The 136,546-nt window shown below is 41.0% G+C and overlaps 3 protein-coding genes across 8 annotated transcripts; 2 read left to right on the top strand and 1 right to left on the bottom strand.

Annotated features, from left to right (window-relative positions):
* The first annotated feature begins 22,611 nt into the window (after positions 1-22,611).
* Positions 22,612-64,798, top strand: rbpjb (recombination signal binding protein for immunoglobulin kappa J region b). Its single transcript, XM_026353033.1, has 11 exons — positions 22,612-22,818; positions 48,208-48,246; positions 54,518-54,613; positions 57,454-57,619; positions 58,141-58,315; positions 58,802-58,939; positions 59,248-59,360; positions 59,650-59,790; positions 60,244-60,399; positions 60,623-60,726; positions 60,906-64,798. Exons 1-11 carry the CDS (start codon positions 22,799-22,801, stop codon positions 61,228-61,230), a joined length of 1,473 nt encoding a protein of 490 aa, XP_026208818.1. The 5' UTR covers positions 22,612-22,798; the 3' UTR covers positions 61,231-64,798.
* Positions 64,799-66,748: 1,950 nt separating this feature from the next.
* cckar (cholecystokinin A receptor) lies at positions 66,749-72,571 on the bottom strand. The gene is made up of 5 exons (XM_026353148.1): positions 72,406-72,571; positions 71,529-71,780; positions 68,798-69,059; positions 68,367-68,494; positions 66,749-68,006 (listed from the first exon to the last, which is right to left on the bottom strand). The coding sequence occupies exons 1-5, from the start codon at positions 72,530-72,532 to the stop codon at positions 67,417-67,419; spliced, it is 1,359 nt and encodes a 452-aa protein (XP_026208933.1). The 5' UTR covers positions 72,533-72,571; the 3' UTR covers positions 66,749-67,416.
* A 1,234-nt stretch (positions 72,572-73,805) lies between these two features.
* tbc1d19 (TBC1 domain family, member 19) lies at positions 73,806-125,137 on the top strand. Of its 6 annotated transcripts, none has more exons than XM_026352920.1 (33): positions 73,806-73,992; positions 74,162-74,234; positions 74,379-74,424; positions 74,603-74,704; positions 75,745-75,820; positions 75,974-76,048; positions 76,715-76,778; positions 77,733-77,779; positions 77,879-77,989; positions 78,117-78,189; positions 78,706-78,744; positions 80,481-80,593; positions 81,947-82,021; positions 82,235-82,297; positions 84,068-84,152; positions 84,272-84,316; positions 84,479-84,511; positions 84,608-84,717; positions 84,816-84,907; positions 86,336-86,451; positions 86,619-86,689; positions 91,938-92,082; positions 107,914-108,044; positions 117,033-117,144; positions 118,292-118,403; positions 119,632-119,747; positions 119,892-120,069; positions 120,170-120,347; positions 120,650-120,811; positions 121,060-121,160; positions 121,761-121,999; positions 122,079-122,322; positions 122,879-125,137. In XM_026352920.1, the coding sequence occupies exons 1-33, from the start codon at positions 73,897-73,899 to the stop codon at positions 123,507-123,509; spliced, it is 3,954 nt and encodes a 1,317-aa protein (XP_026208705.1). In that variant the 5' UTR covers positions 73,806-73,896; the 3' UTR covers positions 123,510-125,137. The 6 variants fall into 6 exon arrangements, with proteins under 6 accessions (XP_026208705.1, XP_026208706.1, XP_026208707.1 ...); XM_026352921.1 differs by having other exon boundaries at positions 122,079-122,268; positions 122,879-123,509; XM_026352922.1 differs by lacking the exon at positions 74,603-74,704.
* Positions 125,138-136,546: the final 11,409 nt, after the last annotated feature.

Below are 136,546 nucleotides of genomic sequence, written 5' to 3'. Positions count from 1 at the left end.
CGTGCATACAGAGCCCATGGTAAGGGGCAGATGATGCAATCGTGATTTGTGTGTTCTCTCCTTCCTGGTGGCTCGTGTAATTTGGATTTTTACAGGAAGTTTTGGTTATAAACATAGAGCATAGCCGCTTAGGCCACCCAGCGATTCACGTGTGAAAACATCTTAAGTAGGTTTTCTGTCTTAAAGTCTGTGTTTTTAGCTGAACTCATAATAAACATTCATCTAGTAATTAGGAGCGAACATTCATAGCATACTTATTTTCACAGTAGTTAGAATAGTAATTAGAACAATTGTTTTGTATTTAAATGACACGTTACTGTCAGGTCTAACTTAGCATGGTGATAAAACAGCAGCAAGTATGGCTCTAAGTACGGCATGGTCATACTGTCTCAACAACTGTTCAGAGTAACTTCACAATCTCTCAACTTTGCATCTAGCGCCATCATTAGGTCAAAATTGCAGTGCAATATTATTATTATTGTTAATGTGGTTGGTTTTGATCATCTCTAAAAGTATTTTTGTTCCATGTATAGAAGATGTGATAAAGCAAAGAATAAACTATTACACAAATTATTACACACAAGGCCCATAGATGAATGTTGAAGGGGGCACTAAGCGTCCCCTCTGTGTTTGTGGTGAAACCCAGTGAGGCTCTCCTTGTTCATGTGTTTGTAACACCTCTGAGTGAGGTGCGTAGAAAATTCTCAAATGTGGCTTGAAACGTGCTAAAAGCCTGTTGCTTGGCTCGTGGCCACATATGGATGGATCTGTGGAGGAAATGTTTAAGCAATTAGTTGGAGTTTAAGCTTGGAAAAAAGTTATTAATTCCTCCGTCTTCTTTTTCAAAGGAGGGGAAAATCTTTGTTATGGACAGACCTCATCAGCAGACCACCTTTTCCTCTTTTAACGTGCTTCCCCATGTTCCACTGATTCTGTGGAACCAAAATGTTGAAAACCACAATTACATTTAACTCAGGGTTTTTTTTTTTTGATTAACAGACAACCACACACACACACACACACACACACACACACACACACACACACACACACACTGATTGAAAAATGATTGTCACCCATCCTAAACACACACCATTACAGCACTGCTGTCTGAGCCTTGCCCGTCAATCACGTTATATAGCAGGTTTCCGTTTTAAAGTCCCATTATAATCTTAAAAATGTCTTATGCTCTAAAACAGCAGGGCAACTGTTGATTTAGGCAAAGTTACTGACGATGAGGTCCAGCGCTGTAAGCAATTATGTTGCTCTTCCAAACCTCTCCGAAAGACTAAGAAAGGAGTGGAGAAGAAAGTGATTTATAATACACCTTAATACTTGACATATTCATTCGTGAAAATAAGTCTGTAGCCTATCAAAGGCCTTGCTTACATAAAAAAAAAACATGGAAAGCTTTTTTTAAAACACTTTTTATACTCAGCGGGCCAGTTTTAATCCATATTTCCTGGCATGCCGCGTTACTCCCCATCAGTCTGAGGGACTATATCAAAATAAACAGTCTGACCCCGAGACAGCATTTAAAGATTATACTGTAATGAACAACACATAAGGTATGCAATGCCACAAGGCTGTTTAATGACATGTAATGCAATAAAGACTGATTTTAAAAAAAGTGTGATTATGATCTAGCGTGACATGCAGAGTCTTGTTTTACTTGGACTCCATGTAAAGTGGACTGACTGATTCGTAGTGCGGCCTAAACGCCGCATGATGAACTGTATCCTGTTATTAGTGGTTTCACACAGAGCAAATTAATTCAATAAGTCAAACCTATATCCTATTGCATACCAGCCGCTGCATAATGGAATTGTTTTAATGGATATTTAGCTTCCACAGTGGACCGTGATGAGTCATATTCAATGTGCATTTTCATTTGAGTGTAAATGGCGTGTGGGTGCGCAGACACGATCTGCCTCTGTGCTCCTCATGGGTTTTCATTAGGGCCTTGTGGATGACAACAGAATATATGACTTGGCTCGGGGCGGGAATTCTGGGAAAGTCATGGAATTTTGGACGCCTTGACGGAACACAGGCTGTCCGCTTTTGGCCCGTTCTCCAACGACGAGGAGGAGGAGGAGGAGGAGGAGAGTGCTGCAGTGTGTGTTTGTGTGTGTGTGGCGTGGCGGGCCTTGAGGACATCCTCAGGGAGCTGACCCAGAACAATGACAGGTTTACAGCACTGCACCAGGCAGGCTGGCTCACATGTGGCTAATATCAAACAGAGGCCAGAATCTCTCTGAGTGCTAGAGCAGACTTGACACAACCCAATCACCCTGATGATTAGTAAGTAGCTAGTAGTATTAGAAGGCTGGTAATCCGTATTCTGGTCTCGGCAGGGAATCCACTGAATCTGTTCATTGCATTTAGTTTCCTCACGTAGTCAAAAAATCTTTAAGGCTCTTATGAAGTAAATCCGTAAGGAAACACTTAGTGTCTTGCTTTTTGGAATAGCTGCCTTTTTAGATTTTTTGCAGATGAGCAACATACAAAGTTAAATCAGTAACTCCTTAAAAATATATCTTGACAAAAACTTATTGATACCATATGTGTCACATTATTACTGGATGTCACAAAAATGAATACCTATGTTGGATTTGGCTCCTTGACTCTGTAAAGACTCAGGTGTGACTTGACAATGAAAATACTTGATTCTCAGGTTATTACAGTTTTCTTAAACGACTCGTTATATGGTTTGTCCTTAACACTTGACTGTGGACTTAATTCAAGATTTGACTAAGGCCTGTCTGTAACACTTCATTTGAGGCCATCAGTGACCTGAAACTCATTATGGACATGGACACAAAACTTGTGACTTGAGGTTCATTATTACAAGATTTAAGACCTGACTCGGTGTTGTCTCAAGATTTAAGACTTGGAGTGAACTTGAAGGTTCAGGCTTGAGACTCACTTTCACAAAAATTCAAGACATCACTTAACTTGAGACTTGATTTGAACCTCTCTTCTTAAGTCCTTGGTATTTGACTTGCTACTTCCTATCATAAGACTTTTGACTTTACTTTGATCTATGCATGCGATCTGAAGTCGTGACAGAAGATTTGCGTTAACAAGACCTGTTCTTAGGACTTGAGTTGAACTTGCCCATGACAGAAAAGCTCTTATTGCTTGTCAGCAGTCTAAGCTGCTGAGGACAGAGTTATAAATTTCAAGTTAAGATTGTGGAAATGGTATTATTTTATCCTTTTCAATAGCTTTAGAACCTTGGAAAGGATTTTCTTTCCACAACTGCTCAAGAACTTCATTATTTCCTACATTTGTTCGCCTCAGCTGTACGTGCAGTGGAGGGTCAAAAATAAACCTCGGTCATGTCATGTGCATAACCCTAAACCTAACCACAAGATTAAATAGCACCCATATGCAGTGATGTCAGGAAATTTGCAGAAACGATTGAATTGCATTTGTAAACCTCATCCTCATATTCTGTCCAAAGGGTATACTTCTGCTATTTAATGCCATCCACAGAAGAAAGCCACCCCGAGATGAAAGCAGAATCATATCCCACCTGAGCTGCAAATGATCTCTTCCTTTGGGCTATGAGCTTACTTTGTGGTCTCCCTTTTCCCTGCACCCTGCTCCCCTCATCCATCCTTCCCTCCGTTCATGCTCCATTCAGAGAGAGAGAACAAACCACATGTTTCAGGGAGGAATCCTGAATGGGCAGCATCCCAGACCAAAGTACCTCCAGCTCTCCTGCCCACTGGCATCACTTAGCTCTACCCTGTCATTAAGGACAGGGCAGGATGATTTGTGTTGGAACTCAGCCCTTTGTTAGAGTAGGATGGGCGCAGCGAGGGAGAGACAGGGAGTGAGGAGGGGGGTGTGCAAATGATGTCATCTCAGGTTGGCGCTGGAAGTAGGCCAGGACCTGTGGTTGCAGGAACGGTGTTGCCTTTGGGCCTCAGGGCAGGAAAAGACAGATGGAGACAGAATGACGTTTAATATGGGGAACAAAACTGTGTGTAATTTGGTATGTGTGCATTTGCTGCGTATCTGGATGAGTAACTAAAATATGTGTCTTTTTTATTTCATACTGTGGGTGTGCGGAAGGGTGCACCGATTTTCAATCTGAATGTATGTGGTTGGAAAAGTATAGGCTGTTTTATGTTGTATTCACTCTTTGTTTCAGTGTTTCTTTAATGGGTGGATGGTTATATGAATCATTTGGACAGAGGCTGAGGTATCAGAAAGAGTGGTTTGGCTTAGAGATGATGGGTTGAGACAAGAAAGACGGAAAACCATCTTGTACTTGTGGCTTCTGGATAATGCACAACACTGCACAGTGATGTCTGACTCCCTCCTGCTACCTACAGTATGTAGTGAGGAACATAACAGACACACCACAGACAGCAAGCGCTGAAACTAATTGTCCAAAACATTTCTGCGCAAGTGCAGAACATTTAACTTAAAGGATAATTCCAGTTGGTCGTGACGCCTTATGTTTTTTTCCAGTTCCTCTTGGTGAGGTTAACTTTGTCCACAAATTAATGTACGAAATATGGAAACAGCAAAAAAATGAACCTGTGCCAAGAATGCGCCACAACACAATTCATTTGCAGGTCTTCGTGAGCTTGGTGACATGGTGTTTACTCACAGTGAACTACTGCAGCTGTCAAACTAACTAACATGCTAACCAGCTGGGCTATCTCTTGTCATTTCCTCTCTGCTGGCGTATGGTCCTCGGGAGTGTTTAATTAACTAATTAATTGATTATTTAAACATGTTTTTTTTTTTACTTCACAGTTTATTCAAGACAGTTATAGAACTACTGTGTACGATAAGTCAATGTAATGTAAGTAAAATTATAGAGTCCTTCATTTGCTAAAATATGTTGGTTTATTGCACATTGTGTTTTTTCAGTTTTTACATTTGTCTACAATGTTCCTGCTAGTTCTTGTTGCGTTTGCATTGACAAACCATGTGCCTGCTGCATAAATATGACTCATCTTTTGACTCTCAGCCATCGTTTAGATCAAGCAATCAGATTAACCATAAATGGACCACAGGCAATTTAACATGATGGCCAAGCTGATGGATCTTTAACAACTTTGAGACGAAACACATCTGCATTTCTCAAAGCTTTTATTGGCCATGTAAAGTATTTTTCAAAGTCGGTCACATCAAACTATGACTACACTAGAATGTTACTTTTATTTTTTCATTTGTTGAGCAATCCCAGTGATCCAGTGGTTACATATACACGCTTCACATATTAACACATTCATTTCAAATGTAAACTGCTGAGGAAGTGGGCTTGCTGTGCACTCTCAGTGTTATTTCACATATGTATTGCAACTTTTTATTATATCTGCCTCCAATAATATTTAGATGGAAGGGGACTGATAGGAGCAGAGTTCCAATAACAGAGATTAAGTTCTCTGGGGGTGATTGTGCAGCATTTTGAGGAGAGAGGCGTCTGCCTAAGTAAACTCGACCCAGCACTGAGGAATTGCGCTCTGGAGCGTGGTGGTGTAACCGGAGTGCGGGTTTGGGAATAGCCCAAGGGAACTAGGCTCAGTTTTCCAAAAGCCTCTATCTCCAGTGATATGTAGTGTGATTTGAGGAGAGTCAAAGATTGTGTGTGTGTGTGTGTGTGTGTGTGTGTGTGTGTGTGTATGTGTGTGTGTGTGTCTGTAGCAGGGGAAGTGGATGGAGGGCTTACAGAACAGCTAAGTCAGGAAAACAAGTCTCAGGAAACCCTATACCTCACTCTGGCACCAACACAGACACTCTTTCTTTCTCTACTGTCTCACTCTTCTTGTTCTGTCTCTCTCTGTACATGCCTGTCTTGCTGTATCCTCATCCTTCTCAGCCTGCCTGTACTCGTGAAAAAACAACAGCAGTCAGAACAACAACCTTGACACTGTGTGCTGTTAGAGCAACAGCAATGACCTTGTTGAGGGTTCAATCTTCCTCATGCCTAGCATCTCTCTAGATTATTTTTTTTACCATTTTTGTTTATTTGCATGGCTTTATTTTGTGCTTTTTTTGTGAAGCAAGTTAGTAAGTTAGTAAAAAGTGTAATCAAAACATCATCAAGTTACCCATGTGACATTAGAAAGAGATATTCAGTACATACAGCATAGCCATAGAGAATGGTTTCTGTTTTCCATAGACCTCTCATTAATGTTAATAGGATGTTCAAATCACTACAGTCCCTAATATTCAGTCTAGTATGACTCCTCAACCCACTGTAACCTCAAATATAAACGTATAGTGAATGATCACCTTTCCGACAGCTTCAACAAAAACAGAGAAACTATAAGCTTCAGGTACCTCATAAAGTGGTCAGTGAATGTATGTCTGCATGTTAATTTATACCCTAATGATGTCAGATGGGTTAAGCTAATAAATCTGACTTATGTGCTTGTCACAGTTGCTTTAACTTTGGAGTGCCTCAAGGATCTGTTCTTGGACATAACTTATTTTCTAACCATAATTTATTTTTGTGTTTTTATTTATTTCTTTGGTTTGTCTGACCACTTAATGCAGATGACAACTAGCTCTATCCTCAGCTGCACATTACGAGCTCAGTAATCTTAAATAAGAACTTGAAAATGTCTATTTTGGATGTCTCAAGTTTGTAAAACTGAATTTTTAGAAACTGCAAAAAATGAATCACACAGTATGTGTGATTAGTTAGTTCCCTTCCCGAGCCCTGTACAGAACTGCTTTTTGCAGTCAAATCACTATGATCAGACATATTCATATCTTTTCAATGTGCTCATAGTCAATTCATGCCTTAGCTAAACTCTAGTTCATCTGCACGTGTCAGAATGCTGCGGCCTGGCTTCTTGATAAGTGACAAAAGGAAGAGAGCACGCAACTGCAGTGTTGGCCTTAGCTGCTGGTAGAACTGAAAATCAAACCTAAAATCTTAGCCTGTCAGCCTCTACATGGTGAAACCCTGAATGGATCTGTGAATTGCTCTCACTGTTAAACCATCCAAATATGATCTTTAAAAGGCTTTTTTTTAATGTAATATATACTTATACTTAATATACTTTTTGTTTTTGTATGTAGATGGTGAGGATGGGATTAAAGATGTTATATCATGTCTGTGGGATGCTGTGTAGTATTTGAAGGATATTGTTTGTGAAACATCTCTTCTGAAAGATTCAATCTATTCTTAACTCACTTACTCTCAGATACCACCCATTTCACACTAATATGAGGACATTTCCTTTCCTATTAATTTTGACACTATACTAGTTAAATTCAAACGCAGTATGACCCATTCATAAGATGAAAAGTGTAAGTCGAGGTCACGATGCCTTGTGCAACGGTGTGCAGTACATTACTTGACTCAACTACTCCTTTCTAACTAAATGTTTAATTAAGACACATCTCCTTGCATCATATTTCTGCTCTTCTGATATTTTTCCACTGTGTCAAGCTCCTCTTACTCTATTTTGTTTTCTTTCTCCTTGTCTCTCTCTATCTCTTTCATAAAACTGCTTTTGTCTCTTCATCAGTTTAATTAAAGGGTGCTTTGCATGTCCTCTAACCACTAATGTAAATCTCTCTTTGCCTCTCACAAGCACTTCTCCTGCTTGCATTCCTTTATCTTATCCTTTTTCCACTATCCCAAAAGCCGCTGTCTGTCTCTGTCACCCCACTTTCCTTTCCCAAAAACATTTTCCACTGCTTTTCCACTCCTTCCCCCCACCTTTCCACATTTCTGGACCCCTCACTGCACCTCCCACAACAAACACACCTACTTATAACCCATCCCAATCATGCGTTTCCCATCTATCCATTTGTTTTAGCCATCTTTTTCTCCTTTACCAATTGTTCTTTCTCTCCTGACACCTCATTCTCCCTGTCTTTTTCTTTCTGTTTTCCTCCATCTATCATTATCAGCCCCTGTTTCCGTGTCTCTCTTAGTCTCCACCTTATCAGCTTGTCCTCTCTGTCAGGCCTGCCTGCAGGCATCAACAGCACAAGGCCACTGCCTCGGGCTGTGTGTGTGTGTGTGTGTGTGTGTGTGTGTGTGTGTGTGTGTGTGTGTGTGTGTGTGTGTGTGTGTGTGTGTGTGTTACTGTGTCCGTGCTAGGCTGATTGGCACTGTGCCCAGACCTACCTCCTGTGGTGAAACTCACTCCTTTTCTTCTTAGCAGTCTGGACGGCTGCCCAGACTGACCCTCACAAGTACACGCACAGTCACAGGCATGCAAACACATTCACAGATAGCCTGGCTGGCACACAGCTGTGAGGATTAATACACACCGTAATGTACACACAGAGATAAGTTTATTGAAAAGTCAGAAAGCAGAAAATCACCTGCCCTGGTTCTCTTTTTCTGTCTATTGGCCCTTTATCCTACATGCATTGGGACATGTTTGTTTGGCTGTAGATTTGAATTGTGCCCTCAGTGTGTACAGTGTTTCCTTAGCAGCCAGTGTTTGTATGCACATCACAAACAATGGGCCTGACTGCCACTAACACCCATTCTGGAAATTGATGTGCATATCATTCAGTTAAGGATGTTTGCATTAGATTAAATTGTACAAACAAAAATGGTTCTCCTTTACTACAATGGAATATTCCACTTTCAATTGAATAACACTAATATAGCTGTGGTATATATACATGTATAATTAATTTCTATCTATTATTGTTTGATACAGAAATATTAAATGCCATAACAATGCAGAAGTTTGAGGCTTTATCTGAGATTTAATTATATTTTCTTCTCTCTTTTGTGAGAAGACACAAAACTCAAACAACCAGTAGGTAATAGGGCCAGTATGTCTATTTTGATAAAGAGAATATACATGGATAATTGTAATATTCAGTCACTTTCCCCACCCTTAAAAATGTCATACAGTCCCTTAGTATTTAAATGTTACAGTGGATTTTTATTTCATTTTCCAAATGAAAAAACAACAGGAACCTGAATTATAGGAGGAGCGGTTGGCCTATTATCAGTCCTCTGGCACATCTTGCACAGCCGTGTCACTCTTTCCATGTCACGGTCAGCTAGCGTGTGGCTGCTGGCCTCCACGCCTCCATATCTGCTTCTTGAAGCCTATGAGTCCAATTCTAAAATGTGAAAAGCCTTGTTTTTTATTCTTGCGGTCTTGGTGTCACTTCTTTTTCCTTGTGTCTCATCTTTTAATGACTCTTTTCTTGATTAATGCCTCCCTACTCATTTATAACTCTTTTACATTTAAAATGGCAATAGACAGATTGAGTTCTACCACAACTTGTCCCAGATCCTTTCCCCAGATGTAATGCAAATGAAGGCCAGCGCCAGGCCACTAGCAAACCCGGCTGCTTGTTCCCTGACACTTGGATGCCAACTCCTTTGTGGTTTCAGCCAATGAGCTCACTCCTCTTGAAAATAACAGCAGTGACATCACTGTTTTGGCCCATCGATGCTCCCACCCAGTCAGAAGTCAGAGGTAACCCACAGCAAGGGAGGAAGCGGCTAAAAATGAATGGAAAGAAAAAGAGAAAGGGGAAAAGATGGTTTATATTTAAATAGGGTTAGTTAATAGACAGAAGCAGGGGAAGAGGAGGGTGAGGCTGGTTTAAGTACAGACAACTGTGACACATGTAAATAAATACACATTTTTGGACTCAAAACATGTTTTGGCTCACGCCTTGTCTACGACTTAATGTTCAGTGGAGTGGTTTGTGTCTAAAAGTGTGAGGTTTTGTCTTGCCTGTGCTTCCCCCTTTTTTTTTCTTGAGGTCATCAGCTGACAAACCAGCTGCTGTTTCTGACATTGCCCCACAATGATCTTTTGACCTCTGACCTCTGACCTCTGCAGAAACACCAGCGCTCTCTCCACACACACACTTTCAATGTAGTAGCTCATTCAGGTCAAGTGGTGCACATTTGTAAGACACACGAATGGTGGCATACAAGAAAAGGTGTCTAACAAGCTTGCAGGTCACTAACACTGGCTTCTGAATCATGTTCAGTGAAACATTTATTTGTTCAAGTTCCTTTTGAATGGACCTTGCAAAACTGCAAATAAAATGAAAGGACATACAGCAGCAAGAAAAAATATGTGAACCTTTTGGAATTTCATTGTTTTCTGCAATGACATTTCATTAATTTGTCATTACATGTGATCTGATCTTCGTCCAAGTAAAGAGTTTTAACAAATACAATGTACCTATAGTAAATACACAAAAAACTCTGATCTTTCATGTCCTTATTGAGAACATCCATGAAAACTTGCAGTTTACAGTTACAGTGTGAGTGAAAATATGTGTAAATATGAGAGTAAAATATGTTAACCCTATGAATAATTACCAAGAAAAAGGTAATTGTAGTCAGGTGTTAGAATAACAAGAAAATGAGTTTGGAGGTGTGGTTTAGAGCTACTTCGAGTGATAAAAACCGGCTCTGCACAACAAGAATACACGTACATGAATCATGCCTCACCAGACGATCTACAATCAAGTGGTGATTTACATTAAGCTGGAAAGGGTTACAAAGTGACGTTAAAGACTTCAGAAATTCACCAGTCTACAGTTGGACAAACAATTTACAAATAGAGACACTTTGGGACTGTGGCTACTCTACTGAGAAGTAGTGGGCCAGTCAAAGTGACTCCAAGAGCACAACAAACGAAACAATCCCGTGAGACAACAAACACTCATTAATGAGGTAAAGACACAACCCAAGATTTGAAGGCATCATTAGAACTGGCTAACATCTGTGTTCATGAGTCTACAGTAAATAAAACATTAAACAAGCAGGGTGTCTATAGCAGGACACTATGAAGGAAGCTGCTGCTTACTAAAAAGAACATTGCTGACCTGAAGTTTGCCAAAGACCACATTGACACTACACAGCAGTATTGATAAAATGTTTTTGTGGACTGAGATTGAAAAGAATACAGCACTACATCTTGCATAAAAAGGTCCCTGGATCTCATCATGAAAACAACATCCCAACTGTAACGTATGGTTGAGGAAACATCATGATTTGAAGATGTTTAAATACATGTATTACAGAACAATGTGGGAAAAGGATCTGCCTTTTGTACAAGTCACCCAAAATGAGTCTATTGACCATTGTAATTCTGAATCTGGTTAGTCTATAGTGGCGATGTGCAAATGGAGGAGGAGGAGGTGGATGTGTAGGTTAAAAAGACTTCCTGGCATGACTACACTCCTGTTTGTTACTGTAGTCATGGCATTGAAGTAACTGTAACATTAAAAAAAGTAGTGAGCATGGTGTTCCCCTAACTCATAATAAAACAGATCTATCTTTCAGCTTTGATTCGTGGCAGCTTTAGCCTGACAAGCAAAGATTTTCCTGCTGATAATAGGCATCGTCAAACTCTATGTTCTGCGCTTTATTTGGAGAACTTGTGGCTTTGTAGGAGGGTGTGGTTGCATTTAATAACAGATTTAGATGTCGATATAAAACTTGAAAATTAGCTTTAGATTAAAGCAGAACAGGAACCTTTTAGCTAACGATTCAGAAATCAGGCAGCAACAAGTGATTAAGATCTGTCAAAAAGGTCATTTCCAAACCAAAAACCACAGAGTCAAGACGAAATGAGCCAAGAAGGGCATGAGTATAATCGATTATATTAGGCATTTAAAACTCACATGGTGTTGTTTTTGACTAAGAGCAGAGATTATATAGCACATCATGTGTTAATCACAGCAAGAATCATACGAAATCATTCGATTTGTAGGTAAAAGTATTTGACTTTGATGTTGCAGGCTTGACAAAAAAAAAGAAAAGGACCTTTTTTCAGTCTTAATAAAGCTTGTGAGGATTTTTCTCAGACATCCACTGTCATTGATTTGAATTGCCAGCCCTGCGGTCACAACCTCACTTCATTAACCTTGAGAGGGTTAAAGTCACCCTCTCCTCCCAGTGATGTCAGGATCAGTGAAGGGGCTTGGGTGGGGGGGTTCAGGTGGGATCTGTATGTGTGTGTGTGTGTGTGTGTGGAGCTGGTGGTAGAAAGAAGGAGGAGGATGAGGGGGATCCTATTTGTTTGTTTTGCCCTCCAGACGTGTCCGAGAGCAGATTAAGGGATTTAGCTTTTTTTTTGGGGGGGGGGGTACAGGAGGGACTTAAACTCCTCACCCATCTACATGCCAAGTTGACGAACGCACACAAAACCACAGAGGAGGTCACAGAAATCACAAAGATTTCTCCTGTTTAAGATAAAAGCAAAGGCAACAAGGGGCGGATGGATGGATGAGTTTGACGAAAGCGTGAGGGGATGGTGTGTAAGTGAAAAGGAGACAGGAAATCATGTGTTCGCCTCTTCCAGCCGTCTGATCTTCTCTTGTTTAAGTGCTAATCTCGACCTTAAGCATCAACAGAATTAGGGACTCCAAATCTTGTAGACTTGCCAGCTCTTGCACGCAATGAATTCTTTGAAGCGCAGGAGCTTCAGTGAAGTTGAAGCTCCTGAAGCATTTTTCGGGTCAACCCACTGCCATTAATTCAACTATTTATTGTATAAACTATGGCATTATTTTCAATTGTTTTGTTTTTTTTTTAAACGCAAATACATTTTCTCTCTTTCTTTTGAACCAACAAAACTATTACTACGTTTAAATAGAAATTCCATTTTGGTGATGTTAATTTGACTTAAGAGGGAGTTTTACCTCTATTATTTTTTGGGCTTCTTTTCAAAATGAATACAAAACACACCTCCACCCAACACCACCCTGCCACACGCTCATGTGTGTCTGTCATTTTTGGTGTGGTGGGGGAAAGGGGAAAGAGGTCTGGGCTGGGGTTTGGGGGGTGGTGGTGGGGGGCAAACAAACAAATGAACGCCAAGCTCAAATTCAATCGCAGGTCATCGAGGCTGCGCCAGGGCCCACTGTGGTGTGGTTCTTTTGTAATGTATATCAAGTTCACCAAGGGCCTTTTCATCTGACAGGCCATTGTTAAGAAGGGTAGCCGCCGTTCCACTCCTCTCTTAACCCCACCCACCCGACACGGGAGCAGGTTGGCTTGGCAATTGTTTTATGGAAATGCACGCGGGCCTGGCCGGGTGTCTGCCAGGCGAGGACAGGGAGGAGGAGGAGGGGATTTCGTGTGTGTGCATATGGGTGTGTGTGTGTGGGGTGTGTGTGTGTGTGTGTGTGTGTGTGTGTGTGTGTGTGTGTGTGTGTGTGTGTATGAGTACGGGGGGGGGGGGGGGTTGGATGTGACGCCGACCCCAGCGAATGCCCCTGACCCTGAGCAGATGGTGAGGCAGGGTCTCTCCGCTGAGCCAGAATTAATAGCGTGTGCCATGTCACATTGTCTGAGACGGGCCTGCCTAAAACTCCCCCTACCTCACCCCCTCACTCCCCACTTCTGTCCTGATTTTTGCACCCCACCTCCTTCGCCCGTCTCTCTCTCCACCTTCCTTGTAATGCTTCTTCCAAATCTCTTTCTCCTTCTCCTCCTTTCTTCTTGCCTCCTCTTTTCCTGTTATTCTGGGCTTTTTTTTTACCTCACATACATCACATCACTCTTCCTACCACCACCACCCCCCTCCACCCCCCACTAAACCCACAATCTCCTCCAGCTTCCCCACAGAGTGCTTACTCTTCCAGGCACTCATTTGCTCATTCATTCACTCGTTCATTTATTCACGTGCACCTCATTCATCCCTCTTTTTAACAGACACTCATTCACAGGTTTGCCCACTTGCCGAGGCTTTATTGGAGGACAATTAAGGCACCTGCATTTCTAAAGCTCCCCCGCTGAATGCCTGCCACCCCATTTCCTCACCCGTCTGTTCACACTACTACTAGTGTTCACTCACTCACTTGTTCTTGCATCCGGTCTCACTCACTCACGCATATACAGAGATGCTGGCTCAGTCCAATCACCACAACGACTCAGCCACAGATAAATCTGAGATCTCCTTTTTTTCCCCCTGAGTTTTGTTCTTCCATTTATATTAAGCAGGCACTTTAAACCACTGGAAATTGAGCTCTTCCAAAAATGCTGCACAAAGCTCATAACTGTGAAATGGGGAGTATTTCTAAATTCATGATTGTCATGTGACGTGCGTTTTTGAGAATCTTGTCTTTCTGCAGCACCTGCTTGCAAAGCATTTTCTCAAAATGGATGAAAAGTCACTTGGCAGAAATGGTGTAGAAGTGCAGGTGCAGGCTCAAGAGACCTGCATGTGGCCAAAAATGGGATTTGCGATTTCGATGTGGACTGCAAACACTGATACAATTGAGCCCAAGTCATTACTTTTGATATTTAGCATTTCGAATAAACAGGTGTACTAACTTTTTTTTTGCACTTTTGGAATCATGACCAATCACTAGCTCATATCCTATCCACATGTTCTCAATGTGATTTTATTGTGACATATTACAAATAGTAAACTATTTGTTAAATGCATAGGTCTTACAATAACAATCTATTTCCAAGCTCTAGAAGGATTTAAGGATTGCCAGACTACATTCAAAAAGAAGATATGTTTAATTTTAAGAGGAGAGAGAAAGAAAAGAAATGGTTCATCATTGAGTGTCAGGAAAACTCGTCAAATCTATTAAAAAGACAAATAACCAATAACTTCTGACATCACTATCTTGCTGTTTTTCGTTATGCTAATATGCTAATTTAGTGGATGTCATATTGAAAATGTTTGTAATCTTAGTAAAGTATGCTAACATTTGCCTCATAACATAGCAATAAACACAGACACCGATGGGAATGTCAGAAAGCAAAATTTATTTTAGGAGTATATGGACTGCATAGTGTATTTGCGGTCCTCTGCCCAGGGCCGACCCACATACAACATGATTGTCTGATGCTACTTGCACATCTGGGCCGACTCTGGCACCAGCACAGAAAACCTTACTGGCTGTCGGCCAACACTGGAGGATAGCACTAGGAAAAGAAAGAAATGTTTAGGCAAACTGAAAAAGTTATTGCACCAAAGTTAATACAGTTCATCCCGAGGGGAACATGAAAGAATGTCCCATGTTTAATGGCAATCAAGTGAAATGTCTGAGGAGTTCATAGCCGAGGCACTGATTGCTCGATCAGCCATGTTGCTGCTGGCGTCACTGAAAAGAGATCCCCACTCCTGTATGTGAGTGTGGATGTCCACTATCAAGTGTGTGGGTGTGTATCCATCGCAAATATTTGCAAGGCCTCCCTCTCTCCCTCAGTATCTCCTCGAGCAGCGGGGAGGATGCCAGGAATGGGACAGAGGGTCAGGGGTATGTTCACCCCCCAATCCTAATCACCAGTCCTCTTCCTGCCCCTCTACGTCCCTCGCTGACCCCTACCTCCTTTGCCTCTATCGGCCCCCAGACAGACAGCCTGGGAGGTGGAGGAGGAAGGAGAGAAGGAGGGCACAGGGGGTCACAATGTTGGCGGTACAGTCATTTGGCCAGAGAGTGTATGTGTGTGTGTGTGTGTGTGTGTGTGTGTGTGTGTGTGTGTGTGTGTGTGTGTGTGTGTGTGTGTGTGTGTGTGTGCGTGTGTGTGTGTGTGTTTGTGTGTTTGTTTGCATGCTCCATGTGTGGGCGTGTGTGTATGTATCATCTCATCCCCTTTGTGTGTGTCGGACAGACTTTTCTTATTTCTGCGGACTAGAAGATTTCATGGTGCGTGTGGAGACCGAGAGAGACAGCGAGAGCGCGTGGGCGTTAAAGAGGCAGAGGTCAAGGTTTAGAGAGGTTCACTTGGCTGAGGCTCGTTCCCCCAACACCACCCCCTCGCCCTCCACCACCACCACCACCACCACCAGCCAAATATGCTGCAGTTAACACAGTGAAGCTGTCTATCCAAACACCATTTCCTAAACAATCGCAATAGCAGCCCAGAAATTTTATTAAAAAAGTCATATAAATACACAATATATCATGTTGTACGAGTTCAAGAGAGCATAAACTGGAAGACAATATTAGTTTAACAATCACAGGAGCAATTTCTATTTTTCATTTTACTGTACATTTTACAATATTTCACAGGGGATGTCCTCAAGAAAAAAAAAAAGGATTTATGTTGAGCTCACTAAAGCACTGTGTGCACTTTATTGACTGTCCATCAGTCTTTTAGCCATGATATAATACAGTCTGTCACTCTTGTTAAAAATACATTAACATTCTGTACTGTAACTTTATCAGGCTGCTTCTGCCATGAGCCTTCACCAAGCTTTGACTGAAGTCTTAACTGACAAGGGCGGTAGGCCAAGCTAAACGAGTTATGCTCTTAGTTTACTGGATGTGAATATCCCAGCAGGGTTTTCACAAAGTAGAGAGTTTTACTTTTGTTGGAAGGTTTCACTGTTATGACATTTTTGACCCTGTTCCTGATTAGTCTCTTAGGGGTTTGAATACTGGAGGAGTTTTTGCTCTTTTTTTCTGATACAAAACCTCTCTCAAAACACTGGCTCCCGGCCTAGATGACCGCGATACCAAATCTTTAGGCTCAGAAGATGATGTTTCAGCCATATCCTGACAACAAACAAAATAACTTGTATTGAGGTTAGAGGATTCTTGCAGTCCACACGCCTCATACCTTCCATAAATCATGCTTTGGATTGATGCACATGCAAAAATGGGTTGCGAAGGTACTTTGTTTTGGGGCTGCATGCATCGTGTCATACTTTCCGAGGTGGAACGTAGATGTCACTCACAGTAACAAAGTGCGTCCAATGAAGCGCTCCACAAGTGAAAGTGGACTGGATGCATCACAGCTGAGTCACAAAACAAACCTCTGACAGAGAGACGAATACAAAAAAACAAATCAACTGAGATTTCTCTTATGATTAACTTGACTTTTTTGTATCACTCTCACTTATCTCATCTTATTAAACTTTGCAAGATGTTAATATAAAATACTGAATTTTAATTACTTGAGCTTTCGGGCTATTCGCTGAATGGTGATTGCTGACTCACTGGGAGAGGGTTAAATGAGTGTATATGTATTGCAACACTTCAGTTGTTGAGTTCCTGTGTCTGTCTTCTCTTTACTTACTTGGGGAATGGATTCATGTTCAACACAGTGCTTATGGGAGTCTCAGTGGTAGTTTTGGAGGGATTGGAGAGCATTTGCTTTCCTCACTTATGTATTCCCATCTGGTCGGAGAATTGGAACCAGCAAATGCCGATTTGGCTGTTCTTGTAGGCTCCTAATGCTCCTGTCAGACTTAACATTGCTTCAGGAGACCATCAGAAGGAACAGCATTTTTGTTTGCTTTCTTTAAATTATAAAAAGAAATCATTATCAGTCTCAGGCTGGGTGATCTCTACAGAGCTGAAGCCGGGACACGGTTAGCCTAGCTTAGCATAAAGACTGGAAGCAGGGGGAAACAGCTGGTCTAGATTTAAGGGGATTCATAACCACAAAAACATCATTTTGTGAACTAATACGCTGTAGTTTTGTTGTTTGACCTGCAGATAAGCTGTGGTGTGGTGTTAGAGGGGCATCATTGGCAGACAGCAGCTATTATAGTCATGTAAGTCAGCAGAGGTTTCAGGATGGGACCATGTATGGTTATGACCTCACAAGAAGCTCCACACTGTTGTTATTAGCCTAGAACTAGTTAATACCACGGTACACCCAGTAAGACCACTAATTGTTGTTTTTACATTTCTTTGTGTGTGTAGATTCACTAATGAGATCACGTGGAAATTAATACCACTTAGATGTGAACGTTGGAGAAAACACAAAGAATACAGATCATAGCCGCTTGTTTTGTTTTCACTGATTACTGAGAATTTTTTATTAAGTATATATTAATCAGTGATCTTAGAGGTGATGTTGAGCTGGTAACATTGAGCGGAAGCAGGTTGGAGGTTCACTTTTCCAGCATCTGTGCTACGCTAACCCCCTCCCCCCCCTTATAGAGTAACTTCAATTTGCTTTCTGTTGCTCTAGTTTGGGGGGTTTACATATGCTTTCCACAGTGAAGTTCAATATAATACTCCCACCCTAGAAGAGTAGGAGGCAAGTTGAAAATCTGCATAGTCACTCATGGTATGAATGTGGTAGGGCAGTCATCTTTGAACCTGAGGGTTGATGGTTTGATTCCTGGTCACATGTTGAAATGTCCTTAGGCAAAGCACTGAACCCTGAACCCTTGGCATCTTAAAGGCAGCTGCCTGTCCACAAGAATTTCCTCAAAGGGATATTCAATATCATTATCATTAATTATCTGTGCTAGTGGTCCCAAAGTACATACAATATGTCCAAGGAATACCTCATGATACCACGAGGGTTGCTTGATATGCAGAAGTACTGCTGCACTACAAGTATGTAAAATAAAAGGGAACTTCTATTTTCACACATACAACTACACCATGACTCTACACCACAATGACAGTGTGGTGACTTAATGAATACATGAGCAAATTTATTTTCATATAGCAGTGTCTTTACTTATTAAGTATGATGTCATGACATGAAATTATTGAATGCAAGTCCAAACTAAAGGGATGCTGATTAGGAGACAACTATAATATAGAGAATGAAACATGAATGAAGCTGAGAATTTTGTTTTCCAGTTAAATTTTATTATACATGTGTTTCACATCCAGAAAGTCACAATACCGTGTATGGTTGGATGCCCACAAATGTGGGATTTCACTACATTTAAGCTGACTGACAGATTTCGGTTCCAAAAATTCCCATGTCACATATCTTTCTGGGGACAGTTTTCAAGCATAAATAAAGGAATTAGGCTGCTGTTATACTTTTCATAATATAATGCATTTGACATATTTTCAGAACTCATGATCAACTCTGCTTTTTTAATCAAGATGCAATACCCCAAGGCAAACGCTGATTGAAAAAGATGGTGACAAGAAACTGAGCCAAATCCGCCCAGACCAGCACTCTGGTCTATAACTTTTTATGAAAAGGCTTCCCTCTAGTGAAGAGGAGATTGAAATCGTTTGTGTGCAATCCTCAGATGGACAATTTGAAACGTGCTATCATTAGAGACCTGACATCTCTCCTTGGGTAACAGTGGAAACACTTTTTTGGGGGCAGGGGGGGATACATCTGTGCTGCTTATTTCTGTTTGTAACATCACAGTAATGGATTTATAAGTCCTTGTGCTTGTGTCATGCTTGTGAAAGCCCATAATTTAGCTCTATTACAACACTATGAAAGGCTGTAAAACATACATTCTGTACCCAGGGGTGTTATCAGCTATCAGGCAAACTGAGTAGATAATTCTTTCATTGAAGCAAAGCGATAAACGTGTGAATTCTGTTTGTAAAGATAGATGCTAAGAAGCCACTGTGATATAAGTCTGTCCTATCATCATGCTTATTTTCCACTGTCATATACAGGCTTCCAAATAGCGTGCCTGCACAGTTCAACCCCATAAGTGCTTGACGGGTTGAACTCAGTGTGAACTGCACAGGTCCAGAAAAGGGGAAACGTTTTCCTCACGCATCTGATTTGCCTCTGTTTCAAAAGCCTCTGCTTGCAAAATAGACGCTTTAGTTCCCTTGACAGTCTGCAAACTTATCACCCTGCCATTTTTTCCTCATTAAAGTCAGGCTCTGCAGTGTCTCTGGGACCTAATTGTAATGTCAGTCATGTGATAAAAGTGGGAAGCTTTAAACAGAGGTGGAGAGAGGGGCAAAGGCATGGCCCTCCTGGACTCACCGCCCTTTCTATTTGTCAGGCTGCTTGTCCCCGTACTCCCTTGGGTTTTCCCATGCTGCTGGACAGCAAGAAAAATGGACATAGCGGCTGGATGGACAGGGACGCCCTTCCCTTGGCTGTGAACTCAGACACTCATGGGCCAGCGCTGATTAATTTGTGACTTTTAGTCTAGGGATCTTCACTGGGGAAATATGATAATATCAAGTGACTCTAATTGCTGCTTGGCTTGAAAAGATCCGTTTTGAGTATGGTAAATTTGTAAGGTGCCAAAATTAGACTTTCTGGCTAGCACCCAGCTGATTGTTGTCTACACTTATCAGCCTGTCTGACTGCTCACCAGTCTAACATTTGACCCAGTGTCTCTCGACCCACCTTTCTCTGTCTGTCACAGCTTCTCACTCTGACTGTGCTTCAGTGCTCATTTCAGGAAGTTTCACCACCCTCTGGTTGTTTCAAATGACTTCGAGTCAAAGAGCTGTTAATCAGGGAACTCAAACTGAACTTCCTTAATTGGCTCGCTTTCTCCCTTGTTCTGTTTTCACTCCTCAAATCTGCAGATAAAAATAATCCCCCCTCCTCCTTTATTTTCATAATAAGTACTGGTAGTGTTTCATCTTAGCGGGATGAGATGAATGTGAAAATTGCCTGGACCACAGAGCAAAGCCTGTTAATTTCTCATTTTCAGCTTAGTGTTCAAAGGAAAGTAATTATGAGACTTTACTGTCACTAGTCACATACAGTAGGTGTTAAATTCAGAAAGCCTGTTATGTCTTTTTACAAGCACATACAGGTGCCAGGCAACACATTCAACCAGTGAACACACATTTATTTAGCAGCTTGTACAGAGGCCAAATCTATACAGAGATAAAACAGAAAGGATGAGTTATTCCCAAGTGGTGTTTCCACATGAGGACAAGGATCTTTCTTTCTGTCTCAATCTTTCTTTGCTTCTGAGCCATGTGCTTTGGCAGTCAAGTGAGTGGATTTATAGACCTGAGGCTTATGGCTTCGTCTCGATGGCTTGAATTTGCCCTCTCTCTATCAAGATAAATTGTTTTTACTGCTAATGGGAGAAGGGGACATATGGAAAGAGTGTGAAGTTTTAAAAAAATGAAGAAAATTCAGAAGCAATGAGCAGAATAAAGAAGATAAAAACCAAAAAGCTACGACAGCTAACAACAAAGGAAAGTCAAAGTAAATTATTTTGTTCCTAATTGCTAATAAAATGTAACATTAACATATCTGCATGATATATTAGGAATAGAAGAATATGGTAAGAGATTTCACTTCTGTTTTCTCTGAAAAGTACTTGCACTTGTGTAGTCTCTCTCTCTCTCTCTCTCTCTCTCTCTCTCTCTCTCTCTCTCTCTTTAACTGTGTTCAGCTGTAAAACATTTGAGGAAACTTTATGCTTCCCCATTCAGCTCTGAGTGTAACTGGAGGTTCTTCGCCGACTATGAAAAAGAGAGGGAAAGGAAATATGGTTGAGGGCAGGATGAGGTCCTCGTCTCTGTGTCTTCATAGTGCGGGCCAGGGGCCAGGCACACTCTCATGCAAAACCTCATCCCTGCAACTCTTTTCTCCCCCCTCCCCCCGTTTTTTTCCTCTGTCTCTCTTTCTGGCAGAACAGTGAAGCTCCATAAAAATGAATTATGCATCTAAAAAGTATGAAATGTGTAGATTTCAACAGGGTACACTGGAGGAGATTTCATCTGCTACTTCATACAGAAAGAGCTGTTTGGTGTAGCTCTGCACAGACACTGATAGGTTATCTTTTTATTATTATTATTATTATTATTACATGTGTGTTTCCCAAAATGTCAAACTATTTGTTTAGTCAGTCAGGTTTACATATCTAAACAAAAATTCAATGAATTAAACATGGTGGCACTCTGCTAACTATTTCTGTTGTATTTTTCTGTTTTTGGTATTTTTCATTCAGCCAACAGACATTTTATTTTTCAAGCAAAACAGCCACAGGCAGATCACACACAACAAACAATCAAGAGCATTGACTTCCCATCAGTGTGGTCTCGGAAGCCTTTGCGTTTTCTTTGAAGTCAGAAAAACTCCCACCAGAAGTCACTTGTAAGGTGAACAAAGATGCCAAACAGATTTAAATGAAGGCTGTGTAAGACAACAACACACATGAAGGTTTACGACTTTCTGACCCCTCCCAGATAAACAAGGATGACCCGACACATTTGTAGTGGAGATGATACAACACACACAAGTTTTGGAAATGCGCTGTGGCTAAGGGAGGAAAACTGACGAAGACAAAAACAGAAAAGGCAATAAAGCCTATGCCACATTTCCAAGCATGATTATTCTAAATAATAGCCTCCCTTGTACTTTTGCTGAGGTTTGGGCTGTGAGGAGGGTGGTCATGGGACTCCCCAATGTGATGGCAATGCACTAATCTGCCTTGTATGGCCCTTTCACATGTGTTCACACCATTGTTTCCACATTCTAAACAGGAACTGCAATGTTACCCAAGGGAATTATAAATTTGGTGTACAGAAACCCTCCATTAATTCCTCCTGTAATTTAAAGTCAGCATCCTTGCAGTCTTATTATCGCTCATGCTTGTTGCCTAAATACTAATAGAAAGTAGGCAGTTGTTGGAAATAAAAAAAAAGCTGCCAAATAGTGCAGACACGCCATAAGAAGACAGGATGCACACATTCAAATATGTGTGAGCCTGGGACAAAAAAAACAAAACAAAAAAAAAAACAAGAGTGTGCTCGCTTGCTCTAACGTTTTTCACCACAAACCGATCGGTGCTGTAGTTTATTACCCGGTAAACACGTGGGAATACTATAACAGCGCCACAAGATAAACAACCACTCCGCTTCACGCACATCTCGCGAGAGAGGACGCTCCCTCTGTGCTCGCCTATTGTGAGAGTTTTCCAACTCTCGCGCGATCGCCGAAGTTTCCCACGCCTGTTGTTGTGGCGTCTGCCCTTTTCGCTCTCCCTCTCCCTCCCTCTCTCCCTCTCTCTCTGTTGATGCTACCCGCCGCCTCCCCTTTTTTCTCGGTCTTCCTCACCCACCCCCTTTCTCTCCGTCTCCCTCGTCCCTACACCTCCAGTCTGCTTCTGTTGTCTCGGCGGATTGTTGGGCTGTGGGAGAGAAAGGATATCGCGAGTATTGGAGTTTTGGTGAGAGTTTGTGGAAGATGGCGCCTGTTGTGACAGGGTGAGTCTGAGATTCGGGGGCTGGCGGTGAGGAGCGGAGTTGAACAGAAAACAAGTTATAGCCACGAAATGCCTTCATTTTAGTCCGTGTGCTGTAGCCGGGGCACACCGTGGTGTTTTCACCACCAGCCTGCTCTCAAGAAGTCCTTTCTTTGTCTCCGTGTGCTTTTCTTTGACCAGTTAACGTTACTTGCCTGAGCTGACTGTTGCTGCAGTGTTTGGTGAGCTAGCACCAGCTAAGCGATACTTCATCCTCGGTGGTCTTTTCCCAGACAACGGCGACCTCATAGCTAGCAGGCTAGCCAGCGAGCTAAACACAACCACTGAAGCATGTTTCCGAAAACAATTTTTAATGTTCGCCTGTCGTTTTTGTTACCCACCGTGGTGGTGGTGGTGGTTCACACTCGGAGCACTCGTATTGTTTCTCCACCGTACATTTGTTATTTGAAACGTGCTCACTAGTTTAGCCGGGCTGCACGTTTACGGATTGGACTCACGACTTAGCTGTCCGATAATGGACGCCAGCTAGCGATATGTGACTGAAACACGTTGCTGCTTTGTGAGCAATACAGTGTTTTTAAAATGTGGACTGCATTTGTTGACGCCGTGAGATAGTTTTCGCTTTACACGGCGTGTGTGCTGTAAATATTTAAGCGTAGCGCTACCACACAGAGAGGATAGCGTGTAGTTTACAGTCCCTTAAGTAAGGCTGGAGAGCCGGGTTAGAAAATACTGTTTACTAGCGATCTGTCGCTAAACTCTGTAAACAGACCGCTAATGAAAGTCCCATCCTAACATTGACTATACTCAGATGTGGAGTGCATCTAAGGACAAAATCCATAATAAACGTCAATGTGTGCTTAACCCTATCACCACTAGAAGATCGTGCACATAGTCTGAACCGCTGATTTTACATTTTCTGTGTCCACGTAATGACTTTGACTTTTGTTAGTCTGAAGAATTTAAAACCATCTTCCCCGATGAGTGCTAAAATCAGATAACTGGCTGCTGAAAATATTGTTTTATCTGTATCATCGTTAAATTTCTAAATTTTAAAAGAGTTAATTATCTTTAGTGCACTTTCTGTAATTGCCACTAGATAATACAGCTGAAATAAGGGTGTCAACCAAGGCTTTTAATGGGAAAATGGTCTTGTTAACATTTTCAAACGCCCCAGTTGAATTGATGGAGAATGTCAGTGATATATTTTCTTTTAAAACAGAAATGTGCTGCTTCGTAGGATCAGTGATATGACCGTGTTATTAATCTTAACACCAAGAGCTGTGGTAAAGTGAGTTAAATGACTTTTCTGCTTTGGCCAGTGATTAGAATAAAGCCTGATTAAAATTATTTGCCTTCACATTAGTCAAACACAAACAGTTTTTTTTTTTTTTTTTGCATGGTTAAGGCAGTAATCCCCACAGACAGCCCAGTGGGTGACAGACATTTGTTGGGCTTGTTGGAGGTGTGTGTGTGTGGTGCCAGGAGAAGGGGAGGTGGACTGGGGGTTGTTTGCTGTGCATGTTCATTTGGGGCTTTCCAGCAGACCTGAACTGATTTCAGTTGAGGGGGGATGGAGGGGAGGAGGCGGAGGGAGGGAGCAAGCAAGAGGGCAGGCAGGTCAGGTCTGGGTGGCTGGCCACCTGTCCAGATGATATCTCCAGATTCATGTGTGTTTGTCTGTGTGTTTTTCTGTGAGTGGGGGGTCAGTGTGCGTGAGGAAGATGGGCTGGGTGTGTGTGCTTGGGTGACAGAGGTTTAACAGAAAAAGGAGGAGGCCATAAGGGGAGTTTTTTTAGCTGGTGGCAGACCATGTTCACAGTAACGGTTGGAAGCATCAGAGAGGCTGACCACAGCCCCATGTGCCCATGTACTGTTTAAATGGTTCTGGCTATACACAGGGAGGGGCTCCATAACCACAGGCTTGTTAATGGTATTATGACTCTCTTATAATAGTATTACTGAAAAGCTGTACTTCAGTGTTCTGTCTGTGTTTTAAAAGTCGTAGCTGATACTGACTTCACCGCAACAGTCTCTAAAGTTGTAAGGTTCTGACTGTTTAGGGTTTTCTCACTGGCCATATTTTTAGTTTGTTGTTGTGTTGTTCATTTGAATAATTTATTTTGTGTGAACATTATCCTCACTGTAGTGTTTGATACTGAAAGTGCAGGATTGCAGGTGGCAGTTACTAATTAATCTGACCTTTCATAATAAACCTTTGCTTTGTCAAACCCCTGTATTTTAATGCAGAGATTGGTCCATTCAAAGTACAACTCCTGTAATTGGCAAAGACAAATATAATAAACAATTCAAAATGCAGATTAGTATCATAGTTGACCTCATGCTTCGATAGACACTAAGTACAGTTTGATAGCTACAGTTATCTTGAATTCCCATCAGTTAGTTGATTTTCATAGCTGGTTTCTTCAAACATACACTACAGCATTATACAAAGTTCATATATTGATTTCATAATGTATGTTTTTGATTCATACATCGACCGAGCATTCAGTATAAATATTCAGAACTGATAACTTGGGCTGAAACCTAGTTATTTCCTGATTTGTTGATTTCTCAATTTGTTGATGAATCATTCTGACTGTGAAATGTCAGAATACTACGACTTTTTTAAAGCTCCAGCATTTACCTACTTTTGTCACCCCAATCAACAGTCCAGAGTGAGGGATGTGCAATCTAACGATTTATTAATCTGTCCACAGTCTGTAAATTCAGTTGGATTGAGATATTGTGTCATATTATGCTGCCCTGCTCCTGTTTTCAAATTTCACAGTAACTTCAAATAGCCTTAATAACATGGATCCATGCTAAATGAAGAAATGTTCAGTAATGTTCTTAGTATTTCTTATCTGGCTGTAATCTACAGTACATTTAAGAGTTGTGAAGAAAGATCGCAGTTCTGATTATAGATCAAGATTGTAAAATGATTATTTATTTATATCCCCACGCCTATCCAACCCCTTTAGACTCATTTTACAGTTAGTGTACATGATTAAATTTGTTGATGCGTGGGGCATAGCTGGAGTCTAAATAAGCCCCGGAACATGTTTGCTGTTAATGTTAAATACTGTTTTTTTATAGCTGTAACTAGCTGTAGGTTTGCAGACTACTCCTTGGTACATATAGGCTAATACACTTAGGTGATTTCTATCATAACTTTCTATCTATATACTTTTCTGACTGACATAGCAGCTGGTATGAGATAAAACTTGAAGTTAAAGCCATTACTTTTTCGATTCTGGCTCCCAGCAAAACAATAATTTCAGTTCTTGAAATGTAGGCTGAAGTGAATGTGTGTTGCCTTCAGTTTTACTTTGTTTTGCCTGCAGCTAACAATGTGACGTGATCTCAATGTTGGCAGAAAAGTGTCAGTGCATATTCAGTTTACAGTGAAATGAGAATACAGCAGAAAATATTACAAATTTAAGGAGTTGGGATCATCAAAAATATTTTTTATTTTGCTTGAAAGGTATCTCAAAATACTACACAATTTATCAGAATAGAGGCTGATTAATTATCTGCTGATTGTATAATTAATTTCAGCTCTAGATGACACCATTTAGTTGCTGTACTTGTGTGGTTTTGGATGCCATCTCAACATGTGCAGGTGAAACCCCCTATCATTTGTCACAGTACATTAATCTCCCTCCTCCAGTATAGCATGATTTTACTCAGTACATTATAGAATTGTTGATACAAAAACACACATGGGCAAAAACATGCAGATCACCGTCCCTCAAGTAGATGAAGGGGGTAAAACTGTGTTGTTTTTATTATTTTCCCTCCCCTCTGCCACAGAAACTGTGATAGCTGAAAGAGAAGCACTGTTCACCTGGGATGATAAAAGCATGAATCACTTATTTCAACACTACTCTGCCTTTGCAGTGCCCCTGGGGTATGAGCTTCCATTTAGCTCACCCCCCTCGCCAAAAACAGGCGGGGGAACGATGGAGTCTTTCAGGCCAGAAGCCAAGCTTCTCTGTGCTGGTGTAATGATACTACTGAGCCTCTCTTTGAGACACAAACCTTGTGTTCTTCTGTTTGTTAGCATGTGCGTGTGGTTTGAGCTCTGCGGCTGTATTGATGCTGATCGAGTGAGTGTATATAGAAGGGAGACAGAGTGTACCTCGACATAAAAGTTTATCTGTGTGTGTGTGCGCGTGTGCATGTGCACGTACATCCATTCCCCAGGGTCCTCTCCTCTTCCCTGCTTCCCTTTATGAAAGGAGAGGTTCAGAGAGAGCAGCAGATGTCGAAGCACTGACCTTTATGGTGGCAAAGGCTCAGGCTAGAGTTAAAAGAAATGCCGAGCTGCCGCTCTCCCCCGCCCCTCAAAGCAGCAAACCCATGTCCTCCCACATGCACACACACGCATACACTTTTCTACCTCAGTTGCAGCACTGAGCGATAGCTTAACTATGGCGATGATACAAGTTACCTGATCAGTGTGTCACCTCAGGATCCTGCGATCTCTAAAGCTCCCTGCATCCTGGTGCTCAAAGCTGTGAAAATATTCAAAGTGTGTGGTGTGTAGCGGTTACAAGCCAGGGGGGGACTGTACAGAAGTCGCAGGCAAAGCACCAAAGCAAATGTCCCACTGCCAGACATCTTTAGGGGGATTTACTCTCATGTGTACAGTAGCCTATTGTTTTGGAAGTTCATGCATATCCATTACTTCACATGATTGAAATATCCCCTGAAGCCTGTAGTTTCACTCAGGGTTCAGAGTCAACTTGTTTGGTCGAGTGATGATGGGCCTTTAAAGCACCACACGCCCTAGTTGACTCAGTGTCTTCATGCTCCTGTTTCTCTATGGAGCCTGCTTGTATTTGTCCGTCTCAACAACCATAGGAGACACCCAAGAGGATAGAAATGCACATTTTTGCATAATTTGCCTTGGATCACTGCCAGCTTGGCACTCCTTATTCAGCCACGTGCTCAAGTGTGCATAAACCAGATATACCAATATGGTACTTTGACTTCACTCGTACATGATTCATTCGAAGTGGTTTTCTTTATGAATAATGAATTTGAGTGTGCTTTACATATAGGTGTGATATTTGTAAAGAAGGTGGCATTATCTAATTGTACAACCCTGGGGCCTAATAAGGGTTTAGAGTTGTCATACAAAAGCCACAACTGGGGAGCATTTATTTACTTGGAGTCTTGGAATACATCAGTATGAGCTCATATTTTTAAAATCCCTGGCTCTTCCAGAAATGTTGATGCTGTTTGCCTCAGAGAGGATGGGACAGAACATTCTGATGTAAATCTAAAGCCAATGTGGTTTTCAAAACAGCCCTGGCGTTATGTTTGATAAAGACCCAAGTCCTCTTGGTGTTGTTGTTGGCGTCGGCTTCGCTGCTTAGCTAAGACAGGCGAGCAGACAGGGGAAGACAGAAAGCTAATACAAGGCAAATGGGACAAGCGTACCTCTCCGCTGACTCTTGTTTTGGAGCGTCTCGCTGTCTTTCTTGCCTTCGCTCTCCCCTTCCAAGAGTATTTCCTCAGCCCCAGCATTCGCCTTTCCCTGCCCTTGTTCCTTTACTGTTTGTAGTGATTGCAGCTTTGCCAAGGGAATGGTGGTTTCTACTGTGTCAGCAGTTTTTGCTCCTGCTGTCCCTCCACATTCAGGATGTTTCATTCAGAAAACATGAACTGACTCCCCCTATCTGACTTCTGTTTGCTTCATTCAGCTTCAGTGAGCTGACTCTTACCTACTTCCTATTATGGAGCAGCTGAATTTGCGAACAAAAAAACATTAGACTGAGCACTGTTGACACCAATGTGTGTTGTTCCACTCTCCATTTTGTTCTCCTTTATGTGTAAAAACGATAGTTCCTATTTTTCTCCTCTGGGATGATAGAGGGGGGTCTGAGTTTTGAAGTTGTCTTTTAACGGGAGGCTCATGCCAGGCCTGTGATTAACTGCATAAATTTTGAATATGCTGCTCTAAGCTTTCAAGAGAATTCACCAGAGCCAGGACTGAAGAGAGAAAAGCCTTATTTGCTTATTCTATTAGCCCACATAATTGCCTTGTTATTCTCAGTCATGGTAGTGAGGGCTCTGAACCATTGTTCAAAGTGTCACGTTCTGTCTGTTCTCTGATGGCTGCTCGGCCGGTTCATCTATGCAGAGGAAGGTTACAAATGTACACAGGATCTCCAATGTTGGGAAAGCCCCTACCAATGCCACCACCCACAGCTGTAGGCAGCTGCCGCTATTACTGCATTAGATAAGAAAGCAGTGGCAAGCAATAAGCCTGCCTGTAGTAAACCTTCCTGAAAGATATGTTTTTTTTATTTGATAGTTAGTAAGGAGGGAGACAGGAATCATGGGAGAATAGAGGTGGGTATGATGTGCAGCAAAGGTCCCTAGCCTGACCAGGCACTGCAGTTACGTGGTATGTCCTGTAACCATTGGGCTACCAAGGCGGTTTGCTGAAAAGCAGTTTAAGCCTTTCTTGCAGCACCATCCTATATACTTTTATTCTTTTTTATTTCAGTGCAGGTCCAAAAGTCTTTATAAATGGTGATTTTATTTGAATTAATTGTCAATTAGCTTTGTGTAATATTATAATTATATATTTGGCTTATTTTCTACACTGCAACACCTCATCATTTCAGCTTTAGATGCGACCTTGCAGTCCGTGACACTGAGCACGTATCTCTTATGTTTGAAAACCCTGAATGCAGTATATCAGCTCATGATTCCTGCAAGCCAGCGTGCAGGGACACCACTGCTGGCATAGGCCCAGACAAGTGATGGCAGCCTTCATCCCCCTCTGAGAGAGAGCAAGATGGGAACAAGGAGTTATCAAGTGTCAGGAAAATATTCAAGGAAAATAACATAGGGAGAGACATGCTGGGATTCCAGGAAAGGCAAACTGTTATCTCCAAATGTTTCCTTGCATCGTCGGGTTGTTTAACTAAAGCAGCCGGAGAGTTTTACTGAAGAATCCGCCTGGTGGCATTCCTGTGGCTGTTGATGTCAGGAGGTTTTGGCCTTTGCTTAGAATCACAATGAAGTAAGAGACATGTGTCGTTTTGTGGAGCAGGCTATTGATTGTGGTTAAGCAAACAATGCTTTTTTTTCTTCTTGAACAGAGGGTTGTTCATGTTGTGGTCGATCACTTTGCACTTGTGGCTACAGTGTGATGTTCTCCACCGTTGCCATCATTTTGGAAGTACTGCTGAGGAATGTACGTGAGGTTTCCCATGAGCTCATGGAAGGAAACTAACTTGTTTTTTTTAATATCCTAAGAAGTCACCAGTGAGATTTCTCTATTTATCACCTTACTGGATATATTAGAATCTAACCTCAAATATTCTAACCTCAACCCCAACTCGCCTAAGTGTCTAGTAGACAAATTAACCAAGCTTTGCTGTATTATATTTTAAAACATTTAGGTTTGAATTATTTTTTTCTCTTCCTTTCAAGACAGATCAGTGTGTATGTGGTTAGGATTAAACCATGTCTTGTCATACATCTTGGCAGGGACATAGTGAACTATTTTGGAAGGATGGCATGCTCTGAAAAGGAACAACTATCAGGAACTACAACCTGATTCTCTATCACGACAACAACATTGAAACCAGACAGCAGTCTTGAGCTGACAAAGTCATCTCTGAACTGCACAAGCACACACAAGCGTGCCATGGTCTCTACATTTGGTTTGGTTTGCTGTGAAATCAAGTCACAGCATGTGGGCTAAAGGTCATCTCTCTCTCTGAGTGCTAGTACAGTATATTTTCAGCCCTTTGGGTGGTTTTGAGGCAAAGGTAGGGGAAGACAGTGGTTAGCTGATAGATATTCAAACTGCCTTTTATGTGTAACAGTTAATCAGTGCAGCTCTAGAGGAAAGTGATTAGCTAATTTAATCAGAACTGATTGTTTTTATTTTGTTATTTCTAAAGCACAAATGATAAAGATTTGATATGGTTCAGAGTTCAAGAAGTAAGAATTTACTCCTTCTGTTATGTTATTGTGATTTGAAAATGTTGGCAATGTGATGACCAATATCTGTGGATCTCATTCATAGACTGGCATTGTTTGACATGATTCTTTTGTTGATAGTTAAAGAGGTTAGTTTTGTTTGAGTCTGTTAGGATGAGAGGATCAGTCTGCTACATAATTTGGTGTGGTTTTTCTGTCTGACTTCTCATACCCAAACTGCACTTATTCGACAGATGTAGCCCCTCTTTTATATACAAGTTTCTGCTCCATCTCTTGTACGTTCCGTGTCACGTTCAGTCTCCTTCACATTTGTTTGTGTTTCTGTCATGCAAATGTTCAGCATCTGTGTTGTGTGGAAGAGCACAAAGCATGGTCCACATGATAAAAAATACTGCTATAAACAGTTTGATTTGCAACAATGAAATAAACAAGCATAATATAGTGATAGACCTGTTTAATGTCACAAAATATATTGTGTGAGCTATCTCAGCCCTATTTTATTGTTTCTGAATTTGTACACAATTATACAGTTAATTAAAATAATGGTTAGTTACAGCTGTAATGACAACTAAGGTCTTTTTTTTTTTACCTTTTTCAGTTTTAAATAATTATGAAAATTTGTTATGCTTATGTTGCTGTGTTATTTTACATTTGATAGAAGTAATAAATTATTTAGGTAAAAATAGCAGATGAATTTAAAGTGACAATGGTGGTAGTTTCATACATGGGCCGATAAAAATTCCTTGGCTACAATTTTTTATTTTTTGGTTAAATATCCTAGTGCAAAAAAATTAAAATGCTATAAATGACCTTGGTAGTGAATTCAGAGAGAAATGCTGGCACAGGTTGTTTTAGTTTTGTTTAGTCAAGGTAATTGTTCAGGAGGAATTTTAGCCTATTCTTCTTGCAGAACTGCTTTAGCTCTGTCATATTCTTTGGATGTCTCGTGTGTGCCTCTCTTAAAGTTGTCTCATAGCAGCTCTATTAGTTTGAGGTCTGGTCTCTGACATGGCCACTCCAAAATGAATTTTGTTTTTTGAAGCCATTCTGTTGTGGACTTGCTGACATGTTTTGGGTCATTGTCCTGTAGCATCACCCAACTAATACAGAGGTATAGCTGATGTAAAGCCATTTTGACATTATGCTGAAGATTTACTTTGATACACTTGGGAATTACTCTTCCCCTCAATCACTGCAAGCTGGCCAGGCCCTGATGCAGCTAAGCACACCCAAATCATGATGTTTCCTCCACTATACTTTACAATGATGACATGCAGTGATGTTTTTTACCCCAGATGTAGTGCTGTGTGTTCTTTCCACATAGGTCAATCTTAGTTCTATCTGTACACAAAACATTTTGTCAATAATTTTGTAGAGTGTCAGTGTGCTTATTGCTAAACTTCAGGCATTTTCAGCAACATCCTTATTAGTAAGCAGCTTACTTCGTGGTGTCCTGCCAGCTTTATGTAAGTCATCAATTCTTGGATCACAGATCCTCTGAAACCTCCTGTTGTCAATGTCGACATGGCTCACATAAGCACATTTTTCTTTTGGGGAGCTAACTCAAAAAGTTTGAGTGTTTTTTTTGTCAGTCGAAGTGGCTGACCACACCCGCAAAATAATTTTATTTTAGGTATGCTAATGCCTAATTATCTTTTTAGCTAATTGGAGTTAGCTCATTATTTACATACCTTTTGCACTTGCACTTATGGTTCTCAATAAAGACGTAAGATCAGAATTTTCTTTGTGTTATTATTTTGGGCACATTATAATTTGTTAATACTCTTGACTTCAGAAGATCAGGCCACATTTTATGACAAATTATTGCTAAAAACACAAAATTTCCTATACTTTTTCTTGTCACTATAAATGAGAATGAAACTTACAAAGGAGGCAACAGGGTTAACAGAGTTAGTAAGAGGGTTTTTCCCAGTTTTTTGGGCTGGTCTACTTTCACTGTGCCATGTCATGCTCGTGCTGGTCTCCTCCTCTGTTGTTAGTGGCTAAACTGTACTTGAGACAAGAGACGTCTCTTCAGCTTCTACCTGAATATGTGGGTTGGAAGTTAGTTTCGTATGTGTGTTTCTGTTTGTACTTTTAGATACAGTACAAACCTCAGCGTTAAAGGCACAGATGTGTTAAGTTACTGCTATTACAAATTGACCCTTTTCTGCTGTGGCTGCTTCACACTAAGGGCTTTCCACTCACAACTTATAGATTTAAAGACTTATTTCTGTATGTTTTGACATTTTTGCAATATTGAAACATACAACATGTGCCAGATATTCATTAAAATGTCCCAACAATGGCTAATCTGGTTCAAATTCAGCTTTTTCCAACATTTGTCAACTGCTGTAGGGCTGTACAGAGGCTTAAACGGGTTGGAGATTTGTTACATAGTGATTGACATCTTGGCATCTGAACTTAACTTTACCATTACACTATGAACTTCAAACTTGAAACATAGATGGTTGACACTGTGGTCAATGCTGTGTTTTTGTTGCACTATCTGCACATATGTTGAAAAGGTTGAGTTTGGTTGTCACAGCAACCAGTGTGGTTATCATCTCCTTTACCAGAACCACTACCTGCTCCCCCATTACAGGCTGTTCTGCAGAGAAGTGTTGCTGCAGTCAGTCTCGATTCCTCACAATCCTTCCCCCTGGCTTCCCTCTCATTCTAGCAGTGAGTCATCAGCTCAGCAGAGAGTGAGAAGGGGGAGCGGGAAAGGGTAGTTCACTCAGGGTTCAAGGCTCCCTCGCCTTGTCCCCCCAATCTTCTCTTTCTTGACAGTTTCCCCCGAGCACATGACCTGTCTCAACCCCAAACCCCTGCCATTCTATGTGGGTCTTTGGCTGCAGTCACACTTGTCACTTCACTGCAGCTTTTTAATCATGAATGTCTAATTTTGTGAAGTGACATAGCTCTGTGTCTTTGCACTTGCCCTGAATTTTTGTCCTGTGTCTCTTGTGGCTGTATTTACTAGAAGCGGCTCACATAACTTTACCTTGTTATTTCATATTTTGACATTAACATTAGTGAACAGAACTATTTTGTTTTTAGTTAGTTGACTTATTAAAATAAATGATATGGATAATATCAGGATTGTAGTTGGGATGGATGTGTCCTCTCATCTTGTTGTAAGTGGACCTATTGTTAGTCTGGTCCTTTGTTTAGTGTTACATTCAGGAGCAGTATACAGTGTAGGTCACCCTTGTTTCAAAAATGCCAACATCATCTTGTCTGAGATGCATTCAGGGACTGTACAGGGTGTGGATCATCCGTATCAGCAGTTTGTAATCCAAAGATCTGTCCAGGACTTTTATTTGCAAACAGCATTCATCTTTTTATTAAGTACTGCATTGGACTGCAAACCTTAAAGATGATGCTGCAGTTGTAGGAGAATAAAGATAAAGTTAAACTTTCACACACGCAAACCAGACTGTTGAGCTTTTTTGTCTATTTATTACTTTTTGCAAAGAGGATACGTCACTGTGTTTCTAACCTGCCTGAGGTGAGACAGTTCAGTGCTGCTCAGCTTTTAACTGTTTCCTCTATCATCTATCTGCTTGAACAAAGCACAACAAGCCCACTCATGAATTTTAGCCTGATAATGCTCCTCTACCTTTTTATCTTTATGAGTTTTATTTTTTCCATTCAGGACTCAGAGCTTGAGCTCTATCAGGGGTGGGTGAAGTAATTTAACCCTGTGTTCAGCAATACTTTGTTCTCCATTGAATTGTGAAATTGAAGCCAATCAGTTTAGGGATGTCGTCTTTGTAGATTCACCACAACTGGACACAAGTGTCTCATGAGGGGACATCTGAGGTCTCAATGAGGCCAGGTGGTAGGCAGCATAGAGAAAACAGAGTCAGACCTGTGGGATTCACTTCATTAAAGATAGAACAAGGATCAGAGCAGTGTGTGTTTGTGTGCATGTGAGTCCATTTAGGCTACACAGCACAAACTGGAAATTTCATTACTTTGTGTGCAGGACATATTATATGTGCAGAAGTAATGGTGTATGTACTTGCTCAGTGCGTTCCAGACTGCGAGCCAGATTACACTTGTTAATGTGTACAGTTGGTGTGCAAGCGAGTGTACGTCTAGATGTCTTATTGATTTTATGCCAGGCAGAGACAAGTTTTAAAAAGTCTGTCCAGAAAGCTCCATATGGAGCATTGATGTTGGAGAGTGCGGTCGAGAGAGGGAGAGATGGAGGGAAGGAAAATGAAGGGAAGGAGGGATGGAGAGAGAGACAGAGCGAGGAGGCCTTTTCTTTGGCTTTTCTGCCTCTGTCATTAAGCTCTCCCATGTCAAAGACAGATGGAGCTGGTGCCCTGTGTGTATGTGCATGTATGTGTGCAGGCTCTTGTAAGTGCAGACTGATGTGACCCACCCAAACTCTACACACACTCTCTCACTCACACATACACGCATATTATTGAGCCCTGCCCTCGATTCTGCCCCCAGAGGGGCATCTCAGGGCAGCTACCAGACCTCTGCCATCTGCAGTCAGTCTGCCTTGAGGGATGGACAGCTCATCAGCAGTCAGTTTACTTAGTCAGCTGACTGGCCTCTGTTTGTGCTTGTATCTGCTCATACAAAATGAAACTTTTACTTCTTTTAAAATTTATGATTCTGATCACATCATTTTCCCTCTTTTGTTTAATTTTTCCTTTCTGTCATTCCAACTTTATACGCAGGCAACCAGAGTGGGTGAATGTGAAGGAAATGCAGAAAGCAGATTTTGTGGAAAAAAATCCTACTATAATGTGACATTTGCCTCTTTTTTTGTACAGTGGTTTGCTACGGCAACCTCATAACAGAAACTGCAGTGTTTTAATTTATGTAGTTTCTAAATGCCAGTATTTATACTGAGGTTGAAGACACCAATAACAATACAATAGATCAGCAAAGTATTACCACTGCTCTGAACTCTAGAACTAAATCAGAAATACTTAATTGCACATCACACATGACTTAATTTGGGTTGAAATTAGTGGATTTTCTTGTGGATAGTATCTAGTGCATGAGGATTTTGCCCTCACTACTCCTGTGTGGTAACTGCGATTCCTGGCATGCACAGTGGCACATGCCGGGGCAGCGGTGCCAAGCACAGAGTGAGCCTCCAACTCAACCCACGTCCCTTTGTTGTCTTTCTCTCAGTCTAGGAGACTTTCTGTCCCCTCCTCTTCCCCTATTTACGTCTTTTTCATTGTCCTTCTGGCCTCCACCTCCTCTTTGAAACACTTGACTTAGGATACAAGTTTAGTGCCCAAACTTGGCCGCCTTCACTGTGTGACTGTTTTTTCTCAGTGATTAAATATGTGCCTGAAAGATGTGCGTAATACCCATGCTGCAGGCCACACACAGCATGGCACAGTGCTGCTGAGGAAGTGAGTGTGTAAGGAAAAGGCAGATGTTTATGCTCAGTGTGTGTTATAACTACATAGCAGGGTGTGACATCAGTATGCAGGTATTTTTCAATAGGCTGCCAGGGTTAATGTAGCCAACGGGCTTGGATTTCCAAATTTCGCTAACTTGGCCTAAAGTCCCGTCCATACAAACATATTCACTTACTTGGTAAGACATGTTATTTCCACTTTTTTTTCTGTCCAGTCTTGAAAGTTTTAGAGGACGTCATACACAGGTGACTATAACAAGGAGAACAGTGTCTCAGTCTGTTCTTGCATATCATGCAGATTTTTGGCAGGGTTTTACTAAGTAAGTCTTGGCTTGACATTTTTTGTGCCTTCTCAGAAGTCTGTAATAATCCTTTTAATGAGTTAGCCTGGCAACAATGGCTCATAATTTAGCTTTGTTTATTGTGTTTGGGAATACCAACTTTTGACAGATGTCTGTTTATGGTTGTACAGTAGGTTGCTGTCAACATCAATGCGTCATGCACCTGACTGAAATAATGCACCACTGTCATTGGACTTTGTTCATGAGAAGTTGGGCTGCAGCTAATGTTAATTTGACTTTATCTGCCAATTATTTTTTAATTTAATCAGTTCTTTGTTTGATTTTAGAAATTCATTTTCTGGCAATCACTGATCAGCTACATTTACCCCTGACACTAACAGTCGATACTTGATATTACGACAGCTTTTCACCTCGACAATTGTTGCGCTTTAATATTGCAAGATCTCGTCACACCCCTATTTAATACTATCGAAAACAGGTCTCCAAACTACAACCATAGAAAGAATATCTAGGAATATAACAGTCATAATAGAATTGCAAAAAGTGAAGGCATCGACAGCCACATGGCATCTATTTATAAAACTGTTGTCGATTCTGCTTTTGTTCTCTTTTCCATGTCAGTTTTTCCACTGTAGAGCAGCTTAAAAAAGGGGGAACAAAGTTAGTAGGGACGGAAGGTACTAAAAAAAAATATCAGAAATGTTTCTACACAGACAGTGTGCTTCCTGATTCCTAGACTTACTGCTTATGTTTATATTGAATTTAATCATGGTTTATCTGTATTAGCTTGGTGTTAGAACCAGTTACAATACAGATGTAGACAAATTGCTCAACAGATGTTTAAAAAAGACTCTATGACCACATTGTTTTCAGCTGTGTTTGCAGCAGGGTTCATATATTTTGTGTCACTGCGTCAGCCCAATGACTCCAGAGGCCAGTGGAAGCTGTGAGGGAGCGTGGTGTAGATAATGAGGTGTACAGCCACTCTGAGGAGTTGTGATATCTGCTATCAGCCCTCAGGCAGGGAAACCAGACACTTTTTTTTTTGTAGATCTAATCCCTTATCCCGTTCCTGCTCTTCGCCTGACACCACTGTTTGTATTCGCTGTCCTGGAGCACTTCTGTATGAGTCTGTGTAGGAAAAATGTGTACGTGTAAATGCAAATCCACCTACACAGTCAAATATGCGGTCTCATATTCACACACGGTTTGTGTCATGCTGGGTGTTAATTAGGTGCAGACCAGTACTTGGTGATCTGAGATTATCGTGATTATATTTTTTGCATATTGTAAAAGAACATGTGCTTTGCATAGTATTTGTGGTGAAGAGTTGATGAGGATGAAGTGGTGTGTGTTATTCATTTAAGTTGAAATGATTTAAACATTAAGTTAAGTTAAACATTATTTTAAGTCTAGTAAAGTTTTAATTTTTAACGTTAACAGAGAATGTGAAATGCAACTATTATCTTTTTGGCTTTATAATCTGTTTCAGACCACATCAACATGAATGCTGGTGTGTGGACAGACTGCCTGCCCGTTGACCCCCGAGGTCAACCCCTAACCCTTGACCTTGAGCATATGAATGATGGCGTCTGGTGTCTGAGTGTTGTGTTTCAGTTCCCTGGGAATCACTGGTTTCTCAAAAGATAGAAGTGTTTGTGTGTTCATCTATGGTTGTCTGTCTAAAATCTAGACACAACATGAAAGGCCTCAGCCAAAATATAAAGTGTGAATGTATATTGTCCAGTATTAGAACTGATGTTTGAATTATGCTCTTTTGCAAGTGATCTAATGTTGAAGAGCTTTTGTAATAATTGTTTCTGAATTTCTATCTTTCAGTAGATTCCAAGCTTTTACACTGCAGTTACTTTGTCACGAGCTGTACGTAGATTATCATCTAACTTTGACCAGCATTTCCTTTGATTGCTCACATATTTTGTAATGTAGTACAAAGAGCCTATATATATTTCACAAGCCACATCTGCTATATGTTCTCAGTTTGGATAGGAGCTTCAGCTTAAACATTATGTGGGGCAGAATCTTTTACCACCCAATTTTGCCAAATCATTTTAGTTTATTTCTAACTTCCACTTAGTACACGTCAGCACACGTTGCAGTCATTGCAGTAGCTTTAGTGCCTTTTTATCTACTTTTGCTCTGATAATGGCAACATGTTCTGCAGTTGCTATGCTGAAGTTGTTGGTGTTTTCTCCCCTCATATGAATTGAAGCACAGTATGTTACTGTGCTTCAATTCATATGAGGGGAGAAATAATTTCCTGTCCTGTGCCTGTTAGTTCCCATGACGAGGAGTGGTTTGTGTAATGTTTTGTGTAGTGCCTATAGGGAGATGAGTTGAGGGATTTATGTGCCTCCGTCAGGATGTTGTGGTGCTGACACACAGTGGTTCTATACCGTTCTCCTATTTTCAACCATGTGTTTAAAGAAGTAAATTAAAACATGCCCTGGAATTAGTCACTGCAATTAGCAATTAGTGTGCTGCTTTGTGTTTGTCCCTTAAACATTTAGCAGATTGTAGGAAAGCTGCATAGTTTCCTTTTAGTCATACATGGCTCAATAATGAACAATATGTTCAACTATTGTTGCAGTACTCAATCAAGGTAAATCCTGTGCTCTACCACAGTTTCTACTATTTCCTTTTTCTTTTCAAGCTGTTTCTAAACATGATTGTTAAGCATCATCAATGATCCTACATTGAAATTGGTGATTGAACTTCAAATCTTCAGAAGATTACTTCCCAACGATGATACTGTCATAGTTTTTGCAATCTTTTTATATAAACCACATAGTGGAAAAGTTTGGGAGGCACAGACCCTTAACTTCTCTCCAGCTTCAGTTTGATTTATTAGAGATGTATCTACTACATGTCTGAGCAGCAGAGCAAAGAGCATACGTGTGTTTGTGCACTCCTGCATTAGTGTCTTTTCAGGCTGGCACACAGTGCACAGGGCATGTCAGGGTGTGTATTTTGGTCTCCTTCAAGCCTTCAGGTGCTGATGTGTGTTTTTTCCACAACACTGTTTGGACTGTCAGTCACAGCTGTCAAACACGTCATCGTGTGAACGGCAGGCTGGGTCGACACTCTTTCAATCAACCCCCTGTTGCTTCGCATGTGTTGATGTGTCCTACGCGTATGTATGTTAGCATGTGGAGGTGGGTGGTCGACCTCATATTTCGTACTACCTTTCAAAGAATGATGACAGAGCCCTCCATGCCACAGGTTCTTTTTGTTCCATCGCCAATGTTGCAGACAGTGTTTAACTTGAATGAACGTCTAAGAGGTACCTCATCATTGATAAGTACAGCTGGAAACCATATTTAGTTTTCACTAGCATTTATCCCTGGAGCAAGGATTGGCCAAGGGGATAAAAAAAAATTGGATGACCACTGTAGTAGCGATTTAACTTCCTGATACAGTTTTACAGTGAAGTGCACTGTGGCCATTTTCCACCTACTCTTCTCTACAGATTGTGTATGCAAATTACTTGTTTAATCTGATTGAATGTTGAAAAACAGATTCTGTTTAATTTCATCTATTATAATCAAAAGTTTGAAAACATTTGAGAAATTAGAACCATCACATTATGGAGATAATAAAAAAAATAGACCAAATAAAGATAGGTCTAAAATTAAAGTGTTAAAAAGACAATTCTCATTAATCCAGATAAACTGAAGCTAAAATTATTCTTACCCCATTTCACTGTAAGAACCTCCCCTCTGATTTCTGGACTGGATATGTGCATTTTACTGTCAGCCAACTGTGATCCAGATTTGACTTTTATTTGTCAAGTAACGTTCACTATGACTCCAGTGTTTGTGGTTTGCATGTGTATTCTTTGAAACCGGCCTTAGGGGAGGTTTGGTGTGGAGTTTCACTCTGCATCTTCACATATCTGTCATTGGTTAGAGGTGTTGGGTTTTAATAAGCTACCTCAGAAGTATGGTCTGTCACCCTCTGGCTGAGTGTGTGTTCAGTGTCAGTATGATGTCAGTGGACATCTCTGTGGGTTCCCCACAGCAACCAAAATGGAATAATTTCTATGTTGTCATTTACATAAGTAAAATTAATTATCTAAACAAATATTAAAAGACATTTATCAAATGTTTGGAGTTTCTACATGTAGCAGTCTTTCTTCTGTCTTAACATTTAAATGCTCTCAGATGCCCAGGAACATTACAACCATTTTGATTTTCTCTCTTAATATTGTTGTTGGCAGGATGGAGAAGCTTTTTATCAATTTTCCCATGACTCCCAGGCTTCAGTTTTGATCCAGACAGCACTGAGAACAGTTCAGTTGGTGATTGTAGTCCTCACTGTTATAGAGACGCTGACTGCCTACTCTCACAAAGTTGCATCAGAATGGAAGCATGAGGCTCTAAACCTTTACACTCTGTAAGATGTTCCCTTTGCTGTCTCTGAGTAATGTGTGCAGTCAGGCAGACAAACAGCAGATATGACAAGCGTCACTTTCCAGGCTCCTTTTTTTGGGGGGGGCGGGGTCTAAAACATTAAGACTCTAAGACTTGAACAGAACATGAACAGAACCAAAATGTTAAATACAACCAATTCACAACACTAGTTGTAAAATTCACCCTAAGATGCGTTTGTTTTGAGGCTTTGATTATGAGTGCTTGTACTAAGACAGTCATGATGATTGCTGTTGTATAGTACCTCTCACTGATGCTTCTTGTGTGGGGAAGAGCACTTGTACTTGCAGCCATGTTTCTTGATTTTTTTTTTTGTGTGTGTGTGTGTGTGTGTGTGTGTGTGTGTGTGTGTGTTCAAATGAGAGATGAAGTTGGTATGCCCATTATGCCATCACAGACTGAAAGCAGACTGCTTCACTGTCCTGCTGTTGCACGTCAATGCAATTCAGGGGAAATTACTAAAAATATTAAAACACTCATACACTTGCTTCTTGTAATAACATACTGTGCAATGCCATTTGATATTCTGAATACCTTTCTGTGCCTTAAACACTTCTTATTTATTTTCTGAGATTTTATTGTAGAAATTTTAATACATGCAACACATTTTAACACATACCCTACCTTATCTACATGATGGGAGTTACCTCTATTTTCACTCTAGCTGCTGAAAGCATTTGCTCAATGCATTAACTTTTAGTTCAAGAAGTCAACAGTTACTGCAGCTGCTAAAATGCATCTATGCTCAGAGCAGGGGGTTTCACTCATACAGTTAACTTGGCTGATTTTATTAAAGCATGTTTAATTAATGCACAGCTTGTCCTGACATTAGCACAGATGCAGCAAAGTTGCTCTCTGCTGTTTGACACCCAGTTCCTGGTCTGCACTAACAAGCAGCTGCTTCTGCTGAAGTTAAGTGTTAACATAGGCGTCAGATGGTATCACCTGCTTAAACAACTGCAAGAAAACAACTTTCTGCTGCAATGTTCATCTACACGACTCCACAGTTGGCACAGAGAGTTTTATTAAATGTTGTTCGTGAATCTGCTGTGCAGACATTATGGGATCCACAAAAGCATGTAGCTCCATCTCATTTAACAATAATACGCACACTGTTGTGCAGCCAGGTACTACATTATTATACAGTACAGTTACTGACAGATACACAGTGCATCCTAAACTGCATTATTGGTTAATATATATTTTAATTGACGTATTTATTAGCAGCAATTAATTGATTATTGATTAATTGTCGACATCCATACCTGCTACATTTTAGCCGCAAACTGAGATGTTTTATTAGAACAGCAGACCAAAACCAAAAAATTTCAGCTATCACTAATTTCTTAAAACCTGGAAGTGTTTGGCATTTTTGGCTGTTGCAGGTATGAGTTCTTTTGGTTGATTATGTAATTAATTACCTTTAATTAACTGTTGGAGCCGTTTTTTGGAGATTTGAATAATCTGGTGTCTGGTTTTATAGCTTATGCCACTGCACCAGCTTTCTCAGTTTGCCTCAGTATGCACTTTGAAAACATCTTGGTATTGGGTTGACTTAACAAACTCTGTACTACAGTTTAAGGCCTAAATAGAAGTATTATATGTTGGATGGACTACAGAAATGCGACTGGCACTATGTGTGCCAATGGTGACATCATTCTCATCTCCCAGTGAAAGCACAGAGTCAGGACATCCTCTTCCACTACTCACATGTAAATGGATTGTTTATCCCATTGCATATCAGTTCGCTGCGCTTGGGACACTTGCCCATTAGTGACCGTGCCAGGGTAAGCTACTAGCAAGTTGGCTTAGAAGTTTAATGAGCCTATCAGGTTCCTAATACAACATTTCCGAAGTAAAAAAGCCCCATTATAGACTCAGTAAACAGAAATGATAAGAGAAATTGATATCTTGAAAGCAGACAGACTCAACAAAGTTATGGATTAGTAAAGAATGAAATGGTTGTGTGTGTGTTGACATTTGCTATAAATTAAATGCTTTACTCTTTTATTTTTTATTTTTTGGAGGCAGTCATACTGACAAAGAAATATTCAGCACTAAAACTGAATTGCTTTATGTTCAGGGCCATATGTTTAGTCCTGAAGCTAAAAAAAAAAGTTTCCCTTTTTGATTTCTCACTACTGTTTGAACGCAGTGTCTCTCACATTCATTGTATCCTGCGGAATCAGTGATAGTAAGCAGGAGATGAGGAGGAGGAAGGAAGGAGGGAAGGGAGAGTGGTCAAATTGAGAGCAAGTCAGACAAAACTCCATTTCCACAGTTGACCCCTGACCTGCACTGAGACTGTCTGCCTGTATTTAATGCTGCAGCACACATCATAGGCCATCGACTGCAATGGAAAAGATGAGATAAATGTTTTTGTGTGGGCACATATTGAGTAGCTACTTGTGTTGCACGTTTGGAGAGGTGCAGCCCTAATAACTTTACCAAAAGGAATTTTAAATTAAGAAGCAAAGTTTCACTTACTGGTAGGAAAAATAGGAAATATGAATGAATAAATTAAACATGCAATACAACGTAAGGGGGATTATACAGCACTTCGAAAAAATGCACATCCTAAACTGCTGATCGAGATAACATTAGCGCAGGCTTTAAAATTCATACTGAATGCAACTTGACAATTAAAATGACTCAGACACAACATATGATTGAACTAATTTCAGACAAAACTCTGAACTTGAACTTTCATGAACTTTGCCATGATGGTAGAGCCTACCTGAAAAACTGCAGATGCAACCATCAGCACGCCTTTCTTTTGCCTTTGCAACTCTACGTTTTGTGGTTTCCTGTGCTTGGTCGTCTTTTCTTGTTTGTGTTTTGAGTGAGTGTGTTAAAGTGAGTCCGTGGACGGTGGTTTTTCACAGAACTTGCAAACCCAACTATTTAACACTTATAACCGCCTACATCTGTGTTTTTACACATCACTACTTCAGGGTAGAGCTGGTCTGGATGGCCACAAAACTTTCATATGACCTCTTAAGAAAAAAAGAAAACAGAGATGGTAGAGATTAGGGACACAGATTTTGATGTATGTGATTAACGAGTATCCGCACAAAACCTCTCCCTGCTTCACTGTCCTTTTCTTTTTCTGCATTCACCTCAATCGTTGTACTTAATTTCTGTGTGGGTCCTATTCTCCCTCTGTCCACAGCACACCATCCACTCCTTCTTGCCTTGTCTTTATTCCCACCCTACACTTTCCCTGCAGTATCCCATCTCTCATCTCTCACTGTTCACAGTGGAGGGGGTAAGGTTATGAGGAGGCAGAAGAAGGAGAAGAGAGCCGTCTGGAATCCATTAGCCAGTTGAGGCATCAGTGTTTCACTGTGGGAACCTTATTGATTGCCCTCCTTTATAATTATTCCACCTCCACTCCCTCTTTCTGGCTCTTAAACCAATCATGTTTCCAGTTTCTCTCGCGTTCTTCTGCCCTTTGCCTCTTTTTCTTGCTTTTTTGCTATTTTCATCCCATAGTTTGGTTTTGCAAGCTACTTTTTTTTTTCATTTCAAACAGCACCTGCGTGCCAAAATCCCTTACCAACATGTTTATTGATGACATGTAAGCTGTATTGACACACTTACCAGCACGCAAGGATACCACATCTTACACAAGGAGACAGTCTGACTCATGCTTTGTGTCCCTCTTGAAGGCACATGCACACAGTCCCTTTATACTGTCATCTCCACCTGCTGCATACTGTATATTGTATGTAGTTCCCCTGTATGCCATCTGTGCGTCGTAAACTGAGTGTTAACAAAGGATGTTGCTGCATAAAATTCACTATTTGATATGTAATGTGGTTTTGGGTTCAGTTTTGGATTTTTTATAAGTTTGATTTCCATATCAAGAAGAATATAGTCATTAAGTAATCTAAGAGAAAGCAAGAAAAACTGCAGTAGTATTATAACTGCAAAGTTAAGTTCACTGAAGGAACAGGATAGTGGTGCTGTTTATATGTGTTGTACGGCCATATAACCTGTTTGATAGGACTTTAGGGGAATTTTATAGGAATATATAATTTATAGGAGCTTTTCTAGCTTTTCAAATGTGAAGATCTGATGTTTTTTTGACACACATTATAAAAAAAAAACTTAATTAACTTTAAAACGTTTAAAACTCAGTGTTCTGAATTTTGTAACAATCCAAAAGACAATAAAAAAAAATTATTAGTTTTCAGCGATCAGCAGTTTTGCTGCTCTTAGTGTGCACGGTCATCTAAACAGGGATGCTTTAAGTGATATTTTTAATCCATGTATGAACCACAACTTGTTGGTCTTTAATAATGAAAACATCTCATCAGTCAGAAAAATAATCAGCATTAAGTGTGTAATAGCAAGCAGCTTTTTTTAATTTGGAAAGATGTAAGTGCAGCAACTTTGAAACATGGAAGAATACCTCCTTTTGGTAGGAACACAATGAAATTAATGCGTAAATTACTGCCCAACCTAGCTAAATGTGAAAATAAAAGACAATATGTTAACCTAAAACTGAAGATAGTGAAACATATAGGTACATTTCTTTAACCTGATAATAGTTCATGTCTGTGTTTCTGAAGGTGACGCCTACTTTCCATTCAATCAATTTTGCAGATCTACATCATTTGGGCAACTCATTTTTTCCTACTCTATGGATGATGCTAGCTGTAGGCTAACCTGGCGTGCAGAAGTTGATGCACTGCCAAATATTTTTAGGTTGAACTCCCTCTTTTAAATGTAGCCTCTGCACGTGCCAGCATGTACTGTAGACAGACTGATTTGACTGCATGAAAGTAATAACACTGTAATTATTCAGTTCATAGGTTATACTGAGTTACTCAGTGGTTCGTGACAGACTTGTTTCCGTAGAAAAACGACAACCTGTAGACAGAAAGATGCAAAAAGTTGCTGATGATTTTACTGCTCACTTTTTTTTTTTTTTTATCTAGTCAATTTTCTTGTAGCTGCTCTTTAGCTCCTGTCAGTAGCTCAGACTCAGGCATTTGGAGTTATTGTTAGCATAGATTTTTTTATTTATTTAAAATTTCTATCGAATTAGCTATGCTCATAAATGAAACAATAAAGTTAAGCGGTTTAAAAAGAGAGAGAATAGGAGAAGGAAATGTTTGTTTATTCAAATAAGTGATTTGCAGTGATTTTCTTTCTTTTTATTCTTTCTTTCATAAGTATTGTCAGCTCCTTAAATGAGATACAATGCTAAAGGTCCATTTTTTCCCCCCATAATGGCTATTGAAAGTATTTCTTGTTATCTTCCATGGGTATTTTGTATGAATAAACAATTAGTAGTTTCAAATCGGTATCACAGTTCAACAGAACTAAATTTTCCAACTGCAGCTGCAGTTTTTCACATTATAGTGCAGCAGATCCTATACGATCAGACATGCATAAACCCCTGCCCCCATAGGCTTCATGTGAAATCTGCATAGAAAGGTAGTGAGACTGGATGAAGAAACAGGTTGGACATGTGTTGGTGTCTATCACTACTAATGAATGTCAATCAAAATGTCACTGGGAAATTTCCTGAGCAGTAGCAGAGTTTAAAGGAAAGACCACAATACCCCTCAGCACAGTGAATAGGGCGAATGAAAGGTGAAGCTAAAGCTGTAAAGAGGTTCGGCGGAGTGACTAATATTGGGGGGAAAAAACGACTTCTCATGCTCTAAAGTGCAATAGTTTAGCCTTAGTGTTTTATTTATTTGTGTGCTTACATCTACGCAGATTGAGTTTCTCTATCATTAATGAGGAAAATGTTCAAAGAGTACAAATCGGGCCATATTACTTGTAACATGTTGTATACGTCAGTGCTTTACCACCAAAAAAAGAAGTTGACCGGAAAATAGTCATCCGCAGATGTGACATGTTGCAAGTTTAAGGCCTTTTCTGCACTTGTGGAGTCAGCAGTGGTTTTCTTGCTACATAAAATTGGTGACTAAGATTTCTCAGGTGTGACTCAATTAGAGTTTGATTGTTAATCAGTCAATCAATAATGATGCATCGTCTATTTTAGGACAGAATATTTACAGCAATTTAAGGTATATGACGCTGTCAGAGTAATATTTGAAGTTATTATCATAAAGATGTGAAGAACAACATTAAGAAGTGAGTCGACAAAACATCTTGAAAATATCTTATCTCTGGAAAACTGAAATGAGCATACATGCTCGTACTTCTTAAAGGTTTTAAACTGTGCCTGGGACCTTGAAGCAGTCCTGCACCCTACAGCGTTGCAACACTGTGACTGTCAAACAGATTTAAATACTTAGCGGAAAGTTGAACTGCATTTCCTGTGTGTCAAGTGTGGTAGAGGTTCATCATGGACATGATGCAAACTGATTTGGAGTACAGCAAAATTGTTACTTTCTGAAATGCCTCAGAAACCGGAGAGAAACATCGTTGACCTTTACTAATATTTTACTAAATGAACATAATTTATTACTCACCCTGATATGTATGATTTACACTGCCCACTGTTCATTTGTGAAGTTGCGGGATGTGATGAAATAAGTGCAGCGCTTCTTATCTTTTCGAGTGCTGAAACATCTTCTGTGTTATATCTCAGCAGTATCAAGTTCTCAAAATGCTGTGCGTTACCTCAGACCTAGTTAAATTTACCCTTACACTTTGCTGTTATGCTCCACTAGAGTTGAATGTAATTAATTTCTAACAGTTCAAAGTAGGATACTGTTATCTGTCTATCTTATACATTTTTATTAGAGTTGTACGCTTAATGAATTTATTTAGTATCATATAGTTGAATAGTGATGTCTGTCTTAGCTTCTAAAGCTTTTAAAGCTGTAGGTTGTAAAAATCTAAATAAGCAAGATAAGTATGTAGTAATCCTTGGAGTTGCTGATAAGTCACAGTAAACTCAAGTCACCCTCACATGATTCTGTGTTTTAGTTATTTTTCTGTGGCATTTAATTATAATAGTAAATGTAAGTGTTGGGATGAGTGATAAAGATGAAACAAGGAATGAAGAAGTGTTTCTGTGGATGCATAACTTGTTTTGGCATGCCAATGACAGGAATTAATTAGATGTTAGTCACTCCTGCTTTAACCTGTCTGCTGCCATGAAAACTGTCACCTGCTGCTATTTGAGCACAGTCCCACCTCACACACAGTCAAGGCCGCACTGTGTGCGTGTGTGTGCACACCATTGTGTAATACAGTGTTTACTCTGTGTGTATTCATGGTTGATAACCAGCCCACTCATAATTTCTTTTCACTTTATGTCTTTGCAGGAAGTTCGGGGAGCGCCCTCAGCCACAGCGCCTAACAAGGTGAGTTTGTGCACACATGTGCGTGCAACTCAATTTTCCCATACGGCCCTATTTGTTTTCATAGTTGCAATTATGTGTCTACCTGTGTGAAATATAGACATTTATGTGTGAACATAGAAACAACACATTTCCTCGAATAAATGTAAGAAATTGATCATATTTTCATGAACCCTTGAAAACAGTTAATTATCAGTGAGGTCAAAACTACACATTTTCGATTCTTTAGAACATAAAAGTTAATACCACCTGTGTTGACAGTGCCCACAACATTATGTTCTCAGAAAACAAACAAAGGCATAAGCCATAAGCCCTCATGACCAAATAGTCACCAATGTGGTACGGAGGAGCTTGTTCTTGGTGATTTCCAAAAGCGATTCAGATTTAGTGAGAAATGCATCTTTACAAAACCACAGAATAAATATAGTGCTGATTGCCTGCATGTTGTGGCAACAATAAAAACAACAGCCACAGCAGCATTTTGACTTATCAGAGCAACAACATTGGAGGTGTAATTTCACAATGCAATGCAGGCCTGATTACCCATACTTCTACCATTGGACAGCTGTTATCTGCTGACCCCAGAGGTGTTGCGTCATGTTTGTTCTGCTATTGATTGTTTATTAGTTAGATCTCTGTAGTTTTTCACTTAGTCCTCAGAGACATGCTTTAATACTTTTGTGTTGAAATGAGCCCTGTGTCTCGCAATTGCTTGTAGAGAAAGAAGCCAGAAAGGCGATAATTCACCCTATCTGAGGACTTGCTGCTGCACTCTCTATGCACTGTACTGTGCAGTGAATTCAACACAGTGTTGACTAGCAGAGCTGCACGTTTTTGATTACTCTGTTCCTCTTATGTTTGTTCCAAGTCATTTGGAGCAACATTTGGGTGAACACAGAGTGTTGATGGATGTTGTGGCTTGCTTCTATAGCTGTGTGTGTGTGTGTGTGTGTGTGTGTGTGTGTGTGTGGGGGGGGGGGGGTTGCCGGGTAAGTGGGTGTGTGTTTATTCACTTGTTTGCTTTTCTTTTTTGTTACTGCGTACTATCATCAGATTTTCTCTGTTGTGTGTGAGTGTGTGTGTATGTGCGTGTTCGCCTTGCGTGTGGCGCACAGTGGGAAAAATGAGGGCTTGCATATTGCCTGGAACAGCCGAGCATGGTCTTGGAAAAAGGGGCCCCACCACCTTTTGATGTGTCCCCCTCTTCATTCATGTGCTGCCAGTCTGCTGGCTTGTTCTGGCCCCTCTATTTGTCTGATGGTTTGATGGCCTGAAATATGACGGACAGACTCTTTACCCAGCAGCTGAAAGGCACAATTCCGTGTGTGTGTGTGTGTGTGTGGGTGTGTGTGTCCTGTGTGTCATGGTGTTTTGTTTTTTGTGTTTGTCTTTATAAATCTGCCTCAGTGTCCTCATGTGTGCATGTTCAATCACACCCACTTGTGCCCTTTCCTACCAACAGCCCTCATGATTTTCTGCCAGGCAGCTGCACAGACAGCTAAAATAGTGCACTGTCCTGCAGGGGCTTTTTAGGGCAGCTAAAGCTCCAGGTCCTGCAGGGCCGCCCTGTCAGGAAGGCTACTCGGCTGGAAATACAATACATGACACACACACACACGCACTGGACATGATCGCACACACACATGCACGCACATACACACATCCTAGATCTAGGCAGATACACATGCACAAATCTACACCCAAACAGACACATGAGCACACAGCCTGGATAAGCTGCCTCCTCTATTAGGGGGAGCCGCCCCTTCAAGGGTTTATTCTCTCAAACAACAGAGAAAGGGCCTGCTCTGCAGAATCCATCCCCTGAAATGGAAAAGCTCTAGAAGCTGCCTTTTGGTTGTCAAAATCTCTTAAATTCAGACTAAAACGAAACAGTGATGATGACTGCTTTGGCCCAGAAAAGGGTTTAGTCTAAATTAGCATGCTTGTATTCTGAGTCTTTTGTTCTACCTATTTGCTTTTGCATTTTCCCTTTTATCTTACTGATAAGCGAGTGGTGGTTTTAAAAGTGTCCTTTTTAAATCTTCCACAGAATTAGCTTGATTCTACATTTTCTTCTCATCTTTTTTATTTACTGGTAATTTTTTTAAGTTAATATGTATAACTGAGATATCTAGTCTCATATCAAGTTGTGGCAGTTGTTCAAAGCAACCCCTTGTCAGTGTTTTAAAGGCTCCCAAGGTCCTTGTGGAGGTCATACGTCAAACATTGAGCAGGCACTTGTCTGTAGGTCATTTCTTAAATAGAAAATGTGTTTAAATCGAGGCTGACCAGTCTCAAGTGGCTGATTGCAAATGTCTTAACCCAAGCCTGACACTGCGGATGTGTGTAATCTACCTTTTGTGATGCACAAGGGCGCACACTAATTGCAGCCTGATCATCTTAATTGAGCTATTTCACAGTGCACGTGTATATTAGTACGCCTCTCCACTGTGTGTGTGTGTGTGTGTATATGTGTGTTCACAGGGGGTCTTGTGACAGCTCCACTCTGCTGTAGACGTGGCAGATGTACAGGACAGATGCCTGTCTGCTCTGCTGCATCTGTAGCCTGGCTTAACCCAGTCCCCCCCACCCCCCACCCTCTTTCTCTTACACACACATACACACACACACACACATAAGACACACATATTCAACAAGAGGCACTGCAGGGGTCGGTGTAGTGCCTGCTGTTGAATTTGTGTCTGCTTTTGTAAATCTGTCTGGCACATTTTTATCTCACTTCTCATGCACTTCCTTTTTTTTGGTGCTCTCTTCTCCTCCCTGCTACTTCTGTTGTCTCTTTTTTCCCTTGATTCTAATTTTCTCTCAATCTAAATAAAGTCCACTGAAAATTAAATTAACTCAATAATTTGCTTCTTGTTGAGCACTTTCTCTTACACGCTGCTTGCTACTCTTCTGTGTTGATTCAATCAATTTTCTCTTATAATCTGCATGTTGTTTGAGTGACCTGAATCAGTCTGCATGTTGGACTGCCTTGTTAGTTTACTGTAGCAGGCAGGTAAACACCCACCATCTGCATCATAAATGTGCATGCCTTGCAGTGTCTGCTAAACAGCTAGCTTTGCAGATTAAAAGTGTGTGTGTGTCTGTCTGTGTGTGTGTGTGTGTCTGTGTCTGTGTGTGTGTGTGTGTGTGTGTGTTTGTTGTTTTTTTTTTCTTTCTTTTTTTAACTCATGTCTGCACCGTCACTTCTTTTCCTTGGTTGTGTGCTACTTGCTGTATTACATGTGAATGCGGCTGCGTGCGTGCTAAGTGTGTGTGTGTGTGTGCTTGTGGTTCAGTCAATCTTACAAGATAGGACATTGAATTTCCAGTTTTTTGTTTATCTTCTCTTAGATACATGTGTATTAGACTCTTTTTAACATTATTTTTGTTTTTTCATGTACATGGTATATGCACATTCATAGCAAAGTTTTTGTCAGTTTGTGGGTCTGCACGCTATTCGCACATAGGAAGTTAAGCTGTGCGCTGGTCACTGTCTCTCTCACTTCTCCTTCCCGTCTTTACCTCTCACGAAGAGACCTAATCTCTAGTGAGTGTGTTTGTTTGCCACTGTTTCAGTATGCGCAAGAGACGAGTGATTACTCAGACCTCCCTGTTATGCCCTTCAGAGTCACTGGTCTGGTAGATCCCTTGAAGAAAATAAAATCCCCACTATCTGAGATTGTCATATACTTGATCCAGTATTTCATTGTGGTTGCAAATATTAAAACCCAGAATGCCACGTCTCCCATGGCTGCAACATTACATCAGATGGAAATATTTTAAATGCTTTGCAAATAATTTATATACTTCTCTAAAATGTTTAGCTATGGTTTGGTATCTTTTTACACCATGGGTTCCCCACTAGCATTGACTATTATGTGGGTTTGAACAATGCTTGGCTACACAACACATGTTTGTAAAGCTGCAACTGCCAGTGGGTTCGTGTTATTCATTTGAAAACAGGCTATACGGTTTCATTTGATTGTTGCCACATGTTGGGCATCTCTATCTGTTCAAAGGTTATTTTAGGGGACTGTGAAGGGAATTTATGTGTCTTATGGTGAAGCATGTCTGTCTGTTTGGAGAATGGTCTCTACCCAGCTCAGCCACAGTCGTCTGGTATGATTTGATGAGCAGCGCAACTGATAACCACAAGCTGAGGTTGTCGCACATAATCTCCCTAACGCTACTGTGAAATTCTGGTCTGGAAATGTATTTGAACATATGCTCATGCTATGTGTGTGACTTTTGTTTTCGATTTGCAGTGTATAACCTCATCTGGTGGAGATTTTTTTGACTTGGAAAAAGGGAAATATTTTAAGGCATTTTAGGCACAATTTGGCATTTCTGGTTGAAAACTAACTGTGCCCAGGTTAGGATGGTGAAGATGAGCACTATACCACCACAGTGTGTTAGTTCTATGATTATAAAAGCATTTGCAGTTGCTGTGAACCACTTATGCAGACTTAGATATTGATGTCAACAATGCAAAGGGTAAACATTGTTTTATATACAACTTTAAAGATCGACCTTTATTTTGACATTCTCATGGCAAAGAGAGCAATACACATTTTGTTACACATTTCCACACATGCATCCTCCTATAATTGGATAATCAACAGGTGATGCCACAGCCTTGTATGTAAGTAAGTATGCTGTTGGTATGGAAATGACAGACAGAAGGGTAAAACCCAGTGTAATTATTTATGTAAAATAGGCATAGACATAATAATATTTCGTATTAATTTCAGGCCCATGAATCAAACCACGATTCACTGCAACTTTTAAGGGTGCTGGGAGTTCGTGTGATATCACCAGTAAAACCCTTTAGCAGGTTTGAAGTATGAGCACTCCTCATAATCAATCAGAGCAATGAGCTTCCTGGAATTACTGTGTGTGTGTAGGGTGTGTGTGTGTGTGTGTGTGTGTGTGTGTGTGTGAGACACTTGAGCGCTAAAGGAAGGTTATGTCATTTCATGTAAACAGTAGAAAAAAAAGATCATTTAAGCGCATCCGGGCTAATAAGTCAAAAATGTTTTAATCAAAACATTTGAATGCGCCTGTCTGGAGTTGTTGTTGAGTTGGCCTTTTTCCTGGCTTAATATAATTTTCTCCATGTGGTGCTTAAATGGTATCAGATTGCGTTGCATCATTTAAATGTCCTCAAGTGTTTGGAATTCTAGGATTGTACCTCTGTCCTTTTCAGCTTCAGAAAAAAATACTGAATCAACAACAGAGTATAATTTGATGCTGCAGTGAGAATCAAATATTCAGAAAATAATCTCATCACACAGTCAAGTGAGAAATAAAACACTTCCCTAGTGCATTATGAAATGGATAAACCACAATCCCTCTCAGCCGCCTCCTCCACCTCTTCTGTACCCCCTCCCATATACACACACATACACACACACACACACTGTGAGGGGCCCCTTGCTTTTCATAACAAAGGCCCTGTCTAACCCGAGCGTGCAGCCTAGTATTGCGTGGCAGAGTGGAAAGCAAAGTGGGAAGCCTTCTGAGAAACCTCAGCGTGTCAGGTGTCACTGACATCTGTGCATGTGTGCGGGTCGGGTTGTGTTAATGTCCTCGCATCTGATGCTTCTTAATTGTGCATCTAAGCTAATCTTTGACCCTTGTGTTTTTCAGCCCAGCATAAACTCGGCTAGTCCTCAAAATATTAAAATAATTTCCGCTTGTTTGTGTTAAAGAGGTGGGCATGTGTAGAGGGGGGGGGGGTTTGGCGGAGTTGACGGAAGTAAAAGGGGCACGGTCCTTGCAAAATTTTGACATGAGATGTGGAATCTTTGCTGGTGAGCTCAGCTCTGTTGTTTTTGTTTTTTCAGCTCTGGTGTTTTTTCTTTTCTCTCTTTTTCTCCCTCCCCCAGCCTCTTCTCTCTCTTTTTTTTTTTTCCTCTCCCCTATGGGCCTTCTCACTGTCCCTCTGAGTCGGTCATTAATGGTTCAGCCCACCCCTACCTCAAATGGACCCAGCTGGGGGAGAACATTGCTTTTTGGCTAGCAGGCCGAATAGGCCGAGGCTTTCCAGAGGTCATTGCGAGTGTACTCTATGTGCGTGTGTATTTCTGTGTACCATAAAGTGTGATACTCTTTGGCCCCCAACTCAGCCCCCCCGCCACAGGTCTTCTCTGCTTCAGTTTTAAGGTTTACCACACCCAGTATCACTTCCCCTCATCTGCCAGATCATAAAATGACCTTCTAATGAACCTTGTTCTCTTTTTTCCTCTTCCCTCTTTTCATCTTGCAGAGAAGCAATGAGGAATTACCTAAAAGAGCGGGGTGACCAGACTGTCATGATCCTGCACGCAAAAGTTGCACAGAAATCCTACGGCAATGAGAAAAGGTGAGATAAATAGACGCAACTTCTTCATTGCTGTAATCACATCAAATCATCAAGATTTAATCAGGTCTTCATGCATTGATTGAAAATGCATTTATCGTTTTCTTTATTTGCAGTATGTTTGATCTCTCTGGGCTGATTTTTTTTTTTTTTTTTTTTTTTTTTTTTTTTTTTTTTATGGGTCAAAGCAGCCATTAAAATTAAAATTTGGGGAAACGTGTATATTCGCTTCCTTGACAAGACTGATACCATTCACATACCAGACCCTAAATCACATGTTGAAACTTGAACAAAAGTGTAAAAACAACAAGCTGTGGTTTTAACTAAGATTTAATGGGCTATTAATTGACTCAGAGCAAGCTAGCAGATTCACACAGTTTCCAGTCTTTATGCCAAACTAGACTGACTGTATGCTGACTGTAGCCGACATGGAGGGTACTGTGTGTAACTCATTATGTGTTTAGTTTAAGTACTATTCCATGACTGTGAGGATGTTTTGTTGCCTGCCTAGGAACAGACCAAAAAATTGTTTGCACGTTAAATCAGTTGGTTGAATATGCTGTGTAACTGGTGCTGTGTGGACTGTCTGGAGCCGAGAGAAAATCCAGCGTAGGGATTCATCTTGACTCTAGAAGATCTTGTCTTGTCAGTGATAGCAGTTGCGTCCTTTCAGTTATGCTTTAATTCATATCATATCAATAATTACAATGACCTTAATATTTTTTAAATCAAATGTGAAACTTCACATGTTAATCTTCTAACTTTTTATTGTGTGTGATGTTACCTTAGACACACTTAGCTGTAGTTTAAAGCAGTGGTTACAAACAGCCGCGACCTATAGGGGGAGATATTAGCATCACCTAAAACAACATCTTGTCCTTTAATCCTTGTTCACCTTTAAGAAGTGGACCCCTCTAGTGCAAGGATTTATGGACACATCATGTGTGTCACTTGAAATCACGCTAAGTAGTGAATGGAAAGCGCACATTCCAACTTCCCTCTGTGCAGAGTGGGTATCTTGACCCTTCTGACTTTCCATATCAACAGAGGTCAGAGCAGGAAATGAGTGGCTACCTCCCGTCTGAGGCCATGTTCAGATGACGGCTGCAGAGACAGAAGGAAACAGAGCAGGGTGAGGGATGATGAAAGGCTCCAGGGTGAATTGTCCGGTAAAGTCTCAGGGCATTTATGTGTAAGGGTTCAAGGACTAAAGCGTACAGCTCTCAAAGGTTCACAGGTCATGTCAACCTGTTGCTCCCCTTCTTTGAACTGTAGTATCTGTTACCTGTACACAGCTAAATGAGCCGCCCACCTTTTGGCATATTTGTCTTGGTAAGATTCAACAGACTGATAGCTGACTGTCAGAACTCCCACTCTTTTTTTGAAAATCTCACTTCTGCTCCTTTGAACCTCTTTTTTTCTTCTCAAACCCTTTCCTGTAGCTCTGCTCTCACCTTTCTACCTCTTACTCTCAGACTTTTTATAGCTTCCCTCCCCACCCCCACCACCTCATGCTCATTTTGCAACTCTCTATCCTCTGCTTGTTTTCTTGGCTGAGCTGCAGCGCTGCTTGCGATCTCATCAGGCCTATCTCTTGGTAAATCAGCTGTTGCAAGCCAGCTCAAGACACCTCGGAGAGTTGCAGCACAACAGGAGTGAGCGATGGAAGGAGAGAGATGGAGACTGAGATGAATTCCTCAGATAATGTTTTGCTGTCTTGTCCAGTTAAAGTGACACTGTGGAAAATGGCAGTGAGAGGAACTGTTCAGACACTCGTGTCACATATGACAGATCAGCTACCAGTGTTGCTGGCTTCTGTGTTGCTCAGTGACACGCCAAGGCAGCGCCTCCATTTGGTTGCTCAGATAAAACCTCAATATATGTCACCAGTATACCTTTCTTACCCACCCACAGAAGTGTCTGAAGGAAACTTCTGAGCCAGTCCCAAAAGGATTTCTCCTCCATTGTAGTCACACTTGCCAGTCAGGTTTCTAACATTGTATGCAAAGTAGTGTTTCGACATCATTGGCCTGCAAAACCCTGCGGAGTTCATGTTGAGTGTGTCTGTCTTGCACCTGTGACGACTTCTGTCTGTCGTGTAATGAGGGAGCGTAAGAAAGTGGGCGAATGGAGAATGTAAATGTGCTGTCTCCCTTTTTCAAGCTGCCTCAATTTGTCTGTGCTTTTTATAGGAGGTGAAAGTAGACAAACACCCACAGAGACAGACACTGGTGTTGCGAAATAGGTCGCTTTCCAGTTCCACACTAAGGCACATCAATTTTTTGAAGTGTGCTGGTTTGTTGATAAACTGATTTCACTAAAGTTCTGTTTTCTTTATTGAGCTCTTTTCAAGGGTGAAGAGCAACAAAAAAAAAAGTATGCAATTCTGATATTGGTAAATTTATTTTCCATTTGAATTCCTTGCTTTTGCTTTTGTAATGGATCAGTTTAGTGCTGGAGTGATCATTTTAAGGACTGCTTAATCAGACTCAACAACATGAAGAGTTAAGTTTGACTGTAGATAGCTGTATGTGAAGAACAGGTCTGACCTCTGCTGGTCAGAGATGCACATTGTCTAGTGGTGATAATCTAAAAATGGTATTGTCTCTGTCCCACTTTCTTCCCAAGAATGTTTATTGTAATTGTTGGCTTTAAATAGTAGGTGGTGAAAGGGTGAAATATCAGCTGCAGGACCAATGCAGCTGGCATTTCAGTCATTATGGCTCACTGATCTGAAAGCTCGTTACGCATCTGCTAATGTAAAACTGGCAAAAGAACAGGGTCTTCTAAGGTTTTGGGGGATTTGAACCCAGGAAGTCATAAATATTTGTTCTTGTGCGCAGGTTCTTCTGCCCTCCCCCCTGTGTTTACCTGATGGGCAGTGGCTGGAAGAAAAAGAAGGAGCAGATGGAGCGAGATGGCTGCTCTGAGCAGGAGTCACAGCCCTGTGCCTTCATTGGCATCGGCAACAGCGACCAAGAAATGCAACAGCTCAACTTAGAGGGAAAGGTACCATGTCCACACGCACACACTGTCGAGTTTTTCTGTTGACAGAGGAAACATAATTTCTCAACATGCTAAAAAATCCACTGTTTGGATGGAAATCTGAGCTGTGTGTTTGTGTAAATACACCAGTAGTTTGTTTGTTTTTTTAACTCCCAACTGGGGTTGCAAGATTCTGGGTGAAACACGAGTCGCAATTTATTTCACTCAGAACTGAGTTCACGTTTTTGTCTCCTTGAGCAACACATTTTCCTCAGTTTATTATACATTTTGCACGATTGCTATTTTGCTCTAAAGACTAAACAAGCAATAGAATAATCATTGAAACTGCACTGTCAAACATAAGCTTAAACACCTGGTCTGCAGTGTACCCTCTGCAGAAAAATGGTGATCACTCTATCAATAATTTCCAGTGATTAATAGTCGATCCAAGAGGTTGTTTCCATATCTGACCCTGTAACACAGCAATCTCTTGTGAAAATCCAAGAAAAAAGAAAACTGAATATTCATCTTTGCTTTCTTCACAGAATTATTGCACAGCCAAAACCTTGTACATATCCGACTCCGACAAGAGAAAGCACTTCATGTTGTCTGTCAAAATGTTCTACGGTAACAGCGCTGACATCGGTGTCTTCCTCAGCAAGAGGATCAAAGTCATCTCCAAGCCATCCAAAAAGAAGCAGTCCCTCAAAAATGCAGACTGTGAGTCGTTAATGTGTTACTGTGTTTGGCCTGTGTTTATTCCTTTTAGGTATTTTTATGTCAAATCCACACACAGACATCTCTCTGCTCTTAAAGTTATATTACTATGTATTTATTTGTAATAGTATTATACATTTAATTTTAGTTACAAATTGGTGCTAAAATGTCTTAATCCTGATTCTTCGGTGTAAAACATTACCTCATTTTTGTTTGGAAAGATGGACATTTTATTATTTTAAGCGTCATATATTATTATTATTATTACCACTAGAGGGTGGTGTAGTTTAATGTGATGATCCCCAGTTATGTCACAAATGGCACACATCTACTGCACACATCACCTCCTCTGCTAAGATTAGTTTCATGTCTGTGTTCTTACCTCTTATCACAGTGCTTGTGCAGCTAACCTGTGTGCAACGTGTCATGTTCGGACCATTATATAACCTGCATGTGTTTGTATGTGTTGTTGCTCCTGTTTGCCCACAGTGTGCATCGCATCAGGGACCAAGGTGGCACTGTTCAACCGGCTGCGGTCCCAAACAGTCAGTACGCGCTATCTACACGTGGAGGGCGGCAACTTTCACGCCAGCTCCCAGCAGTGGGGCGCTTTTTACATCCACCTTTGTAAGTCTCATTTAGCTGGAGCTGTTACTGTAACACAAGTATTATACTGAAAATGGCTGAATTAATGTGGAAATCTTCAAATTATACATAGCACGAGTAACGTGAGGACAATGTATTGTGGTTTGACGGCTTGTCACTTTGTCGTCTCTTGTCAACACCCATTGTGTATTATAGTAATCACACAGATGATGCATCTCAGACAAAGGATGTGATTGACTGACTGATTGATTGATTGATTGACTGAATGTGTAGAAATCAGTTCTGTTTGTTGCAACACTGATCTCCTGTTTCTTGTATTGTGTTTTCAGTGGATGATGAGGAATCAGAAGGAGAAGAGTTCACTGTGAGAGACGGTTACATCCACTACGGCCAGACAGTAAAGCTGGTCTGCTCCGTCACCGGCATGGCTCTGCCCAGACTGGTAAAAAAAAAATTATTAATTAATTGAAAAAAAATGTATGTATATGTATATATATATATATATATATATATATATATATATATATATATATATATATATATATATATATATATATATATATATATATATATATATACACACACTGAGATTAGAAACTATTGGGAAGTTGTTTAGCTACAGCAGCAAAAAAAAATTCCTAATATCCTTAACTACTTCTTAGTTTTACCTTTCCTTTGTTTTTGTTTTTCATACTCCCAAGATGGCTAATCTGTCTTTCTTCCTCTTTCAGATCATCCGAAAGGTGGACAAGCAAACAGCGCTGCTGGACGCTGATGACCCCGTCTCCCAGCTCCACAAGTGTGCCTTCTACCTGAAGGACACAGAACGCATGTACCTGTGCCTTTCCCAAGAAAGGATCATCCAGTTTCAAGTCAGTGTTTCACTGTTTAACACTTTCACTCTTCTTACATTAGCCGCTCCTCCACTTACATCATCATCAGGCATCATTTCATTGTTGAGGTCATTTCTTATATTGTTTGCCAATGACTGAGGATGATTACTTTAGGTTTATGGACGAGACCGATGTCTTCACCTTAGACTCGAGTGAATTCAAAGGGAATTTCAATTTCTCTTCTCCTTTTGTTGTTAGTCTTTATTATAAGTTACAGGCTTGTTTTATGGCAGGGTGCCATTTTTACTTTGCAGAACCGTGTGCTATTTTGCAGCACTTCTACTTGTGTAGAGGTAGTAGATGTAGGTTGTTAAGTCCCAGAGTGACATTTGATTGCAGTAGAGAGAAGTCGAGATTGGAGGTAATTGTTGGTGGTTATCTTCCTCTGATGGGCGCTAAAGGTTATCTCTCCCCATCTTCCTCTCCTCCTAGGCCACTCCATGCCCAAAGGAACCAAACAAGGAGATGATCAACGACGGCGCCTCCTGGACAATCATCAGCACAGACAAGGCTGAATACACTTTCTATGAGGGCATGGGCCCTGTCCACTCGCCTGTCACCCCTGTGCCTGTGGTAGAGAGCTTACAGGTACACAGAAGAGACATTTCTGGACACACAGCTCAGACAATAGATTTGAGTTTTGGAAACATGTTTTCACTTTGTCATTTTGGGTAATTGATAATGGACAAATAATAGCGTGACAAAGGGTGAAGAGGCCTGAATATGTTCTGAAGCTATTGTAAATCTGGTCACAGTTTAGACTGGGTCCTTTATATGTGTAAGGTTTCAACGTTATTTTCTTTGTCTGCAGCTGAACGGTGGTGGGGATGTTGCCATGTTGGAGCTGACAGGACAGAACTTCACTCCAAATCTGCGGGTCTGGTTTGGTGATGTTGAGGCTGAAACCATGTACAGGTGTGCCTCTGCTCACATTTCATTTTTTTAGTGGTTATCTAAAACTCAGGTTCATTAGTTATGTTGTTTTTCCTTTCTCTTACCATGGTGGAAAGATTTTTTTGTCCATCACAGTTTAATGCAAATTGTAACTGTACTGCGTCGACTGTTCGCTGACAAGTTTGCTATATCGACAACAGGTGCGCAGAGAGCATGCTGTGTGTGGTGCCCGACATCTCTGCCTTCCGTGAGGGCTGGCGCTGGGTGCGGCAGCCCGTCCAGGTGCCCGTCACGCTGGTGAGGAACGATGGCATCATCTACTCCACCACACTGACCTTCACCTACACGCCGGAGCCCGGGCCGCGGCCACACTGCAGCGCCGCCGGAGCCATCCTGCGGGCCGGAAACTCCAGCCTGCTCAGCAACAGTAGCCAGGATCCTGGCCCCGGCGTCTACGGCCCCAACAGCACCTCCAACGCAGGAGTCACATCCTCATCCTCCACCACCGCAGCTGTGGTCTCCTAACGCACACAGGGGGCCACTCAATACAATATGCCTTGAGAGCAAATATACCAGATGGTATATAAAGACTATGGGAAATAATAAACAAAACCTGACTCACTCTGAAGTGCTGCGTATGAATTTTGGATACAAAGAAGCTGAAACGGAAAAATTGGTGGGACAGAGGAGCAAACGCAGGGGAAATCTGAAGGAGTGACATCACAAAGTTGTCATCCATCAGGAAGAAGTGAAAGTGCTCCTTGACACGCCCCCTCTCCGGTGGTTACTTTAAGGACCCACCGACCCAGTTCTGGTGTTTGGAATGAGTGAAGTTCCTGCAGGCTCAGAGCACCAGCACCTTTCTACGGCTGTGAGAATGGAAACCACAACAACAATACATCCACCGTGTACAAAAAAAATCTCTTGAAAGGAAAGTATATTTTTGCGCCGGCCTGCCCGCCCCCTTCCACCATAACCCCCACCACCACTTGTTTTATAATTATTCCTTTTGTTTTTATGTTATTTTGCATTAATTTGTGGTTTCCTAAAGGGGGCTGGATGTATTGTTGTTGGAGGGAGTGCAAGGATGCAGAGGGACACACATAAAACGTGACGATAACATAGTTTTTATGGACCAAGGATCTTGTATAAGCTTTAGTAAAGGTACATTTTTCTCCATACCTTTTTGTATTAAACATATAGTACACTTTTGTTACCAAATAGTTTCTATTCTTCCTCTGAGCTTGGGCTTTGTTTTCCCCCTTTTGAGGTCCAAAATCCCAACCTGTATGTTATTGCAACCTTACTGCAAACGCCTGCTTTTCAGTCTTTGGATTGAACTTTTGTTGTAATACTGTGGGAGGGAAAAATCCGAAGTCTGGGTTGTTTATTTACATAAGCGAAAGGTTGTCGGGTTTTTTTTGTTTGTTTCTTTGTTTTGTTTTGTTTTTTTAAATTGGGGAATAACCTCAGAGGGCCTATTTTTTATCATTGGTTTTTATGAAGTCTTTAAAAAGAAAAGCTTTAAGCAACGCCTCTGCCTTGCCTGCAATATTCTATGTGCGCTATGTCTCCTTTGGAAAGTAAACACATCAGTACATCTCATATGGAGCCATAGCTACATTTGCAGAATATGTCAAAAACTAGACTTCCATGGTTACGAAAACAAGTCGGTTTGTCATTTTCAGACTAATGTAATAAGCGTAGTCATTGACTTAAAAGGATAGCCTTAGTACTGTATAGTTTTACTGTGTACACAGTTAAACCAGTCACATATCTAATATCTTGTATCTGTCGCTCTATTGGTCACTGTTAACGTATCAGATAACATAGTGAAACTCGTCTCTCAAACTGCACCTAGCGAGGTGTCTTCCAGTGTGTGTGCGTTGTAGTGTGTGTGTAGTTCTGGTGGCATTTAACTCCAGTGGTTTTCTGAAAATCGAACACTTTTCAATTTAATGTGGCCTTACTGATTACTTCAGTTACTAGAAAAATAAGTACTTCTTCATGTTCATATCTGCTGTTTACTCACCTTAGAAGAACCTGTGCATAGCAGAAAAAACAAGCTAATGCCTCTCTGCGTGTCACAGGAGCTCTGCTGTTTTTAGCTCATTGCTGCGGCTCCACCTTGTCACTCAAAGTAAAACAGCCTTCTGAAGGATCTCTCAGCCTTCGTTTTCGGTGTACAAGTACAATTAAACCCCCATTTTCCTTTGTCATGTGGTGCCTGGCACCTTCTCACTTTTTGGTACAATGTCTCACAAGCGCTGTAAAACTTTCGTCTTTAAAGAAAAAAACAAAAAACAAACAACAAACATACATCACCTGTGGTTCATTCTTTTCGCACAAACAAGTGTTTGTACGTTGTAAACTGTCCAAGTAGTTGCACTCATCTGTGTTCATGGCAACCGCGAAAAGGCCTTCTAAATGTATGTTATTGAAAATGTGCATTTCCAAACATTACAGCAATATTGTACAGGTCATTTCATCGTTGTTGTCCGCCTGAGCACTACTTCACCAGCCAGCAAGTGTAAGTGTGTGTGTGTGTGTGCGTGTGTGTACGTGTGACTGTTGTGTGTAGTCGCTGCAATGGAAAAATGAGTCAGACTCGCATCATTTCAAAACTGCTCTCCAAAACTAAAGAAAACTTGAGATTCATTGGGTTTTTCTGTCTTCCACCTGAATCCAAATGTCTGATAATTGTGGGTGAACGTTCGAAGGCAATACTTAGTTCTTACTTAATCTTAGTATTACAGTACAACTGTATACGCTTCCGGGAAAACGAACAACTGTACTGTAACTTGAATGTCTGCTTAATAAAGCATTTCCGAGTTTTTCTTACAAACAAAACCTTGAAATAGGAACAGAAAAGGATTCGATTACACCCCACTTCCAATGTAAAAAAAATTAAGTTATGCTCCCGTCTCGCCACCCTTGCCCACCTGTCCGTCATTAATGTTAAATGTTTTATATTGTAATATTGATATTTTTTAAATTATTGGCACAAAGTCTCCCCTTGTCTTATGTCAAAAAGAAAGAAAAGTGCATTATTGCCCGTGCTGCCTAGGTTGGCCTGGGGGTGTATGGTTTCGTGTTGTTCTTTCAAAGAGGCCACTTTCTGTCTGTCCTGGAGTTGTCGAGTAGTCGGTGCTGCAGCAGGTAGTGTAGCATCCAAACCGAGTATTCGCGCGTCTTCACACTTAAACTCTCGTGACGAGCCACAGGCCCATCTGAACCCTTTACTGTGCAGGATGGAGGTCACAGAATCTTAACTGTAGATTTTTAACTTGAGTGTTTTTTTTTTCTGTGTATACTAGCTCTACATTCAGCAAGTTTCTTTTTTAACATAGCCTCTGCATTAGCATCACCCCACCCCCCCTCGAGCTTGGATATTTTTGGGTTTGTGTTTACATGTTGAGTTGCCTCTTTTAGGCTAAATACCCCTGGCTCTGCTTCATCTCCTCGGAGCAGCTTTGTCACATTTACTCAAACTAATAAAGGGGGTGATGCATGCTTGTAAAAAATAAAAATAAAAAATGTGTCGCCTTGACAATCTGAGCTGGTTTACAATTTTTTTTTTTTTTTTTTTTTTTTTTGTCTCTTTAAGCATCTGGAGTTTAAAGAGAGTGGATACACAATAACTTGATAACATGCCTCACTCATAAAGTCTAAAGGGGTTTAAAAAAGAAATCACATGCCTTCTAAAACTCATGCTGTATTAACCTGGCAACAAAGCTTTCAGAGAGGAGAAAAAAAAACACAGTCGCATTAGCATTTGTAACTTACAAAAAAAAAAACGTCATCGTAACCGGTTTCTTTCTCTCTCGTGTCTGGTCACATTTGTTTTACTATTCCAAAAGCAGCTGTTCTTGTGTGTGTTTGTTTTTTTTTTTTTTTTTTTTTTTTTTAATATATATATATATATAAGGAGCTCTGAACAATGTATGTATCCTCTAATATGCCAAATGTCTTTTTATAATGTAGTTTTCATGCACTGCTAAACAAAACAGGGCAGAGTGAGAGGCAGCTTTAAACAAAAAAAAGGAGTGTGGAGCCCTTCTCTGTCGCACTCAGCCTTACTTCTCCTTTAGACTATTTGGCTGTTTGCACTACAGAGTGCTAACCTTTGTTTTTCCTCTGACACAGTTTATCACACAGTACATATGGAGTTTTCTCGCCTTTCCCCCTTACTTTTTGTTTTGTTTTTAACAGCCTGTTATGCTTAGCTTTGCTACAGTCAAATCACTTTTTTTTTTGTTGTCGTTGTCTTTTCCCGCCTCTTCTTCTTCTCCATGTCCTTTTGCTATCATTCACTCTCACTGTATCTGTGTTTTATTCTAGTAAATGGTAAGCAGAGGTGTCATTGTGGTAGTATACTCAGTGCTCAAAGGGTTGCTGATGGTAGAAACCTGTGCCGTTTGTAACATTTAGCAATAACGTCAAAACAAAGGGGACGGTTTTTTTGATAACATACGTTAGTTTGTTTTTGTACATATTGCAGCTCCAGATCATGCTCAAATCTGTATGTCATGAAAAGAAGAAAAAAAAAGAGAAAAAAACTTGCAATATTGGCATAAAAATGAGAAATAAAAAAAGTGATATAAAATCTCACTTTGTCTATGTTTTTTTTTAATCGCCATGAGAAACTTAAGCAAGTCCAGTTCTTTTAATTTTGGTTGTAGCAGAAGAAAAGTACAAATTAAAAACCCAAAATGCGGAGCATAAACACAACAATGTTCCTCTTCATCCCCCTCTGGTGATGCTTCAACATCTCCCAGTGGCTGCAGGGTGGAGACAAGTGGGGCTTTAGGCATCTTCCAAGCCCAAATGGAGCTCTTAACTGCAGGATCAAGTCCCAGCAGATCCTCCTTCTGCTCTTCACCCCGTGTCTGGACCCTAATGCTCCCTGTCCTCTAGATCCACTTTTATTAAAGCTGTTAAAAGCTCTATCGCAAGTCTTTGTCCACACATTTGAAACACTGGGTCTTTATATGGTCAACCAGGCAGTTTGTTACAGATGGGTCATAGGTTTTTAGGAGAACACAATAGCACACCCAGAGCCACTGTCAGAGGTACAGAACAAACCTGTAAAGTCACTGGAATTGTGTTTTTTACATTCACCTGTGTGCCCTCGGGTTTAACACTCATCAACATAGGCACACGAAACAGATGATTAAGAAGTTTCAGATCAACACTGAAGCCATGCTACTGAAATTGCGACACACACAAGAACATAAAAGTTGCTAAATATAACGGTGTGAATGAGTGGAAATCAGGTGGGTAATCCCGGGAATGTGGCGGACACAGGTGTTTAAAGTCCCACCAAATGATAAACCCTCTCCAGTTCCTATAGTACACACAGTACAACCCCCTTGGGTACACAAACACTGAGTGGGTCAAGGACGAGTGCAGAATTATTTGTGCACTGGAGGATTGTTTTGAAGCTACTAAGTACGGTAAAAGTACAGCTTTTACTGCTTTACAGCAGTAAAGTTTGGTTACAAATATAAGAAGAGTTCTCTGCCACTAGCATGTTTTGCAAATCCTATACTATATACTGTTATTTTTTATTTGTAACTTTTATCATTTAAGTCATTACTTTGCTATTATCTTCCATGCAGAAAGTCCCAATTGTCAAAGAGAATTTAAGGAACAGGTTTTGGAAAGCTTAAGATACAGTTAATAGTTTTAGTTAATAGTAACTGATACACTTGTACTCATACACTTTTTTTTAATGTAATCTGTAAATTAGTGATCTTTATAGGTGTTACTAGTTTCCATCACTTTCAATCCCAGCTTGCTAATCACTAAACAAACTCTAGCTCCATATTCAACAGGAGCGTGGTATCAATCTTTACATCTAACTCTCAACAAGAAAACAAATATCCCACCCAACATATTGCGAATAATGTTGAACGTTATAACGGTGGGCTTTCAACTGCAATAAGGAAAATACAGAGAAGTAAAGTTAAAAAGGTTCATTGAATGAAAAGCACAGCAGTGTTGTGAGAAAGTGTCCAATGCTGAGCACATAACACAGAGTTAAGGATCTAACGCTGAAGGCTGAGTCGAGATCAAGTTCACTCTTGACCTTGAAATCAGCAGCTGACAAAACAGTCTCACCTCAAGCTTCGCTTAGTAGCTGTTTAAGAGCTTTTGATCATATCAGATGGTCTTTAGCAGGCGGCGTTTGGGCAGCCAAACACCTTTTTTATACATGTTTGTATTACATCGACAAGAACTGCTGTTGAAGCACCAAGTGGGTGAGGTTTAAAGCATCAGGCCATGGTGTGATATATTAAGGTACGTAATAACATGCATACTATGCAGACGTGGTAGAGAAACAATATAAATGTGTAAAGATAAAGAATATATATATATATACAGAAGAGCGAACTACATTATTCAGTGTTCTGTTTTATGAAGACACAGCCTGTCTGTCAGACTTGAGGCCCTTCATGGTTTTACATGATCAGACATCCGACATCCACTCCGGGCACTACAAGCTTCAGGGAAACATCTGGTTGTGTTGATCTGCTGTGTGAGCACTTCTGCTCCACAGCCATTACTTAATGTACCCATGTTATATCACATGCCAAGCTAAAGCAACGTGGCTGATTATAAATACTCCTATAATCACTGTGGGGGCTTTAGGTTCAAACAATACACCACATATTCCCTTCAAGTGTTGTGCACTCGGGCAGGTCCAGCTCAAGTCAGCTCGCTCCAGGCAGATGCACGGATGCCGGAGTAGGTAAAGCGAGTGCTGGCTCCGCTTGGTGGAGTATAACCATTCTGCTCATCAATCTGTGGCCCCGCTCTTGATTTGCCCACTTCCCCTTTGGGCGTTCTGCTTCCAGATGACCTCCCCAAGCCGCTGCTCACTCCTCCGCTTCTCTTGAAGCAGTTGCAGCAGGTGAATGTGGCCAGCATGCCCTTACGGAAGCGCTTGTTCATGAAGCAGTATATAATGGGGTTGACACAGGCTGAGGTGTAGGACAGCAGGTGGATGAAGGAGATGGGCGCACCCGTCAGGCGGTAGGCCGAGCGGCGATCGAAAGCCTGCCACGCGTTGACCACAAAGACGGGAGTCCAGCACAGGAAGAAGAGGAAGACAATGACCAGGAGCATGCGGATCACGCGCTTCTTGGCGACCAGGTTGGCTGTGGAGTTGCTGCAGCACACGCGGTCCAACATTGGCTTGCTGCTGGAGCTCCCTGTGAAGCTCTTCTTCTTAGACGGCTGCAGGTAACAGCCATCACTATCACCTGGCTTGATGCTGCCAGTGCTGGATTGTCTGTCTGTCATGGGAGAGCATGTAACAAAAAAACACATGAGTGCAATTTTATTAGCAGCATAAAAACTTTCAGGATTTTGAAAGTGGCAGTCATGTCACTCAAGACCCAGAAATATTAGACTTCAGAAATCGTTACTGAGGTACGTTACTAATCTGCCTGGTAATATTCACTGAAACATCCAATGCATAATAATCCACCTCTAAAAATATTGCCCATTAAATGCTCCAGTAACATTTGCTTAAAAATCTTCTTACATCTTGATTGAGAGCAAATGGGCTCGGTGCTTACCCCTTACCTTACATACCTCAAACAGAGCTATTATAAAAATGTTGCTTTTGATCACTCTCTGTATTATTTTTATACCTCTGCCAGATTTCCTGTTGGACAGCTCGCACTTGATGCCGCGGTAGAGCTCAAGGGAGATGAGGCCGTAGGCTGTCATCATGACGATCCCAGGGATTAGGAAGAGCAGCAGCAAGAGAGACACGTACCTGCGAGAGAGAAATTTGAGGGGCAAGTGAATGGTAAACTAATGTAGTTCAAATATTCTAGTATTATTACAGCAGCTAAGCCTCATTGACAATTCTGTGTGTGTGTGTTTTATTTTGAAGGGTTAGATCTGTGGCGTGCCAGAAGATTTCCCCAAGTGGTCGTCTCTCACCAGCAGCACCAGACTCAGAAAATCAATAGACCAGGCCATCTGAAATTAGCAACGAACTACTTTGGCCTGCCTCATCCAAGTGCATCCCAGCGTGAAGGCACGACACTCACTAATGCACTTATTCTTAACTCACCAGGACTGCTGGATGATGTCGTTGGGCCACACCAGACGGCACATGTGCCCCGTGCTGTTGTTGAGGCGGGTGAAAGGCTTGAGGGTACTGGAAATGGGGTAGGGCAGCATCAGGATGAAAGAAGCCACCCAGGTGGCGGTGATGACCTTGGCAGCGTGAGATTTGGTCTGCCACGTCCTGGAGGTCAGCGGGTTGCAAATGGCACTGTAGCGCTCCAGAGAGATGGCCACCAGGTTGAAGGTGGAAACACTTACTGAGACGCCTGCACACACCAGAAAGGCCAGACCGATGTAACATACCTTGTAAAGGTGCAATATAATATGAAATAAACTAAAGGCACACATATGATAATCTGAAAACATTAGAAAGAAGATCATTTTTTAATTTATGAAGCTGTAGTGGGAAGAAGCGCTTAGCTTAGCATGAAGCCTGGAAACAGCTAGAATGCTAAAAGGCTAACACATCCAAAGCCCATACTTCTCTGATTTATCTTATTTTGATAATATGTACTAAACAAATTGTAAAAACCACATATTGTGTTTAGGAACAGTGACTGAGGTATCGAGCTGCTAGCCACGAGGTTAACGCTGCCCAGACATGACAGATGTTTTGATCTTTTTATCCTAACGTTCGACAGGAAACAGAATAAACATGTTTTACTGTGAGTAGGAAGACACTTTGTCTGGCCAGGAAATAGTCTGGCTCATCTCGCCTGCTTGGTGAAAGGTAGATGAGAAGATTGAGGACATCTCATTTACGCAGCTACTATGAACATGAAGCGAAAGCCAGCCGCTGGTTAGCTTATCTTAACGGACGCGTACTGTGTGAATAAAACTTGCCATTTTAACCTTTTTTTGTGTAATTTTTGTAAATGCAATATAACATGTTAAGCGTACTTATGTGAACTGTTTGGTACACAAAAACATACAAGCTGTATGCTAAGCTAAGCTAACAGCCTTCTGGTTGTAGCCTCATATTTAATGGAAAGACGTGGGTGTCTTCCTATTATTCTCTCAGCAGATTATATTCTGCAGAATGGACCTTTTCCTTTATTTTGGGAATGTCCCCCTTCGTCTTGTGTCTTTTCTTTTTTATCGCCCAGCCTGATCAGCATCCTCACAAAATGTCCCTGTGTTTGCAGAAATGCTTGCGATGCAGTGGCACATTGTTTTGTCACATTAAATTTAACTGCTGAGCTGTGACAGAGTACATCCTGCACTGTTACCACATCACCGTTAACACACTCAGTAACAATAACAAGAGGCACTATAAATACATTCATATTAGCGCTGTGTACGATCCGAGAGGAGCAACACAGAAGCAGATAAACACATGGACAAATGAGGTAATAATCCTGGAGGACAGCGCTTTAAACTCACTGAGCGGCTGAACAGGAAGTGAGGATAAAAACGAGAATAACATTTCCTAGCGGACCTTTAATTGGAGTAGAATGAAATACGAGCAAAGATACACTGTAATGGCCTCACCAACAAAACTGAGGATTTAATCAAACAAACGAGGTGATGATGATGAGATGATTCATATGTCTCATCTGACTAACTCGTCTCCTTTGAAGCTGGCTCTATGGAAGATTTATAATGCCCTCATAAAGAGAAAAAGAAAATAAGAAATCAAGGGAATCATAATTATTACAAATATTTAAAGGACAAACATTTATGTGTATTTAACTGAGCAAATGTTTTTATAGTGGCATTTCTCTGATTTGATTTGATTAGGCCATTTGTCTGCTGTTGACTGGGAAATAATTGAAACAGTATTTAAATTTGTAATCACTGTGAATTTGGGAAAGTTTCCCAAAATCTGTATCAATATTTCTGTTGATAAATGTTGTTGCTTCTATAAAAGGAAGCTTTTCCACGGGCCACTAGATTGTATTACATTTAAAATATAGGCCAAAATCACAAAATTGCGTCTGTTCTTTTTATCCTTAGATCCTCAATTTGCACTAGGGAAAACTCCCCCAGTGGGTGAACATTTTAAGAAATCTAAAGATAAAGAATCTCTGTGCTTGGACAGACATCCCCAACATCTCTGCTTGGACAGAGGAAGCATGAAGCTGTTTCCCAGTGAAAGTACAGACCAGTCTACTTCAGGCTTTGATAAAAGTTTTACTTTAAAAACTAAAATCTGAGACAACATGTTTTTTTTTTTTTTTTTTTTGCTTCATGTAAACGGCTATAGTCCTGCTGGTTTACAGTACATCATATCTCACCCCCACAACATGACTGTAAATGAGTTGCTTTTCAATACACAGAGGGAGAAATTAAGATAAGAAATTTAATTGCTTCATGTCATTAAGAGATAGTAGTGGTCAGCATGACGTTTTTTTTACAGAAAAGATTTAATAACCCAATTAAAATAGCTACAAATGGCATGTTCCTCTTTGGAAAAGCTTCTACTGTAAGAATAGGTTAACTTTCCACATCACAGTATGTCGGTGAAGATTCTCAGTCGTCCAGGTGAAGTTATCTGGAAGTTGAGTCAAACCTGGAGAATACATTTGTGGCCTCTAACCAACTATCTTCAGACTGAAGAAGCGACTTGGATGAGTAGTCGTTCAACTAGACAAAGTGTGAGCTGGAGAAGGACGTTTGATCTTAGTTGACAGATGAGTTGTGCTCTTTATTTTCATTTTGCTGCTTGTTAGAAACCACAACCATGACAGGTAAACAGGCTTCAGGTAAATCAGGACTATTATCACTTAACTCACCCATGAAGTACATGACCAGTTTGCATATTCCAGTGCCGAAGATAAAATTCCTCATGAGGTTGGGGATGAGGGTGAAGGGGATGCAGACCAGCGAGACCATCAGGTCGCTGACGGCCAGAGACAACAGGAAGAGGTTGGTGACGGTCCTCATGCGGCGGTTCCTCACCAGGACTGCGATGATGAGGCTGTTGCCCAGGACGCTGAGGAGGAAGATTACGCTGTAGAGGACGATTCGCACTGTCTGGTTGATGTCTGAGAGGAGGGGGACGACAGCGTGAGGAGACACACAAACAAGCTCATATCAATCTTAGTATGTGTTATTAATACTGAGTCATTCTCTCCCACGCATAATGTTCGTTTCCTCACTATGAGCAAAAATCACATATGCAAGTAGACTATTCCCATTTAGGGACTTGCAGTAATTTGGTCTTCAATACGTGCAGAAGTGTACTTTCTTGACATGTCACTTAAATAAGTGAAAAATAATTGTATTTCAGGCTGTTGCATCTTTCTTATCCACAGAAATGTCCAAAGTTAGTGCTATTGGAGTTTGTGTAGGGGTCGTGGAGTGTAGGATGCCACTTGTGCTCACTTGACATTGGCTGAACTGCTGTACAGTGACAACAGATGTGTCATACTAACATACAGCAGAATACATTAGCCTCACGGAGGACTTGAGCCATATGCGTAATGCGCACAGACTCAAAAAACAAGCCTCAAGCAGTTGGTCCTTTGGCACAAGTGGCTGGATTTATAACAAATAACACATGAAACACCAAAGAGTCTGAATACAATTCTACAGGATACTACTACAGTACCATTCGACAGGACGTCGTATAACATTTGATAGTGATATTAAACATTATATTCACTGTACCTTTGGGCTCGGGTGAAGCGTCCTTCTCGCTCTCACACTGCGAAATGTTCTTGATTCCAAAATTGCATAAAATCTTGTTCAGATCAGTTGAATTTAGGAGCATGTCGTGGATTGTGAACGTCTCCATTTCGATTTCTCTTCTATAGCCTTATGTAAATTCAGTCATATGAACAGTATTCGTCATGCTCTTGCAATAATAATAATAATAATAATAATAATAATAAAAAAATCCAAATGAAGGGATTCTATGCAATACTGAATAACTGCTGGATAGATTTTACCAAGAAGAAATAAGACATGAGAATATCTCAGTAGTATGATCTCTAAGTTTCCGTGCGCCCCTCAGTCCGGCGCGCTGCGCTCCTCTAATGCTCAGCATTTCCAGCGACTGACGACATGTGGACACATTCTTGAGGGCTCAGCCCGCCTTCAGGGTCTGTGCAAGTCAGCATCTCCCTTTTTTTTTTCTTTTTTATGAAACACCCAGTCATTAAACGTTGTGGTCATAGAGATGCTGCACGGCGTAAAGTTTGCGTTATAATGGCTGTACTCGTTAATTCCCATGAATTCCTTACTAATATTTCAAATATGTCTCCTTGGAGAAAAACTTGAAATCCACAAACGAAGATGTATGTTCAATTAAAGATGCGGGCTATAGGTCCACGGTTCTCTGGCACATTTCAGCGCATGATGCTGCCTGCTGAGGCATTTCATGTTAACATGTCAGCAATAATCAGGACGATCATTGATTCAAGCTGTAATTGTTCTGATGGGTGGAGAGATAAGCTGTCATCACCACCCATGCAACTCCAAGTCCAATATTTTGGAATCAGTCATGTGTTCAGAGCATCACTAAATGTGGAACCACCATCTGCAACACCCAAGTAGTAAATATAGAGTCATATATGGATCTCTGTAGAATGGGAAGTACTCTAACTTTATTAAAGTAAAAGTAACTTCATTACTATAAAACGTTCTTCCTTCAAAAGCTTGCTTTAGCAAAGGTATACACTTTCATCAGCAGCATAAACATATTCGTTAAGGTGGTTTTATCATCACTATAAAAAAAAAAAAATCTCACCATATTAAAATCATATTATAATGACTGTAAGAGACATTTAACCACTGCAACATTTGTGTTTATTTTAGGGATAATAATAATAATAATAATAATAATAATAATAATAATAATAATAATAATAATAATAATAATAATAATAATAATAATAATAATAATAATAATAATAATAATAATATGAATTTTAGAGCATTTATTTTTAAGAACTCTTTAATAATATAAGATTTTACACTTCAGGGCGGAACCAAAGTGCCGGCTCGTTGTTTCCTCGGCGCGCTCACTGACCGCCCTCAGTTGCTAAGTAACCTCTGCAGGGGCCGAGTGCTGCATCGCTGGTGTCCCGAACAGCAGCCGGTCGCTGCTGGTCTGCTGCTTCAGACGTGAATCCACTCCAACAAGCCCCGAGAATAAGGATGGACGAGGGCACAGAGTTGTCTCTGACCATCGCTCAGATCGTCCAGCGGCTGAAAGGAAGCCATTTACACTCTCAGATAGAGAGACAAGCCAAAGTGAGCTGCTAAGTTAGCATGTGGCTAATGATGAGGCTGCCACTCTCAGGTTTTACTGTCGTAAACAGCTGATTTTTGACTTGTAGTTCAGTTTATCTTAATGCAAGAATGCACACTGCATACAAGCTATGTAATCTATTAAATGTCCACCTTTTCTTTTATTTGTCAGGAGTGTTTGCACCAACCTGACATAAAACTGGAGTCTCTTAAAGAAGACGTACGCAGTTTTCTCAAAACATCAGGTGGGTCATTAATTTGAGGTCATTATTTTTCAGTTTCTTCAACATATACCCACCGACAGTCAACATCTTATTGTAGTAACACAGTAATTAACTTATTATTTTAATGTCCATGGGGTGATTATAATCCACTTCAATGTTTTACAGGCTGGGAGAGAAAGCTGCAGAATGCTGTGTACAGGGAACTGCATGTGTAAGTGACATTTAGTCTGAAGTTGTATTTGTGTGAAGCTCTGGCACCTATTAGGATCCAGTTAAGGTTTGAAACTTGTGGTTTGCATCTGGGTATATTTAGTTGCAAACAACCTGTGAACTGCAGCACATTCAAAAGAATCAAAGCTGAAACACTTTTATTAATGATTTATTCTCAGGTGGGATGTAACATTCAGTATAAATACACAACAACTGCATCTTAAAGGTTTCATGCATACTGCAGTGCATAATCAGCTTCTGAGCCGTCTCTCTACAACCAGGTTGGCTGCTACATCTTCATACATGTGTATATGCTATAAATGTAGATGAGTGTTTTTCAGTAGCCTATAATGTCTGTGTTGATTTTCCAAAAAGACTAATGAAGGAGCAACACAGAATCTAATGCTGGCTACATGTATTACATCAAATGTGTCAAGTGAGTTACAGTAAAGCTTTAGCTTCACATTTACCATTAGTGCACATGAACAGACGCCCTTTTTTGCACAAACATTTGTACATCACATGCGACACACAGAGAAATGTGCAGTACAGTATGTGTACAGATGACCTAGATCACAGCATATGTTGTTTTTGTCACCTTCTCATCTTAGTAAATTCATATGTTTACTGGTTTTTCACAAAAACACTCAAATTGAGGCTGTTGAGACATAGTTACATAGTGATTCACTCTGTTATATTTGTTTTTGAATTTTGACTAGTTTTGCAGCACATTAATAGATTCAGTTTAATAATCCATAATAGAAATGTGCCTTTTTAATTCACCCTTCTCTTGAGGCTCAGACTGAAACAAAGGATACGTAAAGCTTTGCTTTTAAAGGTTGACTAATGGTTGAGGATTGAACATTGAACATTGACTAATACCACCTTCGTTAGATCATTATTCAGCCCTATATGCTCTTATAGGTGTTTAGATTAGGCTGAACGCTGTTTAATGAACTGAGACCTTGAGTCATTCAGTATGCCCGGAGCATACTTAGTGCTGCAAAGACAAGAGACAATTGGTACATCTTGTGGTGATGTGTCCTGACTCATCATTTTCACGTGCAGGGCACTAATGGCGACTGACTGAAGAAAAATCACATTATAACATAACATTTTATTTGTCTTTTGTTTGACAGTGTACATTTTAAGCACTCACATTTCTAGAAATGTAGCAGTTTGCTTTTTGTCCTTACAAGCTTCAGTCCATTAAAGCTGTCAGTATTTTAGTAAGAACACTTTGCCATTTGTACATGTTTTCTTGATCACCTCTTCTGTTGTATAGTTACACTCCTTACCCTCTTGTGTTTGCTTATTCCAGCCAGCTGCCCCTGAGCCATCCGGCGGCTCCCCCAGAGCATCTCAAAGAGCCGTTAGCCTACATGCGTAAGGCACAGGTTTGTTTGTCTCCTTTTATCTCCCTCAATCTTCACTTGTTATGTTTCCACCACTGTGAAACGTGCTTTTGTCTGTCAAATCACAACAATAACCTATTTGTAACACAGTATCTGAAGTCAAATGTCTGTGTGTGTGTGTGCTCTACTACACAGGCCAACTGGGAGAAACGTGTCCTCAAAAGCCTGAACAGCATGAGTACAGAGCTGGGAGTGCCTCTAGCCCGCAAGGTAATTCAAATATTGTCAGTCCTTGTTGTTATACTGTACAGAGGCACCTAGGAGTTTCTGGATTCTGTAGAATGTTCTGTTTCTGCCTAAGTGGGAATTAAAATGTGATCAGATTTTTATGTTACATGTAGAATTTACTTCTGCAGTTAAACATTGATTTATATATATGTTGTTGAGCACATTTTGGGTCATATTTATGCAAAACCAGAGAAAAATATAGGGGGTTCACAAACTTAAAGCACCACTAAACTTGAATTCATCCATCCTTTAGCTAAACTGCTTATGCTTTATAGGGTCAAAAGGGTGATAGCTTTAATTTCGCCTTCTCAGGCAAGGTAGTTTCTAATGCAAAGGCCTTCAGAGGAGTGCTTTTCCACACTAACTTACTGCATAAACTAACCTCTAAATTGTGTTTAAGTTAGACAGAAACCAAGCTTTTTAAGCCCCTCTCAGAGAGAGTTAACAGTGATTCTGCAGCTTTAGACTGATGATAAGCAGGCCGTGCTGTTTGAAATCTATTCATCAGTATTATTATTGGCTGGGTGCGCACATGATTATTTTCATGACCAAAGAAGTACATTTCCATTGTGACATGTTCAAGATTGGCTCTGTTTTGGCTGTATGGCATTTGTTTGTTGATACCCGCTCTTTCCGCCCACTCCACAGAGACCCGTGTTGGAGCAGAAGGAGCTAACCAACAAATGGAACGAGATGGGCACAGATGAATCAGGTCTCAAGACATTACCCAGGGGTTTGGCCTGAGAGCAATCTGCCTTTCATGAAAGATTAGTGTTGATGTGTCTATGCACTGGTGCATCAGTGTATTTAACATCAGCTTAACATATCTCTAAACCACATCTACTTCAGTGTTTTCATGCTAACCTGTATCTGCTCAGGGAAGGTTTCTGTGCTACACCGCAACTTCTGAAATGTAAATACTAGAGTTTCTACGTGTAACTTTCTTTTTTTTGTTGGCACTACATATATTGTAGAAGATTAGCTACTGTACTAAGGTACAGACACATTTTCTATGGAGGGGATCCACAGGACTAACTAATACAAAGAGCTGCTGCAGTGGATTGTTTGTTAGTTATCCTTCATACCTCCCATCAAAGGCACATTGTAAAGGGGAAAGTATGTAGTATATTAATATTTTCCTTGGTTTTTGTCTCACAGTGAATCAAACATTCAGTTCACTTCAAGTTAGTACTGTACATATACAAAGAACATAGTAACTTTGTTTCCTAACAGTACTATCACAGCTTAACGCTGTATAATAACATTTGAGACTGTGTGCTGTCCGCTGGCTATAAACACTTTGGACTGTGTGAATATAGAAGCTGTCCAGACTCCTTGGATGAAGCTACACCCCTCCTTCCGCCCAAAACCTTAATGGTCCCTCGTCCTGTGGATGACACAGGTCTTGAATTTACTGCAGTGCTGCATAGACGTTAGATGGAAGTTCCACTTAAAGCTGTGCCGTACTGTTCCTTGGACTCGCTGCCAGCTCTGACTGTGCAAATTAAGTCAACAAAGTTCAAGTTGACGATATTAATTTCATTTGTGTAGTCTAGATTCTAAACGTGTTCTGAAAATGCATCTGTAAACACAGTGTACATGTGTCAGCTGGAGAAGACATCCCCTGCAACCATATGCACTATAACGTGTTTATATCTTTCTGCAGATTTAAGTCGCTTCAGGCCTGTTTATGCTCCCAAAGACTTTCTGGAGGTAAGTAGATTCCTAGTTGCTCTGTCATTTCTTTGTGTTAAAGAGGAACTGGAATTTTAAGAAAGGGAAATGATACTACATCAGTGTTTTTACACACAGATGTTAATCGGTTTGCGGAACCCCAACCATGACAGCAGCGAGGATGTCGGTGTCAGGAGCCACTGGGGCCTCATACAAGTTCCCCTCAATGTCAGAGACATCCCACAGCTGGTAGGACCCAGCTAGCTGTCTGGTGTTTGCTTGTCTGTGTGTGTGTGTGTGTGTGTGTGTGATCTTGTGCTTTCTCTACCCCATTAAGCTGCTCTAGAAGAAATCTGTACTTGTGTTAACCTTTCAGAGACGGGCGTACTCAGAGCTGAATCTGGCCACTGGGCAGTTGGGGATTGATGACCACGCACACATCCACCCAGGTATTTAGAAACAAAAGTGCAAATGTACTTCTTCATGTGCTAAATAACTCCTGTTTTAATGCTACTTTGAAAGTCGGATATTATTATTAACATTTTAAATGACTTGTTATATTAAATGTTTAGCATTCAATAAGTGATTGATAATAAAAAATAAATAAAACAAACTCCCACTAATCATTCAACAGCTTCTCTCCATCAAGCCTAAGCACATTTCTTTTGCCAACAGTAGATAATCAGAAATACATTTATTTACCTATGGACACAGGGCTTTTTAATGGCGTATAAACCACACTGGTCTCAAATGAGCCTGTGCCCTGACTGTCTAGGATTTCTCAAACAATATCTCTTTAAAGTCCAGATATTGACATTGCTACAGTCTGATGTTTAGGCTGGAAATAGAAGCGTATCTGCCGTCTCTGTATTTGTAAATCAAAGAGATAACATTAGTTTAAAAATGGATTCGCTGCCAGACTGATTCATTTATTTCATTTTTCTTTCTCTTCTAACCCTTTGTAGACTTGTTCGAAAATGAGTATGTTGAAGTCGGGAAAAAAGGTTAGTAGTAAGATGGTATTTGTGTCACATTTCTCTCTCTACTGTAAGTGGTTTCCTGTAGTTTTAATCGTTTTTTAAATCTTTGATTTCTAATCTTTTTTAAGTAGCATTTATACTGGCGTCTGGGCATCTCAAGCACCTTGTGAGCTAAACCCTAACAGAAGTATTATTACTTTATCATTATGAATTACTGGTTATTAGTAGGACTGATTGACTCAGGGTTAGGAAGAGAAGCGTCAGGCTCCAGCTGCAGTCTTGAGTCTCTCTTGTGTTTTATTTTTTATATTTGTACTCAATTTGGACCACTATTTTTACATGAACTATTCTTTATTTTTCTGGAGATAAGCATCAAATATATCTTGTTATATCCACTGTGTTGCTATTTTCTTTAAAGTAGTAAAAAAAAAAGCTCAAATAGGGCGCACTTATTATAGACACTAAAAAAACATGGTGCAGAAAAGTTATTTAATAGTTATTTAAACACAACATAAGTCACCCAGTGTACTTTGACTGTCACTGACCACCAGGTGTGAACACAAAATCCTTAATATCAGCTCCTGATTGAATGAACCCTCCTCTGCTCCCCCTCTCAGGTGCCATAAGCGGTACGAGGGACACTTGAAGTTTTAACTCATTGCTCTGCTGTGGCCACAGTGTAAACGCCAAACATTTTATGGAAACCAATCAGACATCAATCGAGCAGAGTCTTAAAAACACAGGCTGTTTTTTATATACACAGCCACCAGGCCCCCACCCACGATTTTAGCCTTGGTTGGCCGTGTGTTGGCTCCCGGGCTGCGAGTTGTGCTCAAGGCCAAGTGTTAAGTGCACTCAAATAGGAAATTTAAGAGACAAGGAGTGTGTTCGTTTATGTTATGACTGGCCAGCACCTTGTGTCAAGTGCTGTGTGTTTTTGGCTACTGTCACAGCAGAGATTTAGGGTAGAATGAGAGGTTGTTTCCAGCATTTGAGTGCTTTTTGGAAAGTTACTGTCTGTAAAAATCATTATTATGGGAACGTTTGGCTTTTTTTTTTTGTGTTAATACACTTTCAAAAGGGATAGAATGAAATTGTGAACCTGTGAAATCCAAACACTTGGATGTTAGACTGACGTACATGTCCAATAATTTAGTGAATATTTGTGATGATTAGAGTGCTTTCCATGTTTTTGGATGCATCCGAGCTGACACTGGAAGATGCTTTACTTCTGTCCTAATAGAGGACATTTTGTTCAAGCTTTACTGGAGAAAACAAACCTATTAACAGTTTTAGAACATGTATAGAGTTGAATATAAGTGATATAACTTCAAATGTTACTTCTCAGTTTATTCTTGTCGTTCATGCCTCGAGAAGTTTGATGCCACTATAATACAGTGTCAGTCAGGAGAATGTGAATATATGAAGCTTATGTTCCCAGCTATTTCTTGGCCGGGAGCAGTGTCATCCTGGAGTCTTGTCGTCGCTCTGAGCTTTGCCAGGCAACCAGCAGAGACTCCAGGAAGTCTCGGCAAAGAATTTGCCTGGTGGATTTTCTTAGATTTGGATATAGCCAGGCAAGGTGTTTTTGCCTCTGCTTCAAGTCAACTATGTTTTCTTTACGTCTCCTACGCCAATTAAACGGAACAAAAACTGCTCACTCATCTAACACTCTGCAAGAAAAGCGAACAAGCATGTGGACATGAAGGACACCTCTCTTTCTCTGCCGCGTCTCACTTCTTCATCTCTTCCTTGTCTAGTGGTTACGGAGCAGGACAGTGCAGCAGCGCAGCAGTACAGCAGGCAGGGCTGCCCCACCGGTCTCCGGGCTGAACTGTGGGCCCTCATCCTCAACTCCACCAACCAGCCACAGGTAACACAGACACACAGCTGGACCCTAGTGACGGCTGTCAGCTGTCACTATTTGTTATAAAACAGCCGCGCACACACAGCTGCAGTGATTCCCAAACTCAATGTTTACTGCAAGCCGAGGTTTTCAGCTGCAGCAGTTTCCCCAGTGTTATTTTCACTGGTTTCAGTGGAGAATCCTAACAACACTATTCATTTTGTATCCCGGGATTTACACAGAACAGTAAAAACCAACATATTAAATACCAACTGACCCACACGTTCTACATAATCTGTGTATTAGCCTCTGCCCTGTTTATCTTAGCAGGCTGCGGCTTGTCCCGTGTGTACAAATGCTAAGATAATCAAATGCCAGCGATTTAGCACAGTTAGCCCAAACAGAGCAGCTGTCTGCCTGTGTGGCAAAGTGCTGTGTAAACGCTGGAGTCCAGAGTCTCCCACTGAGGCCAAGTCGATAAAACAATGCTTGTGATGGGGAAATTGATTTCTGAGGGAGAGTTGGAGGAACGGACTGAGGTCTGGAGAGTGTCAGCAGGGAGCTGGATGGCAGGAGGGCAAACACATTAAGCAGTTAGCTTTGCTGAGTGACAGAATGTTCATTCTCACTATTGTGACTCGTGCAGAGTTAGAACAATTGTTTCACATGTAAAAAGACACGCGCCTCCTCATCTGCTTGAATAAACACAAAATTACTCCACGATATTACATCACGGAAAGCATAATATTTTCTAGGAAAATGGTTGTCAATCTTAATTTATTAATAAAATAAGATTATTTTTTTTCTTTTCAGTCAGTTTTCATGTTGATTTTATTTTCTAGTGATACATCAAAAGTCCTGGCGCACACTTTAACTTATAGCAGGAAAATCTATCATCAACTTCTGCTATTGTAGAAAAACATAATTATCTCTCTTCCACTGATACTGTCCATACCACCAAAATGGTTTCAATCTCCTACATGTCAAAAATGACAATTTGTTTCTGTTCTCCTCACATCCGCAGCCCTGGTCATTGCCAAGGTGCTTCACAACTGTCGAGAGGACATTTTTACCGCTCTGTCCACCCCGTGTCCTGTTCTCCTGTCCATTTATGATAACCTGTCTCTAACCGGAGACGTGTTTCAGTTTAGCCATGCTGTTAGAAACACAATACCCAGCTGTTACGCTTCATTTAAACCTGCTGTCGCCACCGTCATGGAGAATGAATATAGTTTAAGAAAGTTGTCTTAAAGGATTAATACCAATTTCTTAAATAATTTAAAAGCTTTTTTATTTGTTTATGAATGCCACACACACTAGGTTCTTATCCTCATGCAGTTTATTGTGCACATAAAACATGTTGGATCTTTGCTGTTTCAGGACGTGATGCATTATGAACAGCTTAAGGCTGGAGTTATACAACACGACTTGCTGGTGGACAACCTCATCTATAAAGTAAGTTCCTCTGCGCTGACACTGTTTGTCTTTATGAAGCCCTATAATAAGGCTGTTAGAGTGCTTTTAAAACACATATTGAAAGCTTTAGTTTCCTGGGTGGTGGAGTCAAGTACTGTTTTCTGTTTTCAGCTATTTACAACTTCCAGCATTTATTGTGTGTGTTTTGTCATTATTGGGGCAAAAACTAATTCCAAATACTTTGTCCACCAGGATGTGAAGCTCACTGCCAGTAATGACGACTACTACTTTGTGTTTGAAGATTTCCTTTATCAGGTGATCTTTTGTTTTCATCTCTCATTATTTAACACACCATTACTCTTCTTCTCTTACATAGCACTTTGCTACCTCACTGTTAACCATGGACAGTTATATTCATATAATATAATTCATACAATCGGTCTCTGATCCATATAATATATGGACCAGTGACTGAATTGCCAACTGCTGATTAGTGGACATCTCCACTTCACAAGCGACAGGCTAACCAATTTTTAAAACATTTGCTCTTCAATTAAATTAGCAACAAAATCTGAAAAATATACTTAGTTGTTATTCATTTTTAAATCCACGGTGCTCAGAAAACATGTTGCATCTCCTTTAATGAGCCCATGTGTAGCAACAGAGAGACAATCTAGTGTGTTGGATATAATTGTTCATAGCAAGAAGCTGATTAAGGGGTTACAAAACATTATGAGGGCATTGACTCGCAAAGGATTTTCACAGATTATCAAGTTTAGTTAGAATAATAGCTTTTGTTATCTCCGCTATTTTAGAAGTCAGCATTAACACTCTTGAGGCATTTTGTGACTATAAGCATGACATTTTCTAACTTTATTTGCATTAGTAGATGCTATTCAAACTGTTTCTTAACATGGGACTCCTTAATTCATGAATACAGACTCTGAAACCACATTACTGCTAAACATTTTTCATTCCACTAGATAAGATCTTAATCCCTAACCACAACCATAGCCATAGCCACTCCAGTCATATAAACTTGTATCAGTTTACTGTCACATAAGGACAGTTATTGAATAACATGAATAGCATTCTTCTTTATCTATAGTTACATATTTAGCCCAGACAAGGATAGAGTCTGTTATTATTAGCTTTTCTGGTTGTCACTGCTCTATTTGCCTTTGGTGCTCAGCAGATAAGGTCGTATATATACTTGACATCTGGTTTGTTCTGCAGCTATTAGCATGTCATGCTTCCTGGTAGCTAACACACACAGGTTTTGCAAGAACAAAGCTCCAGTACTGCTGTCAATATTGACTGATGACAAATTTACTAGGCAGTGAAAGAATCCATTTAGTGTGACGTGAGTGTGGATTCACTTGGTTCACATGAGGAGGAAATTGTAGGAAGTTTAACTAAAAAGTGCAGTTTCCCAGAAATGTTAGAAGAGAATTCACATTTTGTCAATTTGAATTCTCAAGATAGTCTTTATGGTCAAACAGAAGACATCCGAGACACTCACAATTGTCCTCGCCTGCCACCATTTTTCATATTCTTCTATGAATAAGACTCACTGTTTCATTTTTGCCCGGACGGATGATTTCCTCCCTGATGTAATCCATTGTAAGTGGTTGGTGGAAATGAAATCTGTTCTCAAAAAGACAGAAATGGGACTGTAATGGAAAGAACTCCCACTTACACAGTCATTTCATGAAACAAGAGGCCACTTGAGGCTTGGTTATTGTCTGCTTCAGTACATCCTGAAACACTGGCTCCAGGTGTCCTGCTTTCAAGATTTTTTATCCAAGAGTATGCGAGGCTGCTCAAGACCATCACCGGCTCACAAAGATATAAAACTGTATCAGCCACAGCTTCATCTGGGCTTTTTGTCAGGCAATAATAATATGATGCACTATAATGTACACACAACCCATACACAACCGTGTTTGTGTGTTTGACAGAGATCTAAAGAGGGGAAATGCCATGTACCCCAAACAATATGTCTTGAGTTAATCCAGTTTGAGGTATCCTTTAATTAGTTCATCTAAATAAATGTGTGTGTGGATGAAACATGTCTTTCCTCAGGTGCTGCTGTGTTTTTCCCGGGACACCGCCGTCTTGGAGCACTTCAAATACAACAGTGCCACTCCTCCCAAATCTTACATCCAAGGTGAGACACGCCATAAAAAGAAAATCATGTAATTTGTACCAGTTCACTCAGATGACCTTACACAAAGTTACTCCTAGATGTACGTGGGGTGAGTAATTAGTTTTGTGCTTGCCTCGCAGGGAAAGTAGGAAATGAGGAGTGTGCTGTTGTTTATCCACCAAATGGTGAGCCTGCCTCCTGACATTCACATCATATAATTTTATATATTCTGATGATATATGATATAGGTGAATGGTTTAAGACTCGGCCTGTTTGCAAACTACGTAAACTCCAATTACCCATCACATCTCAGCGAGATCTTGTGTTTAAAAATTCTGTTTGAACAGGTGTAATCCCTTTCCACGGATTTTCTATGTATGGTGAGTACGTGTTAATGTGCTCTGCTCATATTACTTTTCCAACAGGAGCACAGAACGAGTGATATACAACAGATATTGTGTCTATTTGTCCTACAGTGGCACCTTTGTGTTTCTTGTACAATGAGCCGTCAAAGCTCTACAGCGTATTCAGAGAAATGTACATCCGCCACTTCTTCAGATTACACTCCATCTCCTCCTCTCCTTCGGTAAGAGCGCAGATTGTTTGTGACTGCTACATGTTACAGTCATATTATTCAGTTTGTGTGTACATGAACTGTAAACGGTCCCACGTTTGCTCCTGCAGGGTATAGTGTCTTTATGCCTGCAGTTTGAGCAGCTGCTCCAGACTCACCTGCCTCAGCTCTTCTACCACCTTCGACAGATTGGTGCACAGCCGTGAGTTGCTCTGTGTTGCTTGTTAATGAGGTGTGGCCCCAGCGGAACTGAAAGATGATTGACTGACACATTACACATGATGATTAGATCTAAAAAATACACTGCAGTGCAATGAGTACAGTAATAGTGTTTGCAGTCTCTACATGAGATATATACACTGCTTAAAAATAAATTGGACACTTAAGTTACATTTTGTATTTTGACAAACAGTTTATTCCATTTAAAAAGCTTTATACATCTAAAACATATAATTTGTTCATTCAAAATCGTAAACCAAGTTGAATGAATTTCATCGCGACAACCCATATTGTGTCTCAGAAGTGTGTATGCACTCCTGACAATGTCTGGACATGCTCCTGATGAATCCGCTCCTCCCAGACCCAGATCACAGCTGTGAGGTTACCGTTGGCTGTGATCACTGTGTACCTGCTCTCGCCTGTGAACCAAATGGGATGCCAGTGGCAGACCTGCCAATTCTTGTGTGCTCTGTTTGAATGCCAGTCGAGCTGCACCGTGCTGGGCTTTGAGCACAGGTGGTACTAGACGATGTCCGTCCCTCATGCCACCCTCATGGAGTCTGGTGGGTCAGAAAAACATGAGCGCACTACAGCCTGCTGGAGGTCATTTGGTAGGGCTCTCACAGTGCTCCTCCTGTTCCTTAGCATATCCTGATGGAGCTCTCTTGGTGTAATGGCCGGCCTCCTGGTATATTCTTATGGTCTTGAGACTGTGCTGGGAGACACAGCAAACCCTTGCAACCCTTGCTGTCTCAGTAGTGACAAGGACACTAGCAAAGCACAAAGACTGAGTAAGTCAGGAAGGATAAGGAGAGAGCCTTTATCGGTGTCAACCATGTGCACAATCCTTCTCTCTTGGGAGGTTATCTTGCTTTTGCCTCTTTGTTGCACTTGTTGTCACTTTGCACTAAAGCATGTGAAAATGATTCACAATGACTTGTGCTTCCTAAATGGACAGATTGGTAACCCTGAAGTTTAACTGAAGTGTTCCCTTCATTTTTTGAGCAGTGTGTATACACACACCAGGTATATATACTGTATGTATATATATATATATATATATATATGTATACATATGCCTCATTGAATTTATGACTGTTCCATATTTAGCTGTTGTTTTTATGGTGTCTGAGTCACATACACCCTGCAGAATGTTTTTCCAGTTTTGTCAGCAGTCCTACAGCTATGAGCTACTGCCATCTTGTGCTGAGTTAGTGGAATCACAATTCCCTAATAAATGAAATAACATTAACAATTATCTTCTTCAAAAAGCTGTCTGGACTATAATATACATTTAAAATATAAGTTTGGGTTAAATAATTTAAATTTCATTTGAATTCTTTTATCCATGATGCTCATTATAGAAATAAACCCCCCTTTAATGTGTCAGATGTGATTATTCTGTCGCCAGGTTGCGTATTGCCTTTAAGTGGATGGTGCGGGCCTTCTCTGGCTACCTCTCTACTGATCAGCTGCTGCTTCTCTGGGACAGGATCCTAGGGTATGATTCACTGGAGGTAGTTGCAGGTATTGCACTCACACTTGGATGCACACTCTGCAGTAACAACCTTGATATTTGTACAAACACTAAAATTATTTTTTTACTTTACTTTCAACATCCTCTTTTCTTCCCCTTTCTTTTTCCTTCATGCCCTCTCTTTCTCTTCTATTGCTGTCTGAATATCGGCATCCAGTCCTAGCAGCTGCCGTGTTTGCCTTCCGCGCCGAAAACCTGATGGAAGTGACGTCACTGGCCTCAGCTGAGGTATGGTCATTTCACATCGCACTTCTCTGTGTGTGTTTGTGTGTGTGTGTGTGTGTGTGTGTCGGGGTGGGGGGGGTAATGTGTTTGAAACTCCAGTCTTTTCTCTGTCGCCCCACATACTCCTGGAAAGCTGTAAATAGCAGTTGACGACTAGCCAGCACCAGTAACCCAGTCTTCTGCATTTACTTGTTTGAAAAAATGGACACTAAAGAACCCATACCTCTTACCCTGCCCTGTGTGCCAGCCCACCAGCACCTGCAGACACTGAAACGCCAATATGAGTGCATTCTGTGGTAGCTTCTGCACTGTCACTTGCGTTGCATTGTTACAGTATTGTTACGTATGCCTGCACTGTATACTGCACCTGCTCCCATACTGTGGTCCCACTATCGTATGCCAAGAACCGAGACCAAACCATACAATGACTTGCTTCACTCGCTCCCCCTCTCACCTTCTTCTTCCCCCTAAGATGAAGGGGTTAAACTACAGTGTGACTCATGGGGCGACACGTTGAGCTGCTGCTCTAAGATGCTGGCTCATTTAGCACCTGCCCCAGCAGAGAGAAGATATCATAACATACTGCTCCTCATCTTATATTTAGAACGTCAGACCCAGCGCTGAAATATTAAACCCTCTTGCTTAACATGAGATGGTCCCTAAATTTAATCTCCCACCTATCCCAAAAGGACAGGGGTGGGGAGTGGTGTACTCTCAAGCATGGATTGTCGCTTCTCAATGATCCTGCATCATTATTATGCATGTCGTTCTGTGTGGTTCTTTTCTGAAAATTGTCCCGTGCCTTTTTTCAAAGGGCGAGGGTTGTGCTTTTTTGAGTTCATGAAGCGTGTAAATGTAGATGACAGATCTTATTTGTGTTTGTTTGATATGCACACTGCAGGCTGTCCTTGCTGACCTTTCAACTCTGAAGGTCATGCCCCTTATCCAGATCTTTCTATTTGCCACCGCCATCTGACATTCACCGGAACTGCAGTACGGGTCGTGGTACGTACTGTACATATCACTAAGAAGATACAGCGACAACACAAAAAAAACCCCAGCTATAACCACATCGATGTCAATGATCATCTATCAAGAAACACCGGGCCAAAGTGTAGGATATCAATGAATAATGAAAAAACACCCAGACCGCAATTATAGTTAAATTGCACTGGTTCAAGCAAAACGCCAAAGCCCTCTTCAGCATGTATGCACCATAAATAAATACCTTGTATTGTGTTGTTAGGTATTATACAATATGTAAGTGTAGCCTAGGGGGCACTGAGGTTAAACTAACCTTCTTAAGCCATATGCTTTGCAGGAAAGATGATATGCACAGCAGATAAGCTCATTAGGAGATGAGTTGCGTGAAGCAGTCATAACAACAGTAACATCTCCCAGCTTGGCTAATGAAGTGTTAATTAGGTCATGCAATTCATTCTGCTCTGTGGCCCCTGCTTGTTATAACACCATTTGATAATACTGTCGCTGATGAATGAAGAGATTGGAAGCACTGCCTGTGCCAGCGTGTTGAGAGACACAGTCAGACGCCACAAACTGAATCAAACTGTAATTTATTTACGAAGGAACTGCATATTACTGCACCCACAGAGACATTTAGCACCTGCAGTGCCATCTATTCAGTTGAATTGTGAACATTTTTATGTTTGTTTGTCAATTTCAAATTATGCATTTAATTCTTGAATGTATTCACTGACTAATGCAATCAAATCATTTTTAATTTATTATTAAAAGTAATCTCAAATCAGTGTCATTGTCTTTCACCTTCAATAGCATTTAAAAAAATTAAGTTTTGTTGAATCACTTCCTTCAGTTATTCTATAAAACTTTAAACACCTTGAAAATATGACAGTTGTGCTGCCTGATCAGTGCTTAGTTGAACATTTCTCTTGGTTTGTGTGACAGGGTGAATGTTTGGACAGGATGTACAGTACTTTGATCGCTCACTGTGGGCATTTGTGGAGAGGGCAGAGTGGGCAAGTGACAGGTAGCAGCACTGAGGGACTTTAAGGGCAGCACTGAGGGCAGAGACTGCCTGCCTGCTCCTGCTCCTCACAGCTTTCCTCCTACACGTAGCATCTGCTCTATTTCTCCCTTGCTGTTGGCTGCCGTCCTTCCTGCTGCCCCCTGTGTGGGCTCGTATCGAATTATGCTGTTCTTCTATTTCGTGTCTCTCTCTCTCCTGGTTCCTGCTACATCTGCCACCTGTTTACTAGGCCTCCCATGGCTGACTCTTTTACCAGTCATGCACCTCCTTTGGCCCACAGAGGCCGGTTTCTCCCAAGACAACTAAAACCTGCTGTGCACTTTGCTCATACGGTGGTCCCTCCTGGTGGATGATGTGCTGCATTGCAGGGCAGCGTGCCTTCTGTCCATCACCACTCTGAGGCTGGCCACTGCTGAGAGATTTCTCATTGAAGGCTGTATCAAATACAGTGGGCTTAACAAGCAGCATGTTGTTTGATGTTTTGGCTCCATGCTCTCATTACTGATGATATAAAGTGACACAACAGCGGTTAGGTTTTCATACCATATTAAACTAAACAGTACAAAGATACAGCTTTTTGTAATGCCTCACTCCCATTCCAGTGAGATAAAAGTACTTATAAAAGGATTACAGTTATGTGTACTTAAACTTTTGATCCTATGTATGTTGCAATTTCAGTGAAACACAAAAAATGAAATTCAAGTGCTTGTACAACAGCGTGCTCTGGCACAGGCCGAGCGTTTCAAGTTAATTTATGCTCATAGCCGTCTAACAGAAGCATGTCTCTGAAGCATAAAGTAGTTCAGCATGCGGTATCATGTTGGAGTGACATACCGTAGGCATCCTGACAGCACTGGCCTTCAGAAATGTGGGTGAGCCATTATATTCAGGGATCCAAGACCGGGACAGCTGAGTATGCAGCTGACACACTGTATATACAGTATACCACATAAAGCTGGAAACTGGAACAAGGTATACTTTTCACTGCAAGCAAACTAACCTGTTTTTCCCGGAACAGCTGGGACAGATGTGCTATTTTAAACAGTGCTAATGTTTGTGAAGGCAGGTTTTTGGTGGTCATACAAATGTGTATATATTTCTCATTTAATCGATAGTCACGCTTTACATCATAGATTAACACATCACATTTTGATGTGAGGAATGTTTCCACACTAACTTCCTAATCCTGCATCCTAATGTGGCTACATGAAGCGATTTAATGACCTTAGATTTTACGTAAACAACTGCTACAAATTCAAATCCATCAACATTTATTTGACTCCAGTGTTCACCTGACAAACATCCTGACACCTGTGGCTGTATTTGTTTGCGCCTCAACACGAAAGCATTGTGTAGGAAGCAAAAGGGCCTTATATTAAAATTAAACTCAATTTGCATGGGATGGCCCTGACAGTTCCCAGACAAACCATGGGAAACCCTGGCTCTACACAGGAACAGGCATGAGAGTGAAAGTTCAGCAAAACCGAAAGCTTGACCCTGAGTTACTTTGTCTTTGGTGAAAACAAAACAATCGAAGAGGAAACGGGTCACAGAGAGCAGTGGTGTGATTCACTGATCTGTTCTTAATAGTATTTAAACAACAGTGAGACAAGTTCTTCTTCTTATTAGTTATTATTATTATTGTTGTTGTTATTATTATTATTGTTATTATTATACCTTTTCTAAACAGCAACTATAAAGAACTTTTATTAACAAAGTTATATAAAAATCTTTACAGAGAATAAATAACATTGTGACTGATAAAATCAAAACACCGGTATGATTCATTTCCCGCGCTGAGCATCTTCAAAGACGCTACCGTGATTTCGGAACCGACCAATCAGGCTCTGCCATGTTGGGACAGTCCAGCCAATGAGGGCGCTCCGTCTGGAGGAAAACTTTGCTCGGCCCTGAGTGGGTGAAGTGGACAAAGCAGCGGTGCGGACCTCCTGGTCGGCGAGGTGGGGGGGACTCGAACGGGAGGTTTCCGTGGAGGACACCTCCACTCCGGCCGCGGTTCAAGCCCCACACACCGGTGAGACCACGCCGGGCCGCCGGGAGCTGAGCTCCCCCCAGTTAGCAGCAGCTGAGCCGGGTGGCGAATGATGCCGCGCTGAGTTTGGGTAAAAACAGCAGCGGTCGGTCGGTCGGCTGGTGTCCTGCATGCGGCAGCAGCCGCGGCCAAATGACCCCTCCTCCTCCTCCTCCTCCTCCTCCTCCTCCTCCTCCTCCTTATGATGCCAAAAGCATTTTGCATAGTGACTTCCGCCCCGCTCGGCTTTCCGTCCCCGCTGGTCCGCATCAGCCGGCGAGCAGCTGGTCTGACAGGAGGACACAGTCTCGCAGCGAGCCGCGGAGAGCTGACTTAAAACCTGCTCCGGGAAAGTGGGTCGATGTCGTGCGCGGCTGACACCGGTCAGATCAAGGATTAGGAGACGCGGAGGACCAGGATCCGGACGCCGTGCGCTGTTTTCGCGCTGTGGGATTTGCTACTTCTCCGCGGAGAGGCGGACTTACTGTACGAGCCGCGTCCTTCCTCCGGGATCCAGCCCCGCACTTGGTGTGATCAGGAGCTCCCGCATTTTACCACGCTCGCTACAAAAACAGCAAAAAGAAATAAAAAAACAAAAAAACACGCCACAACCATTTTGGTGAGCGTGCGTGCGCGCGGCCGCGGCGGCACGGCGTGCGTGCGTGCGTGCGTGCGTGTTTGTTTTGGACCGGGGATTCCTCCAGATGAGCTGCATGTGCGCTGTCGGCTGGAGCCCGTTTACGCGTTTTAATGGCTCACACCAGACATGGGGGGCTCGCAGCGGTCCCCCCTCTCTAAGGCGCAGCTCAGCCGCGAGGGGCCACCGGAGTCCAGCTGAGGGGGCTCCTGTCTCGGACTAGTTTGGCGTTTGTCTCCGTGCCACCATGGTGTGTTGCTCTGTAGGCAGCTTCCACGCTCCTGTGAGGTTTGCCTTCAGCCGGTAGCTTTGCAAACAAGTCTACTGCGGGATTTTTATTTTTATTATTTTTTTTTTAAGTTGGTGCATTTTGCAGGTGTCTCCTTTTTTTTTTTTTTTTTGTCTTGTGACATTTCTCTCACCTGATGGACTATTTTTATTTGATTGTATTGTATTTTGGCTGACTGGTGCTGTGTCAGTCTGAGCCTGGACACACACATATATATATTTATATATATATATTATTTTTCGGGATTGCCCCTGTGCTTTTAAATCTCCATCTTCACTCTCTCAGTCAGTTTCCACCATGAGCTACATCTACAAGCTGGTGAATGTGTTGCTACGTGGACTCGTCATCTATGCGGTACTGGGCTTGGAGTGCACTAACTCGAATGATCTATCCAGCCACTCGTCTGATGCTGCAAGCGTGGCCACCACAGGTAAGCACCAGTCCATGTCGGATAACGTTACAAGTGTCTCCCATTTATTTACGCATGTACAGTGTTCCCCACCTCTCCCCCCCTTCTTCCCATTGTCCCCTGTGGCTTTGACGGGGAAAGCCGAGGAATGCCCTGCGCAGAGGGTTTTCATGGACAGTGATGCATTTCTATGTCGAAAGTAACCTTCCTCTCCTCTCTCCCCCCCTCCCTCCTCACCTCCTCTCTTCCTCTTTGCTTTGCTGGGGAATGCATGACATGACAGGAATGCAAGATGCATCCTCACTGAGGAAGAGAGGATTTACTGTAATGGTATCACCAAGGATGTATTGGAGGATAAATCTCATCTCGTTTTTTTTTCCCCCCATGTATGTGATGCCCAGCACCCGTATTCACAGGATAAACACAGGCTTACATACGCAGTCCACATCCAAGATTGTAAGATAAATCCCATTTCTGTTGTGGTGATATGGTGACTAATGAAAGGAGTTCACTTCAGTGTTTTGTATGTTGTCATTAGTCGGTGTTTTGAGTCGGTGCTGACACCGAAGGAGAGGAGCATTTCCATCTATTTGCATCTGTTGTTAACCAGCCGATATTGATTTGTTGGTACAGGGTAGGTGTTGTAAGTTTAATAAAAGGCCCACTCATGAGGAGGCAGTTGTGCAAGAACAAACAACAAAACAACTCTTCTTTTATTCCATGTAATTATCTAATAGGGGCCAAGACGGATAGAGAAAGCATTGATACCTTGAAGCTTTGCAACAAATATAATATATACAACATCTAGTTGAAGCTAAGTAGCAACAGACATTAGGGTTTTGGTTTTAAACAATTAAATAGCTACAAACATCAGACTTTTCAGGGTTAAAACAAACGGTAATAATGTTCTGTAACATAGACCATATATAAGTACATGATTCTGTGTGTACATATGTTACATAGGAGCTTACAGAAGCAGTGATTAACAAAGTACACTTGTATTTTACTGGAGTTTCTTTTATACTTAACCACCTGCTTATACACAAATAGGCTTAAATCAGCTCAGCGACTCTCTTTGCTCAACATTGAGTTTCTATAGTAGCACAGATCTTCTTTGTCTGTTTATTTTTTTGTCATTACTCAAATCAGTACTGTGTAAAATAGAGTTTTCTTGCAGTACTTCAACATGAATAAAGAATCTGAAGTGGTGCTTCTGCTTAACGTGAACTTGCAGTTTAACTTTAGTATTGAGTTTGTGTACTTGAAATATGTGTAACTGTATATGCAGGCGTACACGTACAAATCTATTCAAAACCTGTTCATTCATGGTCACGTCCTTGTTAGTGTCTGAGCTATTATTTTACCCGTGTATTGAAAACCTGATGTTCTGTAACCTGCTTGACTCAGTTAGATTTTAGTCTTTTCAGTCAAACAGCGGTCAACATAAGTGTAACCTATCCTTAAAATAATATACATCCAGTGTATGTTTATCATCTGTTACCACATGATCCAATGTTCATACTTTCATATGTTGTGATAGCAGCTGATCTCCATGACAACGGACCAAACGTCCATCTGTTGATTGAGGCCACAAAATGTTCCCGAACGCTCCTTAAAATTTCCAGTTCTGAGACATTTTCTGCAGTAGCTAAGGTCATTAATGAAACTCCAGCCACGTCCTTATTTTGATAATAGAGGCACTGAAAAAAGCCTATAATCTCATCTATATATTTATGCTCATCAAACACATTCAACCCTACTGGACAAGTAATAAACCTCATTCCAGACAGCTGTTAAGCATTCATGACTCTCTGTTTACACGTGTTAAGCAGCTCCTGAAAATAAACTGGGGGTATACTATTGATTAATAAGGCAAAAGCACACTTGCCCTTTTCCACAACAACAGCAGTACGGTGTAAAATGGGCCAGTGGAAGATGTCAGGCCCCTCTCCCCTGTGAACAACCGGCTGTAGTGGATGCAGAGATAGTGGTGACTAATGCGGTGTCAGTAAACATGACAGCAGCCTCACCTATTTCCCAGCCAGCTCCCTGGAAAGGTCAGCTGCCTTTTCACTGGTCTTGGTGTCAGGCGAGGAAAAGCGGGGAGTGTGTTAATGAACACAAACTACTGTAGGTGCAACGTTTTTTTTGTACAAGATAAACGGCTTCCTAAGTCGGTTTTGAATTGTGGTTTTGCACTTAAATGTCCTTAAGGATGTGTATTTTCCTCAAATCCTCACTTATTAAGAGTGTCCTGTGACACTAAATGCATTTGAACTAGATGTTGCTATATAACAGTGAGATTAGAGCCGAGGCTGCTATGATTGAAGCAGTTTAGGGTTCAAAGCTGCCATTTAGCTTACTGTGAGCAGTTAGGGGTCATACTAGAGGGGGTTAGGTTTAACATTTAGTGGGTGAGGGGGTGCCTTTGTGATTTGAGACCTTTAAAGACAAAGAATAAGAGTTAGAATTTAGTTTAGAAATCCTTTAAAGTAGGTGAGGATGGTTGCATTAAATGCGCTATTTGCAGTTTGAAATAAGTTCTGTAATGTTCAAATGAATCAATGATTTTAATTAACCGTGAATCTGTTTAGATTATCATGTCAAATTATTTTCCCACCATTAATAATTGCAGCTGCTGTCACATTGAGCATCTGTTTCAGAAGAAGGATGTGATTTTAAAATAGAAAATGGCTGATTTTTGTCTACTGGGATCTTCCTTTATCTGTGAAGAAAGACAAAGATAAATCGGGTGCTGAAGCAGTGACTGCACATGATTTGAATAGAAGGTCATGATGTAGAGTTGTTTTTCTGCTGTGTGACAGGTCTCAGTTCCTTCTTCTTACCAATAATAATAATAATAATAACAAAAAAAAGATGTTCCTTTGCAGTGAGTCTTTGCAGCTATATAGAAGTCCAGGTCGTGTGAGTCTACCTGCATGCACTGCAGTACGCACTGAGTGAAGTATTGTTTTAAGACATGAGCCTACTGTAATTCAGAGTGGGTGTGTAACAATAGGAATCATAAATCATCTCTAAACACCTATAGTGTAGAAACACACAGACATTTTTTGACAGCCAGCAGAATGGTGAAAAAAAAAAAAAAAAAAAAAGCAATAAGGTGTTTGTACAAGGGGGTCGGTTGAGTGACACTGTGAACGTGGTCGTCTTCTGTTTTAATGGCATTGTGTGTTTAGTCTGTTTGGCGTTTCGGCAAACAAAGCCCTTCCCTCTGGCTCCAAAGAACATCCAGTTCTCAAAAAAAATGTCCCTGCTGTATGATAGTTGTCACAGATACAGGGCCTCAATTTAGCATTTCAGTATTTACCTTCTTACAGACACTTATCTGCTGCAGGTTAAAATACACAAGCTCAAACGTAGTACAACAAACATCAGAGGATCTTTTGAACCCTATGTGCCAAGTTCTTCTGTACGTTATCTGTCTGATATTCAAAGGTCGTCCAAGTTTGGAGAGAGTTCACTGAATGTTAATTTCTTTATATTGCTAAATCAGTGGTGCTATTGGTAATACTGGAGCAGAGTGACTGCTTAATGAAGTGATTTGTTTTGAAAGGAATGAACATTTTGTGATACTGTCCTTTCTGACTGGCCACAGTTCAATCAAACTCATAACAAGCATGTTGAGGAAGGCCAGGCCTTCTTAACTTAATGTCGTGTTGGAACGTTGGAGTCAGTTTTGGGTTTTCTCTGTCGGCTAATTGTGACAGAGTGTCAGTGTGAATGTGGAGCGAGTCGTAATGTCTTGGTTCTGTGGAGCTCAACAGGCAAAGTCATTTCCTTTCCCCAACTGGGACAAACTGTTCTAAAGGGATTCTTCCTGAGGAGGGAAAAATAATCCTAAAATGTCCTACAGAAGTCAAACGTCTGCAACCAACCGTGACAACTAATAAGAAGGGAACTAAATACAGTGCTCCAAAAAAAGTATTCACATCTGGACGTTTTGAGTTTATGTCACACATATTAACATGTTAAAGTGTAAACACATAGAAAATTAAATGATGGTATTAGTCTCCACCTACTGCAAGCCAGTATTTAGTACATGCATCTTTGGCAGCAATTAAAACATTGAGCCTGTGTGGACAGGTGTCAGTCAGCTTTGCACATCTGGATACTGTAATTTCTCCCCATTCTTCTTTGCTGACCTGGTCCACCTCTCATCGGGATACATGGAGATCACGCGTGAACTGCACAGGTGGTCTCATTAGATAATGCACCTTCTACCAGTGGAACATGCCTCAAGGCAAACGCTAGCTAAGAGTTAATATGAGCCGTGTGTTATGTTCATTCCATTTCTTAAAATCCATGATTTTTACTAATCGTACCAACCCACCCAACTCTACAATTCCCCTTAGCTGAAGGGTGCTAAAATGCTTTGTAATTTAAGCGTCTTTTGGTCATTGTTTTGGTTTTATGGCCGACAGCGTAAAAAGGGCTACTTCACGGATTTTCAACTTTCATCTTATAGTTCTGATTGATATTAAATGTTCCTATGCATTCCCTATAATAAAATAAGTCTCTTCTAGATGATCTCATCTGTTATGAACAAGCAGAGTGACCAAGACTACAACTTCCATAGTGTGTGCAACCCCGTGACATCTGCAAATGACTGTGTAATGTCAAAGACATCACTTGTGTTAATGAACACAGAGAGAACTGGTGTTGCACAGCTGAGTACAGTGACCTACATTGGTAGTGTTGTGGTTGTTGGTTGTCTTGTTATTGCGGCCAGCAACTTTAGATTTTGGTCTGTGTATGTGAACTGTTTATAATATTCTCCACATTAACTTTTTAAGCTGATAATACTGCATGTCAGCGTGTTGTGTTCCATCTCATCCTGCCGCATCTACGTGACCAAAAAAAATAAACTCGTACAGCTTTAATGCAAACTTCACCTGTCAAAACGGACCACGGTCCAGTTATACATCTTTAACAAGCTCAAATAAAGTGCTGTTGTTGCATTGCTGCACTGACGTTGATCAGCTGCCTAGTCGGCTTCCCTAAAATTGGACAGCTGCTGTCCATCTCAGTAAGGCGACTTTAGGGTTGTGAGCCAACTTAATGAGGCCCGTCATCAAACAGACCGACCCCTCCTGTGTATTTATAAAGCCACTGGTGAAATTTTCCATGTGCACTTTCCATCATGCTCCCTGTTGTGATTGCAATTGACCCAGTACTGAGATGTGTCAGTGCAGCACCGGGCCAGTCAGACATTCAGTGGAGATAATGGGGTCTTATTTAATGGTTTACTCCATTGTTCCCAGGGTCACTGATGATAGCAGAGAACAGACACTGGAAATGAGACAATAAGTGTCCTGATTCACTGACATGAAGGCATTGTTAAGTTGCTATTCCCCTTTGAGGAGCCATCATTGTTTGTTGATTTTTTTGTCTTGTTTCTCGTTTATTTTATTAAAAATATCAGTTACGCCACATTGATTTTCTTGTTTAATTTTCAATTTCCTAAATTTGAAGATGAAAATCTCAGTTTTTCCTCGAACACTGTATCAGTGTGAAATAAAATAAAGGTGAGACTCCGGTAAATCCTTATTTTACAACACTGCTGTGATCAGTAGCAGACAACACTGGCAGTCAGTAAGCTGATTCGCTCATGCAGAAGGCGCCTCCGTAACAGATGTAGGTCACTGTACTCAGCTGTACAGTGTTTCCTGCTGCGAGTGGCCTACAGTAGCAGAACTGTCTGCCCTCGCCCAGCCCAGAGGGGGCCATTGTTGTCCCGCACGGCCACACTTTGAGGTGTTGATCCCACAGCTGGCAATGCATGGGCTGTAGGCTAAGCCCTTCATGAGGGATCCACACAAAAACAAAAACAAACGCTTTTGTTGAAAATGTTGGAGCTTTTGATTGGACAAAAGTGATTTTTAACCTCTGGATTAAGGAAACTGTATCGAACATTTTAATAGTTTTCTGATATTTTTACGCCACACAATAAATTGATGCATTGAGAAAATAGGTTCTGGTTTATTCCTGAAGACAGACAGAAACCCACTGCTTCAGCTCTGCCCAATTCTAGAAATAAAGGCTAATAAGGGGTCACAACCTTGTCCTATTATGAGAGTGAGATCCTGCTGTGATAATACTTGTCACCTTAACACAGGAAGAAGCCAATGTCTTGCCCTTCACAGTTACATTTTATGGTCACTGTGGCTTTCTCACTTTGAATGTCACTATCACATGTATTTATTCACTAATTTAACCAGTAATTTAAGCAAAATGTAAAATTTTGTATTTTCAGTGACAAACATTTATTTTTAAAGCTGATTCTTCATTCAGTTTCAGCCAAGTCCAGTCTAGATGTGTATATATTTGTGCAGAATTTAAACTTAGAAATTGGACATGGGGAGCAGCCACCTCTGATTTCAGGGACTTTCCCTTGGCAGAGGGCACGTGATGGCCTAGGCAAGAGTTTGCACAGAGTGGTGTGGATTTCTTTGGTATGCTGTCCCCTCTCAAGTCTGTCTCCACTGATGTTCAAAGTCTGACCTGTGATCATAACAAATTAATTTAGAAGTAGAGACCAAACATAATCGTGAGAGTCAAGTGCAAATGTGATCAATGAAGAAGTGTTAAGGCCTGAGAATTATCTTAAAGCTGACCTCATCAATATTGTCAAATTATTACATTACAAATATTATATGTGTCAAATATCATGTAATGTGAAAGATAATTATTATGCCACTCTGTAGTTATCCTCAGTTTTTAAGTGTCTTTCACTGTTTTGGATAAACAGAAAATCTTCTTCTCCATGGCCTACATGCAGGCGTCCATAGAGAGTTCATCATGACCCTCAGGAACAGTGGAGGTGATTAAAAATTATGCCATGGATGCCGTAGCAGACATGCGGATGTGGAAAGTATGATCTGGACTTACTTGGTCTTAGCGCTGCTAACAGTAGCATGTCCAGACCAACAGGTGGCTTGTGTGTGGCCACTTGGACTGCCCTTGATCTGCTCCTTAATGAACCAGTTTGTATTTCACATCAAAGAGCACGATGACAACAGAATGACTTTGATTTGCTATTTGCTTTCTTCTCCTGCCTCCCCAGTAGCAAATTGGTTAGATGTCTGTCCTCACATCATTTGCTGTGCTCAGTCTGTAGCTTATGTGTACGCGGTAACCTTCAGAAGTACCTTCTTGCCAATGATACAGTGATAGGTATCATCTGCTGTAGGGATACAGTATGGCATCACATGGGGAAACAGTTTCCTTTATTTAATTGACAGCTGTCTTTAATTACATAGCTATTGTCTTCTGTGTGTCACCTATTCTTAGCTTCCATACTGGAAACCATATTTAGGAGCACCAGATAAAAAAAACATCATAATCCTGTCAAAGCAGGAAGCTAAGAGACATAGAGAGGAAGCTGGCAGGGAGTCAAACCTCCTGTCTGTCTGACAGCTACGAATGGTCCCGCTGAGACATTCCCATGCTAAAAGCAGTGATGGAAGTGTCCAAAACTGTTACATTTATCTTTAAAGGCTACTTCTCTAAATTAAGTTAAGATGTGTGCTTGCCCGCTGAGCACACATCGACATGTTTTCTTATCTTAAAGTTAACAGTAAAACTTTGGCTGTGCTCAGTGTTCGTCTCCTTCACATAAATCTTTCTCTTCCGAGGCCATGCAGATATTTACACTGCACACATTTTCAATGACAATGATAATGCTAGAGGATATAAAAAGGAGCAATCATTTTTGCAGTTTATTATTTTCTTACTTTCCTTTTTGCTTTACGCCAGAATTTGCAACAATAAAATATTTTTCATTGAAAATCATTTTTCAGACCAAACACTGAACAGCCAAACTTTAAGCTGTGCATAAGATTCAAAGGATTATGGGTATTTGCTTCTACACGCATCACATTTTTTTAAATGTACTTTTTTTTTTACCAATTTGTGATGAGGTCAGGGAACACTGAGTACCGAATCCTAATAATGATGCTTCTCAAAAGTCCAATGAGAAAGTCCTAACCCACTTTCCTTCCCCAGAGGCCATGTCACAGATGAGGAACGCTGAATCCCAGTTGGGGTTGTCCAGTCAGTCAGAACGTCACACCCTAGTATCATATGGCCAGTACATATTTTCATTGTTTATTGTTAACCGTTAAAGTCTGCTCCCTTTGGCTCTGCAGACATACAATCCATTAACCTTATACCCAGAGGAGCATGTCTGACGTGGAGCCAGCTAATTAAACCACCGCTCGGCCTCTCCGTGCCTTTTCATTCTGTCCTCCTCGTGCTTTTCTTGCTCTGGCCGGCCGCATGCATCACACATCTCGTGTTCGGGGCTGTTATTGAAACATTCCAGTGACGCTCAGGCACAAGGAGCGTCTCCTTTTCTGGAAGTTTTTAGTTCAGACTTTGTGGGCCTCCACGCGTTTTGCTCTAGCTGTCTCCCACCCTCCTCTTTATTTGCCTCTCTTTTTGTTAAAGCTGCAGCCTAAGCAGAGGATTACTGTGGTCCATTAAGGTGGTCTAGATGGGAAAAGCAGATCCTTGTTTCAGTTGAAATCACTGGGTTCAACAGGTCAAAAACAAAGAGCTCCCTTCCCTTGGCTCAAATTAAAGACAGAGGAGTAGAAGGCTTTTATTTGTTTGAACTATTTTAGAGTCTACTTTTGCAATAGTGCAAACTTAAAGGGACCATGTCGAGTTTTCCTTAATATGAAAAGTGGCCCCACTGATCAAATTATTTCTCCAGTACACTACAAGTGGCCAACGACTTCACAGAGTAACTTTAAGGCACTAACAATACAGTCAAACCTTGAGGCACACACAGAAACTACCCACTAGCTTTCTTGTTTAAGTGCTCAAGCTGATTTACTCCACCTGTGGAGTCCTTACATAATGTTTGTTTTTTCCTCCGTTAGCTTTTCATTTATCAAACTACTAGAAAGATAATCTAGTTCAGGGCGGATTGAGGTTTAGTTGAAATGTTGCTCGGCTGGAAATGTGACTCTGTGTAGGTGGCACTAGGTGGAACGATATGAATCATGTTCATAGATGCAAGAGGTTAAAAAAGTATTGACTCCTATCTGGGAATGAGATAATTATGCATTTGTGTGTGGCACTGCGCTGTTTGCTGAGTGATGATTTTGCAATATCCCTGTGGAGCTATAAAGCTCACCTGTACAGCATTTATTTATTTATTTTTTATTTTTGAAAGCAGAGAGGCATACACGAATGGTGGGAGCGTGCGTATGGCATGCAAGAATGATGCACCTTAACTATTGAACTACTAGTGCATCCCTTTGTGTTACGCTGTTATCTCTGTTTTCTTTCTCATTCTCATACATACGTAAGAAACCAAAGTAAGTCAGATTTTAAACGTACACTTGTGATCATCCATTTTAACAGCTTGTGCAAACTGAGTAAATATACAAACACTTTGTGTATCTTGTTTCTTCCTCTTCAACTCACTATCTCCCTATGTCTCTCTCTCTCTCTGACTCTTTGCACTAGCTGGTGGCATTTGTAGGCAGCTAATGATATTTGTGTCTTATTAATGGTTGCTGATGAGTTGAAATCGTAGACTCTCCAGTAGCTTTATTTACTTGCCTTTAATACTGACCCGTCAGCTTGACTTATGACACTGCCATATGGGCACTGGTTACAGGGGACAGGTCTGGTACACTCTGACACTTCCACACAATGTGGAGCATCTGTATGTTACATACTGTGCAGTTCAAATTTTCTTTATTTATATTCACACTTCCTATGCTTTTAAGTAATTATGGGATTGGGTCAAATGTGTGTGGACCAAAGTTTGTCTGCAGTAACTCCTGGCTGCTTAGAGAATCAATTAAATGCAGGAATTTACAAGGATATAGTTTACATCTCACTGTCATCCATATGGTAAATGCGTGAAAGTTCATAAGAGTTTGACGCAGTGCTGGTGGGTCTAATGAACTGCTGAACCGGCTGACATGCTATGGTAACATGCTACATGCGTGGAGGCCGTCGTAGTATCGGTGCACCTAACATTCAGGCGAAACTTGTTTTACAGCTGCAGTTGTTGCAGCAGGTTCGTGTAGCAAATAATTAGAGTGGGAGAAACAGGTTCAAGTCTTGGTGCCTGCAGCGCTGAACTGTTCACGAGCATGACAAGAATTATGAGCAGCTTTGGGGAAGTTGTTTTGTAGCTGGTTTTGACTTCTGACGTGTCTGACGAAGGGAAGGGTCTGCCTATAAATGTTCACCTCTTAACACGAGGGGAGCATTTTTTTCTACTGTCTTGTCATCTACAGCATCTGGCACCTTGTACTTGCACAGGGTAAAGGTCAAACTTTGAGTGTTTATAGATCTTTTCCCTCCAAGCTAACCAGAGTTAATGTTGACATTGATCTTACCTTAACTACCCTGAGGAAGCTGCATTGAATGTCATCTTAATTTTGTTTGCCAAAAACAAAAAATCTTATCTTTGTATCTCTTGACAAACAGCAAATACCCTTTTTTTACTCATAAAACATAAGCAGATAACAGCCCATCTCTCCTTTTAATTGTATTACTGAAAAAAGTAATGCTCCGTGTTGCCGTACAGCGTGAGCAGAGAAGTCGCAGGTTCTCACAAATGGACTGCGAGTGAACGTTTAATAAAAATCGCAGTGTCTGTCCAGCTTTAGTGAAGCTTTGAGGCTGCTGAGTAACTACAAACACTGTAAGTGCATGGTTTACTAGATGAAAGCAGCAGTGTTTGAATGGGATGTAATGTGGGACAAGCAAAATGACCTCATAACAACTATAGTAATTTAGTATTTAATGTAGCTTTTAGGTGCTTTCCTGCAAATATGTAAGTGTTAAATCGATTTTTCAACACAAACCTTGGCTTGTTGTGTTCTCTGAGAGGATCTGAGATGTGGAGGCTGTCTCAAGGATGAAATAAAGAGGTCATGTGGGGTGAAGCTCCTGCGTGCATGGCTTTCAAATGTGGCATGTCATCTTCTGCTATCTGCTTCATCGTTTCTTAATCCGGGGCTCTTCGTCGTACTTGCCACTACCTGCACTGCCCATTCAGCCACTTATCGGAGAGGGCGTGGCGTGTATGCACAGCAGGCAAGGGGCAGTTTCGTGTCTTTGTCTCTGTGATGTTGGCTGTGTCTGTACTGTACGTGAGAAAGAGACATAGACAGTCTGTGTGTCTGTCTGAGAGCAGGAAATAGCTGAAGACACAGAGAGATCTTGAGCAGTATGTGGGTAAGAAGAGGCCACTTCACCCCTCTTGGCTCCCCGGAGTCGCATGTCAAACTCATCATATCCTGCTGTCTTAAGTCCATGGAGCCTCCTGCTCCCCTCCCAAAGCCCGGATACGGTTACACTGAATTTAGCTCCTTATCCAAGATTGAGTTTGAAGTGAGATGGAGGGAAGGAGGACACGCTTCAACCTCCTCTCAGGTAGAAAGCGACTGGGAGACGATATTAGGTTTTGATACAACAAATCCATTCAGTCACCACTGGCAAAAGATTTCTGTTTTCTGCATCAAGACTGCCGTTAATAGCTGCTGTATTGTTGAGAGATTTTTATATTGATTGTATTTGTTGAACTAGTTTGACATTTTCAGTTGTAGATCAATTTGTATTTGGTGCTTTACTTTAGTTTAAATTACCAGGCAAGTGTTTTGACACGTTTTGAATCTTTTACATTATAAAAACAGAGAATATCAGCAACCTTAGAAGATTACTCTATATAGGTTTATGAATTCAGAGAGAATCCACCGCTGCCTCGCACTAATGCATGGTAAGTAAAGGCAAATAAGAGGATCAGAAATTTGATTTCCACTGTCCCTTCTGCCATACTAGCACATCAAACCTTTGCAGAAAGAGAAAATGAGGGAGAGAAACCGTTTGTGTGACACTTGATGTCATTTTTAGATTGGTTTTGATGTCATTAACAGACCACACACCCATTATGCTGAGGGGGGTTGGTGAGCAAAGTACAAACATGATGGCTGATTGTCACAAGGGATCAGATTGAAGGAAGTCCCCGAGAAGTCACTGTAGACACATCAGGCACCAGACACTTCCTCCCGTCTCCTTCTCCTGTCACCTACTTAACAACGTTTTGCATAAATGAGGATTGAATCGTCTTAATGACATGCATATACTGTATAAAAAAACATTTTGAAGTGCTGGGATTCACTTTAAAGGAAGCAGCTGACAGCTAAATGCTTTTGTTATCAGCTTCTTTTGAAGCAAACCTGCGCCCTTTGTGACAGCTCGCGTGCATTTGTGAGTTATAGCAAAGTGAATTACTGTAAAACTGCTTTTCCTGCTTGTGTTTGCCTGCTGCGAGTGTGTAGTTAACATCTGCGTGCGTGTTTTAGCAAGGGAGACCTCTGCCATTGTTGAGCTTTTACATCCTGACAACTGGGAGCCTGATGGGTTAAAAATAACCCAGTGCTTTCCAATTTTGTCATCTTTTGGGACGACTTCATCTGGATGTTTTGATTTTGTGTGCGTCCCCCTGGAACGCTCAGGGTCACCAACGGCCACTTCCTGTCACATGGCTCCTTATTGTAGTGCACACAACTGTCCCTAAACATATTCAACATACTCCAAAATAGGTCACCTGGGAAGAAGAGGCTTGTGCTGTCATGTATCTGAATTGCACACCAGGTGGGCCGGCCTAAACACTGTCAAGAGAATGACAGGGTTTTTATTTTTTGTTTGTTTGTTTGTTTTATCTGAGAATTATCTGTTCCCGTGTGAGCTTCACAAGAAGAGACAGTTGGTGAAGGGTTGTGCACGTGTTTAGAACAGAATTAGGCCACTAGCATAGCAAGAAATGACAAAAACAAGAAAGATCATCATCACAGTAAGTTGCTAGTGAAGGAACGCTGTTTTTAACACTGACGTCTCTGCAAAGCAGAGGATTAAAGTACAAATGGGACTCGCGACAGGATGTGTGGCCTGTGTGTGTGTGTGTGTGTGTGTGTGTGTAAAACACAAGTAAAGTATTTGAGTTTTGTGCCTGTTTAAATAACCAAGCAGCCAAATAGATATGCATGCTATGCAAACAGCAGGCTATGTAAACTGCCTTGGCGAGCTAAGCAAATGCGTTACGTAACAAGCATCAGATGCTTTTTGACAGGACACAGATGGACACTGCTGAAATTAGGCTTATCTGGAAGAGCTTTATTATGTTGATAATACTCCCATAGGCGGCGCCAGAGAGTTTGTTGGACTAGAGGGGGGCTTTAGCAATACATGGTGGTAAATAAATAAATATGCCAGTACATGGCAAGTGTAAGCGTGTGTGTACAGTCTGCATGAATGTCTAGTTAGGGATCTTACACTATAGAATTAAATTAGCACACTAACAGCGACTGGTAGGTCGTGTAGCTTCTACAGCCAATAACAATATTGCATTAGCGCTTATTCTGTGAGATCAGACCTCTGATTTTAGAAGCGATACATCTGTCACAAGAACTAAAACATTTCCATAACATTGTTATGGTTACAATAAAAAGTTTAGTAAATAATTTAGGTCTCTTTTAAAGTCACTTACAGAATATTAGATCTAATTTATGTAATTAATTGTAGAGTGAGAAATGTTAATGTTTTTTTAGGAATCTTTAAGGCCCTGTCTGGATGCCATAGCCTTGGTTTGACTTACAGATTAAACTCTATCACTAATCACCGCAGCAGGTTGTGGGCTCTGACTGAGAAGTTATTACCTGAATTTGTATCACGCTGCTAGTACCATGGCAAACTAAACAATGATTAGGTCTTTATTAAAGAACTGCATATTGTGAGATGTTAGACAGGATGAAGCATGGAAACAAGGTGAATTAATGAATTTTGTGGGCCACACATCAGATAATTTCTTGGTGTGGCTGCAGTAGTAGGCTGCGTCAAGCTTAACTTATGGTAATTACTGGTAACATACTTTCTCATCACTTTCTGTATCATCTAGTGTACTCACATGAGGGGCGGAGGGTGAAAACTGGAGTACTAACAAGTCTTTTAGAGTGTTTAACAGTGTTTCTTCCTGTTTTTGCAGTGCACAGTGTTAATTGAGTTATGGTTCCTGCACTAATACATCAGACAGTTTGGTAGAAAATAAACAAGCCACTCTTTGAGTGGATCACAGCAGGTTGTCAAACCAGGTACTAGCTGATGGCTTTCTAATTGCAGCAGCTCAGCCAAAACACAACTTAAATATTTTGTTCTGTACTAACGCAGTCTCTTGTTAACAGGAGAAGAAGTCACTTTCCAGCCACCCTGTTGTATCTGTTTACACAAAAACAAATGATCACTGTTATCCAGCCTGTGGTACCGTATCATTGACTACTGCCATTTAATAGCCATGGGGCTCAGTAAAGTCACAGCGCTTTGCCAATGCTGGTTTCTTCATTTGACACGAACATCCTCCCCAGTGTCCTTTTATCCAAACTTAGCCCGGGCACACGGCCAGTCAAATAGCTCCTTTTGCTTATTTTGTAAATTGCCCAGAAGCAACTCGATAACTAACGTGTCCAGTCTTGTTTAACTAAACGGATCCAACATCAAAAAAATGTGACACGGTTCCCCACGCTGTATATTTTCATGAATATGAATTCTTTTGCTTTTTTTTTTATTAAAAAGAAATTTGATTTGGGCACTGTTATTGTAGTTTTAAAATAGAAACGGATTTCTGGTGAATTAACCTGCTTTCTTGCTGTCAGTTACATAGTTTGCATAAAGTCTGGAACTGGCTGGAATCACACAGGGAAGGTAAAAACCAAAAAAAAAAAAGCCATATTGTGTAGTTTTTTTTTTTTTTTTAATTTGCAAATTAAGCTCACAAGATACATGTAACACGTTAACCTTTGAACTCTATGAGCGGTGGTAGGCTTATTTTTAAACGTTGCACTATTTCAAGACGTTATGCTAAGCTAACTTTACTGGCTGCTAGTTATAGCTTCATATTTACTGTCCAAACATAAGAGTGGTATTTGTCTCATGTAACTCAGTTGGTGGGGGCAGGTCATCCACACATCCCGGTGGTGGCTCGACTCCCAGTTCCTCACGGCCACATGTTAGTGTCTTTACACAAAACACTGAACCCTGAATTTTCACCGTAAATGCATCTGCCTGTCCATAAGAATATATTATTATTATTATTATTATTATTATTATTATTATTATTATTATTATTATTATTATTATTATACAAGTATTTTTATGATCATCATCTGAAAAACGCTATTTGTTACTAGCAGTAATTCATTGTTGTTGTTGAGTGTTGTGTTGTGTCTCCCTCAACTCCTCTGTGACTTTTGTGTTATGCCGTGGACGATGTTCTTGGCATGACGTGGGCACTTAAGAACACAACCGTCATAACTTCAAGTGTTCTGTACTTGTGTATCTAGTTTAAGGACGGATTGTTAAGATTATAACTTATTGTAACGTATTCTAATGTTTTTCGATTGTACGTATTTTTATTTGTGTGAGTCACTGGTTGTTTGTTTCTATTTTTCTGTGTTGTGGCTCCACTGAGACAGTTTGGCACCTGGCCAGCACAAACTGTCCATTGCTGGAAGTAATGGGCTCATTTACCCAGTGGGACGGAAGGGGGGGGTGAATCAAAACAACGGGAGCATGCCTGGGGGACGCTACAGGAATGACAACAGCACACGACAAAGTGCAACAGTAACACCGAGTAACAGTAACTGTATGTTCATATAGACTGTGTTGTAGCACAGCTCCTTGCAGTAAAAAGGGATAGGTGGGAATGGGCTGAGCGGAGCCACCTTTTTGACACACAAATAGTATCTGCACATGTGGTTGTTGTGTAAACTTCATCATCTCTGACCTCAATCCTTTGGTCCCTCGTAGATCCCTGTCTCATAGTGATGCCACCATGCGTAGGCGAGGCAGACCGCTTCAGTCTGGAGGCGCTGCGACACATCCACAAACAGCTGGATGATGACAATGACGGAGGGATAGAGGTCAACGAGAGTGTGGAGGTGAGTTTTGTAAATGGGCATTTATGATTTGGGGTTTCGGGTTTGTTACCTGAGAAAACAAGACAAAAAGTGAACTTATGGTTAAAGTGGTGGTTTTCTTGTGGGTTCCTAAAATAAAGCCTAGGTGGTCACCAGATTATTTTATGGATAAGAAAGAAAAAGTTCACATTTTTGCAGACCTTTATCTAAATGGAATAAAATGCATAATGATTAGACTTTTTCTGACCTTTAAATTTCAGCAGGAAGAAGTGAATTGGTTCTTAATGTCCGTGTTGAGACCAGCACCTGCGATGAGATGTCACAAGTAGATGTTGTTTCATGGGTTGGGGATCACAAAACCTTCACCTAGCTTTTCAGAAGTTGAATAAATGTAATAATTTAGCTTTTTATCTTTTAAGACAAGCTGTAATCAAGGACAATCCCTTTGACTAAAATCATTTTATCCATATTTAATAATCGTTTATTGTTGGAATGTGACCAAACCACTTGTAAATGTGTCATGTGTTGACTCAAGAATACTCGTGGATCACCACGCACAATTAAATATTTAGTTTACACTGTAACAGTGAGTAGCTCCTTGTGGCAGTGGTTCAGGCTTTGTAAAGTAGCTGTCCTAAAAGTAAAAGAACTTTTAATACTTGGCAGTGAATCACAGAGAAGACAGCAAAGTTAGTGTCAGCAATCCTGAGATAGTGGCACGTCCCCAAAACAGATTCCTAACGTTGTTTACAGACATACTTTAACCTGAAATAAAAACTAAATTCAACATTTCGGCATCTATGCATGTTCACACAAATGCACACATACACATTTACCTTCACCATCTATCATTATCAACATTGAACAGGCTGTTTGCAGCTGGATAGTATAGTGGTAACAGCATCACCCTCCATGTGGGAGACCGGGGTTCGAATCCTGGATGTGGCCTACCTCAAGCAGGGGTCCTTAGGCAAGACCTCCTTACTCTGCCTTTGTCCTGTATCATGTAGGTCACTTTGGATAAAAGCCAAATGAGTAAATGGTTGATATTTGTTTGGCCTTTTTTGAACTGAAAACATTTTCAGATGCATAAAGATGTTGTAGTGAGCAGAAAATCTTAGATGCCACCATTTTTGCATTTAAACAGTATCAGTAGTGACACTGATCATACGTGTTTGTGAATGTGGGTGAGGGATCTGGAGCGAGAAGGGACCAGAGGGGTGGGACTGACATCTGAGAGCACTCTGACCTGCCGTGGCCCCTGCATCTCATGGTAATCAACGACTTACGTTCAAAAGAAACCACTCGAGACCCTGGTCACATTTTCTCTGTGTGTGTGTGTGTGTGTGTGTGTGTGTGTGTGTGTGTGTGTGTGTGTGTGTGTGTGCGTGCGCGCGTGCGTGTGTGTGTGTGTGTGTGTGTGTGCAGGAGTCATGTTTAACTGCCTGAGAAGTGCTGGTGTCAGAAACGGTTATACCCTGCAGCCCTGCAGTGGCGCCTCAGAAAAGAGCTGCACTCTATGTCCCTCTAGGCTGCAGTGTTAGAACTGGCCCCCAGCCCACATTAAGCCCGTCCATGTATCGCTGATGCCTGTTTGAACGGTATAGGAGTGTGTTACACTTTGCCCCTTACTCTGTTTTCACCCTTTGTCTTTATAAGGGCAATGAGTTGCGTCCGTTACTTTCCAGCAGCAGGTTTGAGTTGTTTTTGGCCGTCGCTCATTACTGAGGATTTCCAAGCGTCTTTTCTGGACTCCTACGGCACGTGGACCAGGATTTCATGACTTGATAGAGGCTCCTTTCATCAAATTAGTAGCAGCCTGTCAATGTTTTATGTTGGATGGATTTCAGGTTATTGTTGTTATCTGTTATCTGTCTGGGATGTGATTAAGGCTGACCACAGTGAAGCCATTATACTTCAACTTTGGTCAATGTCATTATGAAGTAAGTTAGCAAATACATTCAAACTAGGACTAACACTAACAGAGTGCGACCTGTGGAAATCTAAATAAAAGTTGCTTTCCACCACATATTAATTTATTCCAAAGCGGTACCATTGTGTCAATCTGCTTCAACACAGAGCAAAAGTCAGGAAGAAGCATCTTCTGTCACTACACAGTTGCAATCTGTTTCTGCTTCCAAATTTAGTCAGAGGTAGATAAAAATCAGATTACAAATGCAGTCACTGTTGCTAAGTTACAGGGAAATGAACCCTTACAGACATATTAACACATTTCACAGGTTATGTCACCACACACGAATAAACATGAACACAGAGACGTTTTACAGGTCCTTGATGTCAGTTTCTGCTTTTGTGGTCACCACAGTATATGACAGTAGACTATAGATTGTCATAACGTATGCATCTGTCAAGTTGTGTATTTAAAGCCAAATTTGAATCTCTCTCTGTGTGAATTTATTAGTTTCCCGTCATATAGATTGAGCCTCTTTTACGCTGCCCATTCATTTCTATTATTGTGCTAATTTCTCTGCCCTGCGGTCCTGTGTAAAAGGAACCAGCAGCATGCCGGGTTGTTTATATGGGGACAGTCTCCCATCTACACTAGAGGAGAAAAAAGCAAAGTAGTTGAGCACTGTGCGTTTGATGTTAATGATTTTACATTGAGATTGGTTTGAGCAATGGGATCAGACATAATGAGCTGGAGGAGGAACAGGGACACTCCTAAAGGACTCCTCAAGCATGTAAGTGGTTGGAAGGAGGCAGCCAAAGAAGGTGATCAGCTACTTAACCTGACCCCAGTCTTTCTCCAACCCTAACCAGTTACCTGTTCCTGCTCCAGAGCTGCTCATCGTAGCAGTCCTCCAATTTGCTTGTTTCTTTTCAAGCGTCTCATCGTGCATAAACTTTGCTTGAATCCATGAGCGTAATCATTAATGGTGATGTTTTACTCGGTGCACAGCAACTTAGTCTGAGTCTAAATCATGCTGTAGATGTGCAAAACTAGCAAAGGCACGCTCGTGTTATGCAGCACTGCTGTTTTAAAAGTGATATGAAATTATTTTCCGATGAGCCTGTTATAAGTCACACTGAATGTCACATCAAGCATCACGTCTCTAGTAACAGGATGTCAGCAGTGGCGTCAAAACATTACTTGGGTGGCAGTTTTACAGCCTCTTAGAATTTAGTGTAAATGACAAAAGCCATATTGAAGCAGGGTTGATTAACACCAACATGCTGCCGATCTCTGTGTACAAAGGGATTTAATGCTGCTGCTGCTGCTGCTGCTACTGCTTCACCATCGGGTCCTGCACTTACAATAGTTGTATTGGGCCCCTTTGCATGTGTACTTAAGCATAGTGACACTGCAGAGCAGTGAAAGCAAACCAGGAAGTGGTGGAGCCAACACGCATCTCTGTTCCCTCTACAACTGCACTGTTCACTCACTGTACATGTCACTCACGTCACAGAGTTATCAGAGTGCTGAACAAGAAAGGCTGAGGCTGCTTTTGAAGTTGATATTTGGAGCGGAGATGCATGGCAGAACACAAATAATCCTCAGAGAGAGCAAGGAGATGAATCAGTTGGCACACAGAGAGGAAAGGTTAGATTTTGGCAGAGTTTGAGCTGCACAAAGTATTTTTTTTAGCATTACGTGCATTACTGTGAAGATTGGATAGGTGAAGTTGTGTAAAAGATCAAACCACCAAATGTCTCACCTCTGCACCATGTATCAGACCAAATAAATATAGTGTGTACAGTGCATAACTGTAGTCTCAAAATCAAATGCAATCAGTCATCTAAAGGAATCTGTAATTTGACTACTGGGGAAGAATTTTATTAGGAATCAAATCCATCTATAATCCTGTTAAGCATAATCCCGTCTCTGATTACTGGAGTCTGGACTTCGTCTGGGGTTTTGACTGATGGTCAGGGGTGTTGCTGAGCACAGTCGCCGGGGACGGCAGGTGCACATCCTCTCCTCCGGGTGCTGGGCTGTGAGCTGTCCGTCTGCCAAGGAGATGCTCGACGGGAACATATCACATCGCTTTGAAATTGAAAGAACCCAACACGCATCACAACAGAGGGGGTGACGGGGCTGCTGGTGCTGTGTGTGTGTGTGTGTGTGTGTGTGTGTGTGTGTGTGTGTGTGTGTGTGTGTGTGTGTGTGTGTGTTTATTAGTTCTTGACAGGCCGTGACAGGTAACATCTAAACATTAATGACTTCCTTGCGTGTGCGTAACACATCTATGATGCATGATAGAAGTGCTGTATGTCTTGCGTGTTTTTTAGGCTGGTATGAACAGAGGAAATGTGAGAAGCTTCTCAGCTGTGTCAGACGTGTTTGTTGACTTGTCTGAGAATATTCTAGAGGGAACGTTCAAGAGGGAAATTTTATTTATGACCTGCCACTTTGATTGAAAGACGAAGAGCTTGTCAGTCACAGAGTTTGTTCAACCAAATAACAAAAAACATATTTTTTCTCTTAAACTACTACTATCGTTAAAAAAGTTAGTTTTTAAAGGAAAAGTCAATGTTCTAACATAAGATTGATTAGAAACACAGTGTAGACATTGTTATGGTAAATGATTGTCATGCATAGACCCATTATCAGCAAAGATTAGCCCTGTTTTCCAATGGTAAGCTGTTTGCTAATCTAAAAGTTTGATTAAGAGACTAATTGATCATCCAATTATGTTAGCACATGCAGCCACACGTATGTTCTCATGGAAAACAAAAGGTTTGAAAGGCAGAGTCCGTTCAACAATTTGTTCAACGTTTGGGGGAAATGTGGTCAGATGCTGTCGTACTAAGAGGAGAAGATCAAAAGCACTCTGGTGTCACAGCTGGGAGGCGATTAACATATCAGAAAGACTAGAGGTAGGCTGACACTGTGGGCCGCCCCTCAATGAAGACATACACCCAGACACTAACATGTTTTATCTTGTTTGACTGAAGTAACTATTTCTTGCATAGCTACTGGTCACGAAGAAATGGCTGCAACACGTAATTCCCTTTAAACCACACCTTGTTTTCTTTACTTTTCATTCGTGTGGGCGTGTGTTACACAAGCAAGATGCAGCGTGTCATTTAGTGAGCTTTACGGCTGCGATGAAAGAAACCTGGTTAATACAGTGTTGGCTCAGTATAGCTTCTACACAGAACGTAATGGGTTCTTTGATCCAGTGATGCAATGGACCCAATGTATAAATTAGCCAATATGAGGTCATAGTAGTCCTCTCATCGTGGATAAATGTAACCCAGTGTTGTGTAGGTGATCTATTAACTATTAACGATTAATGAATTTGACAAGCATCCCAAAAAGAAATCCACTCCGGTTTTTTATAGGGTTGAGTGATATGAGGATACATATACTATGAGTCACTATGTGTTTGTCAGCTGTCAGAGATACTGTTTACCTTTGTGGAAGTCATGAGAACCATCCCTATAGTGTCTCTGGGTGTGTTGAATATCATTGTCAACAGTGCAGCAAATCAAGAAGCAGGACGGCTTTATAGCAGTACTGCGTTTTTATATGACCTTTGAACCAATGTGGGAAAAAATGTATATTAATAAGGCTGCTTAACACATTACCGTATTCTGGTCAGATCTCACACTGTGGTTAAACATAGAGGACCTCCGCTGCTTACAGAGTTTATGATACAAATTTTTTATTTTTTTTATAGTTTACAAAAAATCTCACCTACTCTGATCTCACCAGGCCTCGCTGAAGCATTCCCAAATACTCACAATAAAAGCACGAGGAAGGTTTTATCATGCCAGTGATGTTTTCACATTCGAGACTGCCCAGCTGTCACGTGTGATAAATCAGTTGTGCTCCGAGTTGTCCACACGTTTCATAAATTATACTGACAGACAGCATGCTTTTTCTCCCAAATTTATTGCGGTCGTTTTTGCAGCTTCACAGAACTAATGGGTTTAATTAATGTTGAGCTGCGTAGGAAAAAAAAGGAAAAGAATTCAGTTTTATGATGATAGATAAGCGAAAGATGTAATAACCTTCAGTAAATTAGATGAGTAGATGTGGACACATGAACTGATAGGGCAGATATCGTCACAGACTATAAGAGAGAGCAGAGGCTCATGGGAACACTCGCACACTCACTGGTATCTGATGTGAACAAATATGCCTTTGTTTGCTACTGTGCGTGTCTGTATCTGACCATGTGTCTGACCCAGTCTGTGCTAGGCTACTGTGCACGTACGTCTGAAATACGTGTATGTTTCCCCCTCTTTTTCTTTTATCATGTTTACTACACTCCTACACTTTTTTTTCTCTGCCATTACAAAGTGTAAACTATCTAAGAACATCGTTTTTCCTCGCAGGATTTTTTAATCTCTTTTCCAACAGTCGTAATTAACCCAGATATCACACTATCTAAACCACAGAAGTTAACCACACAAAGACCTATCTTTATACAGTATGTGCAGCTCACTTATTTTATATGACTCCATAAAGCTCCACAAAGCTGTCTTTGACCATATGCAAAGCAGTTCAGCCCGTCTGCCCTCAAGTTCACATGGCATGATGCAGCACTTTAAATCAGTCGAACACACTTTTAATGCCAAATACGTTTTAATTAAGTGGCTTTTATACCTTTTTAATTTGTATTTTTTTTATTTTCCTACTGCAAATATTTTACTTGAATCCTTTATAGTAGTACGTCTGTAATAAATTCATCAGGTGTCTTTTATCATTTTAAATTAGATTTAAAAAATTGTTTGCCATTACTGTCTGGCAATAAAATGAGCTGCTGACATAATGTACACCTTTTCTCTTACATGCATTAGGAAAAATGATCTGTCCATTCATCTGGCTTTTATTTTTTATTCTTATTGATGTGCCCTGGCAAGAGCCCTTGACGTTTGCCTCTCTACCAGCAGGACGTCCTATGACAGAAAGTACACTGAGCATTAAAGGCTTTTAGACATTTATTTGGACCTTATTGCGCACATTGTGGTTCCTCCAGTGACTCAGCACACTGCTGCTTCCTTTAGTCAGTCTCTGGCTCTACGTCAGAGAGGAACCCATTTGCATTGCGAAACAAGAAGGTAAAGCAAAGAACAAAGTATTTTGTCCACTGCTGGTGTGGTGAAAAACGCTTTTCAGACCCAAATCCAAAAGCAGTAAATAATTCAGTGTAAAATTTAGTGATCACAAAGCAACATTTTGTTCACTCTGACTTACTTAACTTAACTATCATTCCCTCCTATCTGTTAAACGTGTGATCACTTAAGAATATACTGTGCGGTGCAAGAAGTAAATCTATTAAAGGACATTTCTTGCCTCTACAACAGGAAAACAGTGCTCATTCATTTGTAACAGGCGGCCTCTCAACAGCAGACTGCCATTCTGTATTCAGCGTCGAACTCACAGCACTCCTTCAGACCTCCCTTTGCACACAGCAGAGACGTGTGAAAGTAGAGAAACTAGTGGTGCTTTTTTAAAATGGTGCTCACCTCTGCATGTATTTCCACACTTTGTCAAGATGCGATCAAGACGTATCTTTAATGCTTTCGGGACTATTTCATAGGAAATTGGTGCAGTCAGGCACCGACGATAACGTCTGTCTTAGCTCGGGCACATCCAGGCTGTGATGGAATCTGGCTGTGCCGTTTTATCTTTATCAAGTCAGATGTGAAACTCGTTGATCTGGATCCATGATTCATTACACTGGGAGATGTCAAAACACCCACAGCTGCAAGTTTTACATGTTTTCAAAATGCTGTGGTCTCTATGCCAAATACAGTTTGGTACTTCCTGCTTCAAACTCCAGCGTTCCTTCTGTTAGCTGACATTACGCACCTCATTTCTAGTAGTTTGCTCCCTGAAACGTTTTTAGGCCAAGGAGTCAGTGGAAAAACTTCATGTTTGTATAATTGTTTTTTGTATTTTTCTAATTTTACTTCAATCATATTAAAGGAAAAGGCTCATTTACTTTTTCCCACCAAGAGCTAATGCTAATGTTGGTGCGTTAAATAGCTTGAGCCATGAAGAACTAGTCTGCAGCTTAGCCAAAGTTACTTCCATAGTTCCAAAATATACTTTCAAAAACCTGTAAATTGTACTATTATAAACCATTTTTTGTTTAATCAGAAATAGCAATTTTATGTAGAGTTATTGCTTTTTGTTTAGACTTGAGCAAAAGCTAAATTTGATTCCATCGTCATAAATCCTGCTAGGACTGCAACCATAGACCATGTACAGTACAATGCACAGTATAAATATATTAGTTTGGTGTCTTCACCTCAGTGTGTTCATCCAAAGAGTATATTTAACTAATTCAAATTATTAGACTTTTGCATGGTAAAGCACCCGCTGGATGTTTACTTTGTACACAGCAGCTACAGTACATGCTGCTACAGTGTACTTGCAGAATAGCAAGATTTTTTTTGTTCACTGTTGTAATATCTAAGACTAATTTGATATGAAAAGCTGGTGGGGATGTTTGAATCAGACACGAGAGTTTTTAGTTGATGCCAAGGCCTCGTACAAACATAGTGCTCCAAGATGAAGGCTGTGACGGGTTTGGTAGGTAGCCACACTCGTTGTAAATGCTACTGGCGTCGTGGTATCCTTTGTTGGTTTTGTTTGCTGTGTCTCTCCCTGCAGGGGCATTCAATTCTGAGGAACCAAAGGAGGACAGCCGGAAATGTGAAAACACACACATGCACACACAGGTGGAAGTGATGCCTTCGCCACGGGTCTCTTTTCTCTTTTCAAACTCCCTAAAAGGGAAAAGGGAGCATGAAAAGAAAGTGTGTGTGTGTGTGTGTGTGTGTGTGTGTGTGTGTGTGTGTGTGTGTGTGTGTGTGTGATCTAAAGCCAGACTTTTAGGCAAAGCCAACTCTCTAAAGCTCTCTCTGTCAAAACCACACATGGACATGCACAGGCGAGCACAGCCGTCTGTATCCCCCCCACAGTTTTTAGTGAAAAACACTCGATTTAAACCGTGCTCTAACACACACGTATTTAATATGATGTGTCTGAAAGAATGTAAAAAAATATTGTCTCTTTTGTTTTCCTAGTTTATAATAGAAGACATGAAGCAGCAGCAAACCAATAAACACAGCAACCTGCACCGGGAAGACCAGCACATCACAGTGGAAGAACTGTGGAAGGCCTGGAAGATCTCCGAAGGTAAAGCAAAGAGTTTAAGCATCTGTGCCACGAGGTCACGTGACCGGAACACATTTACCGTCCTGTGAAATGTCGTTCAAGTGAAGGGAGGTAGATGGAGGGAAAGAACAACACAGGTAGTGACAGAATAAACTAAATCACACAACACGGGTGGTTTCTAAGAAGCAGCAGGTGAGAAATCATCTTCACAGACTCGTGATGTGTTCCACTAACAGCTTAACAAATCCTCACTGACTCGTCCTTTAGGGGGAATTCATGTCTGCACCTTAAGTGACTTTCCAATTCTCTGAAAACTGAAGTGGACTTCTGCATGCGAGTGAACGATGATACACACTTCAGGGTATATTTACCCAGAACGAAGTGTGATTTATTATCTTCTCTGCCATGAGTGTGTCATGGAAATATCCCATCTGTAATCCAGAGTCGTTTTAATCGTGATTTGCTTCTTCTCTTTTACTTATTAGTTTGTTCCAGACGCAAATACTTTGCTTTTTTTTTTTTTTAGTTTTTGATGAAGTGATATTTGTAGATTTATTGCAGCTGTTACATCTTCAGAAATCCCATGTTTCCTCCACTTCTTTGCATTTGAATTTCAAATGGGGACCAAATTTCAGCCCTCGTCTTATAAGCACATCTGTGGTTTGTCTTCAAACACAACACCTCCATCAGTTCTCAGCCTCTGCCAGTGTTTGGTTTTCTTTCTGGAAATATGTGTGAAGCCAAGTGGGCTTGGAACAAGTTTATAAGTCTCATAGCTTATTTAGTACTTGGAATAAATACACACACACTGCAGGAAATAAACATACCTAGCATCACCAGCAAGGTGTTCTATGTGTTACCGTTACTATAAATAATTTACAGAGCAGTCTGTATTTGTTCTTCTTTCTGTAATCTTTAATGACTTTCACTCATTTCCTGGTTTTGGATGCACATAATGTGTTCCTTATGTAAACACACTTATATGTGTGTTATATAATATATTTTTATTTAAGAGTGAATTTGAATGAAGAACTTTTACTTGGGGCGTCAACACATCCACCACTGTTTTTATTCCTTATCCTGCTCCTCTGTGAGATGGTCTCAACAGCACCAGCTCAATGCATCAGTGAAAACTAACAACGCCTCTTTTCTGTCTCCTCTTCATCAGTACACAACTGGACAGTGGAGGACACGGTGCAGTGGCTCAAAGAGTCTGTGGAGCTGCCGCAGTATGAGAAGCACTTCCGGGACTTTGGGGTCATGGGGAATACCTTACCTCGGTTAGTACAATACAGACTTCACTGTGCAGTGTGGCGCTGCAGCACATTCCTGCTCTGCAGCAGTAATACAGGATGGCAAATGTTGCTAGTGCTATATATCATTGATTTGCCTCTAATTTTTTAGTTTAGCTTTGTCTTTGGTGACTGGGTAAACGTCTTTATGACCAGTAATACTATTACGATGTTTCTTACAATACCCAAAGGCACCTATAGTTTCCATTACTCTGTCAAATGCTGCCCACTGCTGGTCATAAAATGCAACACAGGGGGGAAAATGAGTGCCTCAGTGTCTTATATAACTTTATTTATATAAGTATAAATATATAAATATAATTATTTCTGTTTAAGGTCAGATCACTTTTCCTTACATGATCTTAAATGGAGCCATCTAAACTACAGGTGTGTTTTTAAATGCTCTGTGCATATTTCCAGATTCCTTCATACAGCTCCATGAAGATCAAATTGTAGGTCAAATAATGTGACCACAGAAACTCAGACAGATGAGTGGGGGCCTTATGGAATATGAGTCGCTGCAAGCTGCATGTTTGGCAAGAGTAAACTGGAGAGCTGGGGGAGGGTTACTGAAAGGTCTGATATTACACCATAGACCTGATGGGTGCTGATTCATGAAGTGATGTCACAGGGAGGAGGGTGCCATGCTTTCTGAGCTGTTTAAGATGGTAGTGGCTTGTGAAGGCCTCTCTTGGCAAGGAAAAGATGAACAAGGTCAAACTGGGCAGATGACGTGAGAATGAATCATCAGCAGTCACACCTGCTCTTCTTTGAAGGACCTCAGTGATACACTATGTGACTTTAAGACCAAAATGATTGGTCCTATTGATTTTTCTACACTAAGGCCAAAGGCCAAAGAGACTCAATTATCCAACATTTAGATCAGTATTTCAGCAACATCAAAGCCTTTCCTGCACTTCACTGCTTTTCAGACATGAGCAGCATGTTTTAAACCTGCCTGGAAGCAGCTTCATAACTGTAGTTTTAATAGCCGGTAATTTCCAGTATGAATCGTTAAATAACAATAAAATAAAACTCCGACTCATGTTGATTGTGCGGAATATTTTTAAAAGCAAAGAACTCATAAACCATCATGTATCCGCAGAGAGACAGTGAACACCCTAATAATCAAAATATGAATATGCAGAAAGACGCGGGTAATGTGCACTACATGACGTCAGTATTCATCATGTTTCCCTTCATCTTCATATTTCAGAATAGCGGCAAATGAACCGTCCTTTATGTCGATGCAGCTGAAGATATTAGACCAGCGGCATAAACAAAAACTCAACCTCAAGGCACTAGATGCAGTGCTTTTTGGCCCTCCTCTCCGTAAGTATGCAGCGTGTTCAAAGAGCATCGCTGTTCATTAAAGTCAAACACCTATAAATACCAACTTTTAACATTTTCAGTGTTCCTGTAATTACATCTTCAAAGGCCACCATTCTTCTCCTGTTCTGCTCCCCCTCTCTGCAGGTCCACAACATAACTGGATGAAAGACTTCGTTCTGATGGTCTCCATAGTGATTGGTGTTGGGGGCTGCTGGTTTGCTTATGTGCAAAACAAGTCCAGCAAGGTGCACATCTCTCAGATGATGAAGGACCTGGAAAGCCTGCAACATGCTGAGCAGAGCCTCTTAGACCTGCAGAGTCGGTGAGAAGAGGAATGTCAGATTGTCACTATGTTAGCAACTTAATGTAAATCGTTGTTAGTTGAATGTTACTCAGCTGGTCTGTTTCTTCTGGCGTCCCAGGCTGGAAAAAGCTCAGGAGGAGAACCGGACGGTGGCGGTGGAGAAACAGAACCTCGAACAGAAAATGAGGGACGAGATCACCGGGGCCAAAAAGGAGGCTCACAGGCTTCGAGAGCTGCGAGAGGGCGCAGAGTGTGAGCTCAGCCGGCTCAAATACGCTGAGGAGGAGCTCGTACAGGTACGTTTTACAGGAAGAGGGTGACCATAACAATAGAAGCAGTGTTGGATGACATTACATCGTACAGGTGTGACTAATAAAATGGTCAGTGAGTGTAGGTTGGTAATGACTTCCTTTTTTGCATTGGAGCTTGGATCTGACTCACTTTTACACATCAGTCAGAAGAGAAACCGTAAATGGAGTTCCTCTGAAATTCAATGACTAATGGTTCATCAACAATCTCCTGGGAAACCTTTTTAAAACATCTGACAGGGAATTTAACCCGACTCTGGACCCTGATGCCTCGTGTTTCTCTGGTGTAGGTGCGGAAGGCTCTGAAGCGAGCGGAGAAGGAGATGCAGTCGGAGCGGTCGGTGCCCGAAGCTCTTCAGAAGTGGCTCCAGCTCACGCACGAGGTGGAGGTTCAGTACTACAACATCAAGAAGCAGAATGCTGAGTTTCAGCTGTGCGTCGCCAAAGATGAGGTAACTGTCTCTATTTTTACTGTAGGACTGCAAGAATCTATTGCTGTGTTAGAGCCTTTTACTGTCTTACTGTTTGGATTCAAACTAGGGCTCTTTTTAAATAATATAATATACATAAATAAAACTATTTTGCTTAAGTTATATTCAGTCACTTCAGCGTGGTAGAAAAGTCTGGATACAGATGATAAACTATATTTAAAGTTCCAGATAATATAATTACACTTTTATCTTTTGTTTTTTTATTTCAGGCAGAGAAAATAAAAAAGAAGAGAGGTTCTGTTTTTGGAACTCTTCACGTCGCCCACAGTTCATCACTGGACGAGGTGGACCACAAGATACTTGAGGCAAAGTAAGAACTAACACGATTAATGTGATCCAGCGGTAGCTAGGGGTACATCATCAGACTGCTGCACAGGTTCAAGCTCAGAGCCAGAAACTAACAAATCATATCTGAACCCAACCTGATCTGTTCATGTCCCACGATCTGATCTCTACCTGTGACAAACAGAGCTTCACTTTCACACTCATCTATTACACCCATTACACCGAGCCTCCATGATGCATTTTCAGTTCTGACCAATGATAAACTAAAGGGTTAGAGGTTCAGGTGTTATGAGTAATAATTACTGTACTTTTATTTTAACGTGTTTTTTCTGTACATTTCCCTACTGTGCACTGTATAATCTAAACATCTGTGTGTTCCTGGACATGCCACTGAGATTAAAATATGAGTTTAAAAGTCCAAAAGGGAAAAAAACATAAAAGGGAACAAAGTGAAATCTTTTCACCATTTTAATAGGCTCAATTCCAACATCAAACCAGGCAGCTCATGTGCCAAAACTGAGTCTGACACGAGATTTTGAATCGCTGTCAGAGACAGGATCGCCTTAATGTTTGCCAAGTGTAATAAATGTGCGATACACTCCTCTCATTAATGCGTGTTTCACAGGAAAGCCCTGTCAGAGGTAACGGCATGCCTGAGGGAGCGGCTGCACCGCTGGCAGCAGATCGAGAAGCTTTGCGGCTTTCCTGTAGTCAATAACTCTGGGCTGCCGAGCCTGACGGCCAGCCTGTACTCTGATCACAGCTGGGTGGTCATGCCGCGAGTGTCGGTGCCTCCCTACCCCATCGCAGGAGGAGTGGATGACCTGGACGAGGATACGCCTCCCATCATTCCACAGTTTACGAGTGAGTAATCCAGCTGAGGCTTTGATACACTGTAGTCATCCAGTGAAATAAATAAGTAACTCCCTTCCTCCTCCCCCAGCGACCACGTTGATCCGGCCCTCGTTGACGCGCAACAGCAGCATGTGTCGTTCCCGCCGGAGCCTGCTGAGCTCCCCACAGTCGTCGCTGATGTCTCCAGACCCTGACCTGCTGTCCATGGCCAGCTCGTCCCTCTCCTATCGCCCCGAGGCAGACGACGAACATATCATGTTCAGCTCGGATAGGAGGGGGTATGTAGCTGTGGCCGGAACGCCGCGGAATGGTTTTACAGTTTGGACTCACAGGTGTTTTATCCAGACATTCTCACTAAAGCTTCACGTGTGGGGTTAAATGGAAACATTTCTCACTAGGTGTCATCTAGTCTGTGGAGGATGCATGAATTACCTTCACCGGAAGCCGCACATGATATAACATAATTAGTTAATGTCTAACGTTATTAATTAGCAGGACTTAGGGCCCCGGATCGCTTTATTACTGTGTTAGTAAGAAATAAACCACAGAAAAAAGAAAAGTGGCCACATAGATGTAGAATGCATGATGGTAGTGGCCAGTAACCAACTAAAAACGTCGCAGCAGACAGGAGCAGTGTTGTTTTATCTAATGAAAGAGGAAACAACCAGGTGCTGTTTGGATTCTCTGTTTAAACAGATGCTCAGTCTCTAAATACTATTCAGTGTATAATAAGTTAAGTTGTGTGTGTTATAGTTGGAAAAACAAGGTTTTTCAACGATTTCCAAACAATAATAATAATTATTATTTATTATCTGGTTATTAAATCTATACAAATGTTTCACAGAGTCTGTGAGTTGTGACTGTGGTGCATCTGTTCTCACCTCTCAGGGAACCGGCTCAGGAGGGCAGCTCCGACACAGACTCTCTCAGCTCCTCCCTGGGCCGCAAGCAACTGCACAACCCCTGCACGCCAGGCTCGGAGACCCCGTACCGCAAGATCTCCCGGGAGGAGCTGCTGCTGTTCAGCCAGGACCTTCCTGAGTCCACCTCCACCACCTCCATCGCCCACACCAGCAGCAGCAGCAGTAGCAGTCTCAGGGACTCCACGCCTCCTCCTCTGCCTCCCACCCCTGCCACCACCCCCTCTGGACCTCCCTCCACCTCCCCTTCCCCGGCTTTAGAGCACCACCCGTTTGCACAAAGTGGCTCTCCAGACCTCACCTGCACCATACCCGAGTCTCAAAGCGTGACGTTCTCTCAGGCGAACGTCGCCTCTCCGACGGGGAAGGGAATGTACAACGGCATCCTGGAGAAGTCCTACAGCTTCGGTCAGCTGCCCGCGACCATGCTGCCCAACGTGGGGCGTCACCCGTCTATTACCTCCCTGGACTCAGAGGGCCGCAGTGTGGGAAGGGATTACAAGCTCCAGAGCACCTCCTCCCAGGACTCCAGCGACAATGGAGAGAAAATCAAGCGCTCCTCCTCTAAAATTAAAAACCTATTTAAGAAGAAAAAATAAAACTTGAGATAGTGATATATAAAATTAAGAGTTGTTTTAGCCCTAACATAAAAAAATGGACATCGCAGTAAGCTGAAACATTTCATTTTCTCTCTTACTTTCTTCTTTTTGTCCTCAGAGATGGAATGTAGCTCAGTCTGGGTCCAGACTGATAGCCTTATTTTTCAATAATGCCTTTTTATTTAGTTCACTCATAGCATCACAGAGAAACCTGGAGAAGTCAACGTAAGGTCAAACGTACAGCCAAAACACACGACCGCCTTCTATTAATGTTATTTTGAGTTCAAACCAAAAAGCCACTATGTGTGAGGGTCTAAAGGTGCAGTTCATACGTTTTTTTTCAAGCACATAATGTCTAGTGTTTCACTGTTGATGTCTAGTACAGAATAATGTTTGCTGTTCCTACTGAAGTACTTAAATAACATTTAGTAGTGACAGCAGCTTAAATAACACCCAGAAAAAAAAAAACAGTCATGTACTTGATTCATTTCCTTTGAGGGGAAAAAAAAATCCTGCTAAAAGTTTGTTGCACTACTGCTTTCCTAAGTATTCTGGGAAAGAGCCGCTGATGAGAGAAGACATGGGCAGCAGCAGTGAAGACGCACCGTGTAGTACCAGAGTGATCAGCGAATGATCTGATGCGTCTTCAGTGTCACTGGTCACGACTTGTTTTCACACGATGATGTTCGTATAGATGTTTTTAAATAGATTTATATTGGTGGGAGTTCCCGTGAACTGATCTTAGCCAGGAAGGTTTATTGAATATGCAGATTTAACCCGCACCAGTCATTCTCCCTGTAATCTAGCTCTCCCATATTACTTGATCAACTGCATTCTGTAGCCATATCAACATACTCTTTCCAGTTTTTGTCTTAAATCCTTCTGTCCCCCTTTTGGAAAACTTGGTGTCGCTGCCAGATTTTGGTCAAATGGTTCATTTTGTTGTTGGAGAGTCACATCCATGTTGTATTTAAGGGTACTTGATTGTCAGACAGTTGCAGGAATGTAACGTTTTAAAATGGACTTTCTGTAATTGACTGCTGACTACGCTGTCTCTACTGTACTGTGGCCATGTGGCCTCTGCCATCTGTCTTTCCAGCCTTTCTGTAAAGACAAACACCAAGAATTAACCGTTTGATCCAGATCTGGCTGATGCACCAAGACCTACCCCTCCCCACCCCACCCCACCACACACTAAGCTCGAAGCAGACCCATGCAATACAGTTGTGTTCCTCACCTCTGGGCCCGCGCCGAGCGCACTGATGTCAAGAGCTCCTGCTTCACACTGTGATTTCTGCCTTTTTCCCCCTTCATCCTGGACCTGGCTGTCACTGCTTAACACGGCGGGGGTCACGTGACGGCCGTGTCAGCGGAGACACGATGGGGGTGATGCCTTGTACGAGGTGTGTCTGGATGACAGGACGACGAGACGACATGAGGATCCAGTGGCATCTGAAAAAAATACGTATATTTGGAAAAGTGTGAACAATACATCACATAATGAAGGAAATCTAAGTGAAAGACGTGGAATAATTGAATGTTTACAAGACATTAGGGTTTTTTGAGAACATTTTGTGTGTGAATATTTGTATACTGTAGACGAATTAATAAAAAATGGAAGCATCGGACACGTTTCAGAGTCATGTTTGCTGCAATGCTTCACACTAACTGGTAAAATTGTTCACATTAGGAAAAGACTCAATTTCACTTGATTATTTAGTAGAGCAACTAAAGATTTTCAGCATCCACTGCATCAAATCAAATGTGTAGTGTGGCCATTTGTGTACAACTCGGGGAGGTTTAACAACATGTGCTATCAAATTGCATTAAGTAAGACTAACATTTACTGGTTTTAGGGCTTAAGCCCCATAAAAATCAGTATACCTCAACCTGTGTGCTGCTGTAGAAGAGAAGCATGCATGATCGCTTTATCAATATAAAGTGAACGTGATGAAGCACGGCTCACTGGGAGAGGAGCCGGGACGTCGGTGCCGGTGATGAATGTGCTGTTTGGCCACGACTGTACACAGCAGCAAATCCCAGCCTTTCACGGCAGGCCCACCTAGTGGGTGCAGTTACAGCGAGCACCACATGGTGTCAGCAGAGCATCAGGGGAAACAAGGCTCCATCAGCCACTCCCTGATGGTGAATACTACACAATCAGCAGGTCAGAGACGACTGGAATCAGATTATTGGTAACATCTAGTGTATCTCTGAAAATCCAGCTCTAATAACTACAGTGAATCCAATAAAACATATTCAATATGTCTATTAAAGTCATTTAATAACCACAGTAGAGCAAATATGTTTGAAATACAGGCAACACACAGCACATGTGCACCAACACAACTAACAGCTGTCAGACAAAAAGTACACAACAAACCAGGAACTGTCAAATATCTCAGGCAGCAGGTGTCACAGTTTGACCACGTCCTGAATTATTGCCCCACATGTAAATTACAGGCGTTTGGACAGATGCTATAGTTATTGTGTTAATATACAATTACACCATGTCTGTAAGGCTGCATACTCATCACTTTATTAATGAATAATTTGGAAATCACTTTGAAACGAGATTGAAATTTGCCCCCCTGCGCTCGTTTAAAGTGGTGTCTAACTCGGTGTGAGTTAATTACTCATTTCTTACCTACTGTTGCGGAGCTGTTAATTAATTATTAATCGCCGTGACAATGCAGTGCCACAGTCCTACAACTCTTCACTCTGCAACAAACATTTCCACTGTCACATGATTTCGAAAAAGCAGTGCATTTTTAAGACTGCATCCAGCTGCTGCTTTGTCCCATATTCGTTTTCCTACTTTCCTCCTCTCCACTTCCTCTCTTCCCTCACAGGAACGCTGCAGGTTGGGGACACGTGGATATTTATGGCCCCTGACGGTACCGCAGTGTTGTAATTGGCCCCACAACGACGCTAATGCTCAGAAAGGGGAGCCATGAAAGGAGGAGAAAGTGATGCAACGCCCTGGCAGAAGATGGCAGTTTCTCCCCTTAATGAAAGCTGGTTTAAAAAAAGGTAATGAACAGGAGGAAGGCTACAAGGTGCATGTAGTAAGTGTGTATAAGTGAGGCTTTTACCCAGCCTGCCACTGTGCTTCGTCTCTTCCTCCACAGACTCTCTGCCAAAATCAGCCTCTCGCCTTTCTTTACCCTGAACACCCTCTCCCTCCCTTTCGTTTGGATCCCACTCCACTGCAGTGGAATGGGTTTATTAGTGTGGTTAATGCACTGTGACGCACTGGGGCCCGCCGTCTACCTTATTCATATTGCCAAAAGAAAAGGAGGAATGTTTTTAAGATGGAAGCAGAGCGGGATTGAGGTGTAAAAGGGCAGTGATGAAGAAGAGTGAAAGACTGTTTTAGAGACAAAATCAGAACTAAAAGCTCAGGTGAGCAGAGAAAAAGAGAGCAGAGGGACTGAAGACTCACTTTGCTTAATTTAAAAAGAGGAAAACAGAAGTTGCAGATGTGTCCATTATAATAAACAGCAAACTGAACTATCTGGGTTAGTTCCTGTTGATGTTTACCCGCACTGGGAAAGACAAAGTCAACCTTGGCACCAGCCGCTCTCAGTGCAAATGATTGTTTCCACCCCAAAACTCTGCCAGGAAGACCTGCAGCCAGTGTGAGGAATAATGAAGCCGTTTCAGTCGGGACTGTTGTGTTCCTGTGTCTGTGAGAGCGGAGCCCACAACAGAGTTTAACAGACTGCAGGCTTCACCTGAGAGACAGTTCAGGGTGAATAATGAAAGATGTCAGGGCTCATCTTTAAGACTTGATTGAAGACGTTCAACCATCCGGATGTATCACACACTGCATAAAGTAGAAAGCAGAGTTATTGTTTAAACCAACTTAAGTAATGATTTCTTTTTTATTAATGACAAAAAAAAAACACACGTTTGCTCGTAGTGACAAACCCACAGAGAATTATTAAGACAGTGTTTTGGTTTTAAAAGGCCTGGTTCACTTTTACGCCTCGTCTCGTCTTTGAATTTCATCTTCAGTTTCCTTGCAAAGCTGGGTTTGAATTAAAAAAGAGCTGCTAGTGTCACTTTAATTAGCAAATATTAGTTTAACTTGTCTGTGCTCAAGCTGCTGAAACAGATCAAAGTTCTCCTTAACACCACTGAACAACCGACTGACTTGAGTGATTTGTGATTAAACAGGTGATCACGTCAGAACTCATCTCAGCACGTCAGCAAACAAGGGACGCAGCACCGTCGTGCAGGATAACCGCAAACACTCTGCTGCTTCCTCCTCCCTCGTTAAACTTCAACGCCGTCTGATTTCGCGCTGTGTTAAAGTTTCAGAAGCACTGAAAGGTCAAGTTTTCTCCATAGTACCTTTCACTATTAGGAGTGTGTTTATATTTAACGTTAACTAAATTTCTAACCCAATGCTCTGCCTGTCGAGGTATACAAGGCTGCAAAATACACTTAGACACTGGGAAATCCCACATTAATTAACCAAGAGTGGTGAATACCCTAGTGTGTCTGCAGTTAGATGAAATATGTTTAAAATAAACCACTGCAGTTGGATGAAAACACAATTTTAATGTGTTTCATGTTGAGCGTATCTTCATTTGAATGAGGAGGTTAAGCTAATTATTATTTTTTATTAATGTTATCATAATTCTTACATTCAATTCGGTTTTTCAAAAAGGAAAAACTTGAAAGTTAACAGATCTGAATCTGTTCTGAATCCGCTGCAGCTGGAAAAAGCTACGTTTTGTGATATACTTTGAATGTGTCTCAGTGTTTTTCACAGTCAGACACACTGTAATGTTTCTACTGATGATCATTCACAAAAAGCTGAATCCTAATTGTGGTGTTTTTCCCTGTCACCTAAAATGATGCTTGATAGTTATTGTCAGGCTCCACGACTGACACCAAAGATACTGAGAAAGCCACCATTAGCAAAGGAGTGTCTGTATTCTCTATTCTTACAGGCGCTGGTTTCTTATTGGAGGCAATTACCTTGTTGTTGTGGTCCACGTTGTGTCAGAAGACGTGATGAAGTCCAGACACAGTTGGTGCTGAGGTCTAACAGATGTGACGCGACACTGAATGACGGAGTGCAGCAACTATTAGATTAACAAGGACACCTCCACTTAGTGAGAGGCTCGACGTATGAGTCCAGTTAGGAACCTGAATGGACTTTTAGTAAAGTGAAAGGTCTTCTAGCGAAGTGTTTTTTAAAGGTACTAAAAACTAAACGTCTCTCTGTAGCATCTCTGGACTGGTTCTCTAACGACAGAGTGAGACGACGTGTAAAACTCATCAGATCATCTCACGTCAGGCTCAATAATAATCTCCCAGTTAAAAATGTTTTCATATAATGTAAAAGCATCAGGAGGTTCAGCATTTAAATCACACAGCTACTGAAAAGGAAAGTCTGTATTAATGTGTAAATACATAATTAATCAATAGTTGATATCCCACTGCTAGATATACAGTATTATACAGTTACTATGTAAAAGGCAAAAAAGAAACTAACTTGGAAATAATCAAGGAAAAATCACTGTTTGGATTAAAATAAGCACTTTAAGGTTAGAGGACGTTCAGGATATCATAAACAGTGCGTGATGACGGTTAGTCATGGTCAAAACAAACAATACTGTCAATTATAAATGATTAACAAACAAGACTCTGCTGTGTTAAAGCCCCATGTTTTGTCAAGTAAATGTTGTATATTTAACTGTGGAGCTTGTTGAAGACTGATACTGATCTATACAACTACAGACTGGAATCAGCTGTGACCTGTGGGGTCATTTTATTATTGGCAGGGCTGATTTTTGAAGACTTTAACAGACTTTTTAACACAAGGAAACATATTCTAATGTTTTTTATCAAAGGATCCACACATCTCAATGTGTGTGCCTTGAAAATAAATAAATATACTGTATTAGATTGAACACATATAGATCTACATCACTGTCAGATCCAGTCTCTATTTTGTTGTTGTTGTTGTTGTTTTTGTTTATTGTAAAACAGTATGATTACCAAGATATAAATGTGCACACAAGCAGATGATGGGACTTCGGCCTTCCACGTTTTGCACTATAAAAAGCAACTAGAGCTGCAGTTTTAAGTTTCATTAATGCTACTCTAACTGGTAAGCGCAGGACTTGTGTGACTTGACACTCGAGACGCCGGAGTTAAACTTAAAAAAGTCGACAGCAGTGCAACTCTGTGACTTTGCTGCAGTGACCTGGATCACATTATGAGCCCAGCTGACACTCGAAGCCGCTGCTGCGTTACGTGAAGTGAGTCTAGGGGGGGTTTAGTTTAATTTACTGCAGTTGATGAAACACAGTGAAACAAAACAGAAGATAAAACGAGAACAAAAGAAAGTACAAGAAAATACAAAGAACAAAAAAATGAGCAGATGAGATAACACCCAAATGTGCCTAATAAAAAAACTCACTCCTAATCAGTTTAAATTCCTGCAGGGCTCGGCTCGGGTTTATTGAGCACTTATCGTGAGACGAGACCTTTCTGGCAATTACAGCGTTGTCCAACGTGGAAGTAAAACAAACCCCACATTTTTTTTTTTTTTTTTTTGCAAATCACATCTGACCTTGGTGTGCGCTACTCAAAAAGTATTTGAATTTCTTTGACAGCAGGAGATCAGAGTGGGAGAGAGGATGGATAGAAGAAGGGAATCTGAAAGGAGAGCGGCATGTGAGCGAAACACACACAGGATGAAAGAATCCCAACAAAACAAGTGAATCAGCAGGGTGCCAAGGTCACCCGAATGTGAGAGTGGCTGACTTACAGAGAGACAACGCTGGAGAAGATTGTGTGAAAAACTGAAAGCAAAAAAATAAAAAATAAATAAAAGGCACCCTGCATGAATTATTGGGTAATTGAAGTTTTTCCTTAAAATGACACATTTGTAGAAGAGAAAATAAACACGTTCAGATATAGAGCTAGTTCGCACATTATTTAATATCAATATATTTTCGTTAAACTCCCCCAAACACATCGCCCTGTCCTCTCCTGCACTCAACTTTCCCCCCCTCCCCTCTCTCTTTTTTTTTTATATATAAATCAAAAAAAAATCCAATCATTTCTATACGTGTCAAACCTCAAGCTTGATCTTTCAAACAAAGGCGGGTGAATTTGATTTGAGTGAATTCGGGAGCTTTGTGCCGATGAATAAAACATTGCTTCTCCTTGATGTTACCCGGACTTATCAAGTCACAGATTCCCCCTTTGAGCTCGGTGGTGACAGTGCAGGAACCCCTGTGCAGGATGAAACCGAAAAGATGAAGTTTCTACCGTATATCTTCAGCTCGGGCTGTGAGGACACAAACGCGCAGAAAATATACAGGTACGTGCAGCACACGAACTCGATGACGGAGATTGACTTTTGATCAGTTTTGTGATGAATAATGCATCGGGACACGTAAAAAGAAAGACAAACAGACAGACAAAGAAAAAGAAAGTTGATCTTCAGTTTCATCTCTCCGCCATGTCGAGCTCGACCAAATCAAAGAAGCGAGGACACTACACAAAATGCACCTTTAATCCACAATTTAACTTCCTGGTTTACTGTGATTAGTGACTGTATTTGCTGGAAGCTGCTTTAGGGGTCGAAGTCTTCACTGAAATGAGAGTTTTTCTGTCAGTAATCCTTCAGCAGTGCTTTGGTTCAGGTAGTATCCCATCATTCCTAAAGCACACAAAAGTAAACAGCTACTAAGATGTAGAACAGTGAGAAGATTGTATTTCTACATCTGTCTAGATTTGTGTTTATTGCTAAACAGCAAATCGCGATTAGGCTACTCGCCACTTTTTAAAATCACTACCAAATATTAGCAGCAAGGCTTTCATTGGAGAAAGTATTTATATGATCATAATACGCTTTAAACCTTAATACGCTTCTTCTATTTGTGTACATGTTGCGCAAAATGGTGCTAAAACATGAATTCATTTTGTTTGTCCCACACAAATTACACACTCACATGAGATCATTTACCAACAGGGGAAGAAGACAAAGACTTTTTGGTTGTGTTTTAATTCTAAAGAAAGAAGTAATATTCTTATTCTTATTCAGTCTTTTATAACAGTACAAAGGCCACTTATACTGCAAACAGACTTTAAATCAGAAGATGCAAGATAAACAAAATTCAATTCCTGTTTTTTTACAGGAGAAATATAAGATTACTTTCTCTTTCAGCTTTTAGACTCAGATAACACTGAACTGTCTCTAACTATCCACCCCTATGATGTGTTTGGGGATCAAACCGAGCGAAAGGACGGACGAACGGACGAAGAGGTGGACATTTTATTCTTTTCTGTGTTGTATTGAAGTGTTTTATACCTGGAAACGGAGCTGGATTCATAAAACATGCATGCAGCTTAAAAGTTCTGATCAGCCTTAAATATGTTGTCAAGTATTTACAACATCTAGTTTCCTGCATTTTGGACAACTTTGCAGCTCTTTCGTTTCATTTTGCTGTCTGATAACTAACTTAAAGGAAGCATCGATCGTAAAAAGCGTTTACACTTTGCAGCTCAGTCCTCTTGATGAAGACAAAACCATCAAATGAATGGGAAAAAAAAGTTTGACACAAATCAAATCATCCCAGCGATTAGCAGACCAGAGGTGCTGCAGGGAGTAAACAAGACTTCAGTGATTGACACAGATCAAATGTACACAAACCACAAATTCATGAATAATTATTTGGGTGGTGTAGATAATGAATTTAGTCTGTTATCAAGTAATTTAAGGGGCTATTCCTATTTGTGTTGAAAATAAGGATGTTTTTTTCAAAGTAAATGTTTTTAATTTAACATTACATTTTCATTTATGTTTTAAGAAATCTTTATTTTTCATTTGTATTCATTTTTAAAAATTATTACATTTTTTTATTTAATACTTTTCACTTGATACTCTCACCTTTTCTTGCTGTTATTGCACCATGGCAGTTTACTGTGTGCATTCATGCACAATAGCTTGTACTTTTACTTTTTCAACAAGAAACCTAACGCAGTTTTTCACCCTGTGAACTGAGAGAGTTTCATACAAATAAAACCTAGAATTGCTCCAACTGTGAGTCATATAATGCTGTTTACGGAGAAAATGAATGGAAAAACAGTTGCCCCAAAACGGATCCTCCCAGATCACAACTGTACTGCCCTTGATGTTACGCTGTGCTTGAATAACAATGATTGTATATTATAATTCTAGTTTGCAGACAGCACCCACACTCCAGCTTTAACCAAGTCCATGCCTATTATTCAAGGTTACATTTTCGGATTCTACATCTTTCTGTGTGTCTGTTTCTGTGTGTATACACACTTGTATTTTCCATGGTGCACACCTGAAAATTATCACTACTCGCACAAATCAGAACTTCATACTGTAGCCTCTGAAGTGAAAAATGCCCTGCTGAAAACGTGCCACTCCTGACCACTCGCTGTGTTTAGCATTTCCTTTGACTCCACTATGATTGGGAAGTGGCTGCACCAAAATGCTGCACCCGACTTGAAGACTGTGTGAAAAATGGGAAAAGTGCTCTACTTTTCATGAACTCGAGGAATTCATGTTAGCATTGGGCCCTGTGCTGCAGAATATTTTTGAATAATCCCATGCTAGAAAGCCTTCTGTATGGCTCAGTTGTTAAAGCGTGACTGTGACACTTGCAGGGTTAGTGGTTTGGTCTCCTCCATGGCCAAGTGTGATAAAACTGTATGCACGCATGCACCAAAGGGTGATAAAAACAGCCAGTGAATGGTATGTGTAGGGAATGCTAATTTTCACTGAAATAGCAGTATTACATGTACGTCTTTGCCAGTTTGGTGTCAGTATCTTAACTTGTACAACAATTATAGATGTGTGTAGGTACAATGCAGCCACTGCCCTTGTCCAAGGTAAAATATCAGGCTGATTAGTCCTGTCAGAAATACAGCTGCCACATGATCCGTCCATGTACCCTTCAGTGACGACAGAGAATGAGAGGAGAACAAAAAAAAAATCACAAAAGAGGAAAGTGCAAGAGTTGAAGAAAGAAAGGGCTGACGTGGCTGAGGAACAGTGTTTCACAAAAGTAAAACTACTGTGTAAGAGAAGAAAAAGAAAAAAAAGCTTGACAATGAGTTTCATAGTATAAAAGTGAAGACGTGTGAATGAATGATGAAAAAAAAAGATAAAGAATGGTCCAGTGAAAAAGAAAGGCATTCAAGTCAAACCATTGTACATGTCAAATTGCCTTTTTGGAGTTAAGAGCCTATTTATTATAGAAGGTGAATAGCAGGGGAGAGGAAGTCTGAGATCAGAGTGTATTAACAGCAGGTTAATGGCAGACAAATGTAATGGGTAGATGGGAAGAGCAAGGAGGTCAGAAGATCACCTACTTTATAATGTCTCAGTTCAAAAAAGGCACCCGGCACAGGAGGGTGTAACATAAAACTGCATATCGACCATGATTTGAGAGGGAAATTAGTAACAACTTCAATCTTTTGGTTCGGTCTCCGATTAACCCACCTACCCAGCTGTATGTAATGAATTTATTTTTAATGTCTGAATTCATCTGACTGATCGGAGCCTTCTGAGCTTTATTAGTTTAAAAACGCTCATTTCTATTGTTCCCTCACCGCCTAAAGCAGAAAAATAATAGATTTAGTGATGCTTTTAAAGGTCTGCTTACTTACCTTATACTTACTTCTGAAGGGGGAGCGAGTGTCTCCGAAGGTACAAAAAGTGCTGGCAACAATGCCACAAGAAGAAACACAAATGGCCTCCAGAAGGAGCAGAGCCTGTTCTTGTGGTTATGTAATCCCAGGCGATATAATCCAATTGCAGATGACTGAACTGTTTTGTTCTTTGGGCAGGCATCAAAATAGACAAGGTTGGGAAAACTGGTCCACCACTTACAATGATGGGAAAGATCACTGGGGGCGCAGAGGGACGTATGACAAAAGAAAGTAGACAGCAGGAGTTGAAACCTCATCAAAAGGCCCTTCTGCTCTCAAGTGTGAACAAGAGGGTAAGGAAGGTGACGCAGGTTATGAAGGTGTGTGATTTGGACCTGCACAAGTCTGTGTTTCCAAGCTCTTAATCTGTAGCATCTCACACCTTCACAATCTTTTGGAAACGTTGCTGAGTCTTTTGTTGTTTGTCCGTCAGAGCCCTTAACGAAGCCCAGAAAAAGCCATGAGTCATCTGAAATATAAAAGATGTCTCTGCGATGAGTTCAAAGCCCCGTGTGAAGTTGGGTTGAGGAAGGGAATCACTTTGGTGAGAGTTAGAGAAAGACGGAGAAAATGTAATCAGGTTGCAGTTACATTGTCCTAAAATGTCATTTTTAGGAGACAGGGCTGCAGCAGAAGAGTACAATTGCTAAGACAAACTGCAAATATAACAGAACTGGTCAAACTCTTTAAATAAATGGTTTAACACGTCCAACTGTACAGTCGAGTGGTTGGTTTCATTTCCACCTGATGCTGTACAGTTCCACATGGATGAAGAAGATGACTCTACACAGACTATTTCACTCAGTCCTACTTTTACACCTCAGTTCACACAGTAAAAAAAATGTGAATATCAACAGTCTGTCACTGTCTTATAAAAGACAAGTAATGTAGTACATCGCATCATGAAGAACTTCATAACTTGAACCACTGGACTGTCAAACACTGTGTGAAATCGGACACCTGTTAAGAGGTCTCTCAGAACAGATCACCCTGTTTTTTTCACTTAGCCTACCTCGTACTTTCCAACCTAAAATGCTATATCCAAAAATGTCTCCTGACTTTTCAAACCATATATTCAAGCAATGCCAAACACTGGAGCTTTATGTTGCAGAGTCCTCCTACTTTCCATGGACATGGACATTGCAATAACCAGTCATCCCTGTTAGCCCACATGGCTGCAGCCCTTCTGTCAACGACAGCATCCTCCCCGGTGGCATCTGCTTGACTCACAACTCTCGTCTTCTTTAAAAAAAAAAAAAAAAAACTCCTCAGCAGCCTATTGTGGTTCATACAATAATGGCTGAAGTGTGGACTGTGATAAAACATGGAAAAAAATGTTGTTGTCCATTAAATATTCAACACTAGCATTCGACTCCACAGCCAGTTTGGCAGATTCTTGGAAATAAGCAGAATGAAGTGGCTGAGTTGCCTGCAGACCAGCCGCTTTCAAAGGGTGTCCCATAAACAGCCCAGGTATGAGTGAGAGGACACCTAGCCACCTAACAAGTACAGCTGTCCTGATGTAATTTAAATCCTGAAAAACTAACTTAGAAAAACAGAAATGCCCAATAAGATTTAATATTTACATGTTATACTGTTTAAATAAGAGAAATTACCGTATCACTCAGGTGTCTCTCTCTCTTTTGAGAATTTTATTTAGACTTTAATAAGCCACCTTTTCATTTGGAAATAACTATTCATGAACTAAGCAATATGCAGTTGGACCTAAGAGGTTCCTCATCATTAACATTTGATTACAAATTATTTATCCATGTAACACTCCCTTAATTAAAAAAATATCTAAAATGTGACACGGAAGACAGTGGGTTACACTGTGAGCTACACTTGTGTCCCGACCTTGTCCGACCTGCCCTTTCTTCAGCTACAGTATAACCTGCAATTAAACAGGACAGGATACACGATAACTTGGCCTCTGCTCGGGTTTCACCTACGAGGCTTCACAGCAATGAAACATAAACAGCGCCCATTTCTGATTTTTATTTTGTCTTTTGGAAACTTTGATAAATATTTCTGTTCTGCAAGTCTCTTCTCCATTTTACTACATAATTAGGGATCCGTGAGTATATGGTTATTTTTGACGGGTAATGACATAAATGTTAAACTAGAAACCCTAGAGAATCAGCTTTGAAAACCATAACATGGCATTTTTGACATTTTACATCCATACCAGTTATTTTAATATTAATATATTAATGAATGAATAATTAATGGGAATTGTCACAGAGTAATCATCCAAGAACACTTACAAGAGGACAAGACAGAGACAACGACAATGCACTGAAAACCCAGGTCTGAGC

Source organism: Anabas testudineus, chromosome 18, assembly GCF_900324465.2.
Source record: "Anabas testudineus chromosome 18, fAnaTes1.2, whole genome shotgun sequence".
Taxonomy (NCBI): Eukaryota; Metazoa; Chordata; class Actinopteri; order Anabantiformes; family Anabantidae; genus Anabas; species Anabas testudineus.
Note: the sequence above shows the minus strand (reverse complement) of the source record. Positions and strands in the feature narration are given on the sequence as shown.

Bases quoted from the DNA above. Each gene is read 5' to 3' on its own strand.
- rbpjb (XM_026353033.1), top strand. From the start codon at position 22,799: ATGGCGCCTGTTGTGACAGG. The intron at 59,361-59,649 runs GTAAAAAAAAAA...TTCCTCTTTCAG, and splicing joins GCATGGCTCTGCCCAGACTG to ATCATCCGAAAGGTGGACAA. The intron at 60,400-60,622 runs GTACACAGAAGA...CTTTGTCTGCAG, and splicing joins CTGTGGTAGAGAGCTTACAG to CTGAACGGTGGTGGGGATGT.
- cckar (XM_026353148.1), bottom strand. From the start codon at position 72,532: ATGGAGACGTTCACAATCCACGACATGCTCCTAAATTCAACTGATCTG. The intron at 71,781-72,405 runs GTACAGTGAATA...CCCTCCTCTCAG, and splicing joins CGCTTCACCCGAGCCCAAAG to ACATCAACCAGACAGTGCGA. The intron at 68,495-68,797 runs GTGAGTTAAGAA...TCTCTCTCGCAG, and splicing joins GACATCATCCAGCAGTCCTG to GTACGTGTCTCTCTTGCTGC.
- tbc1d19 (XM_026352920.1), top strand. From the start codon at position 73,897: ATGGACGAGGGCACAGAGTTGTCTCTGACCATCGCTCAGATCGTCCAG. The intron at 84,153-84,271 runs GTGAGACACGCC...CTTGCCTCGCAG, and splicing joins TCCCAAATCTTACATCCAAG to GGAAAGTAGGAAATGAGGAG. The intron at 121,161-121,760 runs GTAAGAACTAAC...CGTGTTTCACAG, and splicing joins CACAAGATACTTGAGGCAAA to GAAAGCCCTGTCAGAGGTAA.